The sequence below is a fragment of the Mastigoproctus giganteus genome, chromosome 1 (genome assembly GCF_048544385.1).
Source record: "Mastigoproctus giganteus isolate SK-2022 chromosome 1, ASM4854438v1, whole genome shotgun sequence".
In the NCBI taxonomy this organism is placed as follows: Eukaryota; Metazoa; Arthropoda; class Arachnida; order Uropygi; family Thelyphonidae; genus Mastigoproctus; species Mastigoproctus giganteus.
The window spans coordinates 173,370,657-173,514,835 of record NC_143575.1 but is presented as its reverse complement, the minus strand read 5'-3'; the positions used below and the strand labels follow the sequence as shown (position 1 = coordinate 173,514,835).

Below are 144,179 nucleotides of genomic sequence, written 5' to 3'. Positions count from 1 at the left end.
TTTGTGTTGGGGTACGTTGGCACTTCTCCGATCCAAAGGATTCTCTCCCGAGTACAATGATGTCCTCATAATTAAACTCAATGGTTCAATAAACTCTCCGATCACTTCCCTCAAAATTATGGGGTATATGCTATCAACTCCAGGAGACTTACTTCTCTGTAGGCTCCAAAGTTTATCTAATAAACAGTCACCTGTAATTTCGAAATAACTAATTTCATATGTCTGCCTCACTCGAACTGCCTCTCATCACCATCCAGGCTCTTTCGTCACTAAAGACCGATGCTAAGTACCTATTCAATTCATCAGCAACATCAGCTGGGTTATCTAAATCTTTCTCATACCCAGTACAAAAGGGACCTATGTGATTCGTTTTTTCCTTCATTGTATTCACATAAGTGAAACTCCATATCCCCGTTCTTTGCTCTCTTAACCAGTGCTTTCTCACACTCAGCTTTGGCCTCACTAAACATATGTGGTACTATTATAGATAAACCTTTAGCTGTTGTAGGCGTCAGTATTTTCCCCTCGCTCTGTAGTTTTCCCATGCTTTATTTTTCTACCCTATTAGATTGTCCAGCTCCGTATTCATTCATCTCTGCATCCTCATCGTGCTATATTTTCTTAATGGATTATATGTTTATGGCTTCTGTGATTATTGCTTTAAAGGTATTCCATAATTCTAATGTATTCGTCCTCTCTCTGCAATTTGCCCAGTTAATAGATGTCATATAGCGCCTGTCAAAGTCCCCCTTTCTGAAGTTAAAACCGTGCCTTTATCTCTAACTATAGCAACATCTATCGTTCTTAATCTTCTAACTACATGCCAATGGTTCCTATACTGTAAGCCCTGCGATGCCATCCGATTCGTGAGTAATGATGCGTTTTAGAATATTCTTACCTAGTATTTTCCTCTAACATGCTACTATAATAATAATCATGTAGTTTATTTTAAAATTTTGTTTCCCATCGTGAGTTTTCCCCCACTTATTAAAATCAATTAGGGAAGATTGAAGTCACCCATAATAAGACATTCACACTTGCTTGCACATTCCATCTTAATGTACAGATTCTCGTCATACTTTTCACAATCTTGTGGTCTTTAGAGTATTTCCTTTCGTTATACCTTTGCTTCCAACTAACTCACACCAAACAGATTCGATGCTAGCAGGCGTAACATCTGGCTCAGCAAAAACTCTTTTCGTATTCGGGCTGCTTTTTATTAGAAGAATGTTCCCATCACCCCTCTTATCTCTCCTATCCTTCCTAAATACATTATACACCATAGTAGAAATCGTCTTCCCTAATTTGAAATGTGGTCCTCTGTCCTGCCTCCTACCTAAATAAGTACCTTGGATTGAAGTATTGGTTGCTACGATAGATGAACAGGGTAGTGTGCAACCCCCTTATTATTTCCAGATCCATTCTCCAAGCAAATCTTTGCACCATTCCCTGGCGACATCTGATGATCGCAAGAAGTTCTCTCAACTTAGAATGGCTTATAACGGGGGAAATAGATGCCCCAACTGTATCATTATTAATCTCCGGACAAACACGGCCAGAAGAGATCACCCTGACTCTTGCCTCCCTCTGCAGCTAACTCTGACAAATCTTAATTCTTTAAGGGACATGTTTTCTACCAATAGCCTTCATACCTTCAATGAATCAGGCACCCATCCAGATAAATTCTGCGAAGATAAACTCTACAAAAAAAGAAAACCCTAAAGAACTGTTATCAGCTGACGAATCTGTGATGGACAATTCCACCTGACCAATGAATGCTTTTCTACAAAGCCGACCGGGCTAGCCGAGTGGGTAAAGTACCTGCCCGGCAACCCAAAGGTCGCGGGTTCGATTCCCGCCTCGGGCTTGGATCAAAGTACTGCAAAAACCTTGGGAGGTGCAATATGGCCACAGAAGCCGATGCGCCAACAACTACCAAATCAAAATCAATCAAGCTTTTCTACAAATAATTTTTTTTAACTTCAGACCACATGTGTAATTTTCAAACTTTGTATATAATTTCAACCTTTTATATTTAAGTAAAATTCTGTGTAACTATCCGAGTCTAGTCCACATGTACTCTGCTTTAATCCATTATACATGTGATACCTCGTTTTGTAAATTGCACTCCCTACTGGCACATAGCTGTCTAATAATAATAAATTTTCTGTTAATACCGCATTTCTGTTAGCCATATTATGTCAGCATTAGTTGTCCTAACCAGGAGTTTGAATTCAACGATGTTATTGATAACACTCCTGACATTACTGTAGACACAGTTGAGCCTAAGTTTCATAGTACCGGCGATATTCCTGGAGCAAACAATAAATAAAGTAAATATTATTGCATAGACCAGCCTGATTTTCCCACATGCAAAATGGCTGCTAATTTTCTTAGCAGCTAGCACCAAAGTCCAGAATTAAAATTCTTAATCTCAAAACATTACAGCTACAGTACGATTTAGGTTATAACAATTCTGTTGGGTAAATTCAATGTACTAACAACTCTGGCACAAGTTCATTTGGAACGGTCCACAAAGAATCTTAACCAATGGTCAATGATCATCATACTAGTGAGGATTCTACGTTCCTCATACTTCAAACCCCCCCCCCCCCACAAGCAATTTGGCTTCAGTAGCCCTTGCCTCGTGTCATTAAACACCCTACCAATAATAACAAACTCCAACAAGTAAACAGACTGTTGGTACTGCCGCTTTTTTTATTTGGAAACGTCTGGAGTATGCAGAAGGATCTCTTAAAGTAGTAAAACGTCTTCAAGCCATGCGATCTGTTTTCTGAAATAGTGAGCTACCGAAAATTTATGTGAAAGATTACTCAAAGTCGCTACCTTGTGGGCTTCTAATAACAGGCAACCACCTTCACGTAACCTTAACCATCACAAAAGATGAAATTAATGAATGGAACTTCCTCAATGTCCAGATGAATAAATGCTACTTGAATTATAAAATCAAGGATTCAGGCCAAACGAATTTTAAGTAGACAAGATCAGACATCATTTCCTTATAAGGGAAGTAACTGTTTCTTTGAACAAAACCAAATCTCTGATATCTGCCATAGCTGGATACATGAGTATCTCTTCTTTGGTCTTGTATTGCAAACCCTGTGTGCTACTATACCTGTCAAAAATAGGAACACACAAGTAGCATAAAGAGCGTCCATATATATATTCATATTGTGCTGCTGAGCATTCAAGGTGTCTGAACCATCCAGGTGAACATGCCGCATGTTCTCGTGTGAGCAGTAGAAAACGGAGAAAAGATCAAGCAACACTCAGGAGAATGTGATGTTACATAGCGGTAGGCAAAGGGATCAATAGCGTGCTATCTACACTGCCCTCTGAAATGGTTTGTGACACATTACCCTTGGGAAGTTACAGTAAATTTCAGAGGCCATATTACAGGCTGATGGGAATACCATTTAAAAGCACGATGTGAAGGGCACACGCTCACGTAAAGACAGTTGGATGAGATACAATGGAAGGGGAAAGGACGTAGATCCTTTCAAAAGAGCGTGTGATAGTTCAGAAAGAAAGAATGCGATAGTCAAAATCATCTGTTAGAAAAAGCCGTAATGCCAGTGGGAGAAGAAACGCGACGATCCAGTCGAAGCTAGGAAGACCACAATAATGATCCTGGAGCATGTCAACAGTTGAGACGTATAGTGAAAGGAAATCGAAGAGCCATTAATGAGCAGCTTCAAAAGGCAGTCGATATAGGACCACATCCATCAGAAAAACACTTTATCGAATAGTTATTATTAGTAGTGGCAAATAATGTGAGCAATCAAAAACAAAACCCTTCACCTATCCATATCCAATAATAATTTTTCCAGATTTTCTTTAAAATCTTCCATCTCTCACATATTCCATTCAAACTATTCATTTCTACAACACCAGATGGGAGTTTGTTCCAACAATATTCTGCGCAACTGTCCTGCAACCATCCTTCCTCAATTTGAATTTGTTTCCCCTCATATGCGTACTCTGAGCAAGAGAAAGAATGCCATCGCATTGAGCTTATTCAATCCATTCAAATACTTGACACCTCAATCAGATCTCCTTTCTAGTCTACAGATGCTGAAATTTGCAGAACGACTAATCCTGTTCTCTTCTCTGCACTTGTTCCAACAAATCCATGTCCTTACTAAATTGAGACATCTTGAGCCTTCCAGACTGTATGCTGTACTGAAGCTGTCACCTAACCATCGTTTATACAAGTGGAGCTGGAAAAATATATACAAATTTTGCCAGCAGGAATAAGGAGGTGTATTCCTGTATATCATTGACAAAACCCCGTGAGCTGTCCTAGCAGCCTGTCTAAACTGAGAAAGAACTTCATAACCTGTTTACGTACAAGCTAATCGTAAGCTGAACCCGTCTCCTGGCAATGCAATTCTGACTATACGGGTGCAGAATTGCATTGCCAGCATTGGCAGAACGTGATGTGGAGTGATGACTCACGCTACATAGATTATATTGCATCAATAATAAAATCTTGTAGCAGTGATATGATCACGTGGTCCTGTTTTACGTGTTTTTTTTTTTATTTGGTGAACTGCTTGGTCATCTATAACCATGAATGCCGCTGTCTATTGTGTGACATTCTGAACAATTTCTGTTTTGTCTAAATTGTAGCAATTCTTCGGTTAGGAGTGGCATTTTGTGTTAGCATGTCATACGCTCTGTGTCACGAAGAAAAGTCAGTGGAGCAGTCGTTTGAGAAGAATAAAGCGGCCAAACTGATGATGTTTGAAAAAGTTGAACCAGAAAAAAGAGGTCTTAGTTCAACTGGACAAAGAGCCGCAGCCGTACGGGGGTTGGGAGGTGGTAAGGATCTCATCTCTATATAGCAGAAACTTGCAGGAAGTGTCTCCCAGAGACGTCATTAAAGCCTACAGGGATCGCACTGGATATTAAAATTTTATTTATTTTTTCATTAGGTTGGCTCCAACACAGCTACCACGACTGGAGGTTTCATCCTTTCTATACAACTCCCAGTGGAATGAAGTGTCTAAGGCACACTGAATGCAATACAGGTGACCTTTGAATCAAATTTGGCTTTATCCTGTTTTAAGCTAACTGCAAAGACGAGTGGCAATTGATTAGCAGAACCAAATCAGAAACAAACTGGACCTCAACCTTGGAAACTGATAATTACCTCCGTTCAGTTAGCATGAAAAGATGGTTAATGCACAGTTCATTTTACTTATCATTATTTTTTTTCACTCCTGATACACGGACGAACTAACAGGAAGTTTCCCTAGCTATATTATGGATTGGGCACACTTACTACACCTACTGCTGTCTGCTTACGCTAGAAAATCCGCCACAGCGTCCACTGTCATATACCACTTAACATCCAATACATCATCTCTGCACTGCCGCTATTCATAAGAGCCTTGGGGGACGGTCACTACGTTTTTTTTAATATATCTTTTACCTTTTAAGACTTATTAAACCGCTACACAGCATAGACCACCGAAGCAAGAAACTGAACACTAGCTTTCATTTTCCATCATAGTGTAAGTCCTGCTCAAATTTTGCTGAACTCAGAATATGCTTCAGATAAACTGATGGTACGCTCATTATAGATTCGGCGACTCTTCCTTCGATTAATCCTTGTTTAACAAGTGCAACAATCCCTGTGTGGAGTGGCGCTCGGAACATTTGGTTGTTCTGTGGTGTTTTTATAAAAGTAAGGAGGAAAAACTCAAGAGTACTTGAGTAAAATGTTAGATCAAGGGAAAAATTTAGGCGATCGGTCCTAATTATCCATTGGATCCTAGATTAAATTGTATATGATCCTCTGAATATCTGTCTTTCACAAGTAAACCGACTTAAAAAAAGCAGTAACATCCACTTAAGTATTGAGAGCCAACGCAGCTGAGTGATCAACTCAAGATACTCTGTTACACGCTTTTCATTGGGCCTTTGTTCAAGCCGCATGATTGCTAAATACGTTTAACGACGTATTCAGTATTGAAATGAGTAAGCTCTTCTGACTTTAACGGTCTTGCTGGGAGTATAAACAGAATGTTTTTAATCATTTTAAAGCGATTTGCTCGTTTGATGCTCCTGATATACTTAGCAAGCAAGGTAAGTTTAAGATACTTTCTTACATTAAGGTACTGACTCCTCGTGGCTTTAAATTCATTGGGCGAAAATTGTAAACGATTACCATTAAGTATTAGATTTCGATGTATTTTATTTTCGTGCCTATTGAAGATAAGTATTTTGAAAATGAATAAAAACAATTGACCACTGCGAAGGTATCATTATGGGTTCACTCTGAAAATACTTAATCTTTTATCGAATGTAATAAACCAGTGGTGGATTTGATCATTAAATGTCTAATTTTCATCAGTTACATCAATATAAATTATATTTATGGATAGTTAGCCATCAGAAACTCTCCATGCAGTGAATTAGAGGCCACTTCTTTTGAATCCAGTGTACTAATGGAAGACCCACTCAAGAAATCTCTTAATCTTCCAAGTTATTTGGAGAAAGCAATAGCTCTTCGAAACCTGGCATCTATAACAGTTATCTAAAGTGAAAAGCCGGTGTATACTTATTCCATCATACGCTGATTTGCGCTTCCATTTTTTCTTAGCCCAACGTGATGTCTGTATATTGCCTTTGGCAGCAAAATTTAGGATTGGTATAAGAAGAACAGTATAAAAAAAACTTTCAGATATTGCTGGCCATAAAAATATTTATGGGACAACATATCGCGTAAGACGGACAGCCTATTTCGGGATTGATGCAGTAAGATGTGGCAGATAAATAGCAGTAATGAACCTCCTGCAGCATTCCTTATCTCTGTAACTACGGCCGGAATAATGCACTTGTTCCCTAGTAATACCCCTAATGCAGTTATCCCACGTTTTGAAGAAATGGCGAGCAATTTTCAGGAATACTGTTTTTCCAGGAATTGTCATTATGCAGTTGCCGACCCAGAAAATAAATCTTTTACTCATAAAAGTGCCACGTGCGCATTATTTATATCATTTGATAACTACTGTCCATTACAACTGCCCCTTTTTTTTTTTCTCTTTGTAATATTCCTTGTGGCTTCCGAAGAAATCATGACAGGTTTCAAATAAATAACGGCTATAAACCAGCACGTGACGGCATTGCACCCTAGTAAAGTATACCAGTTTTGGAACCGTTGACAGGAGTTCCATCTGAAGTAGACTTGTAATTTTAAGAAAAGCGGCACGTCATTGTAAAATAGGATCACGCTAGTCTCCAATATACTCAGTCGAACATATATTGGATGTACAGACAGCGAGATAGACAACCGAGTGGGAAGAAAAGCGAAAGAAGAAAAAAAAAACTACAGCTTAACGCAGTTGACATAACACAGGAGCTTCAAGAACAAATTTAAAATGCTTTGTTTGAAATTCGTAGTAATGTTGCGAGTAGCTGCTGGATGTTGCTGATATATTGTTGCGAATGTCGAACGGTAACAATCGAAGTGAACACGTTTGGAACATCTCAATCTGTTTAAAGGAAAACTGTCGTCTGCCAATTTATTTGTAGTAAATGCGCCTTTTGAATGCAGATTTATTTAATTTGTATTTTTATAAGTTATTATTTTGAGAATAAAAGGAATTTATTTAAGATGGTTACAATTCTAGTAAAAGAGATAGTTATTTGGCTTCCCATGAGAGTCTTATAAATTGGGCATAAAAGAATTCGAAGGAATATAGTTTGTTTTGAAGTGGTGCAGTTCCAGGGCGGCTTATTGAGTAGATAAAATTGGGTCTGAGTGAGGAAACTAAGACGTGTTAAGATTTAATTATTCACTGGCTATAATATAAAGACAGGCATAAATGTTCCTTCTATTCTACATATTTTCAGAACATCGACTTTGCCTACAGCCCACTGTCTTTAAATTAGCAGTTAGTTTTACAAAGGTTTGACATTGTTGGCATTAAACTCGTTGTTATTCAGTCTCATTGTTCGTTAGTGATATTATGAACATACCATGCACCAACTTATATTTGCATACCATACGTTTAATTATCTGTTAATGCCATTTTCAAAAGGTTTCTCATTTTTTGGCCAGTGAGTGTGGAATCTCTTCATTTTTTGTATTTATATAGTTCCTTTGTGTCTCTCTTAACTAATTGATTACTCCGACTGTGAAATCCAAGTACGAGATTTCTTTTGCATAAAGATTTTGGTACTCCCACGTTCAGTACCAGACTTTCAACAAAAATCTCTAGAAGTGTAGAATGGAAAGTCGCTATCAAATGTATGCTTAGACTATATAATAATAGTAATATCGTTTTGCTCAATATTACTATTACTTGGCACCAGACATGTCTATCTGTCTGTTTCAATTATTTCCTTCTTTTTGCTGTATGAATCTTCGTCAATATACATTGCAATTGTTGGTTAATAGCTGCGCACATAAGGGATATTTCTTTCAGCGCGCAGTATAATAAAGAATTGGGCAATTGTCAGTTACAAATACATTTTCCTACTTATTTAGATGATAGCAGTTGCACTTTGTAGCTTTTGAAGAATTGCTTCTCCGTTTTATAACACTCGTGGGGCCGATTAAATCTGCCCTACTGAAATAAGCGTGTTATAATACTTTCCAAATAGAGGCCTGGCGACATTTTAAAATAAGGTATGAATGCGTGCAATGCTGAACTTAAAATGCAACAATCGAGTTTCAAATTTTAATTGTTGTTGTTTCTAATCACGTGAATTATTTTTAGTCTTTTGGGAAAAATATATTGTTATAAAATAACGTTTGTTATTAGCTGATACGCGCTATATATCAGCATATTATATAATGAGACGTACTTTAATTGAGGTAACAAACTTTTGCCATTATAATGATTTAAATGGATTTTAAAGCCTTCGTAATGGAGGAAAATAAGATATGAAATGTGGCATGTGACCTTAACTGCTTTTATTTGAGCTCTGCAGTCTCATCGGCCGGATTTCGGCCCCCCTTCTTCACCTTAGCCACTCATTGTCATCTAAAATTTAATGAAATAGCATTGCTTAGAGCCTGAGGGTACTTTATGGCGAGAACTTTCCATCTCAAATTTAAAACAAATGTTCGTGGCTTTCATAATGACATCGAATCTGTAAAATGGGAAGCTGTACTTAGCGGTTAGCTTTAATGAAAGATAATCATTAGCTTGGGATACTATCATATGAAAGAACAAACGAACGTTAAGCTGATTCTAATAAAGATCATAAAACTCCAGTCTTTAAAACAAAACATCCAATAAGTAGAAAAAGTCAGATTTTCCACAAGAAAGTTAGGTCTATCTAATTTTAATTCTTTAACGAAAGGGAAGAAACGTGTGTGCTGTTTTGCATTGATATTAAGCCTTCAAAATTAAAAAAAAAAACTTGGGATCAATAAGATTATTAAACGAACCACACAACTTGCTGCATCGCAAAGTACTTTATGACGAATAATTACAAGCTGATCGCAAATCCTCTGAGGAATTTCTGTATCAGTTCAGACAGCCTGTTACTGCTGCCTTCTTTTTCCTTATAAAATCTCTCCATGAATTATTTATGACCGAAGACACAGAGTGAATTATTTATCACAGAAGAAATAAAGCGTGAATTATTGATGGTACAAGAAGAATAGCGACTGGTTCGTAGCAGAAGACAATTTATTCATGGCGGCGATAGGGAGTGAAATTATTGATAAGTGCGCACAGGAATACATTACTTATTGCAGAAGACACAGGATGAAATGAAACAAACCACAGAGTGAATTAGGAATAACAAATTCGGATTGACTACAGCAGTTATCCGCAATAATAGGGAAACTTTCAACGTCTATAAATAGGCTATTGCCAGTGGGCTCTCGCCTCGAAATTCATAATCCAATAGACATACTTAGCTAATCCCACATTAACAATTACGACTTTAATGGCGCAAGGTACAATGCTGTGGATTACTTTTCGAGATCGCCCGTTTCTTATAGCAAACGCTTCTAGATTGAGGCATTGTGTACAGAGAACGCAATTTGTAGTACAGTATTAAACATTCTATATGTGTACATGGGAAGAATCGGCACTTTCTATGTACGCAGTGAGAGCGATGTCACGTATATAGTTTTAGTTTATTGACTTTCTACATAAAGAGGTACTTTTTACGCTTAACGCTTTCTTTACTGTTTGTTGTGCAGTGTAATAAGATGTCACAACGTAACCTTTTAAAAGAAAGTGAAAATGTGGTAGACTTAAACGGTGATCATATGATTACAAAGAATTTTAAAGGTACAAAATTAAAGTTGATTTATCCCCTGAAATATAAAGTATAAAAGTTCTTCAATTTACGTTGTATTTTAATACTGTTCCTAATACTTGAGCCATAGTTTCTGCGTCTCGCGCTGTCAAATAACTAGGGTTTCCTGTGGCTTTATTATATTAACAATTTGTCCATCATTGTGTGCGTGTTCAAACATCCAAGACTAGCTTCGCGTGTCTTGGTCAAGCCAGAAGTAAGATTTAATAAACTAGTCATAATGCATGTAAAGTATTAAGTTACAGCTGATTAATGTACAACTATAACTTAATTAGTTCATTAAATTAGTCAGCAATGCGCAAAATGACAATTAACCATAATGATTGCGGTTCTGAATTTCTCTGAATATTGGGTGTGTGTTTGTGTGTGTGTGTGGTGTTATCCGTGCGTGTTTTCCCAGAGAAATCTGAGCATTCCGGACAATGCTAGACTCTGATGTTGATTTAGCAATAAGCGAGCTATCTGAAATTGGTTTTAGATCCGGGTAGCGCCGGATAAAGTGATTAAGGTGAGTAAGAATCCCACTGTGGGTGGCCCCAGTGCCAAGTGATTTATGGCTGATTTCTCGGAGCTTTCACTGTGGTTTTCTAAAGCGAGTTATTTTATTCTTGTCGTTAATAAATTCCTTTATTTAATAACAACTCTTTTTTTTCAAAAGTGCTGATAGAGAGCAAGAAAGGAAAGTCAACTTTCTTTATTTTTCACATTCGGATTACTAACGCCTACTAATCTTCGATTGGTCACATCAGCCACTGCTCCTGTCCCCTCCGTAGTGAGGCCTGAAATCGGGCAGAAAAGTTAATCTGCCAAAATACACATGGACAAGGACCAAAAGAAGCTAACATGGATCACGAAGAAAATTATCCATCGATTGAGACTCTGAGGCCAATTTCTTCAAGGACACACCAAACAGACTTCGACTTTTACAAAGTGCATCCCATCCTAAGAGACAAAGAACAGAAGTATCCCAAAAGGAATCGCTAGAGTTCCTAATAATACATTATCATACAAGCCAATCTATAGCTGCACTTTCAACATTTCTTATCAGACATGTCTTCAGAAAGCTGCTGGATCACCTAAAACGGTGAAGAGATTATATTAAGCCCTGGAGATTTACTTATAGAAATCATGAACTATAGACACTTTGGAGCCTTAGAATTTCAAACTTTGCAGATATTCCTGTGTCCTATTTACTCCACGTGCCGCCGCCCTAAATACTTCTAAAGGAGTCCTCTCTGAATGGAAATTACGAAACGTCTCCAAAGAAGAATTAGTCCAAGAACTAGAAGAACGGAAAAAATCAAAATAGGAAATCTTGTAATTACACACAATGATATACTGACTTTATCTACGCGAACCGTTCGAACCATAGTTAAAGACGGATACCTGAAATGCCATATATGATCCTTCTATTCCTCTTAAGTGCTTCATGTGCCAGAAATTCGGCTCTGCTCAAACAGTATGCAGTCGGGACTCGGTCTGTCCCAACTGTGGATCCAAAGAATACACAGCAGACTGTTCATCACAATCGCCCTGTATGTCCAAACTAAGGATAACCATCCAACTTATTCGAAAGTACTGTGAAACCCTGAAAACTGAAAATAAAATACAAAAGTATAAAGTATAACAAAGTGACTTACCAAAAGGCAAGGAACAAGTTTTACTCAGTGTACCCTAATACTCGTATGCAGCTACAACACAAAAATGTATATCGGAAGGGATTTAAATTGAATCCATACTACTACCAGCCACATCCATCTCCGAACGAGCTCTGGCTGTACTGGTGACTCCGTAGGAGTTCTTTAAAGAACACGTCAAATATCAAACAGATAATAACCCAGGTACGGTACCAACAAGTACTACTCCAACCCTGCCAGATAATAATAGACTGAAAAAACATGTAACTCACAAAACACTTTAACCACGGACATGGAAATCTATGACACCACCAACCTCGACGAAATCATCTTAGAAATACATGCAGAGGGATATTTGACACTCCCCGTCCCATATTCCTGAGGAATGATAAACTAAAACTGGAATTCCATAAACAAATCAGCCCTAAAAAGCATTGATGACTCTAAAATCCATTACAGACGTATTCTCATACTTTAGAAGCAGCTGCAAAGCACCGTGTACTTTGAATAACTCTTACTTATGTGTCCATATACTGTATATCTTACGAAATCAGACATGCTCACTAACTGAACTAGATGATCTTATCTTATAACCCTAAACTCCTTTCTGCGCGTTGGATGATTATAATGGCATCGCCAATTATGGAGATTGCTATAGAAAGACAACGGGGGACGCATAATAGAGTCTTTTCTTGTAAAGCATTATGTAACGATACTAAACACAGGCTCTGCATCTATATCCATTTACCGACAGACTCAACCTCTGTCGACTAAATAGTGATGATCTTCCTATAATCTGTAAACTCTGCGCAAGGAAAAACTTACCTGTAAGGATCGAGCAAAATTCTCTAATGCTGACTGGAATAAATATGCATCCAGCATTACTCTAGATGATCATATTATCCAGCATCAATCTGTAGATGATGCAGTTGAACACATTACAGAATAGATATCAGCAGCTGCTGCTACTGCCATACTGAAAAACTCAAATAAAATATGCAAACACATCAACTATTGATGGAATTCCGCATGTAACGCTGCTAAAAGAGAAAAGAACAAGGCGTGGAATCAGTTTTATAACAATACAGCTGCCAATCTCATGAAGTAAAGCACATACCCATTACATCAGACGGAAGGCTAAGAAAGAACCGTGGATTCGGCTTGCCTCCTGTCACTATACACAGACACAGTATTAATCTACTGAAAAATTAGATACCTTATTGGAAAGTTTCCATCAACCTCCTCCCTAATCATCATCATCTGTAATGGACAGGAAATAACCCTTACTGAGCATATAGTAGCAATTTCGCGGAATCTTTTGCTTGCCATTCTGTATCAACTGCATGCAACCCATCTCTCCTAAAAGACAACGCAGTAGCTGAAAAATATAAGATAAAGTTCTGAACGAAGTCAGCCATTTCTTATAATTTTTGTTTCACATTATTTTCTTATATCCTGGCATCATTTAATAATTCCATCCATTCCAAAGCCGGAAAAGCCCAATAAGATCCTCATAATTATAGACCAATCTCACTTGCTAATTGATCGGGTAAGACTGGAGAAAATTATACACAGTTCCCTCACGTGGTATCTGGTAACTTACGCTATTATGAACAAAGATCAGTTTGTTTCTAATAAAAATAGATCTACCATTTCCAATGCATTTATAAAGAATGAACATGCCTTAGGCACCACACGGCGTTTCGTCATCCTTCGTGAACTGAATGTTCTGGAACTAAGAGAATATTTATCATCTTTAATTTAGAGCTTTCTTCAAGATCGATCCTTTCAGGTCCGTTATCGAAGTGTTTCTCTAGAATTTCCGTGCGGGAGGAAGGGATACCACAAGGTTCTCTCCTCAGTGCTGCACTATTCTCAGTTAGATTACATGCTCTGATTACAACCATCCCGATTTCTGTAGAAACTTGTCTTTATTCCGGTAAATTCACTATCCAATCACTCTCGGATTATGTATTCCATTGAAAGAACACGCTGTCAATGAATAAAATACAGTTATGGATTTTACAAAATGGTTACCGACTGACACCACAGAAAACCATTGCTGTATACTTCTGCAAGAAACGCAGAATGTATCCTGAGAATTGGATTTGGGGAATCGAGAATTGGATTTGGGGAATCATGCTGTACCACTAAATGACAACATCAGATTCCTAAGCTTAATATTAGATGAGAAACAAAACTTCCTAAAACAGTATGTACGTACTATACTGAAGAAAATGAATATCCTTAAAGTAACCTTTGCCATGTCATGGAGAGATGACCGAAATTTCTTTCTTCACCTATGACTCAGCTAGAAAATCATTATTATAGTTGCACAATCCCGTTCAGTACAATGCTCTTAGAAAAGCTTAAGGTGACCTTTGAACAATCCATAGTTTATATATAGATAGACACGAATCTCTGGAATCCCTTTGGAGACGGATATTTCTGCTTACATATGCAGCCAAACTTCAGAGTCTTCCCTCTCAACCGCCTTACCTCTTTAACCCCTCTTTGAAAACCGCTACATGAATAAACCAAATGAAAACAAACCCTCTGGAATCAGATTGAAAAATATAGTGCAGAATTGGAGTGTTCAGCTGGACAATGTCCACCTGCACACTGGAAAGATGGAGCCACCATGGTCAACATTCAAATCATTATGCGATGACTTTTTCGAAAATGGACTTTATGCCTTTTGCAATCACAAGAACATTAAAAGAGCATATTTTATATATAGACGCATAGATGGATATATAATCCATCTACTCTGTTGCGTAATCTTTAAGAGTGGACATTGTTTAGCTTACGATAAGCGTGAGATGGAAGACCAGCGCACTGTCTCAATGCATTTTATTCGTTGGTGATGCAGATATTTTTTTTATTTTATCTCCTGATTCTGTTCAAATAAGGAAATTTCCGAATTCATGTACAATTTACAAGTTGTGTTGGTGAAGCAGTTAGTTATTTATTATTATTGGGAAACCCAGCTTGCTACCTACGTAGTACGTTAGGTTTTTCGCCGAGCAGATATCTTTTCCGATACAATTTTGTATTTTTTCTCACTAGCCACTTTAAAATTACTCGCCTGTTGATCGTTTAGATGCTTAATTTCATTGGATTAAGTTACAAATACGTGTCGCGAGTTCTTACAGCCCTCCTTACTTCACCACAGCTATTCCAAAATGTGCTCACGGCTGGCCGTGGTCCACATTAGCGAGCACTAGATGGAAATTCTAATATATCTAATATAGTCATCTCAAAAATCTTACAGTCCTACCCAAGGGGTTTCTTTGATCGGTTTTAGGATTTGTGAAGAAAATTTGCCAAATTAATTCACAGGAAAGAAACGTCAGCTACATTTTAAATTTGGCAGTTCAACAACCATTTCGTGATGTCAAACAACTGTTTTTAGGTTAGATTAGAGAAATTTTCCAAACAAATTCACAGGAAAGAATATAATCACTTAACTACTGATTTGTATATTCGCTGCGAATTCATTAATCAAATGAACCTAACCTAACCAAAGAAAGATCATAATTATGATATCAAGTTAGAATACTGCTTCTGAATACCCAATCTGGCCACCATTCGGAATACTGTGAAAGCGAACCACCATTGGAAATGCAATTTGCCAACAGAGCCATGGAACATTTGAGTTGCATATAAGTAAATCGCCAGTGTAGCAGGCTGGTTTATTGTAGTATCTTATAGTTATTACTGGGAAAGTTTTGTTAATCTTCAGCTGAGCGTTGTCTGATCTTTGAATTGCATGCTGGGCGCGACTATTACTAGTGCTTAGATAGCAGCAAATAATTCAGCCTTTGTGCTCGGAGCCACAGGCAGTCACGCGCCTGAGGTCTGACTCATCTCGTTCTGAGCAACGATGATAACGGCACAGGTTGCATACAGTTCTGTAGTTTGCTGAAACGGAAAATTCTCTTAAAATTACATTTCCATTGGTAAATAGTAAGTTTGCTCTCGGTTCGGTTGCAATCTATATTCAACTTTGTGCACGCTCTTAGGTACAAATGGCATAATAAAGAGGCACCTTGCCAACGTTTCTTACGGTGCATTTTCTATAACTCCATCTCATAATTTCTCTTCCTCTCAGTCTTCTTAATTTCATCTCTTTAGACTTTCGCAGCCGGTGGCAAAAGACCTCCTTAACACCTGCTCATAATTTTCCCTGTTTAACGAGGTTGAATAGATGTGAAGGCTGTTGCTAATGTGATTATTTTCATTACAACAGCACGGCTCAGTTTATCTTTAAAGTTCAGAGGCTAAAGGGAACAATGTTCTCTCGTGTACATAATTGAATTCGTATAGGAAACACGAACAGGTGCACAGTGATCTTTCTGTAATCCCTTCGGCTTTTGTTGATTTGTTTACAAATTTATCTTGAGCTGCTGGGCTAGTCTAAAAATATCTTGCAACGCTTTTGTCTATATTTATGCACAAATTCAGTGCGAGTTTCTATCCATTACGAAGCTCTGTCCCTGAATCATGATGTTGGTAATCATGATGAAATATTCTGTTCACGCGAGAAGTATTATCAGATAATTTGAAATCGCCCATATACACCCACAAGTTAGTTTCACTGAGAGCTAAATAAATTCTCCAGATCTGAATTTTTTATGAAAACTCATAAACGTTGCGTAGTCATTTATAACAAACCATAAACACGCTATTAATTTGGTAGTGCAATATCGAAGCAACTCGTTGTTGAAGGTAGATGAATACAAACTTGGTTTGTTTATTTTGAACTATAAGATTAGATATTTTTTTTTATTCTAAGAGTAAAATTAGTGCGAATTCATTTCAGACCCAGCAAGAAACGTTATTTTATATTTTTACAGCTTAATGTAAGAGTGCATTGGATATCACTAGGCCTAAAGAATATCACGAAGTTTAAACTTATTTAAAAAATGAATGTACTAGTTTAAAAAAATAAAGTATGCAATATGGGCTAAGAAGTGGCAACTGAATTTTAACCTTGACAAATGCAAAGTACTGCATATGGGTAGAAATAACCCCAGAGAAACGTACCAACTGTGTGGTACTACACTTAAGGTGGTAGAAAATGAAAAAGACATGGGAGTAATTGTGCAGTCAGATATGAAGTTTTCTGAGCAATGCAAACAGGCTGCCAGGGCAGGTCATGGGGTTTTGTCAATGATATATAGGAATTTTGCTAGCAGGGAAAAGGAGGTGATTATCCCTCTGTATAAGGCAATGGTCAGGCCACGCCTTGAGTACTGCGTACGGGTCTGGAAGCCTCATTTTAGGAAGGATGTAGATTTACTTGAGGGGGTACAGAGAAGGGCAACAAGATTGGTGAGGGGAATGAAGGGATCCTCTTACCAAGAGAGGCTTAAGTTCTGAAAATTGCAGTGGTTGGAGACTAGGCACCTGCGCGGTGATCTGATTGAGGTATATAAGGCCTTGAATGGATTGAGCACGCTGAATTCTGATGATTACGAACCTAAGGGGGCATAAATTCAAATTAAGAAAGGACAGATGTAGAATAGATGTGCCGAAATTTGCCTTTAGCCAGCGGGTGGTTAATTGCTGGAACAAACTTCCATCTGTCGTTGTGGAAGTTGATAGCTTGAATAAATTCAAGGAGGAACTGGACAGGCATTTGGAGGGAATGGTGTGTTTTTTTTTTTTTTTTTTTTTTTTTTTTGGCTGATGCTGCATAAGCTCATACATTTGCTTTCTTGCATCACATGCCACTACTACTACTACCAAGTAAGGAAGCATGGCTAGGAAGGCCTAATGGCAGCAGCTGAGCTGTGCTGGTGGTTGTGTCACACCTGGGACAGCATTCCACAGCATGTCGGCTAGGAACAGCCAACAGCATGGATGACCTTGGGGTCCATAAGGTTCCCATGGCCATCCGTCCATGTGGTGGAGAGGCTGGAATAGAATATCTAATTGATATCATTACATATATTTCCCCCCCCCCTACATTTTAAGGCAACATTTTATAGATTTTTTTTCATTTTACAACTTTTTTATACTTTTTTCCCATTCATCCATCATTCTCATTCACACAATGGGGATGACTTATTAAACAACCAAAATCGACACCAAGCTGTCAATCATGCCTGTCCATTTATTTGTTTTAAAATAAATCAATGCTTGTTTAACCATTGCTTTAAAGACAAAGCAACAATTTAAACAAAGTAAATAATTTAAAGAAAGCTCAAAATTTAAATGACATACAAATAATCAAATTTTGGAGAATATTTATCCACATATCTAATTGAATAAAAAAACAAAAACACACATTTATATAACAATTATACTAACGCTAATTTTTTTTAACAAACTTCCTGTCATACTTTTACATTCTGCCTCCGACATTTATACATTCAACACACTATTTCTCTCATTCACTCATTCAGGCACACACGTTTTTCACCCTTACATTCACACAGCCCATTTCACTCAGATTCCACAATCATTCGCTAAATTTCCACAATTACTCTTTCAGCACTCTCTCTTTCTCACACATTCATCCCTGAGGCATAAACTATCATTCACTCATCCATCCTAGCATTTTCTTTCATACTCTCACCTTTACATTCACTCCAGTTCTCATTTATTCAATCTTCATTCATACTAGCATACTTCAGAAACCTGTAGCTTACTAGTTTTTTCCAGCTGACAGGTAACCCTGGCTGCATGTCTATATCAGTCTCTTTAAAGTCCTATACATACGGGAATATTATTTTAATTAGTTTAGTCATACAAAACAAGAAACAACTCCAAGAAGGTGGGAAAAATAAGCCATTTATAAATGCATTCTACTTGAAACTAAGTCTGTCTATTCCTATCTTTTGGTACCAGTTGAAGTCCATTTTAAGATATAGTTCAGAGAAGATCCCTAGAAAACCCTTCTTTCAGCAAGATATACTCCTTTAGGAGAGTTGTTCAGTATCGCAGTGAAAGATATGATCTCAAGGAAATAAAGTTTCGCATCAGATTCGAATAATATTGGAGAAAATGAATTATTCAGCATTTTTTCCCCGCTTTCAAGTATTCTTTTACTATTTGCAATTAAAAAAAAGCAAACGTCCATCTATTTCAGAAAAATCAATTCATTGTTGAACAATTGTTGCTACTAAACAATCGACTTCTGCAGAGTTGCGTATCAGATTTTTTGTACTTAACAAATGAATTGACTTCTTCAGAACAAAAAAAAAGTTCAGAGCGCCGGCAGATAGTCTAGACAAAGGTTCATAACTGACGCAGAAGAATGAAATTAATATCTATATGGTGAACAATCTTCATTGTTCTGTTCGTAACTATTTGCTCAACAAGCAGAATAAATCTCAGTGGTGCAAATATCGTAATGAAATAAACACGATATTACTGAAGAATCTAGGACAAAGGACCACACAAAAGGAGGGATGGGAAGCTGTATGTTGATATTGCGGAAATTCAGAGGCAAACAAAAATATCTGGCTCCGATATTGAAGACACCAGTTGGGTATAAGTTTACACGTTCGTAGACGTGGTTCAATTTTATAAAAGCAATTAACGGATGAAATATTGCCTGTTTACAAAAAGATATTCGATATTTCATGTCGTCTGAAGTTGGCCGTTTTCTTACTGCTGTTAGCCGTGTAAATTAGGCGTTCATCTTGGTCTTTGTGTTCCTTCTATAGGCATCTTGTAAGTGCCAATGGTACTGGAAGATTAAGAAGAGGAAAAAAAACGAAGATTCTAGATAATGACTTGGTGGTTATTGTGTCCTCGTAGAAGACGTTAAGGAAACAAATGTACCAACAGTATAATTATGACAGGATAAAAAGAAAATAAACATTTTTCCGGCGTGATTCCAAGCTGGTTGTGTTCGTTTAATTAAAGGTTAAGGCGAGCAATAATTAACACTGCCGTAGGAAACATAACGCACGAGGAGAGAGAGAGAAAAAAAAATAAAAACAATGGCACGCCTGTAAAAACACAAAAAAAAAAACAAAAATGGGGGTGTTAGAGTGAACGCAGTCACGTGACCTATTGTGGAAGAAACTAACAAGGCACGAGAGGACTGGATGGATACTTCATCAGGAGATATGAAAAGAAAGATGGAAAACGTTAAATCAAATTAACTGTTTCAAATAAAAGGAAAACAGCGTTTAAAATAGTAAATGTTCTTTTAATGTCTTCAAGATTTATGAAAAGCTGCTTTGTAGGAAAATTACGCCATTTTTGGACTCTTCCGTCTCCGGGGAAGGATTAACGTAGCTGAAATTAGCACGTTGAATCAATGCCAGGAAACATACGACAACTGGGAATATCTTGAAGAACGTTAAAAGTTTAATGTTTGAATAAAAACTGTTTTTGGTGTTGTTTGTCGAAAAAATGCTTTTAAATTGCACTTTGGTAGGAAGAGACGAATACAATGGGCGCTTATAGGATGACGTTACTTAATTAATTATCCGTTTTGACTAAGGCGTTTTGACTATGATGCTAAGCACTTTATATACATTATCCGTTTTGATTAAAAAGATGCAAAATTAAGGAAATCTTTCCATATTAAAATTCTAACAACTCAGAAGAGTTGGTTGCTGATCAGCGCCAAGTTTTACGATTGTTGTTGTAAAAAATATATATAGATGTGCTCTGCTTTCTAATTACAGTAGATTCTCGAATAACCAGTGTGTTGTGTGAGCTGGCTTAGTTAGAATTCTGAGAACTTGGCTTGTGGAATCGTGAGTTCAAGTAATGGAGTCACATCCAATCTTTATCTTGTCTCGCCGGAGTAAGTCTATTAATTGGGCAAATTGGGGATCTATCATGATGGAATATGACATTTCCGTAGATCAGGCTCTTGTGATCTAGAGGTGAGGATCTTGAAATATCACTTTGGAACTCAGCTGCGAATGCAGGTATGGAAGATGTCCTCAGTATTAGAGTTACAAAGATAGCTTACGCAGTTCATAGTTTCACATGATGGATTGTGCGGTGTGACGGAACAGAATCAATAAATTCATTTCGGTGGGAGTGGGCAAGGATGTGGTATTCTGTTCTTGAATTTGAGCGGGTGTCCACTTCCACATAATCGATGCATTCGGTTTCATCTTGATATCTTCTGGCAGTTCATGCTGCTCTCAGCATTGTGCTAGATTCGTGATACTGCAGAGCTCCAGCTCCTTGTGATACCATTTCTGTCCTAGGCAGCTGCTTGTGGTGCGGCTTTTCTCAACGGAATGCTCGATTCCGACAGACTTTGGGATGTCGATTCTTGAAGAACTTGACGTTGTGAGGATTCCTTTTCGTTATTCACCCTTATTTGATTCGTGATTTGGTACGGTTTGCAGTAGCCACGTTAATTGATGATTCTGTGGACTTTGAAATGGGCTTCCAAGTAAGGTGTCCAAGTCCAGATTATTTTTAACCTGTACTTTGGACGCCTTAACCTGGACTTTGAACTATTTTGTGTTGCTTTAATGCGTTCTTTTAGAGGATTTACCCACCTTGAAATTGGGAAGGAAAAAAAAAATACTGGAGTACATTGTAGTTATCTAAATTATCTGTATATTAAACAGCGGTATTGCTATATTTGGCAGGAACCTTTTAATACAATAAAATAATGAAAAAAATAAAAAAATAGTCTCTATGGACCGAGGAAATCTAATTCGGATAACAAAATGAAGTGAGGTCGAATTCGTCGCAGGTGTTTGTTTATATTTTGCGATCTTTTTCTATACAAAAGACCCTTTAATTTATTAGAAACCGTATTGACATTCTTCTCTTTCTTTTCTAAATTTGAATCCGTGTGCATCCATCATGTTAAAACACAAAAAGATTGTTCTTTCTATTGACGAAAACGTCAGCTCATCAAGAAACATGAAAAAAATGTGCTAAAATCAATTATAAAAGCTAACTTCATTGTCTTTCTTTTCCAAAAAAAAAAAAAAAAAAAAAAAAAAATATATATATATATACACATATATATGATAAGTTAAATTTCAAGATTAAATTTCAAGTCTCCTCATTCTAGAATCTCAAAATTCGGCAATTTCTAAAAGAAAAAGATTAAGTAAAACCAGAGTTTGAATCCTCTTTCCTCCTAAAGTTTATACAGTATTGCGGTCTTTATTTACCACAAACACACAGAGAACAGATGAAAGTTTCCATATAAAAAACATCGAATAATATTAAGAAGTCGATTTTGGGAAAACGGTAGACTAACAATCTTATTTCACCTTATTTTCTGGAGTAAACAGTTGAAAATTAAAGCAGTTCTTAGTTTTTCTTAATGCAAAAAGAACTTGCAACTCTCACAGACTGCTCGTTTGCCATGGATCCAGATTTTAAAAAGGAATCCGATCTCTCTATGCTGGTATATTAACTAAACCCTTCCCGCTATGTTTTTTTCTTAATATTCCAAGTTGTTTGTACTGTGGATGGTCATGTACAAGTTTAGGTGTGCAAATTTCGTGACTTGATGAGATGAAATTAACTTTTCAACAAAAATTCATCACTACTAAAGAGTGAAAAACTCTAGTCTTAAATGTTAGTATTTTATTATTTTTGACTAAAGTTTTTTTTAATTTTCTTACTGGGAAAGAATAAAAAAAGTAGCATCATTAAATGCAAAAGCTATTTCTTGATATAGAAACTTAGTTGGTTTCTTTCAAAGACTTAATGGCTCATCAAGGCTTAAATTAAATCATTGGGAAGGAAAATAATGGAATTGGATTATAGCGCTAACTTTGCCACAGTCGAACTCAGACCTGTTTGTTAAAATTTGTGTTCGACTCCCGTTTTACTTAAGCATTCTCCCTATTATTCCTCAATAGGGGAAATGCTTAGAGCTCTTCACCAGTCTTTTTTTAGATGCTTCTGCCAGACCTGGAGACAATATACAGAAATATTGTCAATGATATACAAGAATTTTGCTAGCAGAGAAAAGGAGGTGATTATCCATTTGTATAAGGCAATGGTCAGGCCACGCCTTGAGTACTGCGTACAGGTCTGGAGGCCTCATTTTAGGAAGGATGTAGATTTGCTTGAGCGTATACAGAGAAGGGCAACAAGATTGGCGAGGGGAATGAAGGGATTCTCTTACCAAGAGAGGCTTAAGTTCTGCAAATTGCAGCGGCTGGAGACTAAGCACCTGCAAGGTGATCTGATTGAGGTGTATAAGGCCTTGAATGGGTTGGGCACGCTGAATTCTGATGGGATTCCTCCTCTGCTCAGATTACGAACTAAGGACGCATAAATTCAAATTTAGGAAAGACGGTTGTAGAATAGATGTGCGGAAATTTGCAATTAGTCAGCGGGTGGTTAATTGCTGGAAAAAACTTCCATCTGTCGTTGTGGCAGTTGATAGCTTAAATAAATTCAAGCAGGAACTGGACAAACTTTTAGAGGGAATGGTTTGTGAATTTTTTTTTTTTTTTTTTTTTTGGCTGATGCTATATAAGCTCATGTGCTATCTTTCTTACATCACATGCCTCTATTACTATTATTACTAATATTCGAAGTGTCGTCGCACCATCATCTTATAGCGAGGAATGATGACACTTACTCTGTCTCTTCTTGCTCCGATTTACCACAGATAGAACATCATATATTCTGCACTTCATATCTTTCTGCGTTTACAGCATATTGGGAACTTCATATCTTTGTTTCTCTATCATAATCCGCAAGTCTTTCCCGTCTAAAATCCTTTAACTCCTCAACCTACATACATATGTGAAGAGACCTCTGTAATGGACAGCAAGAAATCGAAGTCCAGGTCGCAGATGATGGATGAGTATTTGGCTGCCGGTTGACGAACTGCATCATTCGAATTGCGACTTCGGATAACGTCAGACTGCATTCGGCTCCATCTTTTGCATTTAGGTTGTGCCATTCCCAGCAATATCAGTGTTCAAGGCTATATTTTTCTGCTTACGTTTTTACAGTAAATATAAGAAAAAAGTAACTTTTTTGTGAATATTTTACTTTACACAGATTTATTATTCTACGAAGTTTTAATTTTCTTGTTTAAAACCGGGATGGGAAAATATTCTTCTGTAACTGTTCACATTACTAATAAAATGTTCTATAAAAAGGTCCGTCATTAAAATTTAGTTTTTTCATCTAAATTTTAGATTTTAAATAATTTCCAAAACTGTTTTTTTTTTTCTTTTTTTTTCATAATGGGACCCTGTGTTAAATGAACGTATCAAAACTTCCTAGAGCAGCGTTTCTCAGACTGTAAGACCCCTATGGACGAATTATGTTATAAATTTCTTATAAATATTTAAGTTGGAAGAATTTACAGAATATAAACAGTTTGTTTGGGGACCTCTAGAACATTTTTCGAACTACAAGGGCTGTCCTTTTATCACTAAAGTTTGAGAACCACTATCCTAGAGGATATTAAAATATGTGCAAAATAAAATAATTACATGAATCTATTTTAAAATTAATAAGAAATTACTTTTGTAATAGGCACAGGGACAATACCATTCATACAATTTAAGTTGATCCACGACTCGTAGATAACGTAACATTAATTAATATTTGTACTTTACTCTTTCATGCGCGTAGACAATTCACACCGTTCCACATTATTATCCATACAGAACTTAACACGCAACAAATGCGTGCTGGATACTTTCCACCAGCACCAGTGGTACCCCGGATGGTACATGCAGAGATTGGGTACCTCACCACAGACTAGTTAACAAGTTGTCTCCAGTTCCAGTACGAGAATGTGTTCTTATTGTTTTTAGTCAAAGTTTGATGGTCAGCATGAGGCTCCTCATGCTGTCACCTTTGCATAGTTCTTCTCGAATTCTAAAGATCTTTATGAATAGTGTACCGAAGGTCTTATAGTACAATATTCCTCTTCACTGATGAGATGTCCATAGTTTCTGGGGAGCGGGCCGATCTTAAAGATAAATAATGTTTCAGTGGTTGTCATAGCATGGGCAATCATGAAGTAGATGTGTAGAGTCTTCGTTTGGCGGTGCAGGTGTGTTGGGGGGGGGGTCATCGGTTAGTCCCAGGCTGTGAAGTTTTGCCTTAAAGGAACCATGGTCAGTCATAAAGAAGGTAGTGCACAGGCTAGGGAATAAAAGGATTGGAGGTTAAGGGTAGGTTAGTGCCACATCGGGGAGGAATTTCCTAGTGACTTCCCCTTTAGTGCTTTGTTCCCAGCTTGTCTGCCACTTTCAATGCAGTTCTGTGGCAACACGTTTCCTTCCTTTCTTTATATCTCGTATGAGGTCTAAAGGTTATGTCTGGATGTTCTGTCGCAATATCTACAGTATAATTAGCTGGTAAATCATTCACGGCGTCAATTCCCAAGTCAAGTGGTGTATAGCGGCTAGATTCTGCAGGCCATGGGTACTCACGGTACGGCAGCCTCTGGTGATGCTTAGCAGGATTATTCTCTGTATGGAGTCGATTTTATTTTTGTTTCTGGCTATTGCTGTTCTGTGGAACTAGACTGTAGCCCCTAGATTGTAATCGGAATAAAGACTGCTTTTATATATCAGGGCTAATGTTTTTTTTTTTGGGTTTAATTCACAGTCAGATTTAGAGTCTGGAGATTAAAAACTTGCACAGTTTGTTATTTTTTCTGGAGAGATTTTCAGGGTGGACATAGACGGTAAATTCGCAGTATTAAATGTAAAAAAGTGTTTTGTGATATCTTTGAATCAAAATAACATAATTATATTGATCCATAGATATAAAGACTAATTCAAGGCTTAACTTAAATCATTGGGAAAGAAAATAATGGGATTAGATCATAGAGTCGAATCTCGCTTTACCTAAGCATTATCCCATTTTTCATCATGAGGATAATTGCTTAGCGCTCTTCACCAATCTGTATCGTTTTTATATGTGGCTTCCAAATCATTTTCCAAGATATGTCTGAAATTTTTATTACCGGTGCTCGGCACGGTTACAGAGTCCCTTGCCTTTGCGTGTGTAGCACAATTGGTAGAATCGCCGTCCTCCCCACACCGGATGGAAAAGACCTGAATTCGAGTCCCATCGATGACGAGAGAAATTTTTATTGGCCTTTTACACAACATTGCTGAGTTAGTTGGTCTCAGGCGAGGATAGCATGGTTTTGTTTCGTACAGCAAACAAAAAAATCGACCACAGAACACAGGCAATTTACAGACAATATACACGGAGCAATATGGTCTTAGTTGCTATTGCTCCTAAATCCCTATTACTACTAGTGCAGGATTTCTTTGAGTAGAATTGTTTTTGTTTTCTCCTCTGATATTTTGATTTTACGAACTTTGGTCCATTCCTGTACTTTCTGCAGAGCCATGGTGATTCTATTTCAGCATGGGGGTCAGCAACACAATTATGGCTAAGCCATCTGCGAAGGCAATATATTCGTTTTTGGAGGCCGGTGTTTAGCAGTTCAAGTACTATGGTACAAAAGAATGACCCATTACCGACCCCTGCGGCATTCTCTTGTGATGATCTGCTGATTCGCTGGTATCTCGCACGTATAGTGATTTGTCTATTGCTTAGTTACCTGTTTATACAACTGTAAAGATTTTGCGGCAAATTTGTGTAGTGTAGCCATCTTAATGATGCTGGGCCATAACAGAGCATGCAATGCCCAGGAAAATCTATGGAGAAGGCAAGCATGTATTGTTCTAGGGTAGTATTAACTGCCAGAGCTAACTGGTACATTGTATCTTCTGTTGATTTTCCTGGTTGGAATCCATATTGCCTATCAGATTGCTGGTTGGCTTGGTAATAGTGATCTTTTAATCTGACTGGTAATAAGCGCTCAAGGATTTTACCAAGCACAGGTAGAAAGGATTGTCCGCCTTGATGAGAGTATCAGCATTTGGGGAAAGCGGCATGAGGCCATAACGCCAAGATGCATAGTTGATATCCGGCAGGCCGAAGGTTGTAGTAGTTAGTAGTAGTGGCATGTGATGCAAGAAAGCCAGTGTATGAGCTTATACAGCATCAGCCAAAAAAAAAAAAAAAAAAATCACACCATTCCCTCCAAATGCCTGTCCAGTTCCTCCTTAAATTTATTCAACCTATCAACTTCCACAACGACAGATGGAAGTTTGTTCCAGCAATTAATCTACAAACATCTACTCTACATCTGTCTTTTCTTAATTTGAATTTATGTCCCCTTAGGTTCGTAATCTGAACAAGAGGAAGGATCCCATCAGAGTTCAGCGTGCTCAACCCATTCAAGGCCTTATACACCTCAATCAGTTCATTGCGTAGATGCCTAGTCTCCAGCCACTGCAATTTGCAGAACTTAAGCCTCTCTTGGTAAGAGGATCCTTTCATTCCCCTCACCAATCTTGTTGCACTTCTCTGTACACGCTCAAGTAAATCTACATCCTTCCTAAAATGAGGCCTCCAGACCTGTACGTACTCAAGGCGTGGCCTGACCATTGCCTTATACAGAGGGACAATCACCTCCTTCTCCCTGCTAGCAAAATTCCTATATATCATTGACAAAACCCCATGACCTGCCCTGGCAGCCTGTCTGCATTGCTCAGAAAACTTCATATCTGACTGCACAATTACTCCCAGGTCTTTTTCACTTTCTACCACCTTAAGCGTAGTACCACACAGTTGGTACGTTTCTCTGGGGTTGCTTCTATCCATATGCAGTACTTTGCATTTGTCAGGGTTAAACTTCAGTTGCCACTTCTTAGCCCATCCATCTGCCCAAATTATCTAGATCCTGTTGCAGTAGCACACTGCCATTACTGTCATTAACAACCCTGCCAACCTTTGTATCATCTGCAAACTTCGACATTAAGCCTGATATACCTTCATCAATATCATTGATAAATATACAAAACAACAGTGGACCCAACACCGAACTCTGTGGGACTCCACTAATAACATTAGTCCACGAAGAGCAGCCATTGATTACCACCCTCTGTCTACGCCCACTTAACCATCCTTTTATCCATTGTAGCAACTTACCCTTAATACCATTCTGCTCCAATTTGTACAATAGTCTTCCATGCGCAACAGTGTCAAAGCTTTCCTGAAATCCAAATATGTGATATCAAAATTATTTTTTGCATCCAGTTCATTTGTAACCACATCATAATATCCTATCAAATTTGTCAGATAAGACTTTCCCTTAACAAACCCATGCTGTGTCTGAATTATTGCTGCAGTCTTGTCTAGATGAGCCTGCAATGCATCTTTAACCAGTGACTCCATTATTTTACCCGGAACAGAAGTTAAACTAACTGGTCTGTAATTACTCGTGTCACCCTTCGATCCCCCTTTGTGAATTGGGGATACATTTGCACATCTCCAGTCCGTGGGAACCTCCCCTGAGTCCAAGGATGCTCTCATAATTATGGCTAAGGGTTTGCTTAGTTGCTTTGCCGCCTCCTTTAATATAACTGGATAGATCCCATCCACCCCAGGTGCCTTTCTTATGTTTAACTTCAACAATTTCTCCTCCACTTTGCTCTCAGTTATTACAAAATCATTAAGTATCCTGCTACAATTTGATAACCTTCTGCCATTTTAAAACCTTAATAATTCCTCATGTGTGAATGTAGATGCAAAATACTCATTCAGTTTGTTTGCTATCTGAGCAGGATCATCAACAGTCGAACCATCGATGTCAAGTGGACCAATCAGATTCATCCCCTTTCTTTTAGAGTTTATATAAGTAAAGAAATCCTTGCTGTTTTTCTTAGCATCCTTTGCCAAAGATTTCTCGTAATCTGCCTTCGCCTGCCTAACCTCCTTTGTGACTTGATTACAGACTAGCTTATATTCTGCCATAGGCTTCTGAGTCGCTTGATATTTTGTATGCATCCCATGCATTTTTCTTCTCTATTACGAGTCTCATTAGTTCATTAGATAACCATTTAGGCCTAAACCTTGAACAATATTTCTTAATAGGTATGAACCTTTTAGTAGCTTCCACGATTAATTCCTTGAATGCTTCCCACTTAGAATTTACTGTTGGTAACATCGTCAGTTGATCCCACTGTACAGAATTTAAAAACTGTCGGAGACCACTGTACTCGCCTTTACGGAAGCAAAAACCCTTTCCTTTACCCATGATGGTAATTAAATCTTTAAGTAAATCCCAGGTCAGTACACTGTGATCACTGCCACCTAGTGGTTCCTTTATCTGCAAATTCTTAATACACGAATGATCACTGCTGATAACCAGATCAAGAGTATTACTTTCTCTGGTTGCCTCTCGAACATGCTGCTGCAAAAAACAATCATCCAATAAATCCACAAAAGTCTGACTAGTGTGTGAGTGCCCAACCCACAAGTTCCAGTCAATATCTGGGAAGTTAAAATTCCCCATTATAAGACATTCCGATTTACTACCCCACTCTATTTCTCTGTACAATTGTTCATTGTACTCATTCGAGTCATTAGGCCTATAACACACTCCTACTCTTATTTTTGCTTTCGCAGTGCTTATGTCACACCAAACTGACTCAACAGTGCACTGTTCATCTATATCAACTGGATGCACTTCTTTTGATTTTATGTTTTTCTTAATTAACAGCATAACACCTCCTCCCTTCCTATCCTGCCTATCCTTTCTGTACACATTGTACTCCCCAAATTCCAGTTCGGCAATCCTTATTATATCTGTGTGACACCACGTCTCTGGTCAATTTGCCTGTTTTTCTGAACGAAAAGTCCAAGTTTCCGGGAGGAAAATCCTTGCTATCTATGTCTGAATGTGAATAACTCACCCACACCGTGAAAAAAGCCTATTAAAGTCATTGAGGAACGGTTAATGAGGTGCGATAGATTTTTTTTTGCTGATGCTGCACTAACGACACTTCTGTTAAAACAAGAGCAATGATAACCTTGTCCTTCCTCTACAAAGCGTGGAAGAAAAATTGTTCCATATGAATGTTTTTGCATAACAGAAAACTAACTCTATAAAGCTGTGCACCTTTTTGGTTAGACATACAGCAATGTAAATATTAATGCGTTGGGAAACCCGTATATTCAGGCTCCTTGTATTTAAAGTTTTTTGAAATCTGTAGCCTTCTGTTTCTTGTACTGAAAATCTGTGCATTGAAAAGAACATTGAAGCTATACGGCTGTTCGTTGTTTTTTCTATAGAAAGAACTCTGTTATACTAAACTTGGCATTTGAATATGTAAACTTGATTTGGTAGGCTGATTTTCTTTTCAGTGTAATAAAGGCGTCAAAGAATTGTAAGGAGTGCTGCTTGATTTCGTTTATGATTTTCAGTTTTAAAGGGATTCCTGTCTTAGCGAAAAGAGTAAATATTTTCATAAAGATATTCGAGAACAACGGACAACTGAAGTTCATCCCCATTGTGATCTGGTATATTAGAAAAAGAATGATTTTACATAAAAGTGTATTTTTTTTTTTCGATTGCTGATGCTGAAGTTGGGAGTCTGTACTCTAGAAGGCCACCAGCCACTCATTCTGCTTTTCCTTGCTGATTGAGGACGCACGTGAGTCAACAGTCAGTTCCTCTGGGTTTCCCTCAGGCAGAATTGCATTCGACAGCGTTTTTGAGGTATCAAGTTTGCTACAGAGCAGAAAAATGAAACTTCTATAAAACTCGTGTTGAGTTCAGTGCATCCTGTATTCACGAAATACTAGTCTCATGGGATTTGCGCATTTTAGATCCTAGTTTGACGAATATGCCTCGATGTTATCGGATTTATTTATACGTAATGCACTCTTAAATTTCAACAAATCTGTTTTAAATTAAGAGTAATTTAGATATCTTCATTAAATTGCACAGTAAACTGGAAAGAAAGCGGTAAGTGTATATAGTACCCCCTTAATTGCTCACGAAACAAAAGTCTATAGGCATGGATGACGATGTGACATAGCCCTTATTAATGCTATATGTCTAAATAAGAGGCTTTGATTATGTGGCTGAGCCATTCCTTGTTGCAGTTTAGATTTCACTGTAAACTGTGCCTCAACGTGAAAGCGGGTTTGCTTTAAGAATGGCAATCTCGAAGTTTAATTTTCTGTAACCCTCTAGAAGTACGCGTGGCAGGATTCTTTTGGAAACGCTAATAGTTCCTGTGTTGTGTTCTGAAGTTTCCTCAGCCGTTTTCGAGGGTGCTTTAAGTTCGGAAAACAAAAAATATCACAGGGAACTGAGTATGATGAGTGGAAGATCACGATAATGGAGAGCTTCACAAGAACATCTTGTGAAGTCGTTCAGTGTGTAGTGGCATTGTCCTGATGCCAGAGTCAGTTCGTGATGTTTTCTCCGAACAGTGTTGCTTAATTGACGTATAACTTTTTTATATACACACTGGCCAATAAAAATACGAACCTTTTGCATTAAAGACAGTCACAAACAGAAGAAATACGTATAAATGAAAACTGTGACGTGGGGGTGATGATGTGTTGCCTCGTTGAATGTAAAGATTGCATAGGCTGTTCGACTGCAGCAATCTGAAACCAGAATGGGGAAAACGTGTGATCTATCAGACTTTGAAAAAAGGTCTTGTCGTGGGTGTACGTTTAGCAGGAGTCACGATTCAAGAAACGAAAGACATAAATGGTTTCTCAAAAGCAATCAAGCATCCATCCGAAAGGATTTTAATGCCTGGAAAGCAAGCAGTTCTGCCACAGCTCAAATGTGGAAATATAGCAAACAATACTTCAAAAGCGAAGCCGTGGTACTCTGAGAACTGCACGGACAAATATGTTTGTTTGTTTGTTATGTTTGTTATTTGGTTTTTTAGGAGCATTAGCAACTAAGGCCATATTGCTCCGGGGATATGCGGTGGTCATTCCCTGACCTTTCCGCATCCTTCATATTTGGTGGTGACGGGCTCGAACCCCGGTTTAATCAAGAAGCGTGTGCTACGCACTACTGCTCCTTCCCACCTGGCTACAGAGGCGCCTGGACAAATATGACACCCAGTGTGCAGAAAAGAACATCTGAATTCAACCAAGCATAAGGCTGCCTTATTTCAACCCCTACCAGGCAGGGAATTGGAGAAATTGGGTGTTGGCAGTCGGCTGCCTGTTAGTAAGTTACTTGTTCCAGAGAAAAACAGAAAATCTTCTTGCAGTGTTGCCGAGAATGTCGTGATTGAACAGTGGAAGAAAGTCATGTGGTCAGATGCAATACACTTTGTTTTGCACTGATGGTAAGTAGAGAATGAAGCGACAACCTCACAAAGCGATGGACCCTGCCTGTCTTAATAAGATAGCCCAAGCATCGGGAGGTGTTATCATGGTATGGGAAATGTTTTGTTGGCAAGGACTGGGTCCGTTGATATTGGTGGAAAGTCTAAGGTCATCCAGAAAGTAACTGAACTTTGTATCAGAGCTACCGCACCCTGCAATGTTACACTTTTATCCTGAAGGTGATGGCCACTTTACGGATAATAATTCAACAGTGCATCATGCCAGAATCGTACAAGAATGGTTCGGAGAACATGACACGGATTTCCAAAGTCTTCCCTGGCCCCCACATTCATCTGATCCCAATTCTATAAAGAATGTGTGGGGTATGCTGGAGAGAACCATTCGGCAACGAAGTCCTCTTCTTTCAACTTTGTTGCGGCTACGATATTTTGCTGGAAGAATGGTTACAATTAGAACCAAAACGCACTACAATACGTTAAAGAATCCATACCGCCCTGCACAATCCATACCGCCCTGCACATTTCCTTTATTCGAAACAAAAGTGGCCTATTCGATACCGAATATAGGTACACATTTTTTCAGCCTCTGTGTGTTGTTCTTGGGTCACTGCTTATTTTTTCGCCCTCGTGGTAGCAAAATTAGTAGAATCGCCGTCTTTCCCACACCAAGGTGGTTCGATGACGAGAGGAAAGAGTTCTTATTGGCTATTTTTTACAACGTGGCTGAGTTAGTCAGCCTCAGGGAGGACAGATGGCTTTTTTTCTCCCGGAAACTCTAGTTTTTTGTCCAGCAAACAGAAAATCGACCACAGAACACACGCAATTTACAGACAGTATACACGGAGCAATATGGCCCTGGTCACTGATGCACCTAAAACCTTACAACAACAACAACAACAACTGCTTATTTCCAAATCATGATCGAAATTAAGCTACGTTTGTGTTCTTACATTTATAAGATAATTGGTGTATGGAACGGGTAAGTTTGTTAGAATGTTATGGGATTATCTCTGCTCTTGGAGAAAAAGATTAATAACTTAATAACATAGAGAACTCTGTTTTCTAGGTCACGCGATTTGTACATGAAGCCGATGACGTAGCGCATTGATCAAACGCTCTAAACAACTTTCAGATTGTCGTGTTTGTAAGCGACATCAACACAGCAACCCTCACCCATTTGTACTTGACTATAAAACAACAAATAGTTCAAAGAATGTTTATCCTTGCGCTTCATTTTCTTCGAAATATTATAATAAAATATTTTAAAGAAGCCTTGTTGACACAGTATGTACAGATATTCATAATTTGGGAAGTGCGTGTATCTTTTAGCCTAAATATTAGTATTAGTATTAGTATTAGTAACGGCCGCATGGTGCAAGAAAGCCTATGGCTTATGCTGCACCAGCCAAAAAAAAAAAAAAAAATCCGAACAAAACAATGATAAAAACAAAAAAAAAAAAAATAATAATAATAAATAAATAACTAAATAATAATAATTAATAAATAAAAAAAAAAGGAAATTAAACCTATCATCCTATGTGCTTCCCTTACCCAAAAGTACTATCCAGATGACCTTTGAATTTCCCCAAACTGTCGGCCTCTACCACCCATGAAGGCAACTTATTCCAGTAATTTATAACTCGCTGGCTAAAATAGAACTTCCTGCAATCCAATCTAAACATTTCCCCCCGTAACTTGAATTTATGTCCCCTAGTTCTAGCATCATTTATAATCTTGAAAATTTTGTCCTCATTCATTTTACTGATGCCTCTCAGAGCCTTAAACACCTCAATCAAATCTCCTCTAAGGTGTCTAGTTTCCAAACTCTGCAACCCACATATTCGAAGTCTTTCTTCATAAGGACGCCCTTTTGCCGATCTCACCAGGCGAGTTACCCTTCTTTGCACCCTTTCAAGAAGCTCGATGTCTTTCTTCAGGTGCGGTCTCCATACTTGAACACAGTATTCCAAGTGTGGTCTAACATAAGCCTTATATAATGGGATTATCACGTCCCTATCTCTACTTGCAAAAGTTCGATAGATCATCGATAGGACACCATGGGCCTTCCTTGCAACCTGTTTACAATGCTCAGAGAATTTCATGTCTGACCGTATCGTAACACCCAAGTCCCTTTCCTCCAGTACTGGCTTTAGTTGAACTCCACCAAGTGAATAAGTTTTTTTGGGATTACTGTTTCCCAGGTGTAATACCTTACACTTTGTTGGATTAAAGCACAGCTGCCATTTTTCTGACCATTCCTGAAGTCTATCTAGGTCTCTCTGAAGAAGCTCAGCTTGACAGTGATCATTAACTACTCTCCCAATTTTAACATCATCTGCAAATTTAGACATCACGCCCTCTATCCCTTCATCAATGTCGTTTATGAAAATTAAAAACAACAGTGGTCCTAATACTGATCCTTGGGGAACCCCACTTCTTACATCAACCCAATCTGAGGAATAGCCATTTATCACAACCCTCTGCCTCCTGCCCTGAAGCCATCCTTCTATCCATCTAAGGATTTTCCCAGTGATTCCAACCTGTTCCAGCTTATAAAGCAACCGCTCATGTGGGACTGAGTCAAAAGCTTTGCTGAAATCTAAATAAACAATGTCGAAATTATTCCCTAAATCCAGCTCGTGAGTGACCCTTTCGAAATAGCGAACCAGATTTGTTAAACATGATTTTCCCTTTACGAAACCATGCTGAGTATCCTTGAGAATTTCAATTCGATCCAAATGATCCTGAATTCCACCCTTGATCATTGCCTCCATGATTTTCCCTACTACTGAAGTCAGACTGACAGGTCGATAATTTCCAACTTCACTTTTAGAGCCACCCTTATGTATGGGAGATACATTTGCACTTTTCCAATCCAAGGGAATCTCCCCAGAGTCTAATGATGCTCGCATAATTAGCCTCAATGGTTCAATGCATTCGCTTGCTGCCTCTCTTAAGATTATAGGGTATATTCCATCAACTCCAGGAGCCTTACTGGTCTGTAGGCTCGAAAGTTTTTTCATTAAATAATCTTGCGAAATTTCAATATCATTAATTACATATTTTTTAACTTCGCTCCCACAATTTCCCTTTGCCACAAAAGGCTTTTCATTTGTAAATATCGATGCAAAATAACTGTTGAGTTCATCTGCAACGGCAGCTGGTGTATTTATTACTATCCCCATTCCCTTACATAAAGGTCCGATCTGGTTTGTCCTGCTCTTCTTGGCATTTATATATGTGAAGAATTCTTTATCCCCCCTCTTTGCTCTGTTTGCTAGTGATTTCTCATAAACTGCCTTTGCCTGTCGAACCTTTTCTGTGGCTCTATTACACATCACCTTGTAGCTGTTATAGGCTTCAGTACTTTTTATTGCTCTGTAACCTTTCCATGCCACCTTTTTCTGCTCAAGTAATGCGGCAACTTCACTAGTCATCCAACTTGGAACCCTCCTCGTGGAGTATTTTTTTAATGGTATATACGCATTCAAGGCATCTGTGATTAATGTTTTAAAAGCGTACCACAGTTCAATTGTATTCATTCTCTGCGCGATATCTACCCAGTTAATAGAGGCCATGTAGTACCTTAAGGCATCGTAATTTCCTTTTCTGAAATTAAAACCCATTCCTTTGCCTTTTACTTCTGCTACCTCTCTCGTCATCATCCACCGTAGAACTCCGTGATCACTTCCTGCTACTGGTTCCTCTACTGTCAGCCCTGTTATGTCATCTGATTCATGTGTGATGATGAGGTCTAGGATATTCTTTTCTCTAGTATTTTCCCTGACATGTTGATACAAATAACAGTCATCTAGTTGATTTAAAAATTTTGTTCCCCATGTCGAGTTTCCTTCCCATTTACTCCAATCAATTAGAGGCAGATTGAAATCACCCATAATAAGGCATTGACGCTTACTTGCCCATTCCATTTGCATGTAGAGGCTTTTGTCATAATCTTCACAATCACCTGGTCTGTAGATTACTCCTACTCGCATTATACCTTTGTTTCCAACTATCTCACACCATACAGACTCTATACTAGCATGTGAGACGTCTGAATCCGGGAAAGCTATCGTCGCACTCAGGCTGCTTCTGATAAGAAGCATTACCCCACCACCCCTTCTATCTAACCTATCCTTCCTAAATACATTATACAAGCCGTACTGAAACTCATCATCCCCAATTTCCGGGTGGCACCACGTCTCTGTAAGCCCTATTATGTCCGCGTTACTTGTTTTAACCAGCAGTTCGAATTCGCTCATTTTATTGACGACACTTCTAACGTTACTGTATAAACAATTAAGATTTACTGTTCTTGTATATTTAACAACCCTTGAAGTTTTTTAGGCTCTCTTCCCTGGCATTAGCTACCCGCCCACGTGAAACGTTTGTGCCCCCAGAACATCTAGATAATACGTCCAGTTGGGGTAACAGATAAGAACTCTTGAGGTATGTGCAAGAGTTACTTTGACCAATATTATCAGATAAACGCGTGTCAGTATTACCCACATCCCCCCTAACTAGCAGTTTCCCTGAACCTTTAAGGTATCCTCAATAATACTGGCAAAAACTTTTGCATATTCCTCGTAAACAAAAAATAAGTGGCCCATAGGTACAAGAAAGACTATAACAATATTGCCATATATTTGGTACCACGTGAATTAGAACATACAGTTTTTTACTTAACTCTAAAATACATTAACTTACTCGGCTATGGATCGTGTGCTTGAAATATATTCAGTAAAAGTTGTATTGTTATAGAGACTGGACAGCGAGAATTGGCATTTGAGAACTGGAATTATTTTTTTTATCTTACTTTTACTGTACTATATTGTACACTATAATACTTTTTCAAGCACTGTATTTACTCTTCTCTCAATTCTGTGATATATTGTAGAGGATATACAATAAGTTTAAGTCTTTTTAATGCAGTGAAAGCCTTCTTAGACACCCATTTTATTAAATGGTTAGGTACCTCTATATGTGTTAGTACAAGGCACCAAAACAACATCGTTAAATATGTATTTATAACTGCTCTTACCTGTAAACAGAGGGAGAGAAGAGTTGATTTTTTTAAACAAGTGTTCTTTGCCTACTTTTTACAAGATTCTATTTCTAGTCCCAAAATAGCGTATTGTAGCTTTTAAATTGACTTCCTGCAGCTACCACTGGATGGAACCCGGAACATTAATTTTGATAAGGTAGAGTTTCACAGTGGACCAGATCATGGCAGTGATGTTGAGAAATACCATCACACGTCACTATTGAAAAAGAGCCGATTTCGAATGAAGTAGAGAGCATTATCGAATTCTACAATGCAATTCTTCAAGTTCTTTTATACTTCAGGTATCGATTTTTACCTTTTATCAGTTGGTAAATAAAGCGCTGCATTTTGAAATGTGAAAAAAAAGCATTGATTTTTTTTTCTCCTTTATCTTTTAGAAGATCATGAATGTGGTGATTCGTTTCGGGGGATCTTCCAACGCCACTCATCTAACTAACCAATCTACAAAGCTAACCTGTCACCCAGCGCAGACAACGGAAGCCGTGGTACTGTTCACAATCGCTGTGCTTGGAATGGGAGCCAACATGTTTCTAATGTTGCTTATCGTCTTAAAGCGACCACTAAGACGGTGTGAGTTGGACGTTTCTTTAGATATGTTTCTTGAAAAATGCAATTGAAGCTTATTTTATATTACTAGTTTATTAGCATATAATTATGCTTTTTTTTCAGGTAAATACGATGTACTACTACTTTATAGAATAAAAAGAAATTGCTATTATTTACAAATACGTATTCGTATGTGAATGGGATATTTTACTGAGCTAATGGGACTTGTATCCGTTCCCTTAATTAAGCTCTTTGCCACATTGCAGACGTAGTATAACATGTTTAGATAGCGGGTTCATAAGTTAATTTACATATTGCGCTGGCTAAAGAATCTGGAGTAAATAATTGGGCCCTATTGATGGATTTTAAGTTGAAAGAGAGGGACTAGGAACTGGGTGAGATGGAAATTTTACTGAGGTGTGTTTTTTTTTTGTCATGGACTTGCAATGTGGAAGAGAACATATGACGTTGAAATTCTACTTCCTCTTAGGGCTGCTGAATGAGGAGCTTTTAGATTCCTCCTTTAAAGTAGAGTAGTTCTTGCCACTTCTCACTCTTTTGGAGAGGGCTGGATTCAATTCCCATCAATGACTGGAGGAATTTCTAAAGTCCTCTTCAACCGAAGCGTTATTTAGCCGATTTCAAGTGAATACACCACCAACCACTTTCCCTCTGACGGGACTCGAACCTGAACTCTTTCCTAAAGAGTGACAAGCAGTGAAACTTACTACACTGCAAGCAAGGACAGTAATAATACATGAAGCCTAAAGCAAAAACCGGCTTGTTTAAACTATAAGTTAAACCAAAGTCTAAGGATGAAAATTTTTTTACAAACATAAAAATCATAGCATCCCATTAACGAATCTAAATTTGTAAATTTAGATTCGTTAAATTTGGAAAGTTAGCGGCCACAAAAGGCCATAAAAATGATCTCGTCATTGACGAGATCATTTTTATAGCCTTTTGCAAACGTAACTAAAGCTAAATTAAAATAATGTGCACTTTCCAATTAAGTTTAGTTTCAATTTTCGCTTATTTTTCTCAATTTATTATCTTTCCTAATGAATTAATTCAGGGGCCAGTATTGAACCAGTAAAAGAAGCAAGTAATGTACAATTAAGCTGGAAAATAACATTACGCGTTAACCTTTTTATAATATTCAGATATATTGCTAAAAACTTGGTCATGTAATTCAGTTGACGCTTCGTCAGCCTCTTAGAAGTATCTTATCAGCAAAACTAAGCAGCACATCATGCACGAAATAAAAATTCGTCCTCTGTCTAGACAATGTAGAATGTTTAAGCCTTATAACCTAATTAATAAACACTTCAAAGGGTTTTTTTTTTTCAGTTTTTAATAATAGGCTTTAGACAATAAGACGGGGATGAGATCGCATCACATTAAAAAAAAAATTGGCTTAAGAGTTTTCTGGTGCGCAGAACATTTAAGGGAGAGGGAAAAATCGCACATAAAAAGGAAGTTTCAAAAGCCGGTCCTTCCATATACTTTTAAAATATAAGCTACATTTTTCTGTTCATTTCCGTCAGCCACTTAGCGAAGATCATAGCCGTGATTGGGGCCTTTTTATCGCACAGAAAAGCACTCGCACCTAGTTTTTTTCAAGGTTAAAATGTGTAGAGAAGGATATTACACTGTATAGCCAGGATAACAGTTATTTACTCAGCATTTTCAACCCTGTCATTTATCAAATTTTGAAGTTAATGTTCTGTTTGTGAAGGGTTTTAAAAAAGACCTGTAAAAGCCAGTGCTTGGTCTTTAAAAAATATTGTGAAGTTCAGAAGTCAATATGAAGATGATTAGCAATTAAACACTATTGTATTAGATAGTTCACCTTATCCGTGTTGTTATTGAGAGAACTTTACTGGATTACTTTGCTTTCGGCTGCTATTTTTTATATCCTCAAATTGCCAGTCACTGAGAATTGCGAGCCCAGTTTAATTTGGTTTCCTACAACAGTCCCAGACAAAGACAAACCTTTTTAGTGTAACAAAGGTGGTGTTAAGAAGTATGCTTAATCCCCCTCTACCAACGAACTACTGCAAGTTGGTGTTAGATTATTTTCACTCTTGTTTAATTAAAATTAAATCTGTGGTAAATGAATTTTTTATTCACCACCCTCTTGGAAGCGCCTGGTCTTGAATCTCTTAAAGCCTCCTTCAACGAAAGCGAAATTGGCTGTTCTTACTGTTGGGACTAAGAAAATATTTAACGCATGAAAATGTTACCTTTCATAAGAAGTACGTCTGTTCCCAGTTGAGCCTTCGATTCATTTAAAATAAAAACATGAATAACCTCATACTTCTTAAAACATCGAGTATGAAGGACAATATCTAATTTGTTCAGACTTGAAGACTGTGTACTTTTTTTGCTTCAGCAATCGGGTAATCCTAAAGTGACATCAAAGGCGAATATTATTGGGATTTCAGAGACGTGGTGTTACACACACATAAGCAGTGCAGAATTGGAATTTGGGGAATGCAATGTGTGTACAGAAAGGATAGACAGGACAGGAAAGGAGGAGGGGTTATGCTGTTAGTTAAGAAACACATAAAATCTAAGGAAGTGCATCCAATTGATGTTGGTGGACAGTGCAATGTTGAGTTAGTTTGATGTGATTAAACACTGGGAAAGGGAAAATGAGAGTAGGAGTGTGTAGGGGAGATCCCCATGAACACAAGTAACTATAGACCTGTTAGTTTAACTTGTGTTCCGGAGAATATAATGAAATCACTGGTTAAAGAAGCATTGCAGGATCATTTAGACAAGACTGCAGTAATAGTAAAGACACAGCATGGGTTTGTTAAAGGGAGGTCTTTTTTGACCAATTTGATTGGATACTACGATGTGGTCACAAAGGAACTGGATGTGAAAATTAATTTTGATATCATATACTTGGATTTCAGGAAAGCTTTTGATACTGTTGCAAGACTGCTGTACAAATTGTAGAGGTGTGGCAGTAAGGGTAAGTTGCTACAATGGATAAAGGGATGATTGAGCGGGAGACGACAGAGTGGTAATCAATGGACACTGATCTTCGTGGACAAATGTTGTTAGTGGAGTTCCCTAGGGTTCGGTGCTGGGTCCATTGTTGTTTTGTATATTCATCAATGATATTGATGAAGGTATATCAGGCTTGATGTCCAAGTTTGCAGATGATACAAAGGTTGTCGACAGTAAAGACAGTATGCTACTCCAACTGGATCTAGATAAGTTAGAAAAATGGGCTGAGAAGTGGTAACTGAAGTTTAACATTGACACATGCAAAGTACTGCACGTGAGTAGCAGTAACCCAAGAGAAACGTACTACCAACTGTGTGGTACTACACTCAGGGAAGTGGAAAGTGAAAAAGACCTGGGGTAATTGTGCAGTCAGATATGAAGTTCGCCGAGCAGTGCAGACGGGCTGCCAGGGCAGGTCATAGTCTTGTCAATGATATATAGGAATTTTGCTAGCAGAGACAGGGAGGTGACTATCCCGTTGTACAAGGCAATGGTCAGGCCACGCCTTGAGTACTGTGTACAGGTCTGGAGGCCTCATTTTAGGAAGGATGTACCGTTGCTGGAACGAGAAGGGCAACAAGATTGGTGGTGGGAACAAAGGGGTGATCTTACCAAGAAAGGCTTAAGTTCTGCAAATTGGAGCGCCTGGAGAGTAGGCACATGAGTGGTAATCTGATTGAGGTGTATAAGGCCTTGAATCGGTTGAGCAAGCTGAATGCTGATGGGATTCTTCCTCTTGCTCAGATGAAGAACCTGAGGAGGCATAGATTCAAATTAATCTTTTGTTGTGGAAGCTGATAACCTAAATAAATTTAAGATTGAGCTGGACAGGCATTTAGAACGGTGAAATGGGAGGGTTTTTATTTTTTTTTTTGGCTGATGCTGCATAAGCTTGCTTTCTTGCATCGTATGCTTCTACTAATACTAATGTTATGTTTCTTACGTCATGTAAATGGACAGCTGATCACGAAGTTAGCATTTTACAAAGAAGCAGTGGCTACGTAGACAGCCTATTAGGATTAATGAAGCAACTGGAAAGATTTTAGACAAAAGCGGTAATTGATTTAAGTATCTTTTCAAATAAGAACATCTGATGCACGCCTCAGAAGACATTTTTCGTTGAGTTCAATGATAAGCGCACTTCAAAAGAGAAGATAACCTCAGTTGGAAATTAAGCACAGATTGGCTTCAGAAGTATTGTTAATAACTTCTTGAGATACCAATTATGGAAGTATCGTTGAAAATATGTCCAAGAATTTTAAATAATTAGGATGCAAGATGAGCTTTATGTTTTTAAATAATTAGGATGCAAGATGATTTTTCTCTATTATTATTTCTTTTCGTGCACTGCCCCAGACGTTTTTTTCTAGATAAACTTGGTTCATTCGACGAGGAACAGAACGAAAATTTCCATTAAGATGATAAAAGAACTGGAAGGAAAATGGAATGTAAACATGATGGAAAATTACTGCTGCTTTTCAAAATAGAGACATAATACATAAATGAAAAATAGCAGAAAATTCATTTGAGACCAAAAATAATTTATTTCAAGAAAACTGGGATATGTAAATAAACTTTCTGTTTCATCCACTTTTAACTGAACTTTGTCATTTTTATTTGGGAAAATTAAATAAAATCATGAAAGGCGTGTTTTCATTTCCCACAGTTTGTAGAAAATCAGTGAAGACTGATTTTGAAGACTATAATAGCAGTAATGAAATTCTTGGTTAGGCTGTCGTAATGTTTATGCTTAATATGTCATATACATTCTCATTTGTCTAGTCTTTACATAAATATTGTTATAGAAGGAAATATACCAATACAAACAAGTTATGATCTGACAGTCGAAACAACAGTGGGTGCGTGCAGATGGACAGCCAGAGGTCGAACAGCGAACGTAGTAGATAAACATAGAAACGTATTTCTCTGTTTGCTCTGTGTCAAGTTGATGATGAATATAGATAAATCTAAACCGTTGCAGCCATTTGTATCAATTGTCTTTTGTTTATACGCTCTAAATGTTAAAAGGATGCTCAAGGAATAAAAGAATCTGCAAGAGCTAGTTGCCTGTACGCTGTTCGAAGGGTGTTGTGGAGTTCTCCAAGAACTCCACAATGACTTAAAAACACGTACTAACTTGGGGAGACTCGCATTTTAGACAAAACTACTGCCTATGCATAGTTTTGCCTCAAATGCGTAGCCAGTAGTTTGAATATAACGAGTAGGCCAATCTACTTGCTGCGTATTAAAATACGTTAAGAATTCCTCCAAGCGTTAATCCAGTAAGTTTCAGATTATGGCAAAATCTAATCAATTCCAGTCTTTACCTTCTGAAAGCAGAGAACGTAAACGCTGGAAAGATAGGTATCATCTCGAACAGTGAAGTGACCAAGTGATATGGAAATTTAGTCTGGGCGGTATGGTTGCTATTAAATCATTCTTCGCTACTGAATAATTTAGTAGACAAAAGGCAAGTCTATGCTGGGACATCCTGTGATGACCTTGGCCAAATTTTCACAAAAGAGGTATAACAGAGAAGTACGATTCTAAAAGATCTTGTTGGTACCAATTTTAGGTAAAAAAAATCGTAGCAACAAGATCTAGAGTTATAATTCCTAAATTATAGTAGCCCCGTAATGAAACTATAAAATCGGAATGGATGACTACACATGTCGAATCATAGGCCATTGTGACCCTCTCGGATTTTAACTCCATGGGTTATAACCAGTGCGATTTGGTGCATAGCCTGCGGCAGACAGTACTCAGCATGATGTGTCAAGCGGTAGCTGGAAAAAAGCAATGGCCCATATTTTACGCATTAACTGAATCGAAAATATTCCACAGCATCAAAAATAGAAATCTTCAGAAAGTTCAAGAACCACAGCAATGTTCAACAGGGAAGCTTCTCAATTAAAAAAATCTTTCCTTCATGCTACCATTGAAAAAAAGTAAGCCATCTTTCAAATTGGTAATTTTCCCGATTCGTTAAATCCTAATGACCGATTTCAACAGACCTTGAGCCTGTGTAGGCTCATCCCTGGCTTTCGCTGCCTGAAAAAAAAAAAAACGAACTAGAGATTATTTTGTAATTGCTACCGAACAGGCAACCGACTGTAATCATCAGTTCCTTCTCACTGTCATTAACTACAGCGCCAGATGGCCCACAGTTTATTCTGAAATTTTTGGATCAATTGGTTCACATATACAAGAATTTAATGTGATAAAATACAAAAAACAAATAAAGAGAATGTAAATTCTAGCTCGGCAACATTTCCTACCTTGGAATACTATAGAATTGTACTTTTTTCCCAATATTTCCTCACTAACTCTTGTAACTCACTGTAGACCTATAGCGAAAGTAATGCTGTCTTTTCAAACTGATAGAAAAAGCTTTTTCCAAATCGTCCTTCACAAATACAGAATTCCATAAAACATAGATCACCCATCATCAAGTTTCTATAGCAAATAGGATCAATGGAGAAATCGTTATCATTTCTTCACTGGACTCAAATGGGCCATATGAGCTGAATTTAAATATAATTGCCCTCCGATCAGAAGCACCACTGGACTTGTTATTATTTAAAGTTAAGTTGAGCAAAAAATTATGAGATCACAATTACAGCAGAAATCGAATTGTTCTGAGTATCATTTTCGAACATAATCTATGGGAAATCTGTGTATAAGCTGCAAAATCTTGGAGAACGATTCTGTAGGATACACCCTCTTGGCCATTAACAGACCCTCACTGACCGTTTTCACTATTTGGACGACTGTCACCAGCGAAGCAAATGGAGTTTCTTCAGTAAGTCGGCTGTCCATCTAATTAAAATTAGCTTTTATTAATTATAAATAGTTTTACAGTATTAATTTTCACTCTCCATTGTATTAATTGTCTCTTTAAGTAATATTGAATCTGATTTTACACCTAAAACAAAAAAACTCGGAATTCGCATGCTCAGAGACTTAAATATCAGCAGCCCTGTAATTAGAATATGTGACATCCCCTGGCCATTCTTTTCCGAGAAAGGAGAATTGTATATTCTTATTTCGTATACAGTACAATAAAGATTTATAATGTTGCACTCGACCTCCATAGTGGCACAAATGATTAGTGGCGTGGTTTGTTATTTATTCCATTCGTGTTTCATGAGCTCACGCGATTTTAATATTTTCTTCTAAAATACTTATTAGTCGCACCACGGAGGAGCTCGTAACTTGTTTAAATGCTGAAGGTAGTCTACCAATTTAAATTGAACTAACTATACTGTAGCAACATATTATTCCATTATCTATCTGTCTAAATTTATTTTGTTTTAAATTTTCAGGCAGCGATCCGCTTTTATCAGAATTAAATTTTTACACAGAACCATTCATACTATCGAGTCTTCTTTGAAGGACAAACAGGTTTGTTTTATGGAATTCATAAACAAACATGTATTGTGTCTTACATAAGGCGGCCCCTGAACGTTACTTCATCTCCGCAATGGTTCTCTGTGATGATACACAAAACTCTGTACAATGGCCAGAAATGAGTGTAGTGCTATGTTTGCATAGTGTGTTGTGTTGTTTAGTTGTTTCTGGCAGCTTTGCTACTAGGAATGCTGCTTCCCAGTACCCGTCCATGCCACGAAGAGGCGGGCCCAACCATACACGTACTAAACTAAATGTAATATTTCCAGCACACATAGGAAGAAGCTCAAGTCCTATGGGTACAGCAGTCTCCTAAAATCACGTAAAGGTGGTGAAACCACAAAAAATCCCGCATCTACTGGAGGAAGTGTAAGAGGAAAGTATTATTCCAAAAATTCCATTCTGTTCTAGATTACATATACAAGTATACAGTTTTGGACAGAATGGACTTATACCGATTTAATAATCAGATAATTTGCATATAATCGATTATGTCTATCACTATACATAATACGGTAGTATCTTTGTAATCTATCTTGAAAATTCCTGTGACCTTAGGTGGTGGTGGTCCCAGAGTATAAAACAGCAATTTATTTTATTTTTTATTCTTACTCTCGCATGCCTACAAACAATTTGCTCTTCTAACTTTAATATTTGTTTTACAATTACTGCCCTACGTATTTCTCCATTTCATTTTTACATTCTTCTCTCCTTGAATCGAAAATATTTCGCATTACCCTCCCCCAAAGTTCCTACTTTCCCATTCTGTGCGACGTATCTGCCACAGGTGAATAATCATCGATGAGCGCGTTTCCATTTCCGCTACTGCCAAGTTACCATGTCATGAAAAATGGTTCCATGTAATATGTGCGCACACAAATCTCCCCTAGCTTTATGCTTGGGAAGTCGATCATGCATAACCGCAAGTCTTGCATTCTATAAGTTAAAAATTTGACAACCGTAGCAGATACTGCAAGACATGAGTAGTGGAATTATGTACAAATGCAAAATTCCCATAAAAAAACAACAGGGGGCGGCATGGAATATACAAATGACATTTGATTAAAAAGTTGGAAAACCTTGAAAAGTTTTTCCATCAAAACGTGGTTTTTTCCATCACAAAGATCCTCATACAGCTCAGCATTTCCTTAACTAATTACTCATACTTCTTATTCTTATGCTAAAGTCGATGCGAAGAAACCTTGAATTACTTTGTCCGCTGTGGGGGATGCTACTCTGTTGATATCAAAGTTTCTACCTGATAAATAGCCTACAGAACAAAGGGATGGACTGTAACATATATTACAGAGTATTTTATTTTGATGGCGCACCTTTTAAAATTATATTTTGCGTTCAATGATATCTATACCAGTATTATTCTTTAAATTTAAAGAACCCCAATCATAAGATTTTTTTAAAATTTAGATTTGATTTATTTATTTTTCGCTTTTAATTAATGAGTTCAGAGATTATATAATTATTGAAACGGCTTTATCTAATAATTTTAACGTTATGTGCGAAATAGAAAATCCAAGCAGTGAATCAAATACAATTAATGACATTTCTTCAATATATCCAACTCTCATCAGCACTACCGTGCTAACTATCCAGGGAATTCTAACTGCAGAGCGGGGTTTTATAACTAGAAAGAGACAAACAGACCGGCCTGTGGCACCTAAGATGTAAAGGTAAATTGCAGTCATTATCAACCCATTGAGGATGGAAGCCATCTCAACAATTCATGTTGAGGGAAATGGACCATAACCTGCCACGCTGGTCCAGTGCGGGTTGGCAGATCGACCGTATTCAGCAGTCATGGGCTTGAACCCCGGTCTACTCAAGGAGCGTGTGTTACTGCACTCCCGCTCCTGACCACTCGGCTACCCGTGCACGTAAGATATAGTGCCTCCTAAATGCAGACTCCTCAGAAGAGTTCTTTAATTTTGGGAAATGGTTCTGAATATGGCGGATGCTTCAGCGTTTTTCAGACATCACCTTTAGTTCCATCGGTGCATATATTGCTTGACAGCTACCTCCATGGCATCGTCATGGAAGGCAATGGGCGAAGTAGCTATGTATTCATTCTAGACGCAATTTAAGTCAGATAGCACTGAGGGCGCAAGCAGTATTACTGTGCTTGACGATCACTGTCCCTCAGCATGATGAAGAATGGTGTCCTTGCAGTCATTGTTGGAGAGGAATATTTTTGGCTCAAGGTCTACCACGGCCAAATTACTCCTGTAGCAATGATAAGCATCATCCTCGTGTTCATTCTAGTCACGTTTAGATCCTTTTCAGTACAAATAGACTCTATGGCGCCACACTCTGCTTCGACTTTTTCAATTCAGGTTTGCATGCTGAGCCCGATGTCTCTCCTAATTCAACAATGCGAAGAGGGGATGTATCACCTTTACTGAGTAGTGATAACATTTTGTTCTGCTTTCATTTGGCAAAGATCTGAACTTGCTGTAATATTGCGCAAGTGAAAAATATCAATATCCTCCCAGTGGTATAACAGTACTAGAACAGTATTCTGGTCTAATCTGACTTCCAGAACCGGTTATTGGCAGATGCGTCCACGGTCTGTCAGTTTTCAATAGGGATGCAGTAAACTGCACTTTGTATTCTTCAAGTAGCAGATCGACCGCTAAAAGACTTGTCATTCAACACTGTCAAGATCTTATTAAAATGCTTTTACCCATCGAGCAACAGCTTGATATGGTAATTCTTCCACTCCGCACTTCACTTAAAGCATGTGTATATGCTTTAAGATAACGGCCTTCTTTCGGCTATTTTTATAACTATATTTTTTATTCAGCAGCATCAGAGCCACACGTGACTTCAATTCAAATTTGCGAACATTGTTTTAGCTTGAGCATGGGCAACCTTTCATTAAATATATACACTGAATTATCACTGAATTATGACCACCCCTATGAAAACTGAATGCGACCCGTTGACCACGTGAGGTAAGAGAGTCCGGAGTTAGTCGACCTACGTAGCATAGACAAGGTGTCAGTGGTTCTGTAGGTAGTAAAATTCCGAGCGTGGTGGGTAAAAGGAAGGATTTATCGGACTTCGATAAAGGACAGATTGTGGGTGCTCGACGAGCTGATGCCTCGATTTCCCAAACGGCTGAACTGGTGGGGTGTTCGAGAGCCGCCGTAGTTAAAGTGTACCAGGACTGGCGTCAAAATGGTCAAACAACGACCCGAAGGCAAAACTGAAAAGGTCAGCGAAAGGTTGATGTTAGAGGTGAGCGCCGGGTCCGACGACTCGTAAAGGCGCAGCACTGTTGAAGAGTTGACTACCCAATACAACGTGGACCAACCCGAAACAACATCTGGCATGACCATGCGTCGCACACTCGCACGTATGGGCCGTACCAGCAGATGACCCCTACGGTATCCTCTGCTAACCAAGGTTCATCGGCGTGAAAGACTCGCCTGGTGCAAAGAGCATGCAAGTTGGACGTTAGAAGACTGGAAGAAGGTGTGCTGGTTGGATGAGTCACGTTATTTATTCCACATCGTGGATGGTCGTGTACGGATTTGGCGTCAACAACATGAGGCTCTTCATCCATCATGCATGGTATGAAAAGTGCAGGCTGGTGGAAGCGGTTGTATGGTGTGGGGTATGTTTCACTGGCAGGAACTTGGACCCCTGGTGCATGTGGAACAACATATAAGTGGTCTCCGCTATCGTCAACTGCTTGCTGACTGTGTACACCCCGCTATGTTACACTTTTCCCTAACGGCGATGGTGTCTTCCAAGATGACACTGCACCGAGCCATCGGGCACTTGATGTGCAGGAATGGTTTGAAGAACACAGTTCTGAATTCCAGCATATCGATTGGCCTCCGAACTCTCACATATATCAATCCCATAGAGCACTTGTGGGACACTATGGAAAGGCATATATTAGGCGTCTGGATACACCAATCACCTCCATACCTGCATTGCTGACCGCATTACACACAGCTTGGTTGGCCATACTTCCCGAACGCTTCCGACATCTTGTTGAATCAACGTCACGTCCGATGGCTGCTGTACTGAGGGCAAAATCAGTACCTACGAAGTATTAGGTAGGTGGTCATAATTTAGTGATCATTCAGTATATATAATATCGGTGTAAATACACCATAGTTTACCCATAAATTAAACTACGTACGTAGTGTAACGGCATCGTTTGATTTTATCTCATATTGTGGCTACCTTCACAACGAGATACCAGGTATTGCACTACTTCGAATAAATAAAGCTTCTCTAGTAGAGGAGACTACTGTTATTTATTCTCAGTGGGCACCACCACCCAGACGCTGACATTATATAGTTGATTTAACCCATAACATATTATGCCTCGTGCACTTAGTATTCAAAATATTAAAGATATATATATATATACAGGGTGTTTCAGTTAAACGTTTCAGAACTTCTAAGAGGGGTAGGGTACATCCTGATAACTCGAAATCATATAGCAATGTGGGGTCGGAAATGCTTTCCTGAAGCGGTGTTGTACACAGAAGCACCATAAAGAAAAGAGACCGTAAGTGAGAAATCGTTTTAATAATACATGAAAAGAAGCAAAAGGTACATGGATTAAAGTAAGTGTTCGAAGTTTCTTCCACGGGCTACAATGCACGCCTCACATCTCCGACGCATGGACATCCGAACATTCTGGAATACTCCAGGCGAATTTCGAATTTCTTCGGCAGCTACTGCGATTCTTGCAACCAGCTCCTCAGCATTGTCAACAGGGGTGTCATAAACTAGCGACCCCAGAAATAAAAATCAAGACATGATAGGTCGGGTGACCACGTCCGATCCACTGTTGACCAAATGTGACATCCAGGTAGTTACGAACATCTCCGCTATAATGGGCAGGGGCTCCATCGTGTTGGAACCACATTGTCTGTTGCGTCGATGCAGAAATCTGTTCATCTCTCAAAAGTTGTGGCAATACTTGCTGCAGAAAGATCAAGTAGATAGGTCCGGTTAGACGACACGGTAACAGGTAAGGTCCGATGAGGTGATCTCCCATAATACCGGCCCATACATTGACCGAAAATCGAATCTGTGCTGCACGACGTCGCACGACGACTTCTGTGTACAATACCGCTTCAGGAAAGCATTTCCGACCCCACATTGCTATATGATTTCGAGTTGTTAGGATGTACCCTACCTCTCTTAGAAGTTCTGAAACGTTTAACTGAAACACCCTGTATATACAAATCGCATAATTGACTGACAAAAAAATACAGATGATTTGAGTGATGTGGTACATTCTGCATAACACTTGAATCATCTAAGGTTAGCGCGCTGGAGACATGCGGCCTTGTTTCGGCTACTTTTATAACTATCTTTTTTTTATGAGTAATTCAAACTGATCTGTTTTTGGATGGGCCTGTAGTTGAATATCATTTCGCTCAAGATATATATTTAATCGGAGCTAAGTTAACCACTCTTGGACGGAGGGAGTAAGATTTCTTCCGTGATGAATTCCGGGTTTTTTTTTTTCCAAGTGACACTTTTTTTTTCTTTTTTTCACAAGAAAAAAAAGTGTACGATCTGCGTGTCACTTGGATTGACATAATAAATTACATTCCCAAACCCTTTTAGTTAGTGCCGGGATTTATGACAATATCTCCTCTGCTTGGAGGCGAGGATGGAGAAGGGAAGATAGAGGAGGAATTCCATGGCACTTACACTGAGCCAGAATGAAGGTCAAAGCGGAAAAAAATAAGTTAGATTTTTTATATATTCTTTGTGGAGGTGCATGTATGATGTCCAGTTTATTAGGTACACTTACTCTTTTCATGAAATGGAGTCCATGGATCCATATTACCATTTGTCAATAGTGCAGGGTGGTAATGGAGGCGTAATGGTGTAAGGATTGTTTTCGTGGTGCATACTGGAATACTGGATACCAGTGGAGCAAGATTTGCATGGCACAGGTTACCTTGAAATTGTTTCCGAACAGGGTATTTCCTTCGCAGATGGAAGACTACAGCGTGTTCATCTGCTAATGAGTTGTTCCAATAGGAACAACTCATTAGCAGATGAACACATTAGCACAGATTAAATTATCGATTGCCTTGTTATTTGCAACAACTATGGGAAGTAATTGAGTAAACATGGACCAGCTTTACACACTTCGACATCTTGTTGAGTCCATGCTGCAAAGAATCCAGGCTGTTTTGAAAGCTCGGGGCGAGGGAAGGAACCTCCTTTTTGTTAAGTAGATGGGCTTAATAAAGTGACCACCCAGTGCATGTAGTGAGATTTCCTTTTAGCCTTCTTTCTTTTACTTCAGCCCTTTGTTTATCTTTTTGTAACGGTTCCTTTTCACGATCATACTATTAATTAAAAGAGGCATCAGCCAAAAATGTGTAACTGTAACTTGCTCTCCGAACGTATGCTGTATTTCATCATTTGAAAGATGTTCTACGCAGTTATCCACCCTCTGTAGTTATCTAAAAATCTCATAGTCACAATACACATTATGTGGGCGTTAACGGAACGAAAATAGAACACTCACGATAACAGTTAGGGTGAATTTAATTGTGGTACGATGTTTCTTCTTTTATTGCTACTTAAACAGAAAATCAATAAAGGCTTAGTGTAATCAAATTTAATTATCATATTTTCACAATTAAGCTCTGTTGTTTATCCAGATAAAAAAAAATCCATTTAGTTTCGGTTGAACGTCTATTTAAACAGTTGTTCTGCTGAATCCCCATCCAGCTTTTCATTAGCACAGATTAAATCATCGATTGCCTTGTTTCTAAGAAAAATTATTCCGTATTAACTCACGCATTAGCTGTTCACTGTTGCATGCGCGTTTCTTTGTAATATCTCCTTTGAGGAAATATTTGAACTGACCTAGTTAGGTAGTTAATGTTGCACTTCGGGATGGATAATTAAACATAAATCTACAAATGAAATATTCAGCGCTTTTTGATATTAACCTGAAAAGCTACAAGTGACCTCCAAATGGACTTCCTTACATCCTACAGTGTAAACCTGTAGCCAGGAGGGAGGGGAGACTTCTTTGATCATTGAGAATGCAAATTATGTTAATTTTATAGTGCAGTCCATCACCAAATGGAGAATGAAATATTAGCGCCATCTTTAGCTAGTTTTACTAACTTTCCTGCTGATTTCACGCAATCTCTGGATCAATGTTTTTAATGAGTATGGAATAGCTTGTTCCTTTATTAGGAAGTGGACACAATGCACTGCTCTATCACCTCTGGGGAACTGCATAAACAATTAACAGTCATTAGTGATATTTCTGTCAGTGTACAAATGTCAGTGGTCATAATTAAATCTGTGACAAACGTAATGAATGAATGAGCACACGGGCGACATTGTCGCCCGTGTGCTCTTGGCTTTATTTGAACTCTACTTAATTTTGTAATCGAAGGTTAAGCGTCATGCATTCAATATATACATTATTCAGAATAACCATTACGTGTGGTGAATTATAACAAGTAATGGTAATTCGGTGTAATGAGGAATGATCTCATGTAATTCGAGGGACCGAAGTAGCTTTAGGGCATTGCAGGTTTATCGTGTTAATGATAAGAAAGGAGTCCGCTGGATTTCCAGTGGATTTGTCTTAAATCCTTATAACGAATTTTAATGTGGACCTTAACCACTCATTATTTCAACCGAATAATTTGGAGAGAGAGAAAGAGTGGTGTGTGTTGACGCACGGTTATTAGTGTTCATCGAATATTTCAGCAATGAACAAGGATTAACAACTGTAGGATGCCTAAGTTCGATGGATAAAGTCACTCGCATTTCGTTACCATTTGAAAATACAGTTAAAATATTGATGCCTTTTAATGAATATATAAAGCTAGATTTTATTTTAATGCAAATTTAAAAATAATCTAGTTTAAAAAGGCTTAGTTAATGAACAAACTCCTGTTAAAAATAGAAGGATTTATTACTATAGGCACAATGACAAACAGTGTACGCTTCAATAAGAGCTTACAAAATTGCCATAAGAGAGGCGCTGTTGATGCATAGATATGAAAAGGGCATCTTCAGTAGTGGAAATTATAATTTGGCTAAATTCAAGCACGCAGGAGAAATAAAGAACTCACTTAATAAATACTGCTTTTGCATCGTCACAGCGACTTGAATATTTCATTCTCTAACTATCTGCAAACTGACATTTCCGACACAGTGACAAAATAATTCAGTAGAAGCCTGGAACCTTAATACATTTATTCATTAAGGGAATAAATAGTAATTACGGTGTGCAAGATCAGAGTAACGAACAGCTCGTTCTCTTAGCTCTGCTCTAAACTTAACTATCTTTCAGTTCATTATCCAATGTTGTTTTTACAGTAACATATATAGTGTTGTTGTAGGGTTTTACGAGCATCAGCAACTAAAGCCATATTGCTCCGTGTATACTGTCTGTAAATTGCGTGTATTCTGTGGTCGATTTTCTGTTTGCTGGACGAAAAACTGGAAATTCCGAGTGACAAACCATGCTACCCTCGCCTGAGACCGACTAACTTAGCCACGTTGTGAAAAAGGCTCATAAAAATTCCACATGTCATCGACAGGGTTCCAACTCGGGTCTTTTCCAAGTTTTGGGAGGACGGTGATTCTACCAACTCTGGTATTCACGAGGGTATATATAGTGTGGTCAATTGGCAAAGAAACATGTTTGACTATAATAACAACGCTATTTTAAATATATATTTAATTAATGCGGGCAGAATAAAAGGGTACACACACTTTAAAAAACAAAGAAGAAATTTACATCTGTTCAATATGACCAGATACAGCAAGAGAATTCCTCAGAAATATTTTAAAGTTCTGTATTGACTGTTAAAGCTCCAGCAGAGACCCCTACTTATCACTAAATACCCTATCCTTTAAGAATCCCCACGAAAACTAATCATGGAGTGTTAAGTACGGTAAGCGTGGTGACCATTCAATGGAACCCCGCCGTTCGAACTGTGAACTTTCCATGTAAGAATTCCCTGACAATTTTTCAGTAGCGAGCTGCTGCTCCATCCTCCATAAAAGATCAAAAGCTGAAAATTTATTTTGGACTAAATTAATGGAATGATTTTGTCTTTTAGCACTCTCAGATATCTTTCTACTATGGCGATTCCCTCAAAGAAAATAGGTCTGACTACACCTCATCTTCAAATTCCAGCCCCAAGCAGCGTTTAAATAATTTTTATAGAACAAACGGAGGTTGTTAAGAGAGCAATAAACACAGTTATGGAGATGAATAGTTTCATTTAGTTTAAGTTTGGCCTCACCTGTCCACAGAACATCGTATACGATATCTGTATTTGTAGCACTTATGGTCAAAATTCGTTGGGAAAATTCCAATCATCTGTCTGGATCCTTCTTATTCAAACTTTATAGCGACATGGGATGATAAACCTTGTACTTAATTTTCTTTATGATTCTGTTTGAGCTTGTTTTAGGTATTTTTCTCTTGCGTTGAGATTTTTTTCAGACTTCTTTCGATAATTCTCAAGTCCAAATTGGCAGATGTCTTTGAGAAACAAAGTGAACTAGTTTTTACGGATTGTGTACTCTTCCATTTCTTCAAACCTCTTCACAATTCGCTTTATGGTTTTTATTATGGGTTGTTCATTTTCAAAAAAAAAACATCTTGAACTGGTGTGCATCTTCCGTACCGTTTTTGTACTTTGCATGCCACCTTACGATTTTAATAGTCTCCTTTGTTGTTGAGAATCGGTATTTTTCCTATCTTCAAATTATTCTAAGACAATAAAAAAGTTTGACTTTTTTCTAAATAACTTAAACATATTTAAATGAGCAATTATTCAAAACAGTTGGCTTACTTACGAATCTCCCCGTGTATCCAACCGGCTTCTATGAAGGTCCACCATATTATCTCTCTTGTTTTCACTGTTCTTCCTTTCCAGTTCCATATATTCGTTTATTTCAACCAGAAGACGATGCATTTTTTCACGTGACTGACTCCTTTAAAGTTAAATGCTCACCTAATAACAGACAGATTGTAATACTGTCGCCCCATACCCTTAGTTGCTTTCGAGAAAAGACAATCGAGGTGATAATTTGTGAAATTCCAGAAGATGACAAAAGTCATGGAATCTAGGAACACCAATTTAATTTGATCCCGAGATTCATCCCACCACCCTTCGGGAGGAAAATAAACTAATCTTTAGAACATCCACAATATTTTTCGTCATACTTATCCTTTCTTACAGTTTAAACAATAATTCACAGGGTTTCAATTATAAGGAGATTAAGCTGCTATAAACTTGAAGATTTCCAGGTTTATAGCAGCCTAATACGGTTGCATCCCTTCGGGTTTCAGACGAAACCCGAAGAGGCGGCAATCCTATGGAATCTAAATTATTTCTGCATGCAATTGTGCATATTTGAAAAAAGGCACAGGCTTTTAGATTGTTTAGAATTATCAGAAAGTGATTTCAGTAATAATGATTACGAGTAGCAATATATAAATGGCTGAGCAGCATTTCTGAGTACTACTTGTACTCGAATAGCATTTATTCTAGAATGATGCTAACCTAAATCAGTGCCTGATCCGTTTGGATAGGTCTAGATTCGAATTCCATCAGTAGAAAAGCTATTAGAACTGGAGTTGAGTTAGTTGTTCTCAGATGGATGTGTAGAGCAAACAAAAAGACAAGAAATTTATAGGCTGAGGATATCGATGCCTTTTCACCCGAGATCCCTTTGCGCTAATCCCAACAGCCCCGCTCCAAGTGACTTATATTTACCAATTCTATAAGATCAATTTCGTAATTAGTAATCATTTTATATCGAATTACATTTATTTCTTATTAATCTATAATTAATGTCTTCCAATAGTTATTAGCCCAATACGTTTATTATGTTTATTTGTTTATTTCTTCCTAGATGGTCTCAAGGATTACTATTTCATCAAGGTCTAGTGGACTGTGCTCGAGCAAGTCTGCTCGTGCCACTAGGTGTCAGTGTTTTGGTGTGCCAGCGTTTGCCCCGGTGCTCTATTGTCGAGACTGCTTTCCTTCTGTTAGTCACTGTATCCACCGTCAACGTCCTAACGTCCGTCATCAACGACGCTCCTTTGCTCCCAGATCAAGAACAAGCTTCAATCACCGGCTCTGAGGGACTATGGACGGGGTCTTCCGACAACAATCATGCAGTCCTAGACAGTCCTCAGTGTATCGTTTTTGGATTATTTATTATTTGGTTTGCTAGTTTCACGATAAACCTCGGACCAACATTTCTCAGTGGCGCTCTGTCAACGTCACGAGATGGGGCGGGTCAAGTCGATGCTTGCCCGATGGTATACGGCCCAGTACGGCACTACGTTCTCAACGTTCTCTGGGTGACCGTGAATGTCCTATGTGTTGTGCTGACCGGAGTCCACCTCCGGAAGCTGTACAAGGACTTGACACGATCCAACTTGGAAGCGCTTCGTATTGCTGGGTTGGTAACCACCATGATATCGGTGCGATCCGACCGGGAGCTGTGTGAATCGCAGCATATTCAGAGCTACATTCATCGTCTGGAACAAGAAGGAATTCGTCGAGTGAAGATGTTTGTGATCATCCTGGTAGCCTACATACTCTTTTGGGGACCTCTTTTTGTAGTCATCCTCATCCAACCGGGAGTGGCAAGTCCCTCTTTTACCTACGAGATAACGCTTCACGTGGCTTTTGTCCATGCCTTTGTTAATCCTACCCTTCTTCTGGTGTTGCATAGAGACCTTAGACAGGCGGCAGCTGACTTTTCCTGTTGTCAGTGTTGGTTTCCTCCCGATTTCAGCGCTCTTCCATACGAAGCAGCACCGGCCTGTAGACTTAATCGATGCTACATGTAAGTTCTTTCTACTTTCTTTAACAATTTTAATCTGTCGTATATATTACGCATTTTTTTTATTTAAATAGATATTTATATATGAACAGGATTTTAGAAAAGTCGCACGAAATTTCAAGGTTTACTGGCTACTCAAACGCATTTTAAATATATTTTGATGCTCTCTAAAATGGTTATAAGAAAGATAAGTATTTAATATTTTGGCCAGTGATCTTAAATTGAACAATTATTGGAATTTATTGAGGTGTTTAACAAATTATTCGACTGTTAATTATTAAGATGTTTAATAAATTATATCGTTAACAAATGTGAATGTTTGGAGGCATGTTGAAGGTACCATTTTGTAAAAGGCATCTTCAATCTTTTCAGCATTTTTTGCTATTTGAATATACAGAAAAGATTGCTCGTAAAATTGTGGAGAAAAAAAAGTAGAAATAAATAGTATACTGTATTGTACATGGGCTGATTCACTACTAAAAGACTTGAAAGATTTTTATCCACTGCTCTAGTTCTGAAAAACTTGCATTTGAAGATTCTACCTTTCATTTCTAGCAGTTAGATATTCAAATGCGTGTTTTTCGAAATCATTGAAAACAGCGGGGATTTATAAATTGGAATGGGACGATTTATTTTTATGGAAAAGTTCATTTGAGACACAAATACCAACATTAAGGATGAACGTTAGATAATTAATAAGTGTTCTACAAATTCCCTTGTAAATAATGAATCATAACTTTCTTCCCTGTAGTGTTCAAAGTATTAAGCTGCACTTATTATCAATGATAATGAGCTGACAGTAATATTAATGAATTGTATTTATTGCAGTGTTGAATCCGAAGCTGACTCACCGAGGGGGATTTGTAAACCTCCCGGGGAGAAAATTATTAACCTCCGGGGAAGGCAAGTAATGTTTCTTTTGATATGTAGATTTTTTTTTATGTGAGCGTGCTTATCCCATTGGTAAATGGGGATATCCCTCAATATACCTGATGAATTCGACGCTAATGTTTGAATTATAGATCGTCAGAAAGTAGAAAAAACTTTACAATAGAATAATATTTTTCAAAAACGTTTTTGGAACAAAATTAAAACTCAGATATAAAAATTTAAATATTAGTATATAAAGCCCAGTAATTTTCGACTAAAGGTATCAATAGAGACTATACAAACGACTGGGATTGCTGAAGAGATCTCCAAGGTTTTCACACATCTGGATAGGTAGAACTCGTTACGTTGCTCTTAGGCCTCTTGTGGTTATCAAGATGCTAGTGTTCTGAAAATCGCGAATCGGCAATTGATTTAACTACTTTAAAGAGTAGTTGAAAATGTCAATGCAAGCAGGAGAAGATTTTAAAACGGTTTCTTAGGTTAGATTGACCCTCGATTGTTAGTAGTGTTAAAAGAACCCTCTAGAGTGATGGTGCTTGGTGGGAGAGGATCCGATCCGTCATGTTTCCAGACCAAAAAAAAAAAAAAAAAAAATGGGGTTGCTCTAGTAGATGATTTATTATCATCAACTACAACAACAGAGATGGCAGAGTGTCTTTAAGTTACTTTAGGCTCATACCATTAGTTGGCACCAACGATTCGGAAATGCAAGGCATCTCATCACATCTTGTGTTGAGACTTCGCGCATGCTACACAAGTGGGCTAAAACGACTAAACATTGTATTTCACCGCATTATTTGAACCGTATTCTTTATTACGTATCATTTGGTGGTTAGCATGTGGTTGTCTCTTGATTTCATTCAGCTGATGGGATTCAGTCCCTATTGTGAATGAAGTTTTAAAATAAGTATTCCAGAAGTGTCACATCTTCCGTTTGACATGACTCGACTTGGAATATCTTTTCTCGTTCCCCGCATAAATGAAACCTTAAAGGAAAGGAAAGAAAGATTTCATGAAGACAATAAACCAAACTCGACAGAGCAGTTTTTATTTATTCCAAAAATCGTTTTCCAGAAGTGCTTCAAGCAGTAGCAGAAACGTTTGAAAAAATGTATGGCTGTAGAAAGATCTGACTTCGAAAGATATTATATCGTAAACCCCCCCTCCTCTTAAATATAATATTTTATTTAAATATTAATCTCAATCCATTTTAATAGATCTCATGTAGGAGTGGAGACTTGGCTAGATAACTGCTATTATATCGCAATGAGTTCGTATTCCAGAGCCGTTAGCACAGTGATTATAATAACTGTCTTTCTATACCGTGTGAAAAAATCTGGGCTCGAATCCTTTCTTGATGGCCCACCGTTTAGGGATTTTTCTTCACCTTAACCGAATTAACTTGTCTTGAAGACCTGCATGATTTTCACCCGAGAAACAAGCAAACTGACAGAATATACGAATTTACAGACATAATACACTGACTCCTCATAGCATCAGGAAAAATTCTCTAAATGTGACGCTGATGCAGACTGTAAGACGAACAATATGATAACAGGGTTTCTAATTCAGATTTGAATCCACCCGAAAGAGTAACTGCGAATGAACCCGAAACATTCCTGCAAGCAGCATGATGGCCGAAGATGGAAAGCCTATGGGACGCGTACTGATTTGGGCACAGTTGATAGAGATGATTATAATAAACAAAATATTTCAATCCTCTTGAATATAACACTCATTTTGTGTACTTCGCGTGTACATTGGAATTCTTCATAGCATACTTTATTCAAGTAAAACACAAATCATGTTTTGTGTTTTAAGACGGTCACTTTTTTTTTAATTCGTCTTAAGTAAAATAATCAACATATTAAGATTAATTGAGATTTCTCAGATTTGTTAAGTCATTTGCGAAAATGGCCCTTTATTTTCAGGTACTTTACTAAAATTTTACTTGGTAGTCTGCAATTTGATTCCGATTGGCATAAATTTCAATTTTATTCACGAAAGCGATATTTTTATTATCTTTAATCCTGATTGCAAAGGAGGCCATTTTAAATTACAACAAAACTAGAAACTCTCATCTTCCTCGAGAGAGAGAATAGCGCAGTTTTGATTTTGTATATGCAGCTATTCTTAGTCATGCCAGCAGTAACCTTTGGCCACTTTCTGCCACGCATCTGTTTCTAATCCCATTTATTATAATGAATTTCTAACCATTTTCACAATGTCTTAAATTGTAGTCCAAGAATATTACATTTCGTTTCAGATAGCGAACTTCAATTATAAGAATTTATTTAAAAAAACAATATCTGGCTTTTTGGAATTTACAGGAACAGAATTCCATTTTCAGGCGAGAAAAATGCGTTATTTTTCAATTGTGTAGGAGGCCATTACTATGGTTACGAGTTTACAACGTTTGAAATTGTACGATGGATATTTACTTCTCGAAAGTAATTCTGGGTTATTGCACATATCTTCATATGAAACTTCAGTCCAAAATGAATTTCATGCAGATATTGATTATGCGAGAAAGTACTTCAGCGGTAATATTTGAAGAAGAAAGTAGATCCGTTTGCTAAAATAAGTTATCAAACCATCCTTCGAATAAACTAATATCACTAGAGAAGGCTCAAAGTCTTATTCTAATAAATTTTGCTTTGTCTACCTTACAATTCTAAGTATTCCAGTGAGAGCCAAGGATATCGTTATTATAGAGCTAGAGAATAAAGTTATTATTTTATTAAAATAAAACGCTAAAAAAATGCAACGGCTTCTTGAATTAAAAACAAAAATACTTATAAACCCGAATCCAATTCAGTTTGAAAGATTAGTTTCCTTTTGATTATCTTATGTATCTTTTATATATATTTTTGGCAAACTTTAGTACATAGGATTCGATTAATGTTTGAAAACTCATCCATAATTTTTTTAGCATCTGCAGTTCTAGCTGTGCAAAAATAGATTATCTTTTTGATAACTGTACTGGGAAACAAATTCTGTAGTTTAGCAGAAGTCTAGCGACTTCCGATGACAATATCATAGATCCACGAATATTTATTATCTTCTCGGAGTTTTTCAAACAGTTTCATCATATAGCTATCTTTTAGAGTTAGGAATATTATCTGTTTTATTTGAAAACCGCTTCGTTCGGCAAACAGTTGGACTCGAAACTGTTTGTGAATTAAATTGTTATTTTAATCATTCACCGAAATGAGGGACCAGATTAATTTAGGTGTAGGTTTGACCCTAACACGCTTCAAGGTGAATTTCCAAATGACTTCCTTTAGAATACCAATTTTTTTTCATTTGTAATCGGTCTTGGAATATCAAAAGTTTGTCATTTTTTAACTGTCAGTTTTGAGATTACTGGAACACCAGTTCTGTAATTGATAAATTCAAATGTTTGTTAATAAACTCCGCTATTTATATAATCGATCCAATAATCTTTTTATCATTATTCTAATAAAATTGTATACCTAGTTTTAAACATGACAACCAGGATTAAAATTTTATTAAAATAATGAGAACATTTTTACGTAAAATCTATACAATTACTTTGCTGCGAATTGACCGCTGAAGCTCCAGCAGTCAATATTTTATCCTTTAAGTATCCCCACAAAAATTAATCACAGGATGTTAAATCTGAGGGAGCACGGTAGCTATTCAATGGAACCCCGCCTTCAGATCCATCGACATGAGAACTTTTTTTTCCAAGAATTCGCGAACAAATTTTGCATTGTTAGTTCGTGCTCCATCCTGTATAAAAAAGCAGTGCTGAAAATTGAATTTGAACTGCATGAATGGAATGTTTTGGCTTTTACCATTGGTAACTTTCTCCTATCACGGTTCCCTCAAAGAAAAACGTCCAAGTACACTTCCAAATTCCAGGCCAGACTGTCAAGCCGGAAGTTTTTAAATTCTTGTTAAATAATGGTTGATAAGAGAATAATAAACACACTTCGTTTATGTAAAATGAAGTCTGTTTATTTTTGACAATTCCATTTAGTTTAAATGTGGCTTCATCAGCCAACAAAACATTGCAACGATGTTTGGGTTTGTGACGTTCATGGCCGGAATCCGTTCGGCAAATTTCCATCTTCTGTTTTGTCGTTCTCATTCAAATTTTGTAGCAAAAAAATCTCAGTGAAACTCTCTTTCACTGAGAGATTTTTTCGAAATTCTTTGGATATTCTCTCTTATAAATTCCAAATTGAAAAATATCTTAGGATACAAGGTCTACCAGGTTTTGGTAGATTGTGGACTGTTCCCAGGTCACCAAACGTTATCGCAATTTGCTTTATATTCTTTATTGTGGGTAGTTTATGTCCAAAAAAACCTTTTGAACTGGCGCGCAATATGTGGAGTACTTTTATATTTTGCAATTCGAATCCCCTCCTTCATTATAACTTATGTTCTTTTTCTATGTTCAAATTATTCTGAAACAATAAGATGACAAACTACTTTTTAAATAACATACATAATTACATCGGCATTTATTCAAAATAGTTTCCTTACTTATGGCCCACCCTGTACGCACGATGACCTATTTTATAAATAGGCTTAACTGTCATTAAATCACGAACTCATATGGAAACGAATGCACTCTTAAATATTTTAAACTGCGAAGACATTGCAATCATATCATTTCTTTCCAATATATATTTATATTCTAATGCTTGAATGTATTTACAACATCCCCTCCCCGGAGTGAAGTATACGTATTACGAAAAATTATCTACGCTTCTGTGTAGGTTCTCTCGATTTCAGAGTACTCAAAGTTTACTCTGTAAAAGCAGTTTGAGTTGCCTTTCTCCAAAAGATGCACTATACATTCCTTTGGCGACTTGAACCTTTTATAAATTTGATTGGCAAAACTGTTACCGCTAGCGTTGTTCGTTTTGACTAAACAAGATCACCCGTTTGCTTGACTACAAAGAAGATGGCAATAACAAGATTTTATACACGAGATCATTTCACAAAGAACTTTACGTTCCACTTTATATGAGATTTGCTTCAGTCTTTGTTGACGTTCACTCAGAATTTTGGCTTTTGGAATTTTCTGAACATCTGAGATGATTGGAAGAAGAAGAATAAAGTTTCTTTCAAGAGGGTTCTTTAAATAGGACTTTGAGGTGCTTGAAAATCGTTTTTGTACCTGAATCGCATGATGTTAAAGAACGATTGCTGGTAAAGCGAGAAAGCACTTTCCCCCTTTTATTTAATCTTACTGAAGTTAATATAAAAACATCGTATATAAAAATGAGTTTCTATTCTGAGAATTTACAAACCGAATTGTGCCCGCTTGTGATCCAAATATCTGTATCAATTTATCTTGTTATTTCTATTATTCTTCTGAAGTTCCTGGGCAAAGAAATTGCTGCAGCATAAACTAGAGATGTCACTTTATACTGTATTTGTTTCTTCCTTTGCCTACAAGTTTTCAAGATTCTTCGCGTAAAGTTTCTTGCATTCTTTCTTTTCTTTAATGCTTCTACCATCTTCCTTAGAAAAATCACAATGTTAATAAAGAGTTAAATTGAGCGATAACCTAGTTTATACGATCAGCTGCATGTGCTTAATGCAAGCAGGTTTCTATAGCAGAATTAAGAGAAATAATTTTCTTGGAGAAAGTCTGCTGCAACTATATTTCCTAAGTTTTAAACAGTATGTATACATTTATAATTTAAATAAAAATAAATGAAACAGGTGCAAGTGGGATGGCAAACTAGTAGATCGAAAATTAAAAATAAACCAATACAGTTAAGTTCCGGGATTGAATCCATTTAAAGAAAACCAAACGCTAGAATCAAAAAACCTTTAAATGTTTTTCAAGGTAATCAATCACCTTGAGCACCTACGTGTAAGATCACTCGTAGACCTGTTGAAAACATTTTAAAATGATTTGAACGGACCACTACCAACTACTTCGCTACGTTTCTTTAAACGTCCTCTACAGTCTGCACTGTCAAGTTGGGTTTTCGGCGTGGATTTTATTTTGGGAATCAAGCAATAGTCCAGTCGAGTATTATAAATAAGTTTTGGATCGTTCGATTAAAAGTGCTGATATTTTTGAATTATTAAATTAAACCAAACAGGTTTTTGCAAAGCTTGCAAAAACCTATTTGGTTAGCTCGCAAAAAACGAGCTTAACTTATTATTCACTTGATCTACACCCTTTATTCACTTGATTTATCCACCTCTCCGATTAGTTCTTGTTCCCCGAAGTCAAATAAATCGTGAAAAGATTTGACCATGTGGAGTCACATTAAAAGAAATGTGACAAAAGATTTGGTGGCAGTCAGTTCAAATGCATTTTTTAAAAAAACAACAGCTCTAAGAGTGAATAGTTTCTAAAGGTGATCATTGAAAATATTAAAACGTTTTTATTCTTATTATTCTCTCTCTCTTATGCAAGAAAAGAAAGATTCACTCTTTTCTTGCATAAGACAATTCCAAATATGAGAGATCTCTGAGGGAGAGCCATCTGCGCCACCTATTGATCTTGCCCAAATATAGCACATCTGGTTTTTTTTTTAATAGACTCAGTTCTGAAGATTAATTGTCGAACAATGTATATTGATGCCTGGTTAGCTTGTGACAGTAAAGAACTGTAATAAATGAATTTCTTTGTAGTATGACATTGACACGCACCCCACTCACCTAACTTTGTCTAAATCTGCGGTTCAATAAGTATCAAAAAAAAAGGAAACGGAAAGAGTTTAATTAAAAGACCCATGATTCTGTATAATATATGAAAATACCGACGAAATGACAGCGATATCTTTTACTAAAAATAACTTTGCACTACCCAAGGAAAAAGAGCAATGCAGGCAAGTCCAAAGAAACTTCGTTTTTATTTAAAAAAAGGGGGGGCGTTAAACTTTTAGTATTAGTCATATAATGCAATGAAGCCCACAGGCTTTGGCCGCACTAACAAAAAGAAAAATACTAAGCAGATAAGAAAATATAAATTATGTGCTTCCCTCTTCATTTGGTCTTGGCGCATTATAGCCTTAGTAGCTAATGCGCCAATAAAACCAAAACCAAAACCAAATCCCTCTTCATATTGGTACCTATCCATTTGACCTTTGAACTTCTTCAAACAGGCAGCCTCAACTAACTGCGGAGTAAACTTTTTGCAGTAATCAGCAACTCGCTGGTAAAAGAAAACTTACTACAATATGGTCTAAACCTCTTGCCTCTTCCCCTGTAATTTGAATCTATGGCCCCTAGATCAGGAATTCTTTGTAGCAGTGAAAATTCTCCGTGATTGATTTTACTAAGTCTCAGAGCCTTATAAATCTCAACCAGGTCTCTTTATTGTGCATGTTTCCCATGCTCTGTAGCCTACATAATCGAAGTCTTTCCTTGTACTGTCTCCTTTTTTGCCGATCTCACTAGGTGAGTTACCCTTCTTTGGACCATTTAAAGAAGTTCAATGTCTTTTTTTTTAGATGAGTTTTCCATACCTTCACACAGTATTCCAAGTGTATTCATACAATATACAGCGTGATTATGACCCTATCTCTAGAGGCTATTGTTCGGTAAATTATTAACAGGATACCATGGACTTTCCTAGCCGCATGTTTACACTACTCAGAGAACTTCATATTTGCCGTATTATAACTTTCAGATTCCTTTCTTCCTCTACTTTTTTTTAAATTCACCCCCACCAAGTGTATAAGTTATTTTGGGGTTCATATTCCAGTGTTAAGACAGTGCATTTTTCTGCATTAAAACAGCTACCACGTTTTTCACCATTCAAATCATCCTGAAGGAGTACTGACTGGCAGTGATCATTAACGACTCTCCTAATCTTTACATCGTCTGCAAATTTTGACATCAAGTCCTCAATCACTTATTCTATGTCGTTTATGAAAATCAGAAGCAACAGTGTTCGAAGAACCGATCCTTGGAGTGCCCCAATTTTGACGTTCACCAATCTAAAGAATATCCATTGATCACAATACTCTGCCTTCTGCTTTGCACTGCAATCCATCTTAGAATCATTCTAGTAATCCCAACATGTTCCAGCTTATACAGTAACCTCTCATGAGGGACTGTGTCAAATTGTTTGCTAAAATTCAAGTAAACTATGGCGAAATTGTTCATTACATCCAGCTCATGCGTAACTGTGTCAAAATAGCTAACTAGTTTAGTTAAACATGATTTTCACTTAAAAATGTTGCTTGTCCTTCACAATGCCATTTATATCTGAATATGTCCCTGAATTGCGCTCTTAATAATTGTCTCTAAATTTTCCCTACCACTGAAGTCAGACTAGCCAGTTTTCAGCTACCGACTTCACTGTTCAAGTGTCTTGATGTATTGACGATACGTTGACACCTCTTCAATCCAAAGAAATCTCTTCTGAGTCCAATGATGCCCTCATAATTAAACTGAATGTTTCAACAAACACTCTGGCTGCCTCCCTCAAAATTACTGGGTATATGTTATCAACTCCAGGAAACTTACTTCCCTTTAATTTCGAAACTTTTTTCTAAGAAATAATCTGATATTTCAATATTGCTAATTTCCTGCTTTTCAGGTTCACAGCCTCTATTCACAACGAGGGGTCTTTGTCAATAAAGAGCTGTGTGAAGTACTTATTCAGTTCATCAGCAACATTAGCTGGATTATCTAAGACTTTCCTACACTCAGTACACGAGAGTCCAACCTGATTTGTTTTCTTCGAATTCGTATCCACGTCCATGAAAAACTCCTTGGCCTCATTCTTTTTATCCTTTAGGCCAGGTGTCGGCCCTCCGGCCCGCGAATAATTTTTATAAGGCCCGCACGGAAAGTGAACTAAAACAGCATCGATCGCCACTGGTGTGTAAGCGTCCAGCTCGACTGTACCACGTGTACATGTGGTTCTGTGCAGTCATATGTACGCTAAATACAGTTATCTATTTTGATATAGCTTCTTCATTGCATTGAATTAATTATTAATTAATTAATTATCGAAATTAATAATTAATGATTGAAAACTACAATCCCAGATTGCAACTTGAAATTATTGATCTTCAAGCCGAAATATGATTCAAAAATAAGTATATGGACTGCGAAAATAAACTATTTGAATTCTAAAACGCTCTCCCATCTGGAAATTTTCCGCTAATAAAATAAAATGCCATGAATATGGCTACTTTGTTCGGATCAACGTATGTTTGCAAGCAGATTTTTTCCATTCTTAAAATCAAATAAATATTTTAAAAGAAACAGAATAACGGATGAGCATATTTTTTTTTATGAAAACCCCAAACACGAGAGGTAATAGAACCTATAGTAATTAGCACCGTGCAAGGATTGGAGGATGAGAAGACGAAAGAAGATATTTGTTGACATTGGACTTGAACTTCTGTAGATTGTTTTCAGGAAATACGTATGAAGGAAGGTTGTTCCAGAAAACGGCAGTTGAATGAATAAACGAGGAAGATGAAAAGTTGGTTCTGTGGGTTTGAAGTTGGACAGTAAATGGATGTTGGCTGGTGGCGGCACGTGTTCAGACTGTTTTTAAAGAGAGACCGGAAAATATAGAAGCCATTTCAGAAGAACAGTGCCCATGGAAGTATCTGTAGAAAAGACATGCAGAAGAAATAATACGTCTATGAGACAGCGAGTGGAGAGACTCTGTTAGAGATGAGTCATTAATTAACCTAACTGCCCTCTTCCGAATGGAATCTAGAAGCCTGAGAGAGGCTTCGGGGGACACTGCCCCAGTTGTGGGAATAATATTCCATGATAGGACGGATTTGCGATTTATACAGAGTGAACAGCTGTTTGGACGAAAGGTGACGCTGAAAGCAAAAGAGAAAACCCAGTTATTTAGATGCAGAGGAAGCAATATTTGTAATGTGCTTGTGCCAAGAGAGATTAGAAGTCAGAGTAATCCCCAAAAGAGATATATCGTCTTGCCTAGAAATCGGAGTGTCACCAAAGATAAGCATAGGAGCAGAAGAATCCTTTTTGCGAGATATAAGACAAGACTGAGTTTTAGAAGGGTTGAAATCAACTAAGTTGTCTTTGCCCCACTGGAGATTACCTGGAGATCAGCATTTAAGGAATTGGTAGCGGATATTCGAAGAAAGTTGAAGCTGATTGAGCAGGGCGAGTTTGTTGTTGTTGTTATTTCGTTTTTAGGAGCATTAGCAACTAAGGCCATATTGCTCCGGGATATGCGGTGGTCATTCCTTTGACCTTTCCGCATCCTCTGTATTTGGTGGTGACGGGCTCGAACCCCAGTCTAATCAAGAAGCATGTGGTATGCACTGCTGCTCCTTCCCACCTGGTTACGGAGTCGCCAAGCAGGGCGAGGTTTCTCAAACTGGAAAGTGGAATGCAATGTACCGTCATCAGCAAAACTATGGATAGGATTTCCGGTCGATGGAAGAAGGTCATTAATATACAACAGTAAAAGAATGGAGGGATAGAACTGAACCTTGGGGAAACCAGCATTAGAAGAGAAATTAGAAGACAAAGAGCCATCTATCATCCCCAATTACAAAAAAGAGTTGGGAAACCATAAGATGGAAGCTTGGGTACAAGATCTTTATGCCAAACACGATCGAAAGCCTTTGAGATGTCAAGAGCAACTGCTTGTGTTTCACAGAACTTTTTCATTGAATTTGTCCATAAATTGTTAACATAAGCCAGAATATCACCTGTGGATCTACACTGACGGAATCCATACTGGCGATCGTTGATTAGACGGAAGGTTTCTACAAAGTTTAAGAGTTAACGGTTAATTGATTTCTCCATTGCTTTAGAAAGAGTAGAAGTAACTGCAATGGGACGATAATTGGATGGGGGGATTTGTCGCCCTTTTTAGGAACTGGCTGGATATGAGCAAATTTCCAAGCAGAAGGAAAAACACCTTTGGATTAAGAAAGTGAAAAAAAGGCGGAAAAGAACAGGAGTAAGTTCAGGAGCGCAAGTTTTGAGAACAAGTGGAGAAATACCATCAGGATCTGGAGCTCCATCGAGAAATACCGTCAGGACATAATCTTCATTATGTATTGCGGAAACAAACATGAATTCTTGATATGTACAAGAATTAGTTTGACAGATATCAGATAAATGTGGATCTATATTACCCTTTAACCCTTAAGGTAGCTTCAATGATACTGACAAAAACTCTTGCACCACCTTTGTTGAAATGAATACTATCTGTAAAAAATAGATTCCTACTACCTGCAAGTGTGGCCATGCTGATAAAAGAAATGTCTGCCCTAAGCCTTTCAGAGTCCAAGTCTTCAGTTAATCCACAAGACTTTCAGCATATAATCCCTCCTATCTTGTCTGAGCAGAATTGTAGAGGTACACATTATGACGTAGGTCGCGGCATTTTCTTTTTTAGCTTGGTCCTATATTTATCCAACAAATCACCAGGTCGTGTTCGCTTAATATTATTAGCTCCAGTGAATAATAATGTTCCTTTTATCCTCCTTAACATCTGACAATCTGTTGGTAACATCAGTTGTTGCTCCAAGCAAATACTCTCTGGTTCTATTCTATCTATTATTATCTCAAAAGTGTTACCGATTCCCCTGATAGAATATCATTAACATCAGTACTCAAATCTTTTGATGGATACATTAACGTTGACTGTGACATACTGGGCCTTTTTGTAAATCTCAGATGGAATTTATCAGTGGTAATATAAACTGTTCTAGATATATACCATATGTTAAATCTTTAAATTGGTTTTCAGAACAGATATCACTATAGCTAAATTACACGCAGATTATTTAAATATATTATCCTTTATCTTTATTTCAAATATTTCTGATATTCAATCCAACAATTTCAACAGTGCAGCCTGTTTTATACATCTAGCTGCATTATGGCAATCGATTATTCTTTCAAAAAATACTAATTGATACACAAGAAAAGAATTATTCTCTTCTTTCTTGCATAATCCATAATTCCAAATATGGGAAGACTCTGAGGGAGAACCATCTGGCGCCACCTATTGATCTTATCCAAATATAGCGCGTCAAGTAAGAAATGAAAAGAAGTGAAAAACATTGGTCGACGGAGAAAGGTCGTTTGCGTTAAACTTCCTACAAACACAGAAAGGTCATTCGACGGTGAAAGAAAACGATATGTCCTTTGCTCATTAAGAGAAAGGTCGAGTACGCTACAGCTTACAGAAAACAGTGATTCTGTGTCAATATGAAACGTCTTGAGCAAATACTCTTAGATGATACCGATACATCATGGAAAAACTGATAAACGAAGAAAGTTGGGGTAATATTTTAGTCCAAGATGTATGGATTGTTTTTACGCATTATTGCCTACATCACTTTTTCGTATGATTTGAAAGAAAGTTCAGCAATAAGTTTTTCATTTGGCAGAAGGGTGTAAAGTTAAGCATCATCAACAGAAATCGGATTAGTGTCATCTTTTCAAGGTATTCTTATTGAATGTGGATTTCGAGCATGAGCACAGACCAATTTTCCATCGCCATCCTCCCCCCACACTGGGTGGAAAAGACTTGAGTTCGAGTCCCATCGATGAAGGGAGGAATTTTAATGGCCATTTTCACAACGTGGCTGAGTTAGTCGGTCGCAGGCGAGAGTAGTATGGTTTTTTCTCCCGGAAACTCGAGTTTTTCGTCCTATGCACAGAAAATTGACCTCAGAACACACATCTACAGACAATATACATGGTGCAATATGGCCTCAGTCGCTGATGCTCCTAAAACCTTACAACAACAGATCAATTTAATTATTAGTGAAAGTTTCAAATCCTTGCAGCACAAAAACAAATTCTGGATTGACAAGCTATCTAATTTAGCCATAGGTCTGGAATTGTATTTCTAAAACACAACTGATCAGAACCGTCATAATAAGGATGGAAATGAATTAAAAATGGTTAATTTCCTGGAGCATCATCTAATACAGATAACAAGATAATAACGGTAGCGTTACTACGATAGAAAAACATCTCCGAAGAAGAATATACTGGCCCAAAGGAAGGACAGAAGCAAGAAGTAAGCAGCGTAAAACTAATCATGCAAATAGTGGCTCTGTAATATAATCAATCATTCAAAAATTCTCAAATTCAGATGAGTCAAATCCCAGCTTACTATTGATGAAAAAAATAGAACTGCATTCCCTTACATAACGAAAATGTAATTTGCAAATCATTTGCACACAGAGTAGTAACACAGGTGAAAAATAACAGAACTCGTCTACACGAAGACAGGCAGAATGTGTAAAAATTCCTCCAGAAGGAAATAGTCTTGATGCATTCACGACATCACCGATGTCGGAAAGAATAGCCGTTGTAGCACCACCGTCCGCCTTTTTCCCCTTTGACTTGAACTTCTAACAGTTCTGTTATTCTTAAGAAAATCTTATGCTAAAGTAAGGTACTGACAAATTTTAAGTGTGAACTAAAGATTCGAAATTATCGGCCCTCCCATGTTTATTACTTGATTAATGGTATCAAATCTAGGAGTTGTTAATAAGAAATGTTTTAAATTCATGTAATTTTAATGCCGCGATTAAAATTACCAAATATCTCGCTATTCTTCTGCAAGTCTGTTGCAGATTTGTTGACCGATGCTATTATTATTAAGGATCTGAATTGCTAAATTATTTAAAAAGAAAATACGAAAAACTGTAAAGCTTTAATGGACACTTGGTTATTTGATGATATTCAAGATATTGAATTTATTACTCATTGATTTTTTTGTGTTGTTTTGGATAAGCATACACGCAAGACTGTAAGATGTAAAATCTTACAAATAAAAATATTTCTTTTGCTAGAAGTAATTTGAAAGTTGGAAGAACGCTAGATTTAGTAATGGGTAGTTTAAGCGTGAGAATTAAGAACAGTAGCAAAGGGGTAAACAAGTAATTCAAATAATATGAGAGAGCAAACAGGGACAGCAGGACTAGGTAAAGGGGTGCCATTTGAGAACGAGCGTGAAGGGGTTGCTTAGGGAAGAACAATAGGACGTGAAACTGGATTATACGAAGCGCCTCCCTTGATCTATGACACCGTTAGAACCAAAACAGGAAATGAGTGGACGTCCAGTGTTCGCGTCAAATAAACCGGAGTCAGGCTGACTGAATTTTGGGTGTTCGGATACTTTTAGAGAGAAAGGTGTGAAATGAAAATGAGTGTTTTTGGAGGTTGCCGGTGGAAGGATCATACTGCCTGTGAGAAAAAAAATAAGAAAGTTCGAGAAATGGGTTGGTTTGCGCGCTAGGGAGACAGCTTGGGAGAATTGTGTTAGCAAATGGAAAGGAACGTAAATTTAAACAGAAAAAGAAGATTGGTTGGAGTCCGTGGGGGGCGTGCAAAACTTGAGGAGAAGAGTGAAGTTCGGGGAGAGAAAAATTGGGAGAGAAGAGCATTCGGCGTCTGACTTCTGTGTGGTGTAGTCTAAGGGATGAAGGTTGTGAGTTGCGGGCTGAAATAGAGGTAGGCGAGGTTGGTAATGTAAGCCCTTGTAAAGAGAATGAGCCAGGTATGTACACCTGTGAATATATCGTCTACACAAGAAGGCGCGTCATGTCAAGAGTGCCCCAGCCGTGAGCCCAAGCCTGTCAGTCTCGAAAGAAAACGGGAGTTCCCCCAGCAGTGAACGCATGTCTGCCAGCCTCGAAGGACAACCGGAGAGCCCAGAACTGGAGTAAGCCTGTCAGCCACGTAGGAACTCAAGAAAATTGGAAGTAGCGGAGATGTCGGAATGTAAGTCTGTTCCCTGTTTCTTTATTGAATCCTGAACTCAAGGACTCATAACCTAGCTCTGTAAGCAATTGAGTGATAGATAGTCCTTGTAAAAGAAAGGAACATTCCTGTTGTTAATGATTAAGAATAAATGTAAGGGTGGTTCAGGAGTAGTAAAAGGAAAGTAATAATATAAAGGAATTAGCAAAGAAATTATATTTATAAGGGTAGTACTGTAAGGACAGGTTAACCTATGTCATTAAATTAGGCCAAGTGCCAAATAAGGTAACATATCAGATGAGGTGCAAAGAGAAATAAATTTTATTAATAGATAAACCTCATAAGTAAAGAGGGATGACTAAGGTGATAACTAGGGTGGCTAGGATATTAATTAAGGCAGGATGGGTGACCTATAAGGAATGTTATTGAGATAAGAGGGTACCAGATGTAATACGTTTTATGTATAAGAGGCTAAAACAAAGATTCTAAAGGAGTAATAAGAGCTGAAGTAAATATTATTAATGTTAAGAGAAAGAAAGGAAAAAATTGTATGTAATTATTTGTTTGTTTTATGTAAATGTATGCTCATTAAAGGTGTGTTAATTTTTGTAAACAAAAATGTGTGGCTTTAACGTTCTGCTAACAACCGTTTTATACACCCTAGAGATTGGAATTTTCTGAAAATTGTAGCCAGATTTGCGTATGTGGGGGTGACAAAGACGTCAATAGGGTGTTCAGCGAATCGCAAATTTTTAAGTAAATAATAATAAGAAAATAATATAAACTTTCATCTCCCCCCACAACTCCGTACTATCGATAGTCGCAATAAATTTATAAAAATGTATCGGAATTTTATCACGTTTTCTGAGTTGGAAGAGTGTATTACTATACGCTTCAGACATGATAAATACGTAATGTACTACGACTCTTATGTATTGAACAATCTAGTGGTCGAATCCGGATCAAAGCGAAAGTGAAACAATAGTTTGAAAACCCTTGATAATTGGTATATTAAGTTTTTATAAAAATTACGAATATAATTATTTGTGCACCTTTAACTCTGATACGCTAGTCTCGCAAAATGAAATATAATTATATAGGGTCGTTAATGACTTGAAAACAGCATTATAACTTTTCACTAGGCTCGGCCCCTGTTATTTTATATGTTAATATGAGCCGTGGCGGCAAAAAAGTGAATTAATTGATTCAATTTACCTAATCCAACCACAGAAGAAATGTTCTGAGATAGTAACACCTGCAACTAGACTGAAAACCCGATTGAACCCTTTCCCGAGAACAACTAACTCGGCCACTGTGTGAAACATATATGTCATAAATTATTTCTGTCTAGACAGAAATTGGATTCAGACCTTTCTTTCCTCACAGTGTTAAAAGAAGAGCAATGAATAAATTTCCATGTTTATCTTTCACAATAAATGAAATTGCTTCAGTTAGTCATTCCCTTGGGTTCTGCCATGTTATTAAATGCAGAAAACACATCGATGGTGAATACCTTCCCGAATTTTAAAAATTGGAAATAAAAATATCATTTAATTAAGTTTTTGCGTGAATAACATCATTGGAGAAGTTAAAAATCGCTGTTTGCCTTTATTTGCCATCTTCATCGAATTACATTCTTCTCAAAGTTCATTGGCCCCTCTTATATTTTAAAATTCTTCTTAAAAATCCAGTATGAAATCTTTATCATTGTCAAAGTCAATCTATTCCTCACTTTCAAACTAACCTAATAATGCTGACTTTATCAGTGGCTTTGGTTTTTTATTGCCTGTTATTTCTAGTCTTTTGTAATTCGCAGGGATAATTAGACATAGATGATATGTCTAATCTCTTGAACCGACATACCATTTCATTACCTTCTTTACCTTCTCCATACTATCGTGTGACACTATATGTTGTATTAAAAATTAATCGTAGCAATTTCTCAATTGATTTCAAAACAACGAGAGATCCATCACTTTGGCTCTCGCCTGATATCTACCATTGACAATTTATCCAAAGTACCCATGGGATATTTATAAATAGACATTGTTTTCAAAAGCTATAGAGCATGAACATTATTTTATATGAATTATTACTTAGCTTCCTAAAATTCAATTAGTATCATAAATCGCAATTTAAATACATTTCCTTCTTTTTATTCCTGGACACGAAAACTAGAACATTGCAAAGCAAATTATTTATTGAATTTTGCGTATTAATTAATTAATATTTTAGAGATAATTTCTGCAAATATTTTTGAGGGTTTCTATATAGTTTTCTTTATTTAGGAAATGCAAGCTGACTTAAAGTGACGTGCACAAATCCATCTTTGCCTAAAATTCTGATAATATGTTTAAAGCATTTTAAACATATTATCAGAATCGAATCTTATAATCCGTATATGTTTTTCTATTTTTAATTGCGTTGGTCGAAAAGAAGTCTTTGTTTTTGCCCTCTCAGTACTGTCACATGATATTACTTCTACAGTTGCAAAATATCTACCACAATGAACGCTTTTTCAATTATTCTTCAGTGTGCCAGGTAAGTGACCTTGTCTTTCGTTTAGAGCTCACTAGCGCATCCTTCGCAAGAGTCCCAAGGGATGATAGATTAGAAACATTTCTTGATATTCTTTATACATAATACATTTCAACATTGATAAATAAATTTTCGTTTAAAGAAGAATAGTTTTTATGAAAAGTCATTCGTAACTGGGTAAGTGCTGAAACATGCCAAAGAATAGAGGTAAAAGCTTTGCAAAATACCTGTAGCATCTTCAAGAAATTCGTCTTGCTGTATTCCAGATGTCAAACTAGAGGAAAGGTAAGAGATAAAGCAAAATAGAAAAAAGATTAACAATTAAATTTTAATAGGAAACTTCTCATTTTCGTAATTAACCATTTAAGTAAAACTTAATGCCCTTACAGATAAACTAAAAGAACCTAAAATATTATTAATGGTACAGTGCCACTCAATAGAATAAAACTTTAATTTTCATTTTTTGAAAAGCGGATTAACGAATATAATAAATATAATTATTTAGACTTTTAGAACAAAATATCCTGTTGAATTGTTGTATTAATTTTGAGTTAATTCAATAAACAGTCATATTAAGTAACTAAACGAAAATTTGAAATTCGTCACTATATCAAGAAATGTATATATATAGTTCCCCATTTGTTTCTTAAACGAGACAAAGAAAATTATGTTTAAATTACAGTTTAAAAATTGGAAGAATAATATTGATTATTCTTTCCGTTATATTAAAGAACTTGTAGATGATTTCCAGCTTGACTTGCAGAAAGTTTCCAGCTGACCTATTTTTAATTTCCGTGGTCAGAGTGATTTAGTGGAGTACTTCGTCAGTACATTTTATCCGATTATTCACTTTGAAAGATATTAATTGAAGTTAATTTAACAGCACGGTATCTTAAATATCTTTAGTAATCCGGGCCAAGTCTTATTAAATTGCAAAACGTTTCCAAGCATCTTGATGGAATATTTATAATATTTTAGGGAGGAAAACATATGTCCGTTGCAAACTGGTTAATTACTCTGCTTAGAGCCCCATTGGAGTCTTATTTATGCAAGAGAACAAAACTTTCATCCCATATATTAGAAAATGAAAGAAAACCAAGTCCAGTTGTAGATCTATCTGTTTTGGAAAGTTTGGAAATAACAGAATGGTACCCAAGAGGAGCTAGAAGAACAACGACAGAGATGGACAGATGAAATTCATGAGTTTGTGGGTAGTAAGTGGATGGCCATTGCCCAAAACAGAAGGAACTGGAAAGTTGCTGGAGAGGCCTTCATCCTGCAGTGGATTGAAAATGGCTGATGATGATGATGATTGGGCCTAAGCAAATGGATTTATTTGTGGTAACAGTATCCAGTCTGTGTTGAAGTGGCTGTAGCAATATTAAATCCGTACTTTTCGCATTGTTGAAGTCTTGAATATCACTCAGCGAATTCCATTGATCTTCTCAGTGCTGGTAAACAATACAGTGATTATTTGAAAAACATGAGTTTGCTGCTCAGTTTATATTGGCATTAAACTTTGCATTGTGGTGAATAATTGAAAATGTATACCTCGAAAAAATGCTACAGAGATAAACTCAACTCTTAAACATGCATAAAAGTAGAGTAGAGTAGTGTCTTATTTATACGTTTAAATCTATAAATGCCATTTAAAATATCTTGGTTTTCTCTCAGTATATACTGAGTCTTTTTTCGATTCAGATTTTTTTTTCTCTTTAGCACGCTTTTGGTAAAGCCTAATGGCAACACAGAAACATTCGCCAGTAAAATAAATTTTGTTCTTTAATTAATCCGCGCCTATGTGTTCATAATGGAAGGCTTTTGTCCTTTGTTTTTAATTTTCCTGCTACGCGGACGGAGGGAAAAACAATTCCATGGCTGAGTTTGTGTAATTCTAAAATAATTCCCGTCGAGGGAGTAGCGAGAATCGCAGTTAAAATTCCGCTTCTAGCTTAGCTGAAATTTTTCTAGAGCGCCTTTCGTTCATTATTACCGACTTAAGTCGGTCTCGGGCTACATTAGTGAGATCTCAACTGTACAAGCCGTCTCCTCAGCATACACGCGATGTTTTGTTCAACACAAAATGGGTTTTTGGTGTCAAGAAGGACTATCTTTATAAAAAAAAAATGATATACAATATTTGACAAACTTTAGGAAAGTTTAGAAATAAAGTCCTGTTAAATCGAATTCGTTTCAATACCCAGTCGTAATTTAATAAGACTAAAGAATGATGGGGGAAAAAATAATAAAACACAAGACTATTTTTACTCCAAACAGAAATACCAACGCACATAATGAATACGGAGTTTTACGAACTATCCTTTTGGTCCTGAAAAAATACCACGTTATGTGCAATCCGTTAAACTACCACGTAAACTTATCTGCGAAGTATTATAGAATTATTAGCTAGCGAGTGTAGCCGTGGTAATGAACAAGTTAGAGGTTCATACAGACGGGTTAGAGCTTGTATTACGTCATATTAGCCCTCGTGGGTAGGACAGCTTATAGGATCGCCGTCCTGCCCACGCCGGTTGGAAAAGACCTTGAGTTCGATTCCATCGATGACGGGAGGAATTTTTATGGGCCCTTTTCTCAACGTGGCTGAGTTAGTTTGTCTCAGGCGAGAGTAGCTTGGTTTTTGCTACCAGAAACTCGGGTTTTTCGTCCAGTAAACAAAAACCAACATCAGAACACACGCAATTTGTAGACCATATATACTGAGCAATATGGACTTAGTCGTTCATTCTCCTAAAACTCTAGAACAACAACAATGCCATATATACTCGTTTTGAGAGGCGTGGGTTCGATTCCACTAGACAACCTGGAGAATTTTTGACTATCTCTTCAAGTAAAGCTACATTTAGCCACTATTAGAAGGAGTAAGATTTTCGTCTTGTGTTATTTATAGTTTTTCAGTTTGTACAATGTGAAAATCGGCCTGTAGGCATGCAGTTATACAGATAATAATAAAATTCGTTATTCATAAAATTTTTACACAGGCATCTAGAGGAATCTAACGATCTGATTGGAGACATTTTCTTACATAAAAAAACTGCATAGAACATCCATATAATACATACAACGTGCATAGAATACAAAACTCACAGCGAATTCATCGCTTTCTCCAACATAAAATTAACTTAAGCAGCTTTGAGTTATACATAATTGCATTTGAACTGGTTCTTCTGATCTACAGATGATATAGGGCCGTATCGTGGAGTACAATCTGGTTATAACCCGATTGAGCCAGTCTGGACATCTTTCACTTGGAGGCCAGTTTTAGTTTTAATGACAGTTGCAGGAATGCAGACGGCACGTGAATGTGGATGTTCTCTCTTTTTTTTTTTCCTGTAGGCGGAATCACTAGACCACAGATCAAAATCAATGTCGGCGGAGCTCAGTGCGCAGGTGATGCTGTTGGGAAAGTGCAGCTTGAAGGCCAAGAGCTTCTGCAGGTTTCAGCAGGGCACTGGAGGGTTTCTTTGAGCTCTACCTGGGATTTTCCAGCCCACGAATTCCCAGACATTGATGAAGTCGTGAAATAAGGAGCACAGATTGAGTGCCATTGTCAGCTTTTGCGCATATGCCAAGTGCTGGGCTATGGTGTACCTTAGATTTTTACAGAGCTGTGATCCATAGGTCGTATAGGGAAGTGAGCCCAATTGTTGGCCCACTTGAGGACCCAGAATTCTAGATCCCAAAACGTCTTCAGGCTGGACAAAGGAGCTGCGGACCAGACTTCAATACCGTAATCGATTATTGAGCTGAAGTAGTAGAAGAGAAATTTCCTGACTGTTTCGTTGTTATTAGATCTACAGAGGTCGAGTTTCATGCCCCAGAAGGCCCTTAGCGCAGTTGCTGGATTTGATCGTTATAAATCAGATTTTCGTCCATTATCACAGGCGTGTGCTACAGCAGTGCGTAGCACACGCTTTTGATTAGACTGGGGTTCGATCCCGTGACCACCAAATACGTAGGATGCGGAAAGGTCAGGGAATGACCACCGCATATCCCCAGAGCAATATGGCCTTAGTTGCTAATGCTCCTAACAATAACAATTCCGACTAGAAATAGCGGTCTGTAATAGACCCCAGATTCCTTTTTAAGACTTCTTTTTTTTTTTTTCAAAACTTAAAAGACAAAAAGAAAATTAATCAACCTGAACCTTTCACGTAAATCAGCAATGAGGATTAAATGGACTTGTAATTCATAACGAAATATTCAGGCCAATTATAAATATTGAAGAACTCGAAAATTAGAGAAATTGAATTTTTTTTAGTGGCTAACTACAATTCTTTGATTCATGAAGAAAAGGTTTTAACTAAAGCAACCTAGAACTTAAAAATACAGAAATATCCTCACATAGATATTTCTGCATAATTTAATACAGTAGCAGATCCCTTTTTCAGCATTTTTAAACCGATGTCTGATAAGAAAACTATCTTACGATGTAAAATTTTCTGACTGAAGATTGTACAACAAAACAATTGCATCATGCCTGGATGACGCAATTGTTTTGTTAACTAAATAATATTAACAAATCGTCAGGGATTTGTTAATATTATTTAGTTCTACTGTTCACAGGAGCGTGAGTTTTTTAAAAAAGCATTAAGGGAATGATTTGTAAAAGAAAAAGGATTATAAAACCAATTTAGTCTGAGTTTGGATGATTTAAATTTTAATTAAAGTGCAGAAACAAATTAATGGGATCTTTGCAAAAAAAGGGGCCCCCTATAAACTTGCTTTTGGTAACGTTTCAGTTCATTAAAAAAAGCAAGTTTATTTGAGAAAATATAGACGCAAATTTGCATTTTTCTAAATGCTTTATAAAAATTAAAAACACAGGTGGATTATGAAGATTATTTTTATAAGAAGTTATTTGCATATTTACGGACCTTAATTGCATAAGATAGTCAAGTCATATGTATAAATTATCTTATTTAAGACAGGCTTATTTTTATTTTACGACTGTGTGTGTGTGCCAACTGTTCAAATCATTTTCTCGTAATCTGCACTCGTCACGTCTCAAGCATTTGGAATGTAAATTGCTAAATAAATAAATATGATCTTTATTGTAAGTAGAAGGATGCCTAAAACAACACTGTTTGCAACACGAAAAAAATAATGTTATTCACAACGATTTGATCATTCCAGTTGGGTGCTATTGCTATGAATTATTCCTATTCTACATTACATATAAGACACTTCCGTGAGATGTTTGTCATTCACTGGAACCGTCGATAAATTGTCGTCAATATGGCCACTATATTTTCAGTATAATCCAGCATTACAAATGCAGCATAATCTCAGATTTAACAATTTGGGATTATCCTGTGGGACTATCTTTGCTTCGGGAGGATTGACTACTGTAATTCTTTAATGAATTACTACAGAAATACGTCATCGTTAATGATATTAGCAATTATTAGACATTCAGTCTTTATTGAGCCATGGTACTGCCACAGCTGAAGTGAAAAAAAATAAAATCCAACACCATTTTTTTGTATTTATTACAGATTTGTATTTATTTGTACTTCTAACATACACTATAAATGATTAACTGTTGTATAATAGGTTATATTCGTAAATTCAACAGAATAAACCGACATGCCACTGTAAACCAGGCTCTCATCGTTTACATATAAGAAATAACCTTCATACGCGCATAATGACTCTTTAGATTTCCTTTAAAAGTAAAAGGAAATCTTTCCCTTCCTTTAAAGGTAAAAAGCAAAAAGGGGTCTTACAGCTGAAAATGTTTTTCAGCTGTAATCCTTAAGTTTTGTGATACCATTAATCTATCCTAACTCAACAACAAAACCCATCTCCGTTTGGTATCGTGAAGGTGCACCTTTGCATGATGGATTGTTGTTTTCCAAAGTTGCCATTTAAGTACTAAAATAACAAAGTCAGGAGCTTTAACGAGTTGCTTTCGAGTCTCCGTCTTCACGGTAACTGTGGCTAAAACATTTGAAGAGAATAATTTAAATGACGAAAGGAATGTCGGAAAATCGCCTGGGACAGACGCATTATTTGATTTCGTGACGGAAAGAACGCGCTGTAAATACCATGTTTTTTAAAAATCAGTCGATAATTGAATCGAACATTTTAAATGGAGTCATTTGGGGATATTTTTGCCTTTACCAGGGAATAACTGACGGTTAAAAGTCTTAATTTTAGATCAGAACTTGTGATCGTCACAGATTCAGCTTTGTTAATCTGCAGATTATATTTTATACTTGGCAGCGTGACGAGAGATCCAGTGTGTTCATAGTGAGCCGTACCTTATGCTATTTTTATGGTAATTAGTTCGCGTGCCATTGGTGGTTTCTGTTCCAAATTTAGATCAAGTACTTCTGATATAAACAGCGTCGCAGTTTTCTTGAACACACTATTTTACAGACAAATATAATGCACGCCCTTGATTTCAATTCCTGCTAAATTTTACGTCTGTTAAACATGGTATGTAGCTTATTGTAACATAAAAAGAAAACCCAAATTCCAATGATTTTAAACATATTTTCCCAAGTACAAGAGGAGGCTGATATTGTGCTGGATTGCTGGACACATGGAAATATCAGGTAATCAGTGAAGATTGAAGCAGCAAGAAACCCCCTCTGGCAGTCAACCCATTCAGATTCCTTTCACGGATTACACATCAATCATACTACGATTATGCAATTAATGTGGACTGAAATTTTGGCATAACCAGATACGTAAGTTAAGAAACAAAACAGAATCCACAGCTGTGGAAATCCAGCTTCCCTTCAAATAGATTTGAAAAGCTTGTGTTGATCAGCGCACGTATTGGCCATATTCATCTCACGCATCTTCTTTTACTGCTAGGAGATGACCACCCCCTCCCAATTTTCCTCTACTACGACTTTCTTAGAAAGATACACGTAGGTACTGTCCATTTAAATACTTACTAGAGTATAAAAGGAAACGTCTACAAAACTATCACAGAGCGTGAAAATCACATTCCCAAATTTTATGCGCTATAACGCCTTTTTCCAATTTTAAAGTAATTTAGGTTTATTTTCTGACAATCCAAAACTTTGCGAACGCCGTTATATTAAAATAAAGGAAAATTCTTTGAAAATCGTGAAATACTTAGTTCTCAAAAGTGGTACTCTACTTGCAATAAGAAAACCGTGGATGAAAACGAGCACTCTTCACTCTCCCCACCTCAGAACAATGTGAAGGAAACGGAACTTATCCCTGCGATTTCTCTTCGAAATATAAGAAACGTGTACCCTGTGCCGTAGCACATGCCTCTTTGATATTTCGTGGAATGTCTTGTGAAAAGAATTGCCAGACGGCCGTCGTTGTAAGGACCGCTTGGAGAGAATTTCTAATGCTTACCCACCTGCGTTACGTTATCGGAAATAAAGGAACTGCTCAAAATACCTTCCGGCTAGTAGTAAAAAGCGCCTCTTCTAAACATAAAACCACCTGGGAACTCTGGTCTAAGCGGATTAAGAGGAGCTTCGAAAAATGAACAGCATTTGAGACAAACGATTCAGGAATAAACCCACTTTCCTTATAATTGGGAGTACAAAGGTAAGTGTGGAAATATCTGGGCTGATTGTTCAAGTTTTCTAGCAGTGATGAAACTCCTATAGAATAAAATCTGTTCGTTTTTGTTTTTTATTATATTTGATCTCATTTTTTCTTTCATCATGAAGCATTTTTGTATTTGTTTATCACAAAAAACCAAACGAATTAGGTACTTAGTCATGCCATAAGCCACTAAGCGACGCATAGAATGTGTAGATGGAAGCTGTGAGCTTGCAATGACTGCAAACTTTTACCAGTCATCTGGAAATCTGTTCTGTAACTGTTGGACTTTTTATTTAACTCCCAAGAAATGTAGTGTATTCACGTGATACCACTGAGCTCATTTACAGAACCTCTTCGCTGTTATTAGCTCTATGCGACCGTGCTTAACATAAACCTCTAATCAAAGAGAAATAGAGGATTTTAAAGCGTAAATATTTGTTTTGCATGTGTGCGTTTTTAACTGTTTTTAAGAGTTTAATTTTAACTATTTTACATGTACACTTTTAAGCCCCGTTTAAAATATACACTGCCCTACCGTTAATATCCGGACGCCTGCCTTTAGACAGAAAAAAAAAACACAAGCTTTTATTGTGTCATTTAATATTTTGTGCTGAAACCTTTTGCTTTTATGACTGCCTTCAATCTTCGCGACATACTCTCAACCAGCTTTTTATAAATGCCAGTGATATGTCCTTCCGCTCGGCTTTTAACGCAGCCACCAGTTCGGCCTTGTTCTTTGGGAGATCACGACGTGCACGCACCCGACGATCCAATACATCCCAAAGATGCTCGATAGGGTTCAGATTAGTTCTCTGGGCTGGACAGTACAACTTTTCCATACCCATGTCCTCAAACCACTGTTATGACCCGAGCAGTATGGTATGGCGCGTTGTCTTGCTGATAGGTACGGGCCTTCCCCGAAGTATTGCCATAATGTTGGAAGTGGATAATTGTCCAGGATGTCCTGGTATTGCACAGCATTCATGATTTTGTCGATAACGACTAATGGGCCCAAGACAAACCATGAAAAGCAGCCTCATACCATGACACTGCCTCCACCAAACTTCACTGGTGGGAGGATACAATCAGGAAAGAACTGTTCCCCTGGCATTTGCCACACCCAGGAACGGCCATCAGACTGGTAGAGTGCGAACCTCGACTAGTCTGTTTGTTATTTGGTTTTTAGGAGCATTAGCAATTAAGGCCATATTGCTCCGGGAATATGCGGTGGTCATTCCCTGACCTTTCCGCATCCTCTGTGTTTGGTGTTGACGGGCTCGAACCCCGGTATAATCAAGAAGCGTGTGCTACGCACTGCTGCTCCTTCCCACCTGGCTACGGTGGGAAAACAGTCCTATGGACTAGTCTGTCCATAGGACTGTTTTCCACTGCTCTGTAGTTCAGGATTCGCGCTCCTTACTTCATGTTAATCCGCATCTAGCATTTGTTGAGGTGATAAATTCTGTTGAACTGTTGAGGTGATCAATTCTGTTGATATGGCAGTGTAAGTACACTGTATGAACAAAAGTATTCAGATATAGGTAGTTGAAAACAGCTTTAAATAAAAAAACATGGTAAACAACTGTGTTAATTCTCCTTGGCATGCCTCTTTCAACTTCTGGAAGGTCTCGATCATAATTCTCCTCCATTCCTTCTACAAAGCAGCTGCCAGAGCCGATTTGGAAAAAGGCTGTTTTGGCTGCAGCCGAATCAGACTCTTCAATGCATCACACAGGCGTTCAGTAGGTTTGCATGTCCGTATTCTCTAAGCTGGTTACTCCAACTTTCTACGTCATTATCCACAACCTGAATAATTCTCGTTGCATGCATAGTGTTGTTTTTATACTGACAGAAGCCGTTTCTATAGTACTGATTCAGTACGTAGTGATAACTGTCCAAATAGGTCACAAACCTATGGTTCCAACTGCCTCCACAAAACTTCATGATTGATACCATACAGTCTGACAAGAAACATTCTCCGATTCGTCAATAGAGCTTACGCACAGCTGCCATACCATTGAACCTAAGGCTCTGCAGCTCCCCGCAGATAAGCGATGTACTGACGGATGTTATTGTAGCTAGCTTCTTGAATCTACTCCGTAGTGTTTATGGCGGACGACATGCATGAGGCACGATATACCTTCTTTTGGTTTATAGAGCACATCCCATGAGTTTGTGAGGTCCAGAACCTTTTTTATGTTGAGATAATACAATATTGAGTAATATCTGCCAAATGGATTTTGGGAGGCTTACACAGGTTGCAGTTGTGCTCACAGAAAGGTTATTGAAGTGGCATCCAACTGCCATCCCACGTTGAAGGTGTTGTGTAAGGCCCGATCCACGACCCATATTGGCTTCTAATGTATAGCTCCAATACAGCTACCAGATGCATATTAGTATGCATGTGTTGGATACTTATGACAGAATACGCATTATTAGTGAAGAGGGGGTATGATGGGAAAGCCTATTCATGGGTGGATATTGTGGAACACATTGTCATCTTCCAATGAAATGGGAGCTTATACAGGTTCAAGTCCCTGACTGCTAATTACGGTCGATCTGCCAACCCGCATTGGACCAGCGTGGAAGATTATGGTCTATTTCCCTCAACATGAATTGTTGAGGAGGCTTCCATCCTGCAGTGGGTTGATAATGGCTGCAGTTTTTACAGGATTTTCATGAAAGATGTCAACATGTTCCTCAATATCCACCCATGAATAGGCTTTCCCATCATTCCCCCTTCACTAATGTGTATTCTATCACGTTTTCATTCACACCACCGTTTACAACAGAATAGCACAAAATGTGAGTATTATTTTAACGTGAACTATGTCGCTAGCTCGGCATACATCTCAATCTGTCATTCAACTATTGCCATGTGAACAAATATCTTGGATGGCTGAAGTGCTGCTTCTAACTTTTTAATTGCTGTAGCCATCTCACGTTTGAGGACCATACACCATTTTTATCACCCTCCCTCCCCAAATAAATTCAATGGACTGAGATCGGTTGGTCGGGGAAACCAAACATTTGGTCCTCTTTTGGTCCATTCATTTATTCGAAAACTGGGTATTCAGTGATTGCCGCACAACTCGAAATGTGATAGCATCATCTCATCTTACTGGAAGTTGATGATGATACATCTCCAGGTTATGGAAAAGCGTATTTTCAAACATGTTCCAAAGCGCATTACCGTTTATCAAATTGATAAAACAGTCGGTGTTTGAAACAAGTTAAAATTAGCATACCAGAAATTAAATAATTATACAGCGTTGTACTAACCTCACGTGCAGTGTATCAAGGCACAGTGTTATGTTGGAACACAATTTTGTGTTCCTTGAAAAAGGTCTCTGATGACGGGCAGAAGAGTCAGTTCCCTTCAAACATTTTGTAGTAGTCATCATTAATAATACCATTTACAAAACGTATTCTGCCCCATTCCTTTGCTCGTTATGCACCCCTAAAGTACATGGCGCAGTTGGAACTTTATTGTTGACTGCATACAAAACCAAACTATCATATTAGGGTCAACCGGTAAGTTATTCCATATACCCATGTGTAAATTGCGAGTGTTCTCTGGTCGATTTGCCTGTGTTGCTGGACGAAAAACCGTAGTTTCTGGGAAAACAGCCTTGCTCTTTACACCTGAGACTGACCAACTCAGCAACAGAGTGAAAAAAGCCATAAGTTCCTCAAGTCATCGACTAGATTCGAACCTAGGCCTTTTCCACCCGGTGTGTGGAGTACGGTAGCGATACTACTGTGCGACCCGCGCAGACTGTTGACTGTATACGTAGTGACATGGTATTTAGTATTCAGGCTCCACCTGTGGTTTCCCACATCTACGTCGTATGTAATTCCACTGTGAGGTGAGTCAGGCTGCTTATCATAATCTGGCTGGTCTCCGCTAGGGTCCCCTGAGGTCACTGGACGGAGACCAAGTAAAAGAAAAAGTTTTTATTAGATAAGAGCACGGGGAATACAGTGAAGGAGGGTCATAATGCGAGGATAAAGTACACGTGGGCCATAAAGTAGAGAGCCCACCTAATAATGGTAGGCGAAGAAGGAGGGCAGTGAGTTGGAAAGTCACAGGGGCAGGGGGGGGCCCTCTGTGAGCACCATTGGCCATGCTCAGATGGTGATCCAGCAGCGATGCAATTCTCTGAGAATCCCGCGGTCGGCGAGCGGGGTTAGCATGGCAGCTTGTCAGCTGGTTTTTGATCCTGCACTCCTAGTAGTGCTAGCAGTTATCCTACCCCCGTTAGGGTTAGTTTGGGGGATTTCCTAGCCTGGTGCTTCCTAGGGAACTCTGCCAGTTACTTAGTGGGAATTTATTTCATCTTCAATAGTGATTGATTAAGGTTGAGGTCGCTATTACTCGGTGTTCTTGTCTACGCTGATGTTGCTTCTGTGCTTCCGCCTGGTCGTGAGAATCGCCTGGGCAAACTGCACAGCATTTTCATCCAGAAGCAAGATGTGTTCTTGATGACGAGGGCTACCCTGTATTTCTGTATTCAGCCTTAGTCGGTGGGGCAGTACGTGGTACAGAAATATATTATGTGATCCCACATCTCTTCATCTCCGCAGTGGCATCGAGGATCTTGTTCAATTCCCATGGTGTTGACTATATTCAATCAGGGCGATCAGCTTCATTAGATTTACAGCGAATGTAGTTTGTTGTAGGGTTTTGGGCGCATCGACGATCGAAAAATATTGCGCCGTATATATTATATCTGTAAATTGCGTGTTCCCTGTGGTCTGTTTGCTGGACGAAAATCGCAGGACCGGTTCCAGTTTTTACAGCCGTATGTCGACTAGAAAAGCCTTTCCTATTAAGAGAAATAATTACGCTTTTCTTCTTTGAAGTTAGCTGAGTGTATGCCATACCGCTGCTGAATAGAAAGTGAAGATAAATAGCCGCAGGATGCTTTTATAAACAAGATGATGCAATACCACGCTGATACTACAGCACATGATGATGCAATTTCACGCTAGTTTTAAATGATAATGTAATGATATCTTGAGATGACATAATTTTAATAGAAGGAATTATTAAGGAAATATTACTCTTTAAGATGATGGATGCAATTTATGTGGTCGCTACCGTATATTAAATGGACAGCATTAAATGTTCCAGCTGGATTCTTCTTTTGCTCCCCAAGCAAAAACTCGTAAATATTGCTAACAAATGACTCGCAGACAACATATCTGAGTTTATGAATGTCTTATATTGATTCTCGAAAGATAATTCAACTCCTGGAATCACAAACTGTAGGCGGAGTTAACTCATGGCCTGAAGCAACGATATATCAATATCAAAAGTTACAATCTTTAAGGAAAGTCATGACTAGCTTTTCCAAAGTTTACCACGTATGTTCTCTTTGAGTAGCTAGCTTGTCAGAAAGCTTCAGTACAGGCACTGAGATCTTTGCATATTTAACGATTGTGTAAGAAACAAAACATAACATTAAAAATGTGTAGGCTACTCGAATATTCTGTAATATTTGACAAGGTATACACAAAGCTTGTTCTTTCAAAAAATGGCAATTAAAACTAATTAATTTTCGCTATACTCTATTCCAGTCTTCTAATATTCTATAAAAATCTTCTTTTGCATTATGCAGATCACCTTGATGACTGCCGCAATCATTTAAAAATTTAATTTCATGACTGTATTCACGAATAAGAGGAAGCAAGCAAATGGAATCCAGTAAATAAGAAATCGTCCTATACCTAAAAGTATTGGAATGTGTATTCAGTAGAGAAGATGTCTCATTACTTATTTCGATAGCTTTACCGATTTCGATAGCATAAACTGTCTGTACTATTATAACAGACGTTAGGCTTATAAACTTTAGTATTTCTCCCCATATGAGGAAGGAATAATATGTAGGTACCATAACGCGACCAAAAATTCACTTCAAATACAAGCTGAACTCATTTCAAAACCTCAGTGAAATTGGATTTCAAATGAATCCAGATTTAAGACAAATCATACGTCTTGGATATCTCAGTATACGCTTCTCATAAATCCTAATGCATTAACGAGAACGCGGCATACTAAGTGGACATGTTGAAGACGATATTTTTAAACGAAATTGAACTGTTTATCATAAATTTTATGCCCATAACATACAATCCTTATAAAAATCTACATTCTATCTCATAGCTCTTACACAAAAGAAAGTTCCATTTAGGACTGCACTGAAACCTTCGAAATTTATTCACGAAAGATTTACTCGAGTTTTAGAATTAAAATTGCCGAAAATAACGTGTTTGTACTATAACTACCGCACACAGATTTTCAATTGCAGATACGCTATTTATTGATCACAGTGAATGGTATTCTGTGGAATCGTGCAGACAAACCAGGCGCAAAAATTGCCACATTCGTTATTTTGTTGTTTTAAACTTGACGACTAGGTGGAACGTTAGAGCTTGGTATTGCTGAGTTAAATGATGATTAAGCAGACTGGGTGGTGTGGAAACATCAGCATAGCTGACATTGATTGATATTGAGCTTCTTGTATTTTAGCGTACTTCACAGTGATCAATGCTGCAGGTTTCTATCATGACGCTATCGCTTACCAAAATCGAGCCATTAAGGGAGGATACAGTTCCGTATAAACATCCTGGAGTGAGCAGTGACCAATCAAATGATTATTTCTTCCATGCGTGCATCGAATTCTCCTGGCTCATCATATCACAAAACTACAATTTCGTACTATGATGAAGTATCCAGGACGACTTAAAATAACTATAACAATAAAAGATAGACTGGATCAGTTTATTGAGTGGAAATTTAAGGCGGGTGTTGGCTATTCAAATCACTACTGAAATTTTTCAGCGATTTACTCTGGCATATGATTGCAATCGATAACTTTTTTTGACCGCTCGTTTTTTTTTTTTTAATAATTTATTTTTTGAATTAAAATGAAAAATCTACTTTATGTATTTTATACGAACAATTTTATAAACATTTGAATTAAATTTTTTTCACAATCAATATATTTTTGTTGAAATTTCAGCTTTCCGGGTGAACATAAGAGTTCGAGTGTCCAGTCATTTTATTTCGTGATCTAACACAAAAAATTCTTATGTATTTTGTAAGCTAATAATGACTACCCATCAGGTCTGGATAGAAATAAATTCCATTATGGAATTAATATCACTTCTTCCAGAAGAATGGTTCTAAACCGGTGTGTCACGAAGAGCTTTAGTATATTACATAGAAAATTCGATATAAATTCATAGGTAATACTTTAATATGCCATCTTTTTCTTTCAATTTCAGCGCATTGTGTTATGTGGTTTGTCCTTCTCGTGAGAATGGTCCATTTTGTGTGCTGAAAGGAAAAAGGCTGAAAAATCGCTGTTCTAGAGCAAACCTGTGGCATTTAATGTTTCATTGAAAGAAACTATCTATCGAGAGTACTCTAGACAGTAAATTTTCTCCCAATATAGAAAAAAACATATTAAGAGATTATCTATCTAGTGAGTATGTTTGACAAGTGTCCCCTCATAAATTTTAATCATTTTTGACCTGGCTCAAAGAGGCGTCACGTCAACAAAATTAGTCGCTAAAACGTTTTCAGTCCTTTGACAACAGGGGCGATGGACATAGCGGAATTTGGAGGGAAATTGAATGTGATTTTACATGGCTCTAAGAGGTGCATTCGGTAGAGTTGCACATCAACACTAAGCTAACAAATTACATCACGTGGAACCCTTGCCCTCCTAGCACACAAACTATCAAAGTGGTAAATGTCATAGGATAATTATTCGCGAAGCAAATTCGTTTCTTGTTCGACGTGATTCCTGAAGGTTGGGTTGTCTGCTCTTCAACATTTTCATGAAAAATCAGGCTTAGATCGATATTTTACAGGAAAGAGCAAATTATTTTATTTCTGGCGATGTCAGAAAAACACTGATTATCACGAATGAATTGGTCCTTGAGGTTGTCACAGACATTCTCTCAGATATGCCAGACAAGCTGTTCTTGCTACCTGGGAGTCTAAAACGCTGATGGAACTGATATTCGGGTGACACTCAAGTCAAGTGGACCCAATTTCGGCGAAGTCCGGACGGTCTGTGACAACCAAATCCTCTGCTTGCACCTTCACGATGGTGGGACTGTTAGTAATCCTGGGTATAACCTCCATGCACAAGCACATGGTGGGTGACCACCCAGGTGTGAACCAACGTAAGCAGGGGTCGAGGTGTGGCGCCCACACCACATGGAGGAATGCCGCCCCTCTATGTTACCAGGCAGTACTAGGTGGTAGATGACTCTCATCAACCGGTGAAATACCACCACTTTGCTTATTGGAGGCTTGAAGTGGTGGAACCCATGTTTAGTCTCTAGAGCTAAGTTCCGGTCAACCCTTCCCTATCTCTTCCATCATGCAGTATGATTGATGACTCTTGAGGTTATGATGAACGTTGTGGCGAGATCCAATATTCCTTACATTTCGAGGGTACAGCTCTAAAACGGTTTTCGCAGGCCGGCCGCTAGTTAGTACACCGGACCGAACCTATTGGTAACTCTCTAGGAGGCTTCCGGATCAGCTAGTGTATAATCTTGCTACCTCTACTCTGCCAGATAGTGACTGGAGGGAGTCCGAGTAGTGTGTATGCGGGGAGCATTGTCGAGGCCACGTTATGTCAAGGATCTGGGTATATTCTTCCCACATGTACGCCATATCCAAAAATTTCATTACTTCATACAGCATGTCCCACCCACTTTTTCTTACTATTGAATACACCATGAATTGTCAAACTAATAGAACAAGCTTATCTGCGAAAAGATCTAAACCTCCCAAGGATTTCCTAATTCATTTCACAAATATACGTGGTCTCAATTCTAATCTCAACGATGTCCATTTCCACTTGCAGTCTGCCAAACCCCATGTACTTTTTCTGACAGAATCTCAGTTATCGGTTGATTCAACTACTGTTCATCTCAGATGCCCAAATTATTCGCTGTATGATTCCTTTCGCCTCAAAGGTGGTACTTGTGCATATGTCCGTTCTGATATTCCCTGTCAGAGACTTGGCAATTTGGAATCTCCTCTCTTTGATCTTCTCTGGCTTAAAATCTCTCTACCTCATTGTGTCAAATTCATCTGTTGTCTCTACCGTTCTCCCAACTCCACTAATCACTTGGAGCTCTTTGACTTCCTCTCGTTGCAACTTGACTTTCTCCAGTCCAACTTTCCTAACAGTGAGTTAATTTTCCTTGGTGATTTTAATGTTCACAACTCCAGCTGGCTTCCGTTTTCTAGTCACACCGACCCAGCAGGTCGAGATGCTGAGGCTTTTGCAATTACTAATGACCTAGCACAGATTGTTCATTTACCTACAAGAATACCGGACAATCCGAATCATACAGCCAATACGCTTGATCTTTTTCTCACAAACAACCCTTCTAAGTACACGGTCGAAGTGAGAGGTCCTTTAGGCACTTCAGATCACAACTTGGTGATTGTCTCTTCTCCAATGGAACCTTTATCTCATGGCTATTCCCAACCTCGTGTTGTTTGGCATTACAAGAATGCAAAATGGGATGACCTGCGAGACTTCTTTTCTTCTTTTCCTTGGTCAGATTACTGTTTCAAAACTCCTGATGTCAACGTTTGCTCAGATCGTGTCAGTGAAATTATTCTTGCAGGAATGGAATCCTTTATCCCACACTCCACTTTAAAATCTCGTCCTTTATCTAAACCTTGGTTTTCCAATAAATGTGCTAAGGCTGTTCAAGAGAAGAATGTTGCATATCGTAATTGGCTTGTTTCTAATTCTTCAGTTTCATTTTCTGCCTACACCAAAGCTCGCAACAATTGTAAAGCAGTTATTAATCAGTCCAAACTAGAGTTTGAACAGGCTAAGAGTAGAAAACTTGCTTCTTGCCCTAATGGTAGCCGAACATTCTGGTCTCTTGCCAAAGCTATTGGCCGCAACTTTTGCCCATCTCTGCTTCCACCTCTGTCCAAACCAGATGGTTCTGTTGTCACTTCAGCCAAGGATAAAGCTGACCTGCTAGCATCCCATTTTTCTTCCAGCTCATGTATTAATGAACTTGGTAAAACACCTCCCACCATTCCCAACACGGTCCATTCAATGCCTCCTGTGGTCTTCCGTCAAAAGGATATCAGAAGGATTTTGATGAATCTTGATGCTAAGAAAGCTCCAGGTCCTGATGGTATTTCTCCACTTGTTCTCAAAATCTGTGCTCCTGAACTTACTCCTATTCTTTGCCGCCTTTTTTCACTTTCTTATTCCAAAGGTGTTTTTCCTTCTGCTTGGAAATTTGCTCATATCCAGCCAGTTCCTAAAAAGGGTGACAAATCCCTCCCATCCAATTATCGTCCCATTGCAATTACTTCTACTCTTTCTAAAGTAATGGAGAAATCAATTAACCGCCAACTCTTAAACTACCTAGAAACCTTCCGTCTGATCAACGATCGCCAGTATGGATTCCGTCCGTGTCGATCCACTGGTGATATTCTGGCTTATGTTACCCATTTATGGACTACTTCAATGGAAAGGTTCGGTGAAACACAAGCAGTTGCTCTTGACATCTCAAAGGCTTTCGATCGTGTTTGGCATAAAGGTCTTCTAAACAAGCTTCCATCTTATGGTTTGCCAACTGTTTTTAGTAATTGGTTATCCAGTTTTCTCTCTGATCGCTCACTGAGGGTGATGGTAGATGGCTCTCTGTCTTCTAACTTCTCCACTAATGCCGGTGTCCCCCAAGGTTCAGTTCTTTCCCCCACTCTTTTCCTCTTGTATATCAATGACCTTCTTCCATTGACTGGAAATCCTATCCATAGTTTTGCCGATGATAGCACATTGCATTCAACTTTCCATTTTGAGAAACCTTGCCCTGCTCAATCAGCTTCAACTTCTCGAAAATCTGCTACCAATTCCTTAAATGCCGATCTTCAGGTAATTCTCCAGTGGGGCAAAGACAACTTAGTTGATTTCAACCCTTCTAAAACTCAGTCTTGTCTTATATCTCGCAAAAAGGATTCTTCTGCTCCTATGCTTATCTTTAGTGACACTCCAATTTCTAGGCAAAAGGATATATCTCTTTTGGGGATTACCCTGACTTCTAATCTCTCTTGGCACAAGCACATTACAAATATTGCTTCCTCTGCATCTAAAAAACTTGGTTTTCTCTTTCGCTCTCAGCGTTACTTTTCTTCCAAACAGCTGCTCACTCTGTATAAATCGCAAATCCGCCCTGCCATGGAATATTGTTCCCACATTTGGGGTGGTGCCCCCAAAACCTCTCTCAGGCTTCTTGATTCCATTCAGAAGAGGGCAGTTAGGTTAATTAATGATTCATCTCTAACGGAGTCTCTCCACTCGCTTTCTCATAGACGTACTGTTTCTGCTGCATGCCTCTTCTACAGATATTTCCATGGGCACTGTTCTTCTGAATTGGCTTCTATAATTCCCGCTCTCTCTTTCAAAACAGTCCGAACACGTGCCGCCACCAGCCAACATCCATTTACTGTCCAACTTCAAACCCACAGAACCAACTTTTCATCTTCCTCATTTATTCATTCAACTGCCGTTTTCTGGAACAACCTTCCTTCATACGTATTTCCTGAAAATTACAATCTACAGAAGTTCAAGTCCAATGTCAACAAATATCTTCTTTCGTCTTCTCAACCTCCAACCCAAGCACGGTACTAAGTACTATAGGTTCTAATACCTCTCGTGTTTGGGGTTCACATAAAAAAAAAAAAAAAAAAGAATCTGATATGGCTCTCCTACAGCAAGTACTCTTCAGCTTTGAAAAAGTCGACAAAGGGCAATGATCTCAACATTAATCCAGAGAATATTACGCCCTTTTGTAGGAATCAGAAAATTGTAGATTTGACAAGCATATCAAAAATGATTTATTTTACGCCGGGTTAAGCAAGAAAATAGGATTTATGAAACCTACGTCTTATTTACCATAAGGGAATGCCTCTATTCAGTTATAATAGCCAAATTAAAGAACATGACCTGAGTACACCCATTATAGTAATGTAATGTATTTTCTTAATTCTAATAATAATCTGCAATCTATTGAAAAAAAGCTTTCTTGTAACTAATTGACTGGAACAAAAAGCAGAAAAGTTATTTGATTTTGCGATCCAATTATCGTGTTGATCATAGGAATCGTTTGCTTAGCATGTGAATGCAATTGCTAATTACTTGTCTATACACAGATTTAAATCCTCTCTGTGTATTCTGTACATTAATATCGGTTTATAGTGCGGTAGAGATCTTCACCATCCTTGAGAGCCTGTTAATTGTGTTAGTGTTCCTATCACTGGATTTCTTCTTCTCACTAATCACTTTTTAACAGAGATCATATAAGCTTAGAAAAAAAAATAAAAAGTGAATTTATCATCGGGTATAAAAATATACCGCTCAAGACATATCAGGAAGAAGAGCAAAATTTGTTTGACGCTTTGATGAATTATAAAAAGCACAATTAGTTGAAAAACATCATCCATTTTGTGAGAGAATGGTCCTCTTATTTTTATAAACAAAGAACAATGGTTCTAGCAGATGTGACAGTCTATCCATACCTCCTTTTTTAATTGGATGGCAGTGGTTCTAACTGAATAGATAATTAATTCAGTTAGAATGTAATCAGAAAACTAGTATTATTTTTAACCCGACTACACCCTAATTGGGTGTAAACTGATCTGAGATAATAAATTTGAATTATTAAAATATTTTAACACCTTCCCTGGTGATTTCATGTATGATCTGATCCATGAATCGAATTCAAAAATTATGGAATTGCGATCTGGATTGGGGAGGGAAAAGACATTTTTGGGCTTTCTTCTCACTGTGACTGATTAGTCAGCCGTTGGCGAAGGTTTCCTGACAAACTTTTCGGTGTTTTTCCGTCAAATAGGAATAAAATGGTTTTTAAAGTCAGATGTGTTTTTTTTTCCCTTTTCCTCCACTATTCATGTAACGGGCTTTGACTTAGTAAATATAAATAATCAGTTCAAATACAGAAAACCCATTAGCACGTCATATAGCACTAACAGATTCAAAGTATTTTTCATTTCTATTTTTTTTTACTTAAAGTTGAACTTTTCGGAATTATTTCTAGGAATTTCGTCATCCTTTGCAAAATACTGGATCTCTCTCTCTGTCTCTCTCTTTCAAGCCAAAAGAGCATCCCACACTATACTCGTACATCCACACAAACCCTGGAACAGCAGGGAAAACTGCTACCAACGAATTAGAGACAAAAACTGCATGAAGAATTATATTTCGATTCAAAAATTTAACCCTTCGTTATTTTACTTTTAGATTATAGAGAAAGTCTGGTTTACGTACTGTTGAAGGGCTACCACAATAAGAGCTGGTTGATTTTATTTTTTGCCATGCGCACAGTTGTCTCTACTAAAATGCATACAATTTTAAATGGTTCCTTTTCGCTTTTCCACTTTGGAAACATAAGCCTTCACCTTTTGTTTCTGTCCATCTATTCTTCATTAAGCGTTGCGAGTCTCAAGATTCCACTGTCACTGTTATACTGCAACTCATTTGAAAAGCAATTCGCTGAAAATTCTAAGGGAGTGTAACAGAAGATAATGTAATAAAGGATTTTAAGTTTTCACCGCCCGCTTAACTTACCAGTATGCGACTTTAATTGCTCTCTGGAAACTAGACAATTTAAACTTTTCTCACGGTTACAGTTTCCTGTAATTATCTTTGCAAAGCATATAGTAAATTGCTAGTGGTAGTAGAATGGACACTTAACTTTTTGAAATGTCTGATCTTTCAGTTCAAATGGACCATTTTTCTTAAGGCGAAACCTGAACGTAATAAAAATACCATTAATTGAAATATTTAAAATGTTAAAAGTATTTTAATAATTCAAATTTATTACCTCAAGGAAGTTGCGCCCAAATAAACATATCATCAGGTTAGAACCTTCGATAATACAACATAGGTTGTATTATCGAAGACCGGAAATGCAATCCTTGTCACACTCATATGAGTATCTTCATTTATGAAAATTGAAAATAACCTCCGGAATTATATTTTTGTTTATTTGGTATAACTACATTATTACAGTTTGAAATCAACTTTGAATTCTGTATGCAATGATGACATGACTGAATAAAGTTACTCGTGGGCCCAAAGAAAAACTCGTTTAGGTCTACACCCAAATCGTAAATATCAGGAAGTTGAACTGCACTAATTCTTTCAAACAATTTTCAAAAACATTTTTCTCATAAATATCTGCAAGCTTAACTACCAAAGATTGTTTATCCCACATGACTGTGAACACGTAAATTAATATTTTATAATTTTTACTTCTTTCTTGGAAACATACACTCGTATCTGGTACTTGAAATAAAGTGTTTACTCGGTAAGTCGAATAGGCATTCCATGAAAAATCACCATCATTATTCACGCATTTAGATTAACCAAAGAACTATTTTCTTGCCTCTTCCCCCATCGTCTCTAAATATTGGTTCAAAAACTTCTTTGTAGGACTTGTTTAAGTTCCTTTTCTAAATTAATAACTCGTGAAAATCTGCTCAGTACGCCTGCTCGATACATATTCAAAAAGGCTCGATAAAGAAACATAACATTGATTCAGGTTATTGCTGATTGCGCCAAAGCTTGCAGGAACGGGTTATGCTGTCAAGGATCCCGACCACCAAAAACTTTACGAATGATAAATGTGGGGAGAGGCATCTCTTCCCACAGTTATCTTTTGTAATCCGATTCATGGGGGAGGAATATACTTATATATAGAATGCCTCTAGCTGTAATTTTTATGGATTGTTATGCCCCTGACTTTTATTGAATTTAGGACAAATGACCCGTCTTCCAACTCTTGGGCCCCAGGATCAGATCCACCTTCGAGATCTCTCCTCAAAGGTTGTTTATTGATAGGATTTTTACCCACGAACCGGTAGCCCCTAAAAACTGTTCTCTTCTCCCCCTTCCCCTGCTATGCACCCCGCAGTGAGCAAGAGAAAATATTTCCGTTTAAAAACCATTTCCTAGGAGTTCCCTTTGAAGGGATCCCTCCCTCCTCAGCTATTGCACCATGCGTTACGTGCTTAAATCTGTCCTTGAATCATTGTCTGAAAATTCTGTAGCATAAAGCACTGTTGTATTTAAGTATATCGATTCTTTCTTCAAATGGTACCATCTCTTTTGGTATCCACATTGAGCGATTTGTCTTCTACATATTTCTGAATGAAGTTTTTCAGTCTACCTTCTGTATAAAGTTATCCAGACATGATACTACACTTCTATATCAAATACATGTAATTCGTGCACAGCTTAAAAATGTTTTGGTACATAAAGGTTTTTTAATACCTTTCCTCCTGAATTTATATTGTTAGTGCCACAGACATAAAAACAAGTTGATGAATTTGTGTGAAAACCATTGATAACATGATCATTTTAAAAAGATATATTCCACACTAACAGTTCATCCATTTCACCAATATTTTAAAGAAGGACATATGGAGATGTATTGCGTGTAGTTGCACTGGCGTATGGCACGTGATCAGTTTTTGTGAGAATTTAAGTGAAAAAATGGTTGCTATATAAGTCATTTGCTGCTCATGGGAAGGAAAAACAAGAGGTTATTTTGGTGTTAAGTTTGTTTGCGGACAGGTCAAGTGTCTGATTCTTTAAAGTGCATTATTTTATTGAAAAATTTTCATTCTACTTAAATTTTCTTTAAGAGCTCACAGGCCTCACTTGTTCATCAAGTATCTAGCAAAACAACAGCATATGAAGCTCTCGCTGTTACTCTCAGCTACAATAGCGTTCTTATAGATGTAATTGCCATATATATACCCCCAGCACCTTCATATGACGCCATCCATGAAATATCAAACTGGATCATTAACCAGCTTCATCCTTCAGCTTTGCACTTTGTCTGTGGAGACTTTAATCTTCCTCCCCAACTAGCTAACCTTCAGCAAATGCTCCTGTCAAACCTATCTTGTACTGGGTTACAAATGATTAATGACCTCCCGACCAGAGGTAACAATCAACTAGATCTCATCCTTGCCTCTTTTCCTTGCACACCTGATTACATGCCAGAGACTTATTTTAATTCGGACCACAAGCCAATTATTGTTATTTTACAGATACCTGCTCCAAACTTCAATGTTGTGAAGTCAATTAACACCAGAGTAATAGTTAGTCCCAGATTTTTGAGCATTGCTAAATGTGTTGAGGCTGCCTCTGCCATCCCGTGGTCAGTCCTTGAAAACTGTGATCTTGAAATTGCAGTAAATCTGCTTACTAATTGGCTTAAGACGATTGCGATATTTGCAGCATCAAAGAGAATTTCTATTATGCCTCGGTCCAGAGCATGGTGGACTCCCCATCTTAATATGAGCTTCAAATTAAAACAGCAACTCCACAAAATGTGGAAGCAGTCGCAAAGTGTTCAAGACAGGATAGCCTACTCTAGATCCCGTGCAACATTCAACAGGCTGAAATCTCAAGCAATTAAGAATTATATGGACACCACCCTTCGTAGAGGAAAAACCCCCTACTTTGAACGGCCTTCTGATTTCCCACAAAAACTTGAACCTAACCAGTGGCTAGACTTTATATCCAGATTTTCCTCGAACTCGGAACAATATCCTCATCTTGAGACACCAACAACTGAAATCCCCCCCCCGACACGCTTTCTGCAGTATCAATTTCCAGGGAACAGATTATTTCTGCCATAAATTCTACACCGGCTTCTGCTAAGGCAGGTGCAGATGAAATACCCCAATTCATTATTAAATGTCTTAGCTCATACATTTTGGGTCCCCTTCAAACTATTTTTAATGCTATTTTGTCAAGTAATTTCTTTCCCCAGCAATGGAACATCTACCTTGTGAAGCCTGTACCAAAAATTCAATCACCTACTCTTCTTAAGCACTACCGGCCAATCTCCAATGCCTCAAGTCTTCTAAAACTCCTAGAGAAGATACTTCTCCCCATTTTAACTAAACAACTTCTTCCACATCAGCCTCATCAAATCCACTACTCTCTTCCTCATAGATCCACTGTGACTAATCTCTTAGCCACCACCAGCTCTATCCTCTCTGCGTTTGAATCTCATGCAGAGCTTGCAGTCACTTATGTAGACCTCGAAGCAGCATTTGACTCAATAAATGTTCCTGCAATGCTGAAGCTACTTTCAGACCATTATCAAATCAAGGGAGACACTCTACAGTTCCTCACTTCACTCCTTCAAAATAGAATAATCCGGCTTACTGTCCACGGCCAAACATACGAGCGATGTGTCTCTTCAGGCGTGCCACAGGGTGGTGTCTTATCCGGCCTCTTATTTACAGCGCTCATCTCGCCGCTTGTTGAGTCCAGGCATGATAATCTATGCTATGCTGATGATATGAAGCTCCTCACACTGATTTCTCCACATGATGATCTTCTTGTGATAACAGCATCAATTAACAATATACTCCTGGAATTTGCAAACTACCTCAACCAGTTTGGACTAAAAATAAAATCCAGAAAAGTCTGAATTTATGATATTCTCGTTAAAGAAAACGCCTTCCTATATTCAGCCAACACTATGCAATTCCCCTATTCCCATCGTCAAGAAACATACTGATTTGGGGGTTGTTTTTGATCCTAAGCTCTGCTTTGGTAACCACATGGAAAAGCTGCTCACCCAGGCAGCTCGACTCCGATGGATGGCCAAACAGCATTTGCATTACATTAATGAAGTAACGATCACCAGAAGATATATAAAAAGCACGGTATACTCTCCGCTTCTATATGCTGCAGAAGTATGGGCATCTGGCGCCCCTAGCACAATTCGACCACTCTTTTCTACTGAGTTTTGGCTCTTAAAATGGGTCATAAACAAACATAAACTTCCTCCACAGTTAAGGACAACTGAAATGGCCAGTTTGATAAAAATTCACAGGCTTCCCACGCTGATTAGGGTGAAATGCCTTACCACAACTGTAAAAATGATCACTGGAAAGATCTCGGCACCATCATTCTGGGACCTGTGCTCTTGGAGAGTCCCTCAGCCTTCCCTCAGAGCGACTCCAACTCTATGCCCACATCTCAGCCGTCTCCACCTATCCGATAGGTTTCGGCCATATCAGCTACTTCCATGTGCCCAGTCTTTGGATGCTGACCTTAATAAGTTTTCTAGTGATAAGGAGTATAGACGCCGCATCCTTAAATTGTACTTCCCCGTCCCTGATTCTGCTCCTTGAAGCTCGCCTTAACGCCGCAATCCAGAAATGCGACATGAAGATGGCTTACCAACGAACCTTGTAGTTTTCCACCTGTATATTCTTTGTTCATTGTGATGTTTATAATTGTGTTATACTTTGAGTGTTGAGCTCTATTTACTTTTGATTCGTTCATATATGTATTTTATATTTAATTTATTAATTTCCTTTCTTACATATTGTAATATCACTGTTAACCCCTGGCCTTGTGGCCGTGAAGGGCTTATTGCAATGTATCCATTGTATTACCATTATTATTATTATTGCAATAAAGATTTCTACTCTACTAAAAAGCATATAATCTCGTGCACTGAATTCCTCAAGAATTTTACTATAACGGAAGCCTGTTGCTGGAAACAATGCAAGGCAAGAAGACACAACAGGACGTGATTCTTCATGTAGGTCTCTCTCACTGGTATAAGCAGTTCTTGCGGAACCAGTTTGGGAATTCTGCGCAAAGTCTTGAATACGTCCTGCCCTGTAGGGCATATGAACAGTCATTTTGGATTAGGGTTAATTTGCTGCAACCCTCATCCACGCTCCAATAACTTGTGTGAGGACTTGTAACACTGATACCGTAATGAGGTCACAGTAAGCGTGCCGCGGGATGTCTTTGTTATTTTCTAGTATATGAATGGCGTGCCATGGAGAAAGGAAACTGACTAACCTAAGAATTAAAATACACAATTCGTTGGACAACATTTTAGTGCGCTGACATTTTAAGAATTGCAATACAAAATCTCCTTCATTCTGGATAATATTTATTGTTGAAATAACAATTCTTTATTTTTATATCTCTAATAGTGTGTATTGCGTTAATTCTCAAGTTAGTTACCACATAATAAGGAATATCGTAAAGAATTTCTGAGGGTCAACTTTTTTTAAGTTTCAATGATAAAGATTTTTAATTAATTCACTTTTTAATGATTTTGTGAGTTTATTTTATTGAATTTCATCGTAAGCTTTAGTTTCAGTTTTATCATATGTCTTATCTCTAATTGTTTTGGGGGCATATTAAATTGTTACAGGCAATGGTCAGACCACGCCTTGAGTAGTGCTTACAGGTCTGGAGGCCTCATTTTAGGAAGGAAGTAGAGTTGCTTGAGTGAGTATAGGGGAATGAGGGGGGTTCTCCTACCAAGAACTTTGTATTTTTTGCGATGGGGACAATTTTCTGTAACTGTTGAATGTGAGTGAATATTTCGTGCTAAGAATTATTCAAAATACGTCGAAGCATTTGAAAAGTAGACCGGAAGGTTTTATTATTCATATTGGGTATTTCTTTAGTTGGGCCATTCGGTTATTTTACTATAAATCAGAAATAAATAAACATGAAATTCGATATGTGGATACTGCATATACACGCAAAAGTTGCTAAAAATTCGAACATTTAACTGTTCCAAGAATTGTACGTAGAAGCGATATGATTCTTTCACCATTAAAAAAAAATGCACGTCACTCCAAACGTTTGCGAATGGTTTTTTTTTTTTTTTTGGCAATTACAATATGATAAACCAATTTGTGTTGCGAGCATTCCAGGGAATTTGCAACGGCTTCTCCAAAAGGATTTTCAAATCTTCAACACGTTCCAACGGAACGTTATGCATATCTCTACGTTGACGATCACTCAGTTTTTTTGAGGTCACTGTGATCTATGCTGGTATGATAATTTAATCATCCCTATTTTAGTGAAACTAATATGAAATCTAGTTTTTTCTATAATGACCGCTCTTATTCTACTTGAATATTAAGATAATTTATTGAGCTACTAACTAAATCCCTGTGAATTAAGGTAACGTTTCGGGAACTTTTCCGAAATCCATCCTCAGACCATACATAGGCTGTTTTTAAGGACAGAAAGAAAAAAGAATAAAGTTCCGGCAAGCGTTCCGAAACTTTTCCTTAATCTATAGGGATTTATTTAGTAACTAAATAAACAATCTTAATATTCACGTGGGATTACAGAAAAACTATATTTCCTGGAAAACCACCACGTAACGTCCTTCTCTAACTACATGAAATGTATGGGGTTTTTTTTTGGTGCTGTAAGATTGGTGAATGTTGTGAAATCTAATTGAAAAAGTTATCTCTACCAATGAATAATAATTTTATGTACTGTAGTCTTGATTTTAAAAGTTTTGTTTGAATATCTCTTTTGACCATTAGAAAAGTCTCAGGAGTTCTGCTGGCTAATGGCTGCCCACGGCGAAACATTGTAAATTTGAAAAGTAACTGGATAAGAACAGTTGTATTTTTCTCTGTCTCTCTAAATTTATGTACTAGCTTCCAAATAAGCGCCTTTCCATTCTCTTATGTAGTGTGAATTTTACTTTAAGTTGCATTCTGCACGAATGAATGTGTTGTTAATTTAACATAACTCTCCAGAATACCACAACGCTGGCCTAACATTAATTCTGTTGTACACATTTAAAAAAACATGTACACATGCTGTTTATGGTTCCTTAACACTACTTCATTAACGGATCTACTGTGCATCAAATTTTGCACTCCTCTGTCTATTCATTTCGACTTTGTAACACGTATTCTACATGTCCCAACTAAAGTATCACCGTACATCATTAATAAATGTAAGAGAGATAATTAGTGATGTTGCGGGATTGGGTGTGAAAACGAAAGCTTAATAATTTATTTAAAAGGATTGCCACTGGACATAACATCGTAAGCGTATGCTCACGATAGTCTAGAGAAAATATCAGGAACATAGCGGTGGAAAGACGTACATTAGTATCTTCATATTACCGGTTTGAGACAAATCATCAGCATGCGAAATCTTAAGGGACGATCAGAACAAAGACAACAGCATTGCCAAGATGTTAATGAAATATAAATGGAAAATTATCCTCTTCCAATAATTCATTAATAAAAAGGTGTTGGAGGAACAGTCCGTAATAATATATAAATTACTGAACGGTATATTAACCCCTATAAAATAATTTTGTCCATTTTCTATCGTTAATTTTATTACGTGAAAACGTTCCACTACTTTTAAAATTCTGATAAGATCATTTTAGACAATAACATCTTACCGTATTCAGTAAATCAGCAAAGATGCTTCTACTAATATGCCTGTGTTATAAACAATAAACTAATATCTGAAGATTCAAGAAACTTTGCTTTGTATCATTGGCATCTAAAATGCCAGCCTGAGGCATAAGGACAGCCGTTCTCTCTGTGGCTTTCGTTTGCTCAATAAAATATTGGTAAATACACGACGACGACCAAAGAGTCGATCAACCAGAGCTATCCTACAGTGTTATCATCGTACCTGAAACCCTGGCAATGCGAGGAATCCGTTGCAAAAGGAAAGAACCCATTACTCAAATATGGAATTAAATGTGAGACAAGTTTTATTTATCGTAATATTTGTCTCAGTTTAACTGTTGAGGTTTCTTAAGGTACCTTTTTCAGATCTGGAGGAGAAAGGGGAAAAATTGGCATATAGGCGAAGTTTCCCAAGGTACCTTAATTATGTTTCAATGAGATTAGAATTTCCATTGATATTTACGAAACAGTACAATAAACGAATTATTGTTTGAGTCCAAAATATTAAGCGGGATTAGAGAAAGCCAGGACTTGTCAACTAGAGGGGAATAGTATTTTGTTTTATTACTTCAAGCATAAAAAGAATATACATAACGGAGTTTCGATCAGTGGAAAAAAAAAAAAACATCTCTTCGATGGAGATATTTCATAAATATTGCATCAAATCTGTCATGTTATGAAATAAATTCTTAGTTTCAATCTCTAAGCTGCTGATTCATTATTTTACTTTTCATATACCATTTTTTTCAGAAATGCGGCTGGTAAGTATTTTTTAATTAATTTGACAAAGTGTTTGGTCGAAAATGTAGGTATGAAATGCTACTAGTGTAACTTTTTACAGTAGTTATTTTATTTATTTATTTTTGTTATTGTTGTAGCAGTTTTTTTTTTTTTTTTAATATAACTTATAGCATGCATTTCCATGTAGTGAAGTAGATAATTATTTTCCTGTTAAAAGCGGTTACTGTTGATCCGGTACTAGATGAGTTTTACTTTGCCACAAAATCTATTTAAACAGTTAATTACCTAAATATATTCTTGTGTGTTGTTTACGCTGGGGTCTACTAAACACCGAAGGTGTGATTTGCATATTGTGATAAAAAAATCACTAATAAAAAATCATAATCATCGCTTGTAAACACGCGATCTAAATTATCAACTGAGGCTTTTGATAGAAAATTTAAAAGCAAATATTTTAAAAGCAACGAATGAATTTTAATATTTCTTCAACTTAATTTTCTTTCATATTAAGTCCCTATTAGAGCAGAAAAAAATTTATATTATGCTGAAATGCTAAAATTGTTTATCTGACTCTTTTGCCTTTTATTTTTAGATTAATAATCATTTATGGTTCTACATTTTTAAGAGCCAATTTTCCTGGCGCATGTGTAATCCTTAAATACGAAACTAAATTAATATTCCTAAAAAAAGTATTTAAATACGAAGAATGACAAGATAAGTGTGAATCGCAATACTCTGCTATATAATGGCCATTAAGAAGCATTCACCAAAAATTCATTAGCGCGATGAAAAGTAAGCAATTGTATATAAAATAGGCACTTTGAATATAAACAGTTTTTATAAATAAATCATAAATATTAACTGCCTTTATGTAAAACTTCATCGATTTAATAAATTCAGGCCTTTTCATCTTGCTAAAGGCACACGTAAATGAAATTGAAACAGCAAGTTTCGTCTTGGACATTGCAGTGCCATCTAGCGTTCACAAATAATAACATAAAGGCGTCGTATACTACATGGACAGGTAAAATAAATTACCCCTTCTAATAGTTTCATCGTTCAGAGTGAAATATTAAATTTAATTATTATGCATCGAGTAAACAATTGAATTAACACACTTTTTCACGATATAAATGATAAATAATTTATCTCGCGAAAAACGTATGCATAAATTAAGCTTAATGGGAACTCTGCCAACCCTTAACCACAAGAAAATTATAAGGGATCTTCGCTCGGAATAGATTTCAAGAATAGAGGTCATCTTATAAAATTCGTTGATGTTGATTGCTGATATATTTTTTTTTCTTTAAATAAGCAAATTATTGATGCAAATAGTTGAAGAGAACGAGCAAAGTATGAAGGTCATTGGAACTGTACTCCTATATTACATAATGAAAAATAATCTTGAGCAAGAAACACTTTCAGCTATTACGTTATCACGTGGGAGGATCAGTCGCTTTACTGTAAAATTAAGGAGCGCTTAAATTATTTAAAAGTGGTAATTATCCACGAAGATCAGGACCACCGCACGCTCAAGTTTTTGCATTACACCAATTTCGGGATGGAATAAAAACAAGAAACCTTCATTTTCATCCGATACTTGGATCATTAACGGCTCAAAAAACACAACTGCAAGGCCACCTTGTATGAATTAATTACATACTCCTTGTTGTACTTATTCTTCGTTTCCTTAATAAAAGATTGAGGCAGTAAACGTTGGAAATTTATCTATACATGACCAACAAGGTACTTGGGCCATTTGTTACTCAAGTTGTACATTTGAAACATTAGTTCTCCCCCCCCCCCCCCATTGAATGTCAGTAATAAGAACTTTACTGCTTTCTTATAAATGAACCTCTTTCGCTTTAATCGAGCCACAAATCATTATAACGAAATCTGCCTTTATCTTTTGTAACAACATTGAGTTGTCAGAGGAACTTATTACTAGGCTTCCATACAACTGCCATGTGCCAGTGGGAATTCTACGTATACTATGATGGAAATTCTTTCACACTGATATAGAGATAACATTAGCATTGGAAAGTTTCCTTCTTAACATGATGATCGATAAAGTAATTACATGTTGTTTGGTATCATTATGTTGCTCTTGCGAGAGCCCTGTCGTTGCATTGGAGTAGTTTACTACTATATAGTTGACAGCTGAATAGCCTGTTTTGGGTGTTTTCAATATTTATCAAGGAGGAGCCGTATCGAACGGAGCTGAATTTAAATGAGAAGTCTAGATTTCTCTTAATTTTATCATTTTACGACCACTACCTTTTATTGGTCTTAGTCATTACTGAATAATGTTTTGAATTAATCGAACTTACTTCCTCTTAAGTTGGATCTCAAGATTAATCTCTCTTGTATGTTGTTTTGTTTTGTTCGCGTGAATATTCATATAAGATTTCGCTACAGCAAAATCACAAATACTGAAGATTAAGTCATTTTGCTCCGTTATGTTATAATTGCACGTGTGGTTCGATTTTTGATAGCAAAAGTGTATCCATTTCGATTGAAATTTAGTGGAGTAAGTAATACGTGTGGGGAAAAGATATCTGCATAAGTCATCCAGTACTATTCAAGCAAAAAAAAAAAAAAAAAAAATCTCACTTGTGTTATGCTATGTTGTGACTACCATCAAAAAAAAGTATCTGACACACACACACGTCGGTTTCACATTGGCCTGATTTCTACTGACTTCAATACGGCGTTGCTCCCCCTCCCTTTGCTGTTATGGCGCACTCCATCCTATTGGGTAGATTTTCCACCCACTAATGATAAATTTCGATGGTTATAGTCATCCATTCCTCCTACAGGACAGTAACCAGTTGAGTTACCAATGTGAGACATGTTGGACTGTCCCTCACCCGACGTTCCAGTTCATCCCATAGGATTAAAATTGGGATTCTTCTCAAGCCATTCCAACTCCTGTACATTCAGTTGTGAATAGTTGTATGTGAACTATTCTTGAACAGTCCCGGTGGTATGGCATGGAGCAATATCCTGTGGGAACAAACATGGATCTCTATCAAAGAACTGCTACTGCATCGTAGAGAGCATGGCATTATCCAAAATGTTAAGTAGGCATTGGCGTGCATGGTTCCGAACACAAACTTTCAAACGTCATACCATGAGAAAGATCCGGCCACACGCCATAACCCCTACATCTTTCATTAATGACTCAATGCGTTCCAGTGGCAGAGAGTCTCCAAGCATCCGTCTCACTGAAATCGGCCCATCTGATGATCGGCATAAGGTGTAGCGAGATTCATCACTCCATAGAACTGATTTCCGTTGTTCTATGGAGCAATTACAGCTTTTGTTACACCATGTAGAGAGAGATACTTCCGGTTACGTTTGGAAATCTTTGGCTTCTGCGCTTTAGCCCTCTGATAAAAAACGGAGGCTCTGGAGCTCCGTACGTGGTTGTGTTTGTGCAGTTCTCAACCCCTGTTGACGCCTTAAACTTCTGGTTGGTGTCTTGCAGAGACGTGTGACGATATTTTCGTAATACCCTTCCAAGTACCATCTAGTCACGTGGAGTGAATTTCCGTAGTATTCTTTTGCCTAGTTGGAATCAGGTGATATCGTCACGCCCCCACTTCCATTTCGTGATAAGATCATCAATGATCAACTGACTTCCCGGGTAGCACAGTTGCTATTTTCACTATCCGCCCCGCACCGGGTGGAAACCACCCAAGTTCGAATCCCGTCAATGACCTTTGGCCTTTTAAGAATTTTTATTGGCCTTTTACAAGATGTGGTGAGTTAATCGGGCGCGGGTAGTATGATTTTTGTTTGTGTCCGGATACCTTTTTTGCGGGTTAGAGTATATCTCCGCTAGAAATGAATTTCTGAAAAAATTTTCCAGGTTCTTTTAAGTTTTGTAAGTACATTTTTGCATCATGCAGACATCTTCAGGCATATTCAGATCAATCGAATGAATATAACACAAGCAAATTGGATTACCTGAGAATGGCAAATTACTTTTTTAGCAAAAGATGCATCTACGTTTTACTATGAGCTGTAGAAAATAAAAGTTCTTTATAGGTGGGTGTATATCAACCATATTTCTTGTCAGAAAACTTTTGTCTGTCGATAAATTGTGGTTTAAAAAATTGACTTATTACATCTGTTACGATGTTAACAAGACTGGAAAGTAGTTGGTATTCAAGTTCAGGAACGACAAACGCAACAGAGTATGCAAATCGATGAACGAAAATTAATGATAGAGCGCAGGATAAAATGCCTGAAACTATTCCGGTCATTAAACAGTAGGGATTGTAATGACACACTAGAGACTAAATCTGCGCAAACCTAAGATAAAAGGTTGTCTTTTGAATCCGACAAGGGACTAATATTAAAATATACGGCGAACATCTTATACAACTCTGAGAACATAAGACGGGAGAAATCTTCTGGCCGTTATTAAATCTACAAGTGCTCTGCGGAGGTACTTGCAGTATAGATTTCCCAAAATAATTACATCTTTCATCAGGTAACTGGAATGAAATATCACATAATTACATAATGCTTATTGCAGAACCGGAGACGGATTATTCTGTCTAGATGGGAATGATTAGAGTCCTGTAATTTCATCGGTAATAACAAATATTGTTAAATATGCGCAAATGGCAGGAAGCAGAAAGTCTAGGAGGCGCAATTGAAGCTCCTCTCCCAAGAGAAAAAAAAGTCGTAATTGGAAATGCGCGTAAAGTAAAAAGGAAAGAAAACCGAGTAGACTTGCAATCCCCAAACTTAGCCTTAAATCTGCGTGTTAAGAAATATTAGCCATTGCTTTATTGTTGGGAATAATACAAAAAGATTTCAATAGTCAGTATATTAATACTTTATGAACAAGTCTGCAATTGACATTAACAGGGAATAACAAGATTTTCGTTTGTTATTCGCTATTACTGCAAGGACCCAAAAATCCAGCATTCAGTTAGGACCTTGTCGAGTATTTTTAACTTATTGCTAATTCCAGCTGGTAATTTCGTAAGTGGGGAGCTAGTTTTCGTACTGAGTGTGTAATAGGTTAATGAATATTTCTGTAGATAGCGTAACACTCTTAGAAACAACGTCATCATTTAAAACTTCAATCGTAATCTAACCAATATTAGTGAATTCACGTGCAATGTAATATGAATAATTAGGAATTTTAATTTGAATATTGGCAAAAGAGGCTTTACCCCAAAAATATCACTTAAATTTAATTTTATATAACGCTAATAAGATTATTTTATAAATCGTGATAAATAGATAATTGCTTAATCACCATAACATAGAATATTTTATTTTTTACAAAATAAATTGATAATTTCTATCACATTCAAAACTGCTATGTTTAGCATTCTATTAATTAAAAACTTGGACCAATCACCAACTCACACAAACGGTGCATAGAAGACCCCTTAAAGTTTCTGAACAAAAATTCCTTTAAGAAGACTTGTGTGTGCTATACTCGCGAATCCTTTTTCTTTAGGTCATCAGATGACGACAAAAGGTCCCCGACTCGCAAGGATAGCTACCATCCACTGCCGTCCTGCGAATTCTTTGATGTTACTACCTGTGTCGACCAATCAGATTCATTGGTGGAATGATAAATGGTACGTGAAACTCGACTAGTACTGGATCAATAAGGAACGGATCCTCTTTCGACCCACTTAAAATTTAAGGCCAGAGGGATGAGTGTTCATAGTATTGTTGGAAATTAGTGGTTAGTTCAGTGTAGTTGTAGTTAGTCTTTGTTACTTAAACTGTTTGGAGTTCATTTTATTTGTGAAAATCTGATTGATCATTTTTGAGCAATAAATATAATTTATCATAACCAATTACAGAAATAACTAGCATCTTGCATGACTCGTGCCAATTTGGAGCAGAAGCCTCATGCCACGAGAGCTATAAAACAATCTTGGTAATAGCCCCAGTTTTGTACACCATAAGCAAACTAATTGTACTATGACAGGTATAATCTCAAATTGTGAAGGCTTCAACACGAGTGTCCTCGATATTGCAATTCCCACTTGACATAAAAAGTACTGCAAGTTGAGCATCCTTCAATACAGCGGCTGTGGTAGTCTTTCTTCTACACTATTTAGAAAAGGCAAATTCGATTTACAGCGGGAATTGAATCCAGGACTGTTCCCGTCTGGTTTTTGAAGTTTCATGATATATTTTTTCACACTGTGATAAAGTTATTCGGTTTTAGGCGAGGGTTAAATGCCCCCCTCAGACCCTTTGGTTTGTCAGTCGGAAAAAAATAGGCAGCAAGCGGGCTATAACACGAAAATTTACAGGAAATAGTATATTGATGCACTGCCTCACAGCTATGATGCTTAAACTAAACCTACTCCTCAGAATGACGAAAACCCTTTTGAAAAGTAATTTTTTTTTTACTTTTAATTTACCTGCATCATACTATTCTGAAATAATTATTTCTGGATATTCAAGACCGTATGAATAATTTGACTCATCAGCTATTTTAATAAAATAAATTTGAAGAAAGGTATCCTCCCTTCAGTTTGATCATGCAGCCTCATTGATTTTGTGCTAAGTATGTGTGGTTTTTAATCTTTTTAATAGGTTATATTTAATGATATCATATTCTCTTAAATTCCAATAATTTTATTAAAATTAAATAACAATAATAATAATAGCATTTACAAATATATGAAACTCACACTGGATTTATTATTCCAAATTGGTATTTAAGTTAATTGCAATTTTGAGCTCTTGGGGTTTGTGAATAGGTTCCTTGGCTCCTTGAGAATTTTGTAATAAAGAACCTGTATGATCGTATTTTCATATTAGCAGCAACCAGCTTTGTTAAAACTTCAAATGAACAGAAACCTTTTAGGTAAAATTAACCATCTTAAAATTGGAATTTGCCCAGAACTTAATCGAAAGATGTTTAGAGTCACGTCATATGAGGTAAAGTATAACATCACATAAAGGAGTTATTAACCATAATATTATTTAGTAAATCCAAGGTACTTTATGTCTCAAGAGGAAGATCTAAAACAGTTAAGTACCAGTAATCGTATTTAATTTCAACTCTGCCACGGCACGAAAAATTATGTTGATACCCATCCAAAATATAAATTGCATTTTTCATTGATGTTCTTAACAGTATAGTGGTTTCTTCACTTGTCATTCGTTTGGAGAGGTCTGAGTTCGAATCTTTCGTAGACTGGGGGAATTTTTAAATGCTTAATTGGTGGTAAATATTCGACAATTTGAGGCTCTTTGCGCAGGACAAAGTTTCTCACACTGAAAGATGGAACGTTGTGTGTTATCTTAGCAAAACTATAGATAGGATTGCTAGTTTAGTGTAAGAAGGTCATTAATATACAAGAAGAAAAGGTACAATAAGGTACCCAAGTGGAAGAAAGGCTTGAACCTTGGGGAACAACAGCACTAGTTGAGAACCCTTCCTTCATTGATCAGATGGAAGGTTTTGAGGTAGTTTAGAAGTTGGCGGTTAATGGATTTTTCCCTTACTTTGGCGAGAAGTAAGTTCAATGGTAGATATTGGAAGAGAGGGAATTACCACCCGTTTTGTTACCTGGCTGGAATGAATAGGTTTCCATAAAGAACAAAAATAGGAAGAAATGCTTGAAACACGAGTTTCATAAAATTACGTAGCTTGCACTCAAGTTGCCTCTGATCCTCATTCAGCTGTTGCAATTTGAAAAGAACTGAATCTGCGAATCCTCTCAGGAAGCATGTTTTTTGAGCAATTATTAAACAATTCACATTGTCTGTCGCGCCGGTGAAAAGCGTCAGGTTGCAGAAAGCAAATAGTCTTTTAGGCGCTTTAGTCGAAACTTGCAGAAGAAATAGAGCGATGAACAGTGTTTTTTTTCTGAATTAATTAGCTGCAATCATTTTCCGCTTTAGCAAAATGAAGCCCAAAGTTAATTCAATACTATATTTACATAAAAGTTTTAATTTTTTTTTCTCTGTTCATATGTATTGTTTTTTTTATGCGGTTCTTTAGAATAACAAAGTATGCAATACATTGCTCGACGAAATTACAGAACAAAATGTTTTTCATGAATATTTAATTGGGAACAGCGTCGCCGAAGGCGAATGTTTGATTTACAGTAATAGGCATCATGACATGCACATTCCGAGTATCCAATAAAAATCTATTTACTACCTTAAAGAGCTGAACATTATGCAAATTATTCATGCCTATAAAAACACGGGTTGCAACCACATCACTTCATTACCGTTTTTTTGGCTTGCTCAGAGAGATGGCCACATCTCCAGTAGTCAGGATGGCAAGTCATCGCAGTTTAGACGATTCTATGAGAAAGTGGGCCGTTGGACAACTTGAAGCCGGGCAGGCGGAGATGGCGCTTTGGGCTTAATGTGTCACGCAGTGTCGTCTCGGCACTATGGAAGCAGTTTAAGGGTGCAGGAGCCATTACAAGAAGAGCTGGCCAAGGTCAGCTGTCTACGTCAACCAGAATAGACCGCTATCTGGCTCTAACAGCAAGACGGAAACCTATGATGTCCTGTCGTCAACTGTCTCTTGAGGTTATTCTCGATACAGGTAAAAACATTTCCAAGCAAGCGGAATGTGTTCAGAAGTCTCAATTCAAGTGGACTCTAGGCAAGGAAACCAGTGGTTTGTATCCTATTAACCTCAAACCATCGCAGAGCTCGTCGAAACTCGTGCCATGAACATGTGACTTGGAGCCCTGACAAATGGGGAAAAGTTCTGTTCTCTGATGAGTCCCATTTTAGCCTACAAACAGCTTCTAGACGTTATTTCATCTGGAAACAACGAGGAATGCGGTACAAACCCTCCAACAGCACAAAAAGGGACACTTACAGTGGAGGCGATGTTCTCGTGTGGGGCGGAATAATGATCAACAGCCACACCCCTCTTCATGTTTTTGATAAGAGTACTGTAACTGCGCAGAAATGCCGAGAACAGATTGTCGAATCCTATGTGCGACATTTTATGAGTGCGGTTGGCCAAGATTTTCTTTTCGTACACGACAACGCCACGTACATGGAGATTAAGTGGTGGAGGAATATTTTGAAACTGAAGATAACCAACGACTGCCGTGGCCAGCACGATAATCAGCCTTAACCCTTGGGCGTCGCATTGTATGCCGACAGCCAAATCCTCGGTTACTTGGTGAGCAAAGGGCGCTGGTAGAAGAATGGAATTTGTTGCCGCAGAATCTTATAGACACCCTTATATCGAGCATGGTTCACTGCTGTCAGGCCTGTTTAATCAGGTCGCATGACATCATACGCCGTATTGATGTCATGTAACCATATTTTCCGACTTCTGTAATGTAACCTTTTTGGTAATTCTGCACATTTTCTACGTGTTCTGCTACTTTTGTTCAGCAGTGTATTTTATGAGACAAGGGGGCTCTTAGGAAATGGACACGTTTCCTAAGAGGTCCCCCTCTATGCTAAAAATTACGTAAATTAATTCAGCAGATGGTACTTTCATTGCCAAATCGGTAGGAATGAAAATTTATTATTACAATAGTCAAAGAGAAAACCAATTTGACTCTAAAAGAAGCCTAAATTTAAGAAGTAGAAGGGCAAATAACAATTAAAGGAACTTTGTCTTGTATCAGTAAAATCTAAAGGCGGTTCTTTAAGCTTTAAATTGCTTATTTCAATGGAAACGGAAGTCAGCTAAGCATAGAAAGAAAAATGCAATGAGCAATCTTCATTGGCGCCATCGTCGCTTACGTAAGAGAATAGAGTAGAAAGTGATTAAGAATAATGTCAGAAGTAAACGAGTTTCTGAATCAACAGTGCGTACAAACAATCCTTTACGACGAGTAGTTATTTAAAGGAAACAACGCGCAAATATCGTTATTAGACAAGCGTAAAAAATCTTATATTCTTTAGTACAATGGCCTCAAACCACGAATTATGAATAATGCAAAATTTCATGGACTATTGCTTTCTAAAAGATCATTGTTTTGGCAACTTTCCAACGAATTTTACTAGTGGTATACTATAAAAGTTCCCATATAAAATATCAGTTTTATATCAATTTTTAAATTTTTCGTTTGCTCATGCGCGCTTCTTCTGTAGGTGGCACACCCATTTTCGTTGCTTTTATGATAAACCTAGTTTCTCTTTTCATTATGTACAGAAATGGTGCAATAACACTGTTTGTACGTATTTACTATATACCGTTCGTAGTTTGAAGCTTATTAGTCCTAAATTTGTACAGAGAGAGAGAGGAAAAAAAGAAATTTCATGCACGAATCCAAAACTAATTCGATAGACCAGATATTGTCCAACATTTTTATGAAACAAGACCTTAAACAGACTAATTTCAAGGTTATTGAACCGGAAAAAGAATTATTACGGATCTAATTTACATAAAAATGCAGTATATAAATTTAGTAAACAGCAAGCTTTTGGTTTAAATGGTGTGCACATTTTAGACAAGGAAATTTTAAGATGGGGAAACAGGATCAACGTGTGTGTTTCAAGCAATTCCTAAAGTTCAATTACACGTGTACTCTTTGTTAATTATTTTTACGAGTATTAATGTTTTGCAGTAAAGAAAATATTTGCATGACTCTCCTTAATACGAACATAATTTATAAAGTGTGATTTTGGGATATTATAGAGTCACTACTTTTCGTATATGCTTCTTATCACAAGTTTTAAAAAATTAACTTTAATCAGTTTTAACGTTGCCATCGTAATAAAATAATATTCACAAAATCTAGTAATTAGGCTTCTCAAAAATGTTAAGAAAAATATTGTTTACTCTCATCTTCGGCTTCATAAAATGGGATTTATTTTTTTAAATAACAGACACGACAATTTTCTGGAACTCCTGAAATAGCGATGTTTTTCTTTTTCCTCACATTTAAAGCTGGGCATGATCTATATGCACATAAAGCCAATGTGCATTTATTATAATTAGTGGTGCACTTATATTTGGGTATTAACAAATGAACATAGAACCATGCAAGACAGAGTCAGGTGGGATTTTATAACGGAAGCCAAGAAGATGAAATATTGGAATATTTCATGAGATATCTATACGAGCCCTACAAAAGCCCTTGGTAGCATGTCGAACACTGCTAATAAAATACTCTTAATGAACACTGAATTGAAAGGTACTACTCTTCTAATTTTTGCATAATCAGTATACCTAAGGCTTGGGATATTGATACAGTCTTACTTGGCTAATTTAGTAATGACTTTGTTTGTCGAGTGAAAAGGTTAGAATATTGCTGATGGTGGAAGGAATTTATTTTGATTAGGTCTTTTTTTTTTCACTCAAATTCTCCATAGGATTTAGGATAAAATTTTGTATTTTCGCCAAGCAGAACAGACAGTTCTTTAAAATGCAATTTAGAGACTCAATACACTAGCTCCTCGTGTCCTCAGTTGTCTTGACTAATGTCCGACATCTAAATTAATGTCTAGTTAAAGTTCATGACGTGGCGTATACATGATCACTCTTGGTACTGACATGAATACATTGCTAAATCTATGAATCCATCGGCATTCGTACACAAGTGGTTACAATGAAGAAGCAAACTGATCTCGTCGATGGGTGGCTATCGGAATAACTTGTTTATATTGAATGTTCTTTACATATTCATTTCTTCTGTGGCTTGATAAATAAAGGCGCTTTTTGTCGAATGAAAGATTAGGAGTATTGAATCCCAGATGAAAGTAACCCAATGTTTTTCAGACTTTGGAAGATTGGTAGAGATTCAGAAAAACAGATAAACAAACTTGTATATTATAAAGACAGTTTATATAGAATGAAGCACCTTTTAGCATTAGAAGAAATGAAAATATGGATGTTATTTCCTAGGGCTATTTAAAATTTATTAACAACGCGCAATATTGTAACAGCTCTTACTTCAGAGATAAGGCTCAAATCACGACGTGAAGAATATTAAACGAAAGATGAGAAGAAAGAAAGAAAAACGCAACTATTTCCCCCACCTCTTTAAAATAATATTCTTCGCTCTTAGATTTAAAGACTTTTCAACAGATAACTTTTATGTTGTATAAAACATACAATTTATTATTAATCTCAGTATTGTAAGAAATCATAAGTCTTACAGTAGACGTCTTAGTAGATAAATGTTACGCAACTTTCCATTACAAATCGAGTATCAGTTCTGGCATGAAAGACAGTGGACTGACTTGGTAGATGATAAATGAGTTCAATGCCTTAACTTTTCCTAAGAAGAATATACTGGAAAACGGGAACTGCCTAAACGGAAAAACAATGCAAACATGAAAACTATCCACATGACAACTACTCTTATGGGAAATCTAACTTATCCCCACTGATTTCATCTTCCTGCAAGTCTGTTTTAATTTACTCCTAGCTGTCATTCTTGTTCTGTTTCACGAGGCACGTATTTTGTTCATTTTAATTTCGTTTGTACGTCAGCTATATCTGAGTCCCTGAGAGAAAAACAAATTTTAATTTTCTTTTAGATGTTTATTATTTCTAAAAATTAACGATTCTCTTACTATTAATAAAAATGTTTTTGTTAAACGAGATTGTGAAAGTTAGTATTTTTTTCCCAGTCGTGCATATGTAACCTGCCTAGAACTCGCGAAGTTTATTGGCCTGATCAATTAACCTTATTTATCCTAGCGCTTACTTTAAACAACTATTATATATCCAAACAGATATATGTTTATATATAGAGATATAGAGGGAGAAAAATCTTCCTTTTCTGAGAATAAGTGGTCACCTTGCGAAGGTCACAATTCTTTATTAGCATTCCAATTGTAGCAGTCATAACCGCAGTAATTTTCCATATTCCAAGATAGCTCCAGTTCGAAGAATGTTTTTATTTTTCGGATGTGATCTGATTCTTGCACACTTTGACTCTTGCCTACTTCTACGTCCAACAAATTTCCATCAATGACTTCCCAAACCTAATAACTTTCCACATATAACTAAATGGTTCAAATTATAAATGTAAACGTTGTTTTTATAGTTACATGAATATATTGTGATATACACTATCGTACCCAAAGTCATGGGCACTCCTGATTGCATAAAAGTATATGACAAGAATATTGCAATCTGATCTATGTATATAATCAGTGGTTAGCCCGAAAAGCATTTCAAACGTACGCTGAAAATAAACATACGAATAAAAGCTAACAGAGTTTTAGAGGAAAATTTTGTTGATGATATTGTTTATCTCCCTTGACAATCGGCAAGGGGGTGAAGAAACGAAGGCCCAAGTCAGGTGAAAGAAACTGAGTCCAAGAAACTGCCAGGCAGGCATATAATGATGATTAACAGGATTCAAAGAGTGACCATCAGATCCCAGAGAATCTTATCTTCGAACTGCAAGCTGCCACATTTTCTTTGTTTTAACCCGTGTACAGCCTTTGGGCTAGGAGTGTTATAGATTTGACATATTTTGATTATAGCGGCTAGCAGGGTTACATTTCTATAGTGCACGAGATTATTAATATGTAGGATGTTGCAGGAGGACTGTATTAGCCACTATTTGAAGCAGTCAAGGTTATTGAATTTGTAAACCTGTATGTGTTTCCACTAGTAGGTGAATGTCATGAATTTTCAGGAAAGAACTGCAGACCACAAGCCTTTGATAACAAAAAAAAAAAAGAAACTCGACTTAGATTGTGGATCAAAGGGAAATCAGACTGTGGATCAATTGTTCACTTACTTCCAGGTTGATGAATGCATTTAGGTACATGATGCCAGGAGAATGCTTACTACCTAGTGTCGTCCCAATTGAAATTAAAAGGGTGGAAGTATCGTGGTCTGAGGTGTTTCGCAGTGCATGGAACCATGAACACTGCATCCTACATTGATGTTGTGGACAATTTGTGTGTCCCTACATCTTGGCAGTTTTATGGAAGCCATAAAATACGCTGAAAATACGTTTTCCAACACCAGAACATTTCATATCATGAAACAAAGATTGCGAAGGAGTTTTTTTTTTTATCTTGTAATGAGTACACTTTATCCTGATAATTTTACAATAAGAAATTGGAAACTCAGATGGGTGAATGTATTTACCATGAATCGATTGAGAAATCTTACTGGGAAAGTGTTGTCGTGCTAATGGCAACTTACCTCATGTTCTATTCTGGAAGTTTATCATGTCTGGTCTGTGGAACCCATAATTTTTCTTTATCCAGTGATGTGGACTCTAGGTTTTTCGAGAAACAAGTTGCAGCTTCTTTAGTGGTCAATGTGAAAACAAACAAATATTATTGCACAAGCAATCCTATCGATTCGGTAGCTTTAAGATAATGAGTCATCTGTATTAAGTCAATCCATGCTTAGCTAGTCAATATATCTATTGTTCATAGTTTCAAAAAGGCAATTGTGTTAACAATAAAAATTATTAAAGTATAAAGTTACTTTACTATTTAAAATTATCCGTTAACTTGTGATTTAAAAAGCTTCATCGATTTTACAAGCATAATTTAAAAACATTTTTTTTTTTTCATTTTGAAAGTGCATATTTTTAAATAAGATACTTTGTGATATGTTATATACACAAGGTAAAGTAATAAAAATAAAACACATCCTAATTCCAAATAAAATTTAATTCATTAATAATGTTATATTTCTTCTTCTTATGTGTTCATTTAAAGGTGAAGCTTTTGAAGGTGCAAACTTTGTTGGGTGTTATTTTATTTTTTCCGTTTTGAGTTTCCTTTTAAGTGAAAACTTACCTCATTTTCCCCCAAAGATGTTTTTTGTTTTGTTAACCATCAGTTCAGTTCTGAGCATTTCATTTTTGAAGAAAATAGTTGTCTTGATCAATTTCTGTATTCTGATATTCTTATTCTTTGTCTTTCTCGTATAGGTAACTAAATTTTGTTTCCTCTTGGTTCTACAGAGACTTTGTATAGGTAAGTAAGATCATCCGCCTTTTGTATTTCTATTTTTGGTTTCTGTGTATTGTTCTTGGAACTCAATTTGCAATTGGAAAAGACACTGTATAGCTGGAGAATTTCTAAAAGCGACATTTCTTTTAAAATGGGAAATCACGCGTGCATGTATATCACAAAATAAAAAGAATTAAACGTATTTTTTAATTTGAAAACGTGATATATAATACCGTTTTCAACATACATAAAATACCTTTAACTGCACACACTTGAACATTCCATAAAACTCGATGCCAACGAAAGCTCCACCTTCATCAGCCTGTTGAAATAAAGGATGAAATGTTTCAGATTGCTTACAGTTTTTTCTTTCTTTTTTTACCAACGCTAACTTTTCATTAAAAGTGTCAGAGAGAGACAGATTAATTAAAGTGATGTAAATGAGCAATGCAACAAGTTTGCCTTATTACTAAAGTGCATCCTCTCACTTATTTTAATAATTCCGAAAATGCGCTTCCATTAATGAGAATTTTTTCAGAAGTACCACGTTTTGCATTAATTTTGCATGAACTTTTGCATAATATTCACGTGCAACAAGTGTATCTTAAGTCATCAGCATAAAATTCTTCTTGAAACTTCACAATAAATTCGGCATTATTTAAAGTGACGAATCTACCTACATACAAGTCAAAAGTCTTGTCTCTCAAAGTTTTTGATGATTTTTAGAAAGTTGCTAATGGAACATAATTTTAAAATCTTTATTTTCATGGAATGCGGGATTAATACAACGTTATAAACTGCGAATTTTGTTCTTAAGTTATTTTTTTACGTTACTGCTTCTCCAAGATTTTATTTAGTCTTATTTTTGTTGATAAAAATATGTAAATATGAAAGAATTCATTTCTTTCTAAATTCAAACCACTTAATATAGTTGTAATCCACTTCAGTACAATGACTTACAATTTATTATATGCAAAAACAATTTGCATTTTAAAGCACCTGCTCTAAATGCATTAATATTTATTCTTCTTGCGTTTAGAAGTTGTCTTTGTTTTTGAAAGTGTTTCTTGGTCATTTTATTCAGAAAAACAAACACAAGAAAAGCAAGATTAGCATTTCATGAAGAATAGGTTTAGAGACTTTAATGAAAGCTAGAAGAACAAATTAATGAAACTATTACACTTCGTGTCCCTTTTTTCTTTTAAAATGTACTCCACTTCTTAGAGACTTCAGAGGAATAACATTTTCTGTTCATCTTCTTTGATGTTCTACTTCGTTCTTTCTCAAAGCATTTTTATATATATATATTTTTTGTTCCGAATTTCTTTATCTAAAACTAACCCTTCATTAGTTTACTTATAGTTCTCATTTCTTTTACTTTAAATTTAAAACAGATTCGGTATGGAGAACAAAGTTTTAAATTAAAGATTAGCAGATGAATTAGAATTATCAAAGGTAAAATTATATACTAGTGTTTGAGATTTGTTCCATTTGGAACATATTTGCTAGTTTCAAAGCATCGTTTCGTAATCATCATACAGTCTAAGATAAAGTTCAGACGCAGGTCTAAATTTTGTCTTAGAGCATTATCTTTAGGGGGAAACTTAGCGAATATAATTCTCTATGTTTCATCTTAAAATTCATTTAGTCTTTTCAGAGAAATCTGGTTTCATGTCCCTTTATTTATTATTGATGTTTTGCAATTTAAAGTTGATTATACAGACAAATCCTCCACATGTGAACAATATGAGCAGAGAAGAATGATAACATAAATAATTCAAACGATTAATATTATCAGGACGCGAGTTTCTTGGTGGTTAAATGCTACTCTCATAGTTTTTTTTATCCTAACACGTGAAGAAGCACGTGATTAGTCCATTTGAATTATTTCTTTAATTTAATTGATTACTGGTTAATTGTTACTTCAGAGAGGATCTGGAAATGTCAGGTCGCACAGTTTATACCAATAAAGCTTACTTTCACGTCTTAAGTTATTAAGAGCCAAACCACAAGGACCTGGAGCAGCAATAATCCCCAAGCGTTTTCCTAAATTCATCTTATAGTGAGCTATAGCAAGGTCATGCCTATATCAGGGTATTTCTGTAAGCTGAATACAGTACCACGGTATTCAATTTGCATCCCTCTCGTTCTATACAAATATCCTGCTGATACTGTTCATTTTTAACTCTTGAGAGTTGACGTCTATTTATAGTCTCTTAAATCTTAACAGAATCGTACTTTTTTTTAAAACATGCTAAATTTTGAAAGCTATCCACATATCCAGGATTTTTCAATTAGTGGTGTTGAATTACCCATGTGTACATATAATGGCAGCCATAAAGATTCTCTCTAATTATTTCTAACATGATAGTGCAACATATCTTCCAGACTATAATTACTCGGGTTGCCTTGGTGTTTGGAGATCGTGTTTAAAACAATTCGCATTTAATTTCGGGAACTTGGAGAACATTACCAATCTCATTAAACCAATTCCCAATGAGTCTTTATCGCAGTATTTCTAACAATGTGCCAACCAGATATAAATTTAAAGTTTGGTCAGAATTAAAATGAATATAAGTTCATTTTAATTCTGTATTCCTCGAGATTTAAAAAAAACAATTTTTTTTGGAATAAACAGAGTGGTGTTTTACAACAACAGGATCGGTTCCATTACGCAGTTTCAGATTTCTTTCATTCAAATGTAATACTTCCATAGATGACTTGCTGAAGATTTTTCCCAGGATGAAAAATCAGTTCTCCAATTGTTTTTTCTCAAATATGAAACATCACATTCATCGTAATTCTCAAAAATTTTAATATACTAGTGTGAGTTTCTCATAAGCCCTTGTTGAACTCTGTTTTTAATAACGTTGCAGTGACCGAATTGTTTATCTCGAGACTCTTCAAATGAAATTGCATTCACACGGAACAATAAAGCAAAAACTGAAGAGAGATATTAGCAATTCGATTTTATCCTTGCATTTTCAAGTTAGTTATGTATTAAAATTCCATCGCTAACCATGACCATCATCAGCTGGTTTCTGTTGTATTCGTTAAGTAATATCTTCGCATACATTATATAACGCAGATGTCTTATACGTGGAGTTCATTTATTTGCTAATTGAATGAGGTCAGTCATATTTCAGTTTTAGTAAAAATATAAGAATATATATAAAAATTTACAGCCTCCTTTTTTGTTTATACATCGAAGTTGTAAAGAGTATTTCTTGTCTTAGACAAGTTGCTAAAAGTCAAATTTTTGTTGAAAAGAGAACTCAATTTTGTATCATGAATAATGTATAAATCATATCACACGCTAAATTGTATGCGACTATGGCACGATGAAAACTTTATTGCGTGAAGCTGATGCGAAATTGTTTTCTGTGAAGTTACAGATGTCATTTCAGATAATACGATAAAAGTCTCATTTTTCTACCAGAAAGGAAGACTGCTTTTTTGAAGTACCATTCAGCCGTTGATTGCCTTTGCAAGGTTCACTAGCCCAAGGGAATGGCAACAGTTCAAAGAAAATACTACTTCAACTATGAAGTTAAGCGAAAAAAAAAAAAAGAAAGCCTCCAGCCATTAGCTTCGGTATTATTGAGGTGAACGAAAGGTTAAACAAGCAAGTTTGCCAATACAGGAAAACCACTATATGTTCCGGTGCGATTAAAACTTTTATAAGTTCCCTAGATAAGTTACTGACATAAATTTAAATCGCAGGATTCAATTTTCGCTTCTGTTTAATTAAGTTCCCGATGCTGTTTCTTTCTTTAAGCATGTTGTCGACTTGGTGGGGCCAGTATCGTGGAAGCGAATAAATAGAACTGAAAATAAAACATCTTAAAGTCATATATTGAAATATATAATATAGTAGATTTAGTTTTCACGCGATTAGTTTGGATTTTGAAATTAGTTTTGCTGGGGAGAAGTCAGTGAACCGCTACATTATTGGCTGATATTGAGTCACGATCGGGACATAATCCCGAATTTCAGTGGCTGGACTACTCATAAGCAACAGTAGCAGGCAATTCGTAACCGAAACTCTTAAACGTGGGGGTACACTATATTCACAAAAAAATATTACAGTGTCATTCGATACTAGATAGAAACATCAGTAGTAATTATTATAATTTTTCAGGGAAGGAGCTTTTGGAGTTTCCAATATTTTGATTATGAAAAAAGTGAGGGAAGAATGAGAATGTTATAACCTCGAGAAAAGATCTAATGACACATTGGGTGGCCCAACTATCCCTGAAGAGGATTGTTGGGCCACTCAATAGCCATATCTGCAGATACTGAGGAAAGAAGTTTTAAGAATCCACTAGTGTGACCGAAAACACATCCAATAATAGAGTATTCATAAAGAGGAGCTTTGATATGAATTGAAGCTCTTGCAGCCAACGAACCGAGATTCTCGTTGGAGTGATACATTGTAATTGAGCTCTTAAATGATGGAAAATGGCCGTAAATAACAGTAAATTTTACATTCCATTCATAAAAGACGGTCATATGAATTTTCTGGACAGGAGAAAGCAGAAAAAATGTATCCAGCATGATTCCTTCCAGCAGTAGTTTGGGATAGAAGTTGAACTGCTTACCTTGAGGTAAAAACCGTGAAGGTGTGAAGCAAAATTTCAGCTGCTTATTATCGTAAAATTCGCAAGTATTATCACGGCTGTCATTAACTTCGATCCATGCTTATTTTATTTGAATAAAAATCCATTTTATTGAAAATGACTGGTATCCGAATACTTTGGAGAACGCAGTTATATACTTCTAAGCGCATTTTAATGTACTGTACCTGAGTAAGCATTAGAAATTTTCAACTTATCCGTTTTAGATATATTTCACAAATACGTAATGGATTAGTCTTGCATCTTTTCAGCCAGCCTTCAAAAAAATAAACAAATTAGTTTGTTTCCCTTGGTTACTGGTTAATTTATTTCGCGGTGAAATGAAAAAGCCAATTCTGTAAGATATATATTTCTACTCAAGCTCCTTTTTTTCTCTTCGTATCTGTATCTGATCTATAGTCCCTCCCGACACTTGTCGAAAAGGAGAATCGCCTAAATGGCATCCACCTACATCTAACTTAAATAGAACCGCTATAACAGCGTTCTGAAATATATAGACTTTTGAAATATTGCAGTTTCTCTTCACTAGTAGAGAAGCGTTGTATCTTAGTTTGTAAAATTCTTAAATGAAATTCCTTAATGAAATTGCTAAAAATTTCTAGTTGAGTTTTGTAATACGGGTGAGTATTTTAAAATATTCTTAAATTTACCAGAAAGTACCAATTTTTCTCTTTTAAGAGACCCATGGCTTAGACATTATCATTTGGAATTCTCTTAAACTTCTGCAATAATTTCTAGTTTATACATATTCGTTGGCACTTGCATCTTACTCTGCCTCCAACTGTATCCTTATAAATTTCATATCCTCAAAGGTGTCTTTGGCATTCACAGCACAGTATGTTTAGCATGCTTGCAACTAAGTAATACGAATGGTTGTATCCGAGCGTTTTTGCCATACAACGCATATCACAGTACGCCAAATAAATCCCTGTTCGTATAAACTATGATGTTGTATGGTAGCAATTGTATTCAGTTTTTAAGATAACTCGGATCTCAGAAATTGCATTTGATGTCGTCTTTTCATTATCTTGAAATGTGAAGATCAAAACAATTAAATGTAATTTTTTTTGTATCTCCCAGCTTCGATCATTTCAAACTACTATAAAATCTTGACAAGAGTAATGTTATATCCAAACCCAGTTAAGGAAGATTCTCGATTATAGAAATAAACTTTTCCAGCTTATTTCTAGTATTCAAGCTAAATTTATTTTAAGAATTTTATTCAGTTCTCAAGAGTGTGTCTGTAAAACTGGTGCAAAAAATATATGTTGTTTCCACTAATTTGTTCTAATATACGCTAGGACATTTACAGTTGGATGTTACCCGCTAATAATACCTAATATCTTGTAAGCACATACCTTACATTGTTCTGGTAAGTTGAAAACATTAAGGCATCCATCCAGGCATCAAGATTTTTCCATTTGCAGAAAGATGTGCCACTTTTAACAAAGCATTACAAAATTATTTGATACACCAGGTTTAACCTTCACGACTGTTGTGACACTTCAGATTTATTTTAAAAATGTTGCATTGGTAATGGCACACGCGTTTTACTTGGTCGCATTAAGTGTGCAGTCAAGTGACGATGGTATTAGTATTCTATGCACGTCTTGTAAACCATTGGATACCACGGATTATGACCATCATAAAGAATATGTATACGACAAAAATTCAACCGAAGTTGCGCCTTCTGCGACCAAAATCTGCATTAGACCAAGATGCACTTGTTTGTGTGAATCCATTGAACAACTTACCATGTACTAAAACTCCATTTTTCTGTTGTGTGAGGTGATTAAAGATCCTCGTTCGCTTCGGACTTGAGGCGAGGTGTGCGCTACTAGCGGCATTGGTGTCTATTTTTGGGTATAACGTGGATTTCAATTACTCTTGAAGAATTTCAACATCATATGATAATAGCATAGACGATAAAATAGGAGTTGGTAGTATATCAATACTACGAACACAACTAACCCAATTCCTTTGGGTCACTTCTAGTATTAGATTTAACTTGTTCAGATCTACCGAGAGTGTGCTAAATACTCCATAAAATAATGAAGTTGCAAAATTTTGAGTGCGATTAAGAAGCAATGTACGAATAATTCTCTTCTCTAAAATTTCTTTAGTTGGAACCAACTGAAGAAAATTTGATATAATTAGGAAATGACGTTAGGTGGTGATTTTCCATGAAAGTTTTATCTCTAAATTAGTGCTGGCTAATCTAGGGCCGGCGCGGAAAGTGAGCTGAAACAGCACTTTAGAGAGTCGAACCAATGCGTGTACAGGCATGCAAGCTCGACTGCATCACATATGTGCGTGTACTCTAAATACGGTTATGTACGTATCAATCTTTTCATATTGTCAAATTCTACTATTTTAATATAACTTGTTCATTGTATTGAATTATTATTAATTTGTATTAAATTAAAAAATCATGTTAAAAATGTTCCGAAAGAGGAAAGTCGATTTGGAGTGTCGTCTTTTTAATCAAAGATGGACTGAAGACAATTTCTTCACTGAGTACTACGAAAAACACCACGAGTAAACACACCTTGAGTACTGCGTACAGATCTGAAGGCCTCTTTTTAGGAAGGATGTAGAGTTGCTATAACGAGTACAGAGAAAAGCAATAAGATTTGTGAGGGAAACAAAAGGGTGCTCTTACCAAGAAAGGCTTGAGTTCTGCAAATTGCAGTGTATGGAGACTAGGCACCTGAGAGATTATCTTATTGAAGTGTATATGGCCTTGAATGGGTTGGGCAGGCTCAATGCTGGTGGGATTCTTCCTTTTGCTCAGATTAAGAACCTGAGGGGGCATTGGTTAAAATTGAGGAAAGACAGTTGTAGAATAGATGTGCAGAAATTTGCCTTTAGCCAGCGGTTAATTGATTGCTGGAACAAACTTCCATCTGTCGTTGTGGAAGTTGACAGCTTAAATAAATTCAAGGAAGAACTGGACAAACTTTTAGAGCGAATGGATGGGTGAAATGGGAAGGGGTTTTTTTTGGCAGATGCTGCGTAAGCTTGCTTTCATCATATGTCTCTACTAATGCTAAAAGTAGTGTGTTTGGTGTGTAAGGAAACTGAGTTTTTAAAGAATATAATTTAAAACTACACTGATTCCAAGCATAACTCTCATGATCGGTATAAAGGAGTCCTGCGAAAAGAAGTGTTTAATTTACAAAACGAATTAATAAAACAACAAAACACACTGAAAACGTATCAGTCAAGAAATTTATCTACTGTAAATGCCAGTTATCACGTTGCAAATTTGATCGCTTTTGAAAGTAAACCGTTCAGTGATGTTGAATTGGTTAAAAGTTGCGAAGAAATTTGTCCATAAAAACGGGACAAATCCCTAATACACAACACAAGGTTGTAAATTTTCTGAGGTGCGTATTTAAAAGAAAAAGTAAGGTATTTTTTAAAAGATTTTTTTTTTTACAAAACAAAAGTAAGTCATATTTTTATAATTTTAATACAAAGATACAATTATACAAGACATTAGTTTGTCTTGACAAACAATTATGCAAACAGTAGAAGATAGTGGAAATAATTTGTTCGAACAACTTCTGGAAAACATAAAACAAATGAAATATTTTAGTGTGGCACTGGATGATGACACAGCCCAACTCCTTATCTTCATACGTGGAATTCATGATAATTTTGTACCAGTTGAAGATTTAGCTGATCTACAGGATGTCCGAAAAGTCTGGAACCGAGGTAAAAATGTGTGATTTTTTTTTTTTTTTTTTTTTTTGGCTCGATGAAATGTTTCTTCATCGATGGATTGAGAGGAGAGGACCAATAGAGTGACCACCACGATCACCTGACCTTAATCCGTAACTTTGCATTTTGTGGATTCCTGAAGGCACAGGGGCATGATGTAAAAATCCGAGATCTTCGTCATTTTAGGGAGAGAATTATCAAGGCTTGAGCTGCTGTCGATCCCAATATGCTGAGAAGAATCCAAAAAAACTTGGTGCACCAGCTGAAAAAGGCGTGGTTCCGGACTTTTCGAATTCCGTGTACACGGAATTCGAAAAGTCCGGAACCAATCGGATTCACACTATGTAGGAATCATAGTGTGAATCCGATTCACACTCCGTGCATACGGAATCCGTATGCACGGAACAACTACAGATGAAAATCTTTTGGAAAATTTTGCCAATCTATTGACAAGTTAGGATTAAACATTAAAAACGTGGTAGGAGTCGCAACTGACGGTGCAAAAATGATTGTTAAAAACATTGGGCTTTGGGCTTATGGATAACCAAGCAAATAATAGATATCGGAGCTGAAACTCCGATTGATATTCACTGCATTGTGCGTCAAGATTTTTTTTTTTTTTTTTTTTTTTTTGATTTGGTAGTTGTTGGCGCATTGGCTTCTGTGGCCATATTGCACCTCCCAAGGTTGTTGCAGTACTTTGATCCAAGCCCGAGGCGGGAATCGAACCCGCGACCGTTGGGTTGCCGGGCAGGTACTTTACTCACTCGGCTAGCCCGGTCGGCGTGCGTCAAGAAGCTCTCTGTGGATTTCGGATCTCCAAAATGTTATTAGCATTAGGTGAGGCATATGATGCAAGAAAACAAGCTTATACAGCATCAGCCAAAAAAAACCCCTTCCCATTTCACCTATCCGGTCACTCCAAATAATTGTCTAGTTCAGCCTTAAATTTATTTAAGCTATCAACTTCCACAACAGATGGAAGTCTGTTCCAGCAATCAACTACCCGCTGGCTAAAGGCAAATTTCCGCACATCTATTCTACAACTGTCTTTTCTCAATTTGAATCTATTCCCCCTTAGGTTCTTAATCTGAGAAAGCAGAAGTATCCCGTCAGCATTTAGCCTGCTCAAACCATTCAAGGCCTTATACACCTCGATCAGATCACCTCGCAGGTACCTAGTCTCTAGATGCTGCAACTTGTTTTATCTCACAGAAGATTTTTGTTAGGTGCCCTCACACCTATAAAGGCCCACCTTTTGCAACCTGACTGCTATACTCTGTATATATCACAGAAGATTCTCAAGATCTTGAGGGTAATTTCTTTTGATTCCCCTTAATCAGTGACCAGGATTCTCTCGCCAAATTGTGGGAGAGCAAACTCTTAACTAGGCAAGCAAGGCGTGTGTTACTTAGAATAACAGGACTCAAAGTGAAAACAAAACATGAAATTTATTACACACACATATACAACATAATATACAATTGAATTAAAAAGCATACAGTCCTAATATACAAAGTAGACTCAGAGATACCTTGCATATATCATTATAATTACAGTTTCCATTCACTAGCTAATCTGAGTTGACCATTAAAAGAAAACACCTGATTCATTCTTCTTGCCCTAACTAACTCCTAACACTTGGACATTCATTATACTTATTTCATTTACTCCTGGATACAATTCTGTTTCATATATTAACAATCAAATATGCTACTTTCATCATTATGCTTTGTGTTCTCACCACTCTGTTACAATATACTTGTAGACCAATCTTCACTTTTCTAAAGTCTCTACTTGTTACTAGTCATTCAGGTAAGGCGCCTCCGTAGCCAGGTGGGCAGGAGCAGCAGTGCGTAACACACGCTTCTTGATTAGACCGGGGTTCGAGCCCGTGACCACCAAATACGGAGGATACGGAAAGGTCAGGAAATGACCACCGCATATCCCCGGAGCAATATAGCCTTAGTTGCTAATGCTCCTAAAAACCAAATAACAATAACACTCATTCAGATAAACCAACAAATCTTCACCAATAAAAATACTATATTCAGAGTTGCTCATATAACTTAATTATCTATAACCTTAAAACATTCAGAATCCTTTTTTATAATCTTTACTATCCTTCTAACACATTATACCTGTTATATCAATTTCATCTATTACTCATTCCTTCGTTTCCCTTGCATTATACACTAACCCTTTTTAACATAATAAACTGTTTGTATATCTACCTCAGATATAATTTATCTTTCACTTTACTCCCTTTTCATTAATTACTATACTATTTCACTAACAGTCCTTGTTAATTTAATGTACTTAATATATTGCTCACCTACTTCAATCCTTTTCTCTTCTTCTCCAGGGAGGTTCTTCTTCTCCAGGGAGGTTTCAAGTTTCCATCTTAGGCTATCTTCTAAGGCCTTTCTTCATCTGCTTTCTCCTGAATCTGCTTCAGATAATTTTCCGGAACTCTTGGCTGCATGGGTCTGGCGTCCTTTCTCCTGCTTTGAATACACAACTCCTCCTTTACTCCGGATTACTCAGATGTATCTTTCTCCAAGGGGTCGTTACCTTTCCAGGTTCACTTAACCGTCTTTCATAACCTTTTTGCTTATCATACTTAGCCTTGCCGTTACTTTTCTACTCTTAACTATTTCCCCTTTCTGTCTAGGGCCCTTTTTTGCACTCCCTACATTTCTGCACTGCCCGACTTACTTTTTCTTCCACCCCCCTCTCCACGATAACTGCTTTAGCCACATTCCCTCTTACTCTTGCCACTTCTATGTTTTCTCACACTCTCTCTCATCACCCTGACGACCCCAACTTTTTCTCCACCGTTCGAACCTCCTTCCTCATCCTCTCTACCTATCCCAGGAATTCACCTAATCTTCCGACCTTTCTATTCATTAAAGAATTTACCATAATTATTTTGCCCCGTGTGCAAACCAAGCCTTGTTCCGTAATTTTCTCGTCTAGTTCTCAAGGTAGCACAATCCTTTCATGTCTGCCGTCCGTCGTCTCCCAGGATAGCCATTTTCTTCTTTTCACATTTGCGAAAATGTTGACAACTGACCAAAAAGCAGCCACAGTGACCTGGTCCTTTTTCGACCCAAACGCTAGCCCATCGGGACTTATGTCCAGATGCCGCATAGATCAAACGCGTCTTAATCACCTGCATTTCACCGACCCATTGTCCTGTTTCCAGTAACCCTTTTCCGCTCGTTCACTAATGACCACTCCTTCCCTAGTGTGGGCGGCTCTTCTTTGTTTACTGTCAGTTCCCTCTTTTTCTTTCACGGATCTACATTTATGTTAATTTATCTTCCATTTGACTGCTCTTCAGTTTGAACATCTGTAATTGCTTATTTTCTAAATCGAGTATTCTTCCCATATATGCTTCTCTTAAATAGTAAAATTCCGTTCCATATCCAAGATTAAATTATTCCCAAATTATAAAAATTTCCCATGACCTCTAAATCTTTATATTTGTAAGACTGACATCTTACAGTTCCTCTCACCAATCTTGTTTCCCTTCTCTGTACTCGTTCTAGTAACGCCATATCCTTCCTAAAATGAGGCCTCCAGACCTGTATACAATACTCAAGTACGCATACAGTACCTATGAATGTGGCTATTTCAACTGTAAATTTTATAAGATCACATGGCCTTAATCACCTATGTTTCAACAGTTTCTCTCAGAAATTGAAACTGAATACGAAAATATAACTTTACATAGTGTAGTGAGATGGCTTAGTCGTGGCAAAGTATAGTTATTATTTTTATTTATTTATTGCACTAGGCGGTTCCAGCCAGCTTTCCTGGCATCCCCGCCACTAATCACAATACTGTACAGAAATGTACAGACTTAAAGCACTAATTCCTGCTCCATTACAAGATATTGAAGTTCTGCACTTCATGTTCCCGCGCCATTATAAGACATTGAAGCGATGCAGTTCATATAAAACGAATTTGGAGTCCCTGGTACGGAAAGTAGCTAGTGAGATATTGCTGTCAGTGCATGCAATTTCAATGTAATGTCCAATCTAAGAAAAAAAGTATTTTTAATATATGAAATATAACCCGGAAAGCTGAATACTTGGAACATTTGGAGTTCTACACCATGGAAGTATTCTCCAAAGTAAATTGCGATCAGACCAGGGAAGTATTCTCATCAATACATTGTAGTCAGAAGATGAAAACAGATCTGTTGCAAATGCATCATTTTCATAAGCATTGAAATATGTTTGATTAGAGGTTGTCGTTTCTAATGGACTCGTCGAGTACACCGACTTAAAAGACCAATCAATGATGAAATGCACAGCCTGTCCTCGAATACTCTGCCTTGAAAGCGCACTCAGTGATGAAATGTGGGCTAACTAGGGATGAACTGGCCTATTTGCTAGTCCTCTTGAATCATTAGTAACTATCTAGAAGCTATCAAAGCTCGTGCCTGCAGTATCAGGAACCACATCACATAGATGTCGTTCGCGGCACAAAAGAACCGCCTTGCTGTAATCTAGAGATTGCCAAATGAAGCAGCTCACCTTAGGACATCGTGTTGTAGGAACTGGGGACAGCTTGGAATTACAATTTCAGTATAATTTAGCTGGAGGATCTACTCATCCAGCAAGGATCATTCAAGAAAATGTTATAGGAGCTGTTCACGGCATGGTGGAAATTGTTTTCAATATATTGTTGCATGGTTCACGTTTTAAGGAAGAAATATTCACCTCCTGCTGAAGAGGACGCTAATTCTCACCTCCATCAAGTTCGATAACGTGTCTCCTGTTGCCGAATCACCCCTACCGTTTTGAGGGTGGCAGCTGACAGAAACATTCTACATGTATTAGTTTCAGTCACGAAAAACTGGAATGTGCTACATCCGTTTCACATAAGAAATTGGATGTGTCGTGGAGCTACATAACTAATTTTATTAGCATTGCGCTTGCTCCATTTGCAGAAGGACTTGTTTTCTCTTGAAAACTTGTACAGCAAAAGTTTTAAAAGCACCAAAGTCTTCCCTTGTCTTCAGTAGAAGGGCCTCACATCCAGAAGTCAGTATTTGCACGCTGGGTCTTCATTAATCAATTCCTCTCGTAGATCCTGGTATTCATGGCACATATACAGGAGATGTACACGATCTTCTCTTTCTCCACAAGTACACGATGAACGTGCTGAAATACCTAAATCATTTAATTTTCCAAAGAAGGACCAGTGTCCTGTAAGCAGGAACGCTAAATATAGGTTTGGTTGAAACCAACTTGGCATATCCTTCCGAAACTGTTTGATGCTTAGAAGAAACGTTTTGGTTATTAAACCCTTGGTGCAGTTGTTCCATGGCGCATTATAGCCGTAGTTGCTAATGCGCCAATAAAATCCAAACCAAACCAAGAAGTTGTTCCATCTGTTTTGCCACAGATCAATAAGAAGAGTCCAAAATCGTTTCCTCTCCTCGTTATAACCATCATCACAACGAATTTCAATTGATATCTGCTCGTATGGCTGTCTACACTGCAGATAGAAGCACATTGATTTGAATACTAAGATCAGATCCAGTAGCAGCTGTCCTGTTATCATCTTCTAGGCCTCGTTTGACACAATTCTACATACTAAGTTGTAACAACGTTGTCCGTTGAATTGAAAATATTCCCTTAACATTTGCCTTTTGCAACGCACAATCTAGCCAGACATGTTCACCATACCTCGCAATTGAAAGAAGATCATAAAATAGATTCAATTCTTTGCCTTTTATCCCCCATCTTTCCTAGTTATATGTTATTTCTTTAAACTGCGTGATGAAATTGATTATTTTTATGACATAAAAAGGGAAACCGATAAAACTATCAAATATAGAGTTGCAGTTTGATTTTGCAATTCTTACAGACATTTCGAGTCATTTAAATCTTAAGCGTAGTCATTTAAAACTACAATCTCCTTGTAATTTTAAATATCTTAATTTAAAACTACAAGGAAAAAGTAAATTTGGTTTCTGATTTGTATGGTGACATCATATCATTTCACAATCAGTTATTACTGTATTTAAATCCCAAATTGAGAAAGACAATTTAGTGCACTTTGAATGTTGTACCGAGCTAAAGGAAAAACACAATTTCCAAAGAATTGTTGCCTCTCGTTATTACAGGTACTTTTTCAGGAGTTTGAAAATCGATTTACTGATATATAAGATCCCATGAAAAAGACAAAAGAGGTAAAAGACTTTACTTCTATGACTGAAAACTACAATCCCAGCTTGCTACTAGAAATTATTGATGTTTCCCGATATATAAAGATGTATCCCGATGTATAATTGATGTATAAAGTTTCCCGAAACTATAGTACATTTAGTCTAAAACTAAATAAACTAATTAAAAAAAAAAAAAAAAAAAAAAAACAGGTGTTAAACAAAAACACGAAAAAGCCAATGTTATGTTGTGTAGCATGTAAATCTATAGTGTTCCTGTAGAGGCTGCTTCACTGTATATCACAACAGTTATACGGGAAAGCAACAACACTGGTGTATGTATGTGAGAGAAATACTAATGCGATTTTGTTTTCATAAAAATGGTTTAGAGAGAAAATTTTCAAAGAGAATTTAGTTACAATTAAAAAAAAAAGAATTTTAGAATCACCAACCAAGAAAAATAAAATATTGGACTTAATCTAGAACGAAAAAGTCACGTCAAAAGAGAGAGAGAGAGAGAGAGACACTTGGCAGTTTAGGTCAACCATCTCTTGCGATTTTTCTGCCACACTTTGGTGACATACAACGCATCAGCCTCTCTCTTGGAGAGGCTTCTTCCCTGTATATTAACAACGAGTTGCAGAAAAGACCCTCCAGGAAATCTAAAGTGTTCCTGGAGGGTCTGCTTCATTGTAAACCACTGAAGTTTTGCGAGAAAGCCACAACACTGACTAAACATAAAAGGTTGATGGACATACCGAAAGTATATGTATCTGAGAACAATAGTAATCAGGACTGCGGTAGGTGAGCACCGCTAGCAAGCAGAGCATTTCACCATCCTTAGCGAACCGATGTTATTGATGCTGGGATCTAATAACACAGGAAAGCTTCACAAATTAATGTCCACCGGGTAGTCCAATCACCCGTTCATGAACAGAGACAAATGAGCAGACAGTTTCGATTCGTCCAACCCTTTATCCTTAGGTTTAATAGAAACTGGATACCATCAACAAACTAGGCTACTTTAATTAGTCATCTGTCTACCAACAGTAGTGATTACCACCTGCTCCAAATGTGGCAATACATTCGTAATTAGTGGTGTAATGTGTAGATAAATTATTATCGGATTGTTTGTTTTAATATTTTACTGCACATTCCTTTCTTATGCCCTTACGGGTTTTTTGAAATCATATTAGTATATTTGCTTTGCCGCACTACTGATTTGTATTACAGTGAAGCGACATTTCCGTTTGTAGTAAAGTTATTTCTCGGTGGTATATCTTTCTTTTTGCAGTCCGTTTTTTCTGTATACTAAGTAGATTATTGTTACCCCACACTAATTTTTTTTTTTTTTTTACATCATGGACATTAGTTTTCGAGAGGTGCTTTATCTGGAATATCAGGAAAAAATAACGGTAGTGCATTTTTTAAGGATTGCATTCTTTCAGAATGCAATCCTCTGCCAGTGTCAAAATTGCATGAGTCATTTTAACGCAAATCTTTTATCAATGGAGTCTTCGTAACAGAACAATAGGTGTGCTTTGATTAGTTTCATTTAGGACCTATGAAAGTAGGACAAATTATCCAGACTCAATTGGGGTTTATTCAAAAAAAAAAAAAAGCGTAATGACATCAGCCAAAAGCAAACCAAATTGATGGAGACAGAATCGACAAACAATCAGATGAATCTTGAGATTTTCTCGGATAAAAAGATGGACACGGGTAAACCATATTTCTCTAAAATATTGGCACAGAGGAGACAAACTGAAAGCTCCTCCAAAACTAAATAATGAAAAATATAATCCAGCGGAATGCAAAGGATTCTGTACTAACGCAAACGGCATATACGATATGATATCACAGAATGTTCCGCTGTCTTTGCTTACAAGAAACTTACCGATAATAAGAAAGTGTATTGTAAAGACAGTAACAGATAATACTATCCATGGTGGTGCGAAATACTGGTATATTCTAATTTCTTTTAAAATATTGTCATTAAACACGAACAGACTCTTGAAGCAGTTGCAGTACGCATAGCTGTTAAGTCTGTGATAACAGTCGTAACAATTTATATTACACTAAATGAATAATTACTATAAGAAGTGTAGTAATCTAAATACCCACACTATTATGAGAGACCCAACAGACATGGCTATAAATGGAGTAATACAAGTATAGGCAGGAGAAGACAGCAAATTGCAAAATGGATATATCAGAATGACTTTACCTTGTTAAATGGTAAATCTTCCATTAGTACACAGCACCGAAATTGATCTCACTATATGCCTTCCCACATTATTTCCAATACTCGATTGGTGATCCTTCCAGTAGTGATCAAACTATACCTGTAATCACCATGGCATTAGCAAAGGCATGCCAACACGTTGAAATCCTAGATGGAATATAAGCCAAGCAGACTGGGAAACGTATACGGCTATTTCAAAGTTAAATTCGGATATTATAAAAACACTTGATGAAAATCTCGGCAAAATTTCCCAAATCACGATGGAATGAAAAATGTTTACAAGCTAAATGAGAGGGGAACTAAATTTGGAGCAGATTTGAAAGCACCTAACTCCAGAGAACCTCATTTTAAAGAAATTAAAAACTGGTATGTTGGAAGAGCCAGCAGAAAAACATATTCGATAAAATTTGCATGCACATAACCAGTTCCACCTCACCCCGAGCTATTTGAAATAGAATAAGCTAAATGAATGGGAGATAACCAGATTAAACACGCTCCAAACCTAAACGGGAATGGCCAAGTCACTGCAGAACCTTCGGAAACTGCTAATACACTCGAATATACCCTCTGCGACTTTTCTTACTTGTATAAAGTACAATCAAAAAATAATCGATAATGTATCGCAATTAAATCTGGGGATGGAAGCATGCACAACATGCGTGCTATTTCATACGGGCAAGAGTATGCAAATTCTGATTTTTGAAAGTTGCCAAGTAGTTTGCATTCCATGTTAAAATGCACAAACTTGCACATGTGAAAACTATAACATGTTGATAATTAAGCACGTCCCAGTTTCAAATTGTGTTTTATAAGTCTCCACTTGTTATGGCAACGAAAGGCTTTCATTGCCATAGGAAGCACGTGATGAGAATTCAGTGAAACGCTGTATATTGTTTGGGCAAAAAATATACTCTGCAATAAAAGAAAGATGGTGCCAATTGCTATCAAAGTTAAAATTTAGCGAAGGGTTTGAAAGTTTATATCCAGTGAAAGCTGATTCTTTAAAATATCCAATCGGACTTTCTTTGGCGTCATAAAGAATATTTTTTTTCTGATGCTTTGCTGTGTATATTAATTAAGTTCTCAGAAACTACAGTATTATTATATACTAATATTAATTAATATTATGCTAATTCTAACTTTTTATTTCTTTCAGGGAGACAACGCTCTGACCCTTTTCAAGTTATACTTAATAGAAAATCAAATAAGCAAAATTGTAGAACTACAGTCAGTCATTTTGATATAATCAGAAATCAGCCTTTGAATCCAGAAAGCATAGCATATTTGCTTTTCGTTATAAGTGCAAGATCTAGAAAAATGAATCTGATGTCGTATTTGGGTGATGCCAACATTGAGAAGGTTAATCAGGAGTTAACTTAATGACAGAAATTACCAAATGGAAATAACTGTTTTTATTGATGAATGTTTGTGAGACAATTTTTAAAATTGTCGTGCTCTACTCGACTTTATATAAATGAAATGTCATTTTCATTGTCGTCTTCCGCTAATCAGTATTCTCCAAACTGTTTCTACATCATTTTATCTTCCAGCAGTTTATCAGAGTGGGGTGTATTCTCGAACGTGAAACAAATTTTGTAATGTTGAATAACTATAGTATTACATCCATCGCATGAAAGAGACTAAAACTTAATAAATATATTAGGACAAGCTAAGTTTGCAGGAAGAAAAGGTTGCTCTTATATAATAATAATATGATTTCCATTTTCACATATATAATATCGATATGAATGGTGACTGTTTAGAGTGTTTTCAATAAATAACTGGTTTATTATTTATTTATTTTGGATCACTAGGACGGTTCTATCCACTAACATGCCCCCGAATATTTTTCTGTATTTCAAAGAGATAATTACTAAAAAAAATGCAGTTTTTCTTCCAAAACGTTGCTCAGTTATCTATTGATGAGTGTTAATTATAACTAGATGTGCTAAAATAGTAATTATTGTTAAATCACAATTACTGCTTCTAATATACATGCATACGTTAAAAATAGGACATCGCGGTTTTATGTTTGTTAATTAAATAAACATGAATTTAACCGCCATGATTCAGAAACTGAATCATGGTGGTTAAATTAAAATTGATATTGCACGCGTGTTTTTATAGAACTGTTCGTCTAATAATTTTATTCATTGTTTATTATTTAAAATACATGTATAGAACCAGAAATGCTATCTTAAAATGGCACTATTAGTATTGCAGCTGTAAAACATAGTAGTTGCCCATCAATCTGCGATTTTTAAAGCCCAGCTGAGCCGCAGATGGTTCAGCTAGTGTTTAGATTAAGCATACGGTTCTTCGAATGATTTACTTTATTTAAAATGGCCTTTGTCTAAATTCTAGTGAAAACCTGTGGACTAGATTGCAGTCCGTTTACTATGTACTGAAGGCATTATCAGCTTCACTTAAGAGGGCCTTTCAGAGAAAAGGAGACGCAGTGAATGCATCGTATCTGGACTCCCAAAGTCGAGAGAACTTTTATTAACAGCAGAGAAAATACAGTGAAAGAAAAAACACCCAAAAGAAACACTTTAAAAGCTACTTTAACTCTTGAAAAACTTCCCTCTCCATTATTACGCAACGTTGGTTTATGTAACCGTTCCACCCTTAACGCGTCATAACTTCATCTGATTTTTCCCTTTCTGATTCCAATAAACAGTATTACTGAGACTGCTGGAAAGATGCTTCATAGCGCTTTTTCCAATATATCAAAAATTAACCTCCTCAATTATGGAAATTCTCAGAAAAAGTATTAATTTTTTTTGTTCTGTTATTGCAGCATATCCTATTAGTTTTAAATTTTATTCGCAGTACCGTGATTAAAAATTTAAGTCGGCGAAGGCCAGATTCATCAGCGTGGATAAATAAATACAAGTATATTATTCTTTAATGCAAGAAAGTTCATCAGATTATGAGAATTTCTGCACACTAAGATAAAAGTGAGAAAGTTATTCCGAAATATATTTTTCCAGAATTTTATTGGAAAAAATGTAGCTGGGAAATATCAAATACTATAGGATTGTAGATTAGGAGAGCTTCGTTCGCTGTCTTTCAGCATTCTCTTTAAGCCGACTTAATTATAATGTACGAGAAAGTTCTGCATGCCACAGATTTGAGCATGTAATTCATCACAAATAAGTGGTATATTTTCTCAACTTTCAGTCGTGTTATGTGTGATTCTCATCTTGACATTACCATCCAGGAAGAGTTTAGCATTTTAAGCAGCAGAAGCCAATGACCAATTGCTCTTTGTGTTGGTTAAAAATTAATTAGAAATGGCCTTTTTGTCTATGGCTTGACCTTTTAGTCTTTTGAGTATGCAAAGTATCGTTAGGTAAAATCACTTCTTCAAACCAAATAATATAAATGCATATATCTAAATTAGTTTTAAAATAATTTAAAATTCATCTCCTTAAAATGTAAGATAGAGTTCATAAACTAACTAAATTAAGATAATGTGATGAAAATTAAATTACAGACTAGTCTTTATCTGCTGAATAATGGATGTTATAAAATACCTAGAAATAGAAAAACAGATAAATGATTTTATCACCAGAGCCATATTCAGGCGTTAGAAAAGCCTGGATGCAAAGAAATATCTACTCTTCATAAAGTTTAAAATAACCGTATTCATTTAGCGCGCCTAAGATCTACTAGCAGAAGTCGCTTATATGTTAATATGGCCCTGCTGATCACGTTTCTGCTCTACAAAACTCGAGAACCATAAAAGTATGTAGAAAATATTCTAGGTACACAAGAATAGTTGATTTTTTTACTTATATACATAGCGCAATTCCAAACACTGCTTCTTTAAATAATAATAATAATACAGTTAAAACTATATAATAAATAATTATATTAATATTCACAGCACACATTTATTATCATAAAAACATCTGCATCATTCTAGAAAGGAAACATATTAATATTTTCGTGATTTTCTTGTATTACAGCAGTAGGAACAAATTGACAAATTTTTAAAGTTGGATTTCTAAAATTCCTATATAAAAATACAGAACAAATTACTTTTATCAGCATTATTTTTTCCACCAAGTCATCGTGATAATTTTATTTAAAAATTAACGTATTTCCTGCAAACTTAGGTTGTACGAATATTTAAATATTTTACAGTGATTTTTGTGAGTACCGTGCAGATTTTACTCGATACTAACATTACTTTTAACTACTGAGATAACTTCAAATTGTTATGGAATGTATCTGTTCTTCAAATAACAATTTATTCATCCCCGAATTGTCTTCTCTTTATTTATTTAATCATATATTCACCATATACATTCATATCAGTCGAACCTATTTATCACTCTTATTTATGATTTATATAAATTGGAATGATTTGATGATGTAACTGAGCCATTGCTTTTTCTATAAATAGTGCCTCAATATGAAAACGCATCTGCTGACAATCTCGAAAGTTAATTTTTCAAGAACTGAAAGTAAACTGGGTAACATGAATTCCTACGAATTCCACGAGATGAACAAATTCGTGGGCTGTAAAAGATTATTAACAATCTACATTTGTGTAAAAATATACGTAATAAATTAGAAATATATTATTATTGATTCGTTTCTCTTGTGCCAGACCTGAGCACGTGCCTTTAATTCAAGTTTAGGATTTACACTCGGCATATAAGTTGAACGTAAAATTTATTCCGTTTTTTGTGCTTATAAGTGTGATATACAGCTAAGATCGACATACAAGATATACAGCTAAGATCGACTTATAAGTGTGATATACAGCACTCTTCTCTCCAAACGTATTCGAATCCCCCTCCCAACACTAATCGATCGATCGGACGCAAATCAGAATCAATTATAAAAGTGTCAAGACGATAGAAACAGCAATACTAGGATAGATTCAGAGAGGGATGATAGCTGGATTCCTTGCCATTCATCTTAACGCGAACTTCTGAGATTCCTTCGATTTGAGTTAACTTGTAGCTGATGTTCATAGACGGAAGAAAGAGTGATAAACGGTTAAGAAGCAATCCGATACTCTACGAATACTTACGAAGAGGGATCATAAATCCTGTGTTTTTCGCCATTTGGAGTATGACCATGATTATAATTCTTAAAACCATTGAAATCTCAAGGGTTATGGATCTGTGCTATCATTTCGAGCGGGCCTTTTCTTCTGAAGAATGCACCGACCAGGAACATTCCTGGTAGAGATGGACCCACTCGTATTTATATACATAATTACTTACTTAATATTACATATTACTTCAAGGTGGACGAAGAGAATGTAATATATTCCTCTCCATTGTTTTCCGAGAAAGTGTATCTGTTTACTCCTGTTAAAAAATTTTAACGAACAGGACAATTTTATATTATCTCATTATTCGTAATACATGACAGAGGCGCATGACATACCTAGCTGCCATTTTTAGTCAAACTGAAAATAAAAAATCCCAACATCGTCTTTAAATTTGGTGACAGTTTTCAGAAAACTGTTTCTAAACTTGGTGAGAAGCGACAAGTCTTTCTTTAGTTAGTGAGCAAACTTACTAGTTTATAATAGTACAAAAAAAGAACGGTTACATGGACTCAGAAATACCAACGCTGATCAGTGAAAGATGGGAAAAAAGTTGCCTGACTTGATTAATCCTCCGATTCCTGATGTTTCACGCTGATTAGAAAACCGAATATGGCAAAGACAGCATGAGTCCATGGACCCCTGCTACTAGGAGTCAAATTCAGGCTGGTAGAGACGGTGTTAATGTGGAGAGGACTTTTGTGGTGCACATTGGTACCAGCAGAGTTTGTTTCCGACCAGGTGCATTCCAGCATGGTGGTAGTGTATGTATCTGTTAATGTCCTTCCAACAGAATAATGTGTGATGTTACAAGGTCAGAACTGTAAAAATCTGATTACAGGAACATGAAAGTGAATTTGCAGTGTCCACTACAGCCACTAGATCACAATCCAATTGAATTCCTGTGGGATGAGCCTGAAAATGAGCTCTTCAAAGTAAAGATCCACAACCATACAGTTTGAAACAACTGTGGAAAGCAATTGAGTCAACGTTGGCCAGCAACCTATAGCACGCTTTCGAAACTTCGTTGACAACATGCAACGACGAATCCATGCTGTTCTGTGAGTAAGATGGAACAACTCGCTATTGGTAGGTGTATCTACTCAAGTTATCACTTAATATATAGAGCATCTTGAATATAGAAGGACCCAATACTTTCCTAAAATGGGCTTGGAGACTCCATTTTAGGAAAGCTGAGGACGTGTTAAAAAGCTGAGGACGTGTTGCCTTTCCAGAGCAGAACTAAGAGATTGGTCAAGAGCACAAATGGGTATTCTTATCAAAAAAGACTTGAGTTTACTTTAAAATATTTATTTATTTTTTTGGGTTGTCACACAAGATTGCACCATTTTTCCGATAATGATACTAAGACGAGTAGTCTAAAATTGTAATCAGAGCTTTCTGGGATTCGAGGATAACGTTTTCTTCATAGCATAAAAAGGAAGTTATCCTCATCGGGCTCCAGAATATTTAAACAATTGCAACAATAAATGCTGCAGGGCAACAAAATTCTGAAAAGCCTGTAAGAAGTTTGTCGGGAGAGACAAACATTAAAAGCGTTTTTTTCAGACTTGAACACTGCATATTTTATTGTAACAAAACCTGCAGTACAGTAGGTCCAGTATAAGCATGTAAAAACAATAAAATAAATAATTATTTATTAAAACGAATAACAATAAATGAAGAAGTTAAATATAAACTAGAGCGAATGAAGGAGAAATACACGAGGTGTCCCATAGGAATATATAAGGCTTCATGTACAACAGTGAAAATATCCAACTAATAATACCTACACGTGCACCCAACCTAAATTTTTAGGATAATTCGAACGAGATAACCTTATGAGTAAGTTTTAAATAATAAAACTCAAAAAGTTTCAGAAAATGAAATTAAAGAAAGAAGAAAATTAAATTAAATTTCAATCTGCTCTGTCTCTCCCCCGCCCTCTTTCAGTTAAGTGGAACTATATATATATACGTTGAGAACCAGCTGGAATGACGTCAGAGATAGTACGATAAAGGTGGGATTACAAATATTCGTTGACCGTTGATTCCTTGGAGAATCCTCCCACAGTCACCGGCCTACATGAAGAACTGAGGAGGTAACTGTGGCAGGGGAGTAGGCTTACGTTCCTTAAAAAGATTTCTGTTTAGCATGTAGCGCCTCAAATTTAAATGATTGTCATTCACGACATGAAGAGTAAGTTAAATATAACTTAGGTTAGTGTTTTACGGCTGTTAAAGAGCACTGTGGAGACGAAGCTCAGAATTTTTTGTTTCGTTGCTGCTTGTACATCCCTCCCGTGCCATCCCTCAATTTGCGGACCCTCTACATGAAAAGCAACGCAATAATGAGATTTACCGGATGCATTATGTACCTGTTTATGGAAGCTCTCTCAGTAGCACAGTGATAATCATCGTTCTCCCATGCTGAGTGGAAAAGGCCTTTGTTCGAATCCCGTCCAATGACGCGAGAAACAAATAATTGATAGACGGGGGAAGACTTGGGGGTTACCAGAAATAAAGTATTTACTGTTGTTTGTTACGTTTATAGATCCAAAGTTAGAAATAGTTCCTGGCTTTGGATCTATAAACTATAATCCTTTAACTCATAAGTTGAAGAATGAACCAAAGCAGAAACTAGTTCCTCTTTTGAGAAACCCTACATCCTCCTTCACCCCTCCTTTTTAACGCAATA

General features: G+C 36.9%; 1 protein-coding gene across 3 annotated transcripts; it reads left to right on the top strand.

Moving 5' to 3' along the window:
* The first annotated feature begins 37,526 nt into the window (after positions 1-37,526).
* Positions 37,527-137,982, top strand: LOC150091271 (uncharacterized). 3 transcript variants are annotated; one of them, XR_016547540.1, is made up of 5 exons: positions 37,527-37,716; positions 56,043-56,987; positions 110,231-110,354; positions 119,595-119,640; positions 137,565-137,982. XR_016547540.1 is itself a non-coding variant. In XM_090383034.1 (4 exons), the coding sequence occupies exons 1-3, from the start codon at positions 37,532-37,534 to the stop codon at positions 119,596-119,598; spliced, it is 1,134 nt and encodes a 377-aa protein (XP_090239160.1). In that variant the 5' UTR covers positions 37,527-37,531; the 3' UTR covers positions 119,599-119,640; positions 137,565-137,982. The 3 variants fall into 3 exon arrangements, 2 of the variants coding, with proteins under 2 accessions (XP_090239160.1, XP_090239155.1); XM_090383034.1 differs by lacking the exon at positions 110,231-110,354; XM_090383029.1 differs by lacking the exon at positions 119,595-119,640.
* Positions 137,983-144,179: the final 6,197 nt, after the last annotated feature.

Excerpts from the sequence above, each read along its gene's own strand:
- LOC150091271 (XM_090383029.1), top strand. The coding sequence starts at position 37,532 with ATGAATGTGGTGATTCGTTTCGGGGGATCTTCCAACGCCACTCATCTA. Across the intron at positions 37,717-56,042 it reads TTAAAGCGACCACTAAGACG|ATGGTCTCAAGGATTACTAT; the intron begins GTGTGAGTTGGA and ends ATTTCTTCCTAG. Across the intron at positions 56,988-110,230 it reads AGACTTAATCGATGCTACAT|GTCATCAGATGACGACAAAA; the intron begins GTAAGTTCTTTC and ends CTTTTTCTTTAG.